A 141,008-nucleotide genomic window follows, 5' to 3' on the forward strand; every position below is an offset into this window, starting at 1 on the left:
GTCAAACAAGACTTTGGAACCCAATATAGGTTCCAGCCTACTAGATTGACTAAAAATTTCTTAGGGACATATTTCTTTGAAGTGTTTCTAATCTATCCCTTATGATATCGAAAATACCAATTTAAATTATTGTATTTTCTAAAATATATTTTATTTGAACAAGCATGATTTTTTAGACTATCTATTTACATTTTCAAATTATTATTTTCTAATTTCAACTTTTCATTTTCTAATTTTGATTTCTCTAAATCTTCTAGAGGACAAGATTTAGCTAGTATTACTTTTAAAATTTTATTTTCTTTTTCTAATTTGCAGCAATCTTTTCTAAACAATTTAACGAATTTAAAGAGTTTATCGGGAGGAAGAGATCGTACCTGACTTACCTTGTCGATCTTGTTATTTGTGTCTCCCCTTGAACTGTTGCTTTCTTCCGACGTAGCTCCCCCTTCATCGATGCTCTTGATGCTCATTTCGGAAGAGCTTGAATCGCAGTCGTCGTCTTGATGACTCGCCATGAATGCAAGCCCAGAGAATGCCTCGACTTCTGATTCGGACGACGTATCGTCCCACGTCGCCTTTAGGACCTTGCACTTTTGGACATGCTTCTTACCTTTATCCTTGTCCTTGTTCTTTAGCTTGGGGCAGTTGTCCTTGACATGCCCTTCTTCGTCGCAGTGGTAGCAGCAGATCATCCTTTTCTTTTTACCCTGCAGATGGTTAGAGGTTCTAGATTTACAAAGTTTTTTAAATAGTCTTACCATCATTACCATTTCCTCATCGTCGAGAGAAGACTCCGACTCAGGTTCGTTTATCGATGCTTTGAGGGCGACATTGTTCTTGGGCTCCTTCGTACCTGCACATCTTGATTCGTGTACTTCAAATGTAGAAAAGAATTCTTCTAATGTAATTTTTTCTAAGTCTTTTAAAATATAAAAGGCATCTATTAGTGACGCCCATTTTGAATTTCTAGGAAAGTAATTTAGTGCGTACCTTAGCGAATCTCGGTTACTTACCATCTCCCCGAGATTCGAAAGTTCGGTGATGATTTCCTTTATCCTTGAGTGCAGATGTGCAACAGTCTCGTCTTCCCCAAGTCACAGGCTGGTGAGTTGGTTGCGGAGTAAATCTCATTTTGCGAGCTTCTCTTCGGGCGTTCCTTCGTGCAGCTCAAGCAACTTTTCCCAAAGTTCCTTCGCGGAGTTGTAGTTGCCGATTTGGTTGATTTCTTGTGATGGAAGAACGCTTAGCAGATGGTACTCTACTTTGTCGTTTGCCACATTGTCGGCCTGCTCCTTTGTCCAATGGTATTTTTCCTTACCTTCTGGTGCTGTAAAACCAAACTCCATAATTAACATTAAATCAAAATCATTTTTAAAGAATACCTGCATTCGCTTTTTCCAGCTAGCGAATTCCCCTTCGAACTTCGGTGGGTAGATGCTTGGTCCGGCCATTTTATCGTTGCTTCGTTCGGCGGCTAGTCCTCCTGAAGCCCCTTGGTTCTGATACCACTTGTTGGACCGCTGGGCCGGCTAAAAGAGGGGGGGGGGGGGGTTGAATAGCCTGCAACAACAAAACACAACCCTTTCTCGCACTTTCAATAGAACACTTGCATAAAATGGAAAAGTAATAAATTAAAACAAAAAAGAAAGAGACACCAAATGTTTACTTGGTTACAACCGGGGAGGTTGTTAATCCAAGGAGTGGAACACACTAGAATATCTCCTTTAGGTGGAGAAGCCTCTTACAGTAATGAAAGCGTAAAAAGAAAGAAGGTAATCTAGAGATTGAGCGTACAATTGTTGGAATTACAATTTCTGAGTTGATGAAAAACTTCTGGACCAAGGCTGTATTTATAACCTTGGTCGGGGCACCTCGAAGGAGTTTCGGGCACCCTGGGGGGAATAAAGCTTTATCCCACAACGTTCAGATCGCGATTGATGCGATCTGGTCAAAAAGTCAACTTCGGGCGCCAGGAAGGGTTCTGGGCGCCCCGGCTGGGAAAGTCAACCCCGTTAATGTTTTTCAGCCTGGGTCTTCTACTCTGGCTCCGTTCGCCTCAGTCCGAGTTTTCCGCTCGCTTGGGTGATCTCTACCATCCGGAATAAGGCTCACCCGAACCCAACTTCCGGTCTTCTCGAGCAGGCTTCTGCTCCGGCTTCTCGTCCCTCGGAATCGTCGCGTGCTTCCTTCTCGTTCACCAGCGTACTCATCCGTAGTCTTTGTCCCTTGGTTGCACCCCATGCCGACCTTCTCGCTAGTTGTGTCTCTTGCTCCCCGAGCAGTCCTCCGCTCTGGCTTCTCATCCCTCGGAACCGCTGCACGCTTCCTTCTCGTTCGCCGGTGTACTCTTCCACAGCACCTCGTCCCTCGAATGCACCGCGTGTCGTCCTTCTCGCTAGCTACATCTTCTGCTCGACTACCTGTGCTCCTAAGCTCTTGTACACTTAGACACAAGGTTAAAAACACACAGGACCTAACTTAACTTGTTGATCACACCAAAACAACCTTGGGGTTCCAACAGTTAGTATGTGTGACCTAATAAGTTTCCGGTTCATCTTGGTCGTCCATAATTAACTACTTAATTATAGAACGATCATGAGTGGCACCTAGTAGTACATCATGATCCCCAATTAGTCAAAAAATTATAGTTGATCTTAGAACTAATTCTAAGCCCTTCAGCAGCTACAGTGAGTCGTGTCTTGTTCCTTTAAGACATGCAAGACACATGTTCATAATATTGGTCGGACCGAGCATCTACCCATCGAAGTTCAAGGGAGATTCGCGACATGGAAGAAACACATGGAGGTATTCTTTAAACCAGACTTTGAATTGCTTTTAATTATTAAATATGATTTTGTAGCTCCCAAAGACCCACAAGGAAATGAAAAAAAAATACCAATGGATCAAGAAGGAGCAAGCAAACTTCGTAGCAAATGGACGAGCCAAATTCCATCTACTGAGCATGCTACTTCCGCAAGAAGTTAGCAGAATCAACACCTATGAATTAGCAAAGGAACTTTGGGAGAAATTCCTGAAGCTACATGAAGGTACATCCGAAGTTAAGCTTATAAAATGAGATCTGTTCTAGAACCAACTGACCAACCTCCAGATGAAAGAAGGAGAGTCAGTAGCACAACTGCATGCCAAAATGAAGGAGTTTATAACTAGACTTACTGATCTCGGAGAACAGGCAACAAATCGAGATTCGTTAAGGTATGCCTTAAATATTTTCCCTATGACACAAGATTGGGCATCTATAATAGACTCATATTACATTTCAAAAGATCTACAAGTAAGTACTTTAGAGAGTTTATTTTCTACTTTATAATTTCATGAATCTAAATGTGCAGAATTAAAAAAGGAGCTCAGTCAGAACATTGCCCTGAAGGCAAGAATAGATGATCAAGACTCCGAAGCATCTATCGACAAAGATGAAGTGGTGTTAATGGAAAGAAAATTTAGTAAGTTCATTAAATCTAATAAATTTACTAAGTCACAGGCGAAAAAGCACTTTCAGAGCAAAAGGAAGGTCCGATGCTACAACTGCCAAGGAGAAGGGTACATCAAGGATGACTAACTTGAACTAAAGAAGAAAGAGAAGGACAAGGGCAAAAGACCAACAATATCGAAGCACAAGAATCCGAAGGCCACATGGGAAGAATCGTCATCCTCCGAGTCCGAGATCAAAGCTTACGCTGGATTAGCTCTAATGGCAGATCACCAAGGAGAAGATGAAAGCAGCTCAGAGATGATCATCAATGAAGGGGAAGGATCATCATAGGAAAGCTACAATGAAGGGGGAGCATCAGAACATGAGGTAAGTGAGGTATGTGCGCTATCTCCCAAACAATCTTTTGAATTTATCAAAATACTTTCTAAAAATATGTGCAAATTGGAAAAAAGAAAATGTTGATTTGAAAAGACAATTAGCTAATGCATATTCACTAGAATTGCTTGATAATTTAAAATTAGAAAACAAAAAATTAAAATTATAAATAAAAAATTGAAAGATAACCATGCATGTTCTAACTACCTTCAAAAATCAAAGTTTAGAAAGTATGATAGAATTAATTGATACATTAGGAATCGCCAGGGATAGATCAGGAATCCCTAGGAATCATATACCACCAAAATTTTTAGTAAATCTAATCGAAAGGAACCTATATTGGGATCCAAAATCTTTTTAAAATTAATTTTGGATAAAGTCAGTTTTGAGTAATTTTTCTCGTTCTTTCTTTTTTCTGATTATATATTCTTTACTCAAAATCTTATATAGGCTTTAATTTACTAAATTTAGTCATCTTTATAAAATTATTTATTTCATCAATCTTCCGGTCTTAATTTTTTGCTAAAAGTTTTTTTTCATTTTCTTGTCGATTTATTTTCTACAAAAATATTAACGAAAATCATATTTTAAAAGTTAAAAATATCTTTTAGACTTATTTTTGAAGTCTTTTATTTTTCTATATTAAATCTTGATCTTGACAAAAATTATCGTTTTTGATGTTATCTGAATTATTAGAAATTATTTTACAAAAAGAAAATTTTCAATTTCATGAACCCCACGAAAATTTCATAATTTTTTATTTCATATTTTTTCCAATTTTTGTTATGTGATCAAAGGGGGAGAAATAAGTAAAAGTTAAAGGGGAGTTAAGATAATTCTCATAATTTTTATTCTTGTATCTAATTTACAAATAAACTTATTTAATTCATTCCTTTACTTTATTATTTCATTTGCTATTTAACCCTAACTTAACTTGAGTTGATGCACATTAAAAAGGGGGAGATTGTAAGTACCCCATGGTAGTTTTGATGTGGCCAACCAAGTTAAGTTAGGACTTTGTCTTTGATCCTTATGTCTAAGTATGCAGGAGCTTAGAAACACAAGAAGTCGAGTGGAAGATGCAACTAGCGAGAAGAATGGTACGAGAAGGGAGTCGACGGGCTTAGTGCATTCGAAGGTCCAGATGCTGCAGAAGAGTACACTGATGGATGAGAAGGATTTGTACGGAGATCTGAGGGACGAGAATCCTGGGAGAATGATTGCTCGAGGAGAAGGTCGGAATTAGGTCCGGGTGAGCCCAATTCCAGATGGATGAAATCACCCAGAGGATCGAAGCAGTGGAAGAGCAAACGGAGAGTTGTGGAGCAGCTGGAGGCGCCTCCAATGATGCTGGAGGTGCCCTTACGCCTTTCTGGTGAAGGCGCCTTCAACCCATTGAAGGCACCCTCGCACCTTTTTGGAAGGTGCCTTCAACCCCTTGAAGGTGCCTTCAACCCCTTGAAGGTGCCTTAGACTGAGCAAACAATAACCATTAGCGAAGATAGAGTTTTTATCTTTGTATGGATAACACTTGCCACGCTGGAGGCGCCTTCCAGCTTATTGAAGACACCTTCAACCCTTGGATAAGACTTTTCATGAGCTATAAAAAGGCCCCTGAAGGTAGGAAATAAACAACAACTCTTGTATTCATTTTCTAGCAACTTTCTAAGCGTTCAACGAGTGTAAGAGGCTTCTTCGCCTTCAAAGAAGGAGATTTTTAGTGTTTTCTTTTGTCTTGAATTAACAACCACCTAGGTTATAACCAAGTATTTTCTTTGCCTCTCATTTTTAGTTGTTGATTTAATTTAGTATAATTGTGCTACTAATTAGAGTTGAAAGATCGAGAAAGGTCAAATTTATTTTGTAGGAAATTCATCCCCTCTTGCCAGCCCTGCTAAACTAATATATAGTCACTGCTCGACTTTAGTAGGCATAGATTCTCGGGTTTATAGCCGCCACTCGGCTTTGTTGTCGTAGACTCTCAAGTTTATAGTCATTGCTCGGCTTTTGTTTTGGTAGACTCTCAGGTTTATAGCCGCCGCTCGGCTTTTGTTACGTCAACTCCCGGATTTATAGTCATCGCTCAACTTCATGCGTAGTTGATATGCCATGAGCTGGACGACGACCTTATCTCATACTTCATCCACCAAGTCAAGCTCTATGAGCCTCTGATTGGTGTTTCCTTCATCATAGAGTTGGACCTAGTCAGACTCTACTCCTACTTCGACTGGAACCACTGCCTCACTCCCATACACTAGATGGAACGGGGTTATGCCGATCGCCTCTCTTGGTGTGGTGCGATAAGCCCACAATACACTTGGAAGTTCGTCAACTCAACTACCCCAGCATGGTCGAGCCTAGCCCGGAGTCCTCTGAGGACTTCTTTATTGGTGACTTTCGCCTAGCCGTTACTTTGGGGATAGACCATCGACGTGAAGGCCTACAGGATGCCAAAGCCCGTACATCATTCTCTAAGTCTTTTCCCTACAAATTACCTCCCATTGTCCAAGACAAGCTTGCGAGGGATGTCGAACCAACACAGGATGTTTTGTCATATAAATTTGATAACCATGTGATTGGTTATCTAAGTGAGCGGCTCGGCTTCCACCCATTTTGAGAAATAATTTACTGCCACAAGTAGAAATCTTTGTTGTCCGATCGCCATAGAAAATGATCCAACGATGTTCATGCCCCACTGGTTGAACAGACAGGACACAGCGAATGCTTTCAACTCTTCAGTAGGTTGGTGCGGGATGTTCTAGTACTTTTGACAGGACTCTGGCAGGATGAGCAAGTGGTCGTTGTCCGAATAGTGTCATCTTGCAATGCGGGCCAGTGATCAGCCGCTCGGATGACTACCGCAAGTACGTGTTGGGTGCTACTTGGAATATCGTTCTGTTTCCCCTGTAAAAAAAATATACAAGCACAGAACTTTTCCTAGCAACCCATGTGCTCTTCAGAAGTTAAACTTGGATTGGAAATGAAACTTAACATTTTACTCCAAGTTCAACCCATCTGTTCTTTAGAAGTTAAACCATATTACAGAAGTTGATTAAATATCTATTTCAAGGATTGGCTTCTAGGTTGTTGGTGTAACGACCCAATTGTCCCTATTTCGAGTTCTAAATGTCCATAAAAATATTTGGAAATGCTTTTAAAATATTCTAGAGATTTTTAGAGTATTTTTACGTAATTTTTGGAGGTTGTTTGATATTTTTACAAAACGAAAGAAAGTTGGCAAAAAATTTGTCAAAAACGAAGCTCGAACCCGTGACCTCGGGTCGAACCCGACCTAACCGGACGCAGCCAACCAGTTGAGCTACGTGAGTTTTGTTAACCAAATAAGTAGAGATAGATATTTAAGCTATAGTTGGAACATTTAAAATAAATTGGAGAAAAAGGGGTGCGGCTGAGAATCGAAGCCCAGACCTGTGGCTTCGAGCAAAACCCAACGGACCAACTGCACCAGCGGTCGGTGTTAATTAAATATGCAGCGACAAATATATAAGCTATAGTTATAATTGAAACCCTAGTTTTAAAAAGGATCAAATTTCTTTTCCCCGAACTGGAAAATCCCGAGCCCTAACGCTCTTCCTCTCCTTTCTCTCCCGACGGCGCATCTCTCCACGGGGGAAACCGCAGCGAGCAAAGTTAGGGCATTGCGGTGGCCGGCGAGCACTCTTCTCCGAGAGGTCATCACATCACTGAGATCCTCTCGTCAAGAAGAGGAGCGAACGCAAGAAGAAGGCGAGTATTTCAAGCCTCCGAGCCCTAGATCTTCTTCCTCTCCTTTCCGGTTGTAAGTGCAAGAACAAGGGGTAAGTACTACTCACCTGCAGTAGGAGTGGTTCCGCGATTTCGTTTTCCTTCTTTGCTTTCTCGCCGAGCAGGAACAACCCTAGATTCGTTGGTTGTTATTTTAGCATTCCGGTTTTAATCTTTTCGCTTTTCAAAGAATGTAAACAACCTTGATTGCATTGCAGATTGAAATTCTTTTGTGGTTTCTTTGGTATGCCGTGAGTAGGGATGAGCTTGATGTTTTGTTGCCGCGAACCTTAAAGAAAGGAAAAAGAGACTGATTGTTTAGGTTTCCTTTTGTTACCGAAACATGCAGTTTAAATTGTGATTGCTAAGGACCTGATTTATTTCCTTTGGGTGTTTGAATTATACCATGCAGAATTGAGTGGCTGAAGGCTTAAGTGTAGTTCGGAATTCGTTTTCTTTTTCCATCTCTGCTGTAGCATGCTTTAAGACCTCTACTGTTCAATGAAAATACAAGTTTTGAACAAACGAAGCAGGTTATATAGGTTTGTTTAAATTCCAGCAAGTTGCACATAGGCGTCACTTCTGTTTGCATAAATAAAGCTCTATTCTGGTTGAACAGTCTTGGTGTATTCCATATTTGGCTTTGAGGTGGCATTTTAGCAGTCAAAGGTTTATCACAACAAATGAAACATTTCAGAATTTTATTATCCATTAAGCTTCTAGTTTCCTTTAGTATATGCAGTAAATTCCCATACTGTTTAGATCTAGTGTTAGTTAAGGGCACGAACAGATTCCTAAATTATTTTCCTTGAGCATATAATAAACCTTTAGTTGCTGCTTTAGCATGGTCGAACAGTTTTTCCCTTTCATTTCAATTTTTGGGTGAAACCCTTAATATCTAGCAAGCATGAACGACAGGTTTCTTTCCCTTGCATTTCAGCCTAGTGTTGTGGCATCTGTGCATTGCCCGTACATTGTAGGTGGTTGTAGAAGTATGAAGACTAAGTCCACAAGCAAGAACAACCTTGTAGTTAATGTGTCAGATGTGGCCCCTTTGGTAAATAAATGAGTATGATTAATTTTAGGTCAGTGATTCAGTTTAGTTCTTTTGGAAAAAAAGTATTAAGCATGGACAACCGGCTTTCTCCTTTAGCTTTGCAGTTTTATTTCCTTGCAAACAAGTGAGCTTGAATGATTAGTAAGCTTAAAGTTGCTTTCTTAGCTCTATTTTATAGCATGATTAGTAAGATTAGATTAGCTTTCTTTGCTCTTATCACAGCATGTTTTAAAAGTTCAAACTAGCTCTCTTTTGCTCTATTCTATAGTATGATTAGTAAGTTCAAATGTGCTTTCTTTTCCTTTGTTTTATAGCATGTTTAGAAAGTTCAGATTTGCTTTTCTGTTGCTTTGTTTTATAACATGCTTAGAGAGAGTTTAGATTTGTTTCCCTTGTATTGTTTTTATATAGCATGCGTAGTTAATTGTAATCCTACACTTGTTAGGTATATCTAAAGGATTCCAATAAACTCTAATAAAGGATTATGAGAAAACTGAGTAAAAAGAAAAGGACCAAGGTCTAGTTAGAAAAGATAACAAGTAAACTAAAATAAAAGGCTAGTACCCGACTTCCAAGGTTGTCGTTAAACAAATCCAGGTGACCAATTCCAAGGTCTTGGCCCTGGTAAGACCAAGGTCTTTACCTCATAGGACTAGAGGCTCGCTACCTCAGTCACTATTAGAGAGCGCGCAAAACAAAGATGGTACTAAGCCTGGGCCCGAAGAAGAAGAAAAGAAAAGAGAAGAGAAGAAAAGAAAAGAAAAGAAGTGCAAGAAGAAGAAAGTGAAAGAGAAATTAAAAGATTAATTTCTAGTATAAGAAAAGTAAGAAGAACAAGAAGAAGAAAGTGAAAGAGAAATTAAAAGATTAATTTCTAGTATAAGGATATAAGAAAATGAAACAAGTTATATGCTTAGAATCAATAAAAGTTTAGTTCTTTAATTCTAAGCCTACAGTAGTAGTTTCATTACTTTCCTGTCAGTTAGTGAGCATGTTTAGTATTCAGTTTTATTTCTGTATACTATGAGTACATGCAGCTTTGCTTTAGCATTATAGTTTCAGTATTATTGCATTACTTTTATGCACTTCGATGTTTTTGTGAGATAGATTAGTACTTACTAAGCGTTTTCGCTTATAGTTTTGTTTTCTTTCCTCCTACTGCAGATAAAGGAAAAGCTAAGATATGAAAGGGAAGCGACAGGATGGTGGTGGTGATGAAGGTGTGTGATGTCTGGACTGTGGAGAGATCCAGAATTAGCTGGCAAAAAAAATTGTCAAGACTCTGCTTTTAGTTTTCTTCTAATGTTATATTAAATTTGGGATTGTAGTTGAGTTTATTTCCGCATATGTAATTAGTCACTTTCATTATTTATGGTGTGATAAGTTATGGTATTGTTTTCTTTATTTTGGATTTATTATACTGCGTGGTTGATTGATATGTGTTCCAGCCGCTTGTGGCTGAGTATATATTGCATGTATTGTTGAATATGGTCACCGGTACAGGGGAGACTCTGCCGAAATTTTTTGGTAGGGTTTCCATGTGATTTTTAATCATACCGGTTAAGTAGAGTTAGTAGTTAAGTAACAGTCATCCTTAGAGAGTAGTAGTAGTAAGAAGGGTGGTCGTTACAGTTGGCGAGGCACTAGACCTTCTTGGTTATGAGATCATCCACCACTTCCTAGATAAAGCCTCTCAAAGAAATTGAATATTTAAACTTCTCACAGTAACCTTAGGTTTAACTACAGAGACCTCAATCAAAGCACAAGATCGAAACACAAAATCGAAGCACAAAAATGAAAACACAAAATCGCTAGACTCTAGTATTGGTATTTCAGGATCCATACAAAACAAAACTTGTTGTGCTGCGGAATAACTAGTTGTACTTTTCTTCGTAGACAAAGACCTCTTGATCTTCTACCGTACTCCTCTCCTCTTCTTGGGCGTCGTGTGGGCAACAATCTACCAAGATAAAAACACCCGAACCCTTTTTGTTTCCAAACCGCCTACCACAAAAGATACAAAGAAAAGAACGCGTCCTTCTTCTTCTCCTCCTCCAAACCGCCGGCCACCAAGGTGCTTTGTCTCTTCGTTTTCTTTTCCTCTAAGCTCCGACCACCAAGAGAAGATGGGGCGCCGACCCTAGAGGGAAGAAAAGGGAAGAAGAAAAGAAGTGGGGCGTTGGCCCTAGAGGAAAGAAAAGAAAGAATGGGGTGCCGACCTTAAGGGAAAGGAGAGGGTTTTTGGTTGTGGAGAAAAACTTATCAATTCTTAATTGATTGATTTTTGTGGCACAACTCCTCTCCTTTTATAACCCTTTGCACCAGATAAAAAAGGAGAAAAAGTAATAGATTTTTGTTTATAAAAAATCTCTAGAAAAGAATTAACATAATTCTTTTTAGAAAAATTTCTTAAAAAAGAATTAGTATAATTCTTTTTAGAAAATTTATAAGAAAGAATCAACATAATTCTTTATAGAAAAATCTCTAGGAAAGAATTAACATAATTCTTTTTAGAAAAAATTCTTAGGAAAGAATTAATATAATTCTTTTTAGAAAATTTCTAAGAAAGAATCAACATAATTCTTTTTAGAAAAATCTTTAATTCTGTTGAGAAAGAATCTCCTCCTTTTTTCCTTTTCTTTTTCTTTTCTTTTTCTTTTGGTTTGGTCGACCCTTTCATAGGTACCAAGCAAGGATGTGGCCGGTCCCTTTTTTGGGTAGGAAGCAAAACCAAAACGGATGAAAGCAAAGCTTTATAGATGCTATAACAGGGACCGAGAGGAGGAATTGGTTTTGGCCTCCTGATGGACTTGAGATTCCTGTGTTCGACCCGAACACCCAACTCAAGTTCATCAATAATAACTCATACCACTAAAGAGTTATTATTGAACTACCACACCAATCTCATATTACATTATGAGCTCATTCTTATCATGAATACGTTAGTCTCCCTGTGTTTAAGATATCGTATGCCCATTAATTAAATGAGTTACTGACAACTCACTTAATTAACATGTAGCTCTAAGAGTAGTACTACTTGTTGGGACCGAAAAGTAGCTAGAGGGGGGGTGAATAGCTTGTCGCGTGCTTCATGGTTGGCGTTGCTTGTTTCTTCAAAGATGTGCAGCGGAAATGTACAAGAAATAAAATACAATGCTAACAAATAGATTTTACTTGGTATCCACCTCACAAGAGGTGACTAATCCAAGGATCCACACACTCACGCACCCTCCACTATGAAACACACTCCTCTACGGTAACTACCGAAGGCGGAGAAGCCTTTACAAACTCTCAATACAAGAAGAAAGGAAAGGATATGAAATACAAGCAAAAGCTTACAATAAACCCTAACCCTAACTTCTCTTCTTGCTTTTGATCCGCCTCTTGACTTGGAAGAACCTCCAAGAATCTTCAAGAACTGCCGATCTGAACTTGAGAGAGAGCTGTGGAGTTGCTGGTGAAGATCAGAGATAAATCGTTTAAGCTCTGCTGAAGGAAACGCTCGCCTGCAGCTAAATACGACGCCAACGGTCGGATCCCGATTGATTGGATTGCTCTCAATCGATCGGGGAGGCTTTGGATCGATCAACCGATAGATCCAGAGTGCCTCTGTGCTCTCTGGAATAGCCTGGATCGATCGGTTGATCGATCCAGGGCTTATCGAGCACAAACAGCAGCTCCCAATCGATCCACTGATCGATTGGGACCTCTGGATTGATCCACGGATCGATCCAAAGGGGTTCTGTTCGTGGTGACTCACCCGATCGATCAACTGATCGATTGGGCATGATCCAATCGATTAGCTGATCGATCCAGATCTGCTAGATCGATCGGCTGATCGATCCAGATCTGCTGGATCAATCGGCTGATCAATCCAGATCTTGGTTTTTGTCCAAAAGCAAGTCCAAAGCCCCCTAAACCAACATCCAGTCAACCATGACTTGTTGGTACATAAAACCTAGCATCCGGTCACCTTTGACCAGCTAGGACTCTCTCACCAAGTATCTGGTCAGTCTCTTTGACCCACTTGGACTTTTCCCCTCTTGCCAAGTATCCGGTCAATCCCTTCGACCTACTTGGACTTTCACCAGATGTCTGGTCAACCTTGACCCATCTGGATTTCCCCGTGCCTGGCTTCACTCACCAGGACTTCCCTTATGCCTAGCTTCACTCACTAGGTCTTCTCATCTGCCTGGTTTCACTCACCAGGACTTTCACCTAGCTTCACTCACTAGGGTTTTCTTCTGCCTGACTTCACTCACCAGGACTTTCACCTAGCTTCACTCACTAGGATTTTCAGTCAAGTATCCAGTCAATCTTGACCTACTTGACTCTCCTTCACAATCTCCCCACATGAACAATTGCACCTGCAATGTTCATGTGTTGTCTACAAGTATTGTCAAACATCGAAACCAAATCATCAAGACTCGAGCTTGACTCACTTCAAGCCTAGTCAAACAGGTCAACCTTGACCTAGGGAATATTGCACCAACACTACTCAACCTTATTATCATGTTAGACTAAGTCCACCTGCAGGGTTTACATGATAATCCTTATGAGCTCCTCAAGGGGGCATCATCAACGTAGATTACTAGGACACAGTTTCCTTTTATAATCAACAACACACCATATAAATAATATTATTTCTAAACTTATCGGGCTTATTGATTTAACTGAATGAATCTCACCCTTTGATAAATTAAAGAAATAAATACTAAGTATATGTGTTTGTTATTATATCGGGATTAAGAGTATGCACATCCATAATAACAGAGGTTTTGTTCTTTTATGCAATTAGTATAAAAAGAAACAACCTCAAATGGTCCTACTCAATACACACATAGTGTACTAGTGTAATTTTATAGTCAAGATAAACTAATACCAAATTACACTACAACCATTCCAATGATTTGTCCCAATCCATCTTGGTTGTGAGCTACTATTTTTATAATTTATAAGAAACTGATAACATTATCTTCTGTGTGACACCACACACCATGTTATCTACAATATAAATTAAATGGAGAACTACATTTAACTAAATGCAGACATTTGACCAATGTGATTCTCATTTCAAAATAAATGTTCATACAAAAAGCTAGGCTTTTAACATGCATCCTAACAGCAGGAGCCTTGGTGCACTTCTTGTAGGATGTACTCAATGTCATCTGATCTGATGCCCTTGAACCGCGGCCTTGAAAAGGCTCTTTTATATAACTGATCTCCTATTAGGGTGAATTGCCTGACCCTCTTTTTTAACAAATGAGCTTCCTCTCGGTCAGCCGATGTGGCACCCATTTGGAGGAACTCAATCAGCAGCGTCCTCCAGTCACTCGGGAAGCCCAATGCAGTCATCCTATCAATATATGCCACCAGTAAAACCTGCTACCGACTTATCTATGATAATCGGAGATAAAGAACTTACTAACTTGGCCAACTTGTCAGCGTACTGGTCATCCGACTGGGGGATCTTCTGTATAATTACTTCTTAGAAACCTATCTTCAATTTCTCGAAAGCTTCGACATATAGCTTGAGCCAGGTGTTATTTATCTCGAACGTGCTTGACAATTGCTGAGCTACCAGCTAAGAATCTGAATGGATGAGGACTCTTATGGCTCCCACATGCTGGGTTGCTTATAGACCAGCTATCAAGGCCTCATATTCTTCCTCATTATTTGTGGCCCGATAATCCATCCACACGAACAACTGCATCCTATCCTCACACAGCGATATTAATAGGATGCCTATTCCACTACCTTGTCGAGTGGATAAGCCATCGATATATATCTTCCAAGTCACGTCTGGCTTGACGTTCTGAACCTCAGTAACAAAATCAACCAAGGCTTGGGCATTGATTGTTGTTGGGGGCTGATACTGTATGGCAAACCACTTATCTCGGTGGTCCACTTGATCAGCCATCCAGAAGCCTCTAGGTTAAGGAGGACTCTTCCCAATGCATTGTTAGTCAACACCACGATGGGATGTGAGAGGAAGTATGGACGGAGTCTTCGGGCAGTGAGTATTAGTCCAAATGCCAACTTTTCGAGACAGATGTAGCGGGATTTTGCATCTTTCAATATATGACTTAAGAAATACACCAGTTGTTGTTCAGAGTCGTTTTGCCGCACCAACACTTGTTCAGATGTAGCTTGATCCCGTATGCCCTCAGGGTTCAACAAGTTTCTTCGATATCTGCACAAAGGCCAATGGCTATGAGCGATTTTATTAATATGTCATCAACATATACCTCCATATTCCAGTCGATCTGCCGTCAGAACACCTTGTTCATCAATCTTTGATAAGTGGCGCTAGAGATTTTCAGTCCGAATAGCATGATGTTATAGCAGTAAGTCATGACCACCGTAATGAAGCTAACCTTCTCTTGGTCTTCCATGGAGAGCAACACTTGATGGTAGCATTAGTACGCATCAAGCATGCAGATCAACTCTCAGCCCTCCATGGAGTCCACCATTTGATCTATACAAGAGAGGGGATAGAAGTCCTTCAGGCAAGCTTTTTTTAAGTCACGAAAGTTGATGTAAACTCGCCACTTATTGCTCGGCTTGGAGACTAGCACAATGTTGGCTAGCCAGCTCGGAAATTAAACCTTGTGGATGTGAGTGACCTCCAACAACTTTTCTATCTCCGCTCGGATGATCTGATTCTTCTCTGAGTTGAAGTCCCTCTTCCTTGTTTCATCGGTCAAGCATCTGGTCAAATGTGAAGCTCATGCTAAGCCACGCTCAATCAGATGCCTGGGAGCTCGTGAGCTTATCAGGCAAACACGTCGTGGTTTTACTTAAGGCAGGCGACCAGCTCCGCCTTCTTCTCATTTGTCAAGTCGACGACAACAAATGTTGTGGCTTCTGATTGGCTAGGATGGATTTGAACCTCCTCTTTTTCATCATAGACCAGCACTAGCGATTCCTCCATGATTACATTCACCTCCAATCACTGAGTCTTCTGAGCAGCCTTTGCCTCTGACTTAACCATCTCGATGTAGCACCGTTGAGCGACCAATTGGTCGCCTTTAACTTTGCCTACTGCATTGTCCACCAGAAACTTGATCTTCTGGTAGAAGGTGAACACTACGGCACAAAACTCATTCAAGGTCGGTCGGCTCAATATGAAATTGTCGGCAGATGTTGTATCCACCACAATTAAATTTGTGGTCCTAGTCCTCTTAAGAGGCTCCTCTCCGAGCGATATGGTCAGCCGACCTTGGTCGATCGGCAATACCTCATTACCTGTGAACCTATACAGCAGGTTCGTCATGGGATACAATTTGCTCTGATCGATTTATAGCTGGTCGAATGCCTTTTTGAAGATAATATTCATCGAGCTGCCTGTATCCACAAAAGTTCGGTGAATAGTATAATTAGCTATTACTGCTCGGATGATCAAAGCATCTTCGTGAGGGATCTCCATTCCCTTTAGGTCCCGAGAGCCAAAACTGATCTCTAGTCCATCGGTCTTTTCTTTGTTGCATCCCACAGCATGTATCTCCAGTCGCCGGGTGTGTGATTTCCTCGCTCTGTTGGAATCATCGTCGGTTGGTCCCCTGGCGATCATTCCAATTTTTCCTCGAGCCACATTGCTTCGATTTTCCTCCTCCCAAGCTGAAGGTCGAGCCCGCTCAGCTAAAGCTCAGATGAGACTTGCATTTCCTCTTCGTTGAGGTTGGCGTTGATCCTGCTCGGCCGTCGGTCTCTCTTCTTCCCTTCACCCATCTAATTGGCGTCGATGACACTGATTGGGAGAGGGTGATCAACGACGGTATCCTGGAGGGACCAACTGTGATTGGGAGAGGATGATCAATGACGGTATCCTAGAGGGACCAGCCGACTTAAAACTGGCCTCAAGTTGTAGTAGTCCCCTGTATTGTGAATGGTCAAGCGATGATAGTGTAGGACCCTTGGTGGTCAACTAGAAGGGGGGTTGAATAGTCCCTGCACAAAATCAAACAAAAGAACCTTTCTCAGACAAATAACTTAATTAAAGAACACTTGTATTAAATAATAAATAAACTGAAAAGCAAATACTCAGAGGTTTTACTTGGTTACAACCGGGAAGGTTGTTAATCCAAAGAATATAGTAGCACTAGTTTCTCTTTTAGGCGGAGAAGCCTCTTTACAGCAGTGAAAGTACAAAAAATAAGAAGCTAAACAAAAACTGAGATGTGTACAAGTGTTGTTGCAAGAATGTTTGTTGTTTTTAGCTTCTGAGACCAAGGTTGTATTTATAGCCTTGGTCGGGGCTCCTGGAAGGGTTCCAGGTACCTGAAGTGAGATAAAAACTTATCCCTGATGCAATGGTCAAAGACCACATCAAAATGGCTAAAACTTGGGTTCCGGACGTCTGGAATAGTTACTGGCGCCCTGAAGGGGGAAAGTCAACATTTTGTTGACTTTCTCTCCGGGCCTCCATCTTCGACTCCGCTGACTTCGGTCCGAGTTTTTCCGCTCGCTTGGATGATTTCAACCATCTGGAATAGGGCGCACCTCCTTCTCGTTCACCCGCATACTCTTCCACAGCACCTCATCCCTCATACACACCAAGCTCGTTGGCTCTCTCCCGTGTCGTCCTTCTCGCTAGCTGCGTCTTTTGCTCGACTCCTTGTACTTCTAAGTTCCTGCACACTTAGACACAAGGTTAAATACAATAGGACCTAACTTAACTTGTTTAATCACATCAAAACTATCTTGGGGTATCAACAATCTTCCTTTTTTTTATGTGAGCAACCCAAGTTAAGTTAGGGTAAACCAACATAAAGTTAAAGTAATAAATTTGCAATTAAAGTGCAAAAATTTAAAATTTTGCCTACCTCCCCCTAGACTTATCCCTTCTCCCCTTTTGATCACATAAAAAATAGGGTACTAAAAAAAATCTAAGGGTAGCTTTTTAAACAAAAGAGAAAGTCAAGTTTTTTTAAAACAAAACTTTGATTTTTTAGCAATTTTGAAAAAGTTTTGAGAATAATTTGCAGTGTAGATAATTTTAGAAACTTTAAGTTTTGCAAATACAATTTCTTAAGTTAAACAAATTTCAAAAAAAAAATATTTGAGTAGTTTTGGTGAAAAAGTTTTTTGTAGAGTAAGGTTGATACTTCCAAAAAAAACTTTGATAATTTTTTTAAGAAATTTGGTAAAAGCATAGTATATTAAAAAAACTTTAACTTTCTAATTTTTTTTAAACTGCAAATAAAAAAATACTAACAATTATGTAAAGCATTATCTAATCATTATTCAATGCTTTATCAGTTAGTCAATTAAACATTTTATTTCGTTAATTGGCTTCCAGTTTGTAGCAGGCACTAAGGCTTCTTGGTTATTAGAGCAACAACCACTTTTTAGACAAAGTCTCATAAGGAAATCAAATATTTAATGTACTCTCTGAAAATCCTAAGTCCAATTAAACTTTAATTTAGACAAATCTTTGGAATCCAATATAGGTTCCTTCCAACTGGGTTAATTAGAAATTTCTTTAGAATATATTTCTGAGAAATTTTTAAAATTTGTCCTTTGTGGTAATTAAAATACCAATTTAGACCATTAAATTTTCTAATACTTGTATTATATGAGCATACACGATTTTTCAAGTATGCTATTTCTTTTTGTAAATTATCATTCTCCAATTTTATTTTATCAAATTCTTCTAATGGACAAGATTTTGCTATAATTAATTTTAACTCTTTAATCTCTTTTTCTAGCTTGCAACAATTCTTTGATAAGTATTTTTTGAACTTAAATGACTTATCAGGAGGATACCTAACTTACCTTGTCGATCCCATTATTTGTAACTCCCCCTGAAGTGCTGCTTTCTTCCGATGTTGCTCCCCCTTCATCGATGCTCTCGATGCTCATTTCGGACGAGCTTGCTTCATTTTTGTCGTCTTGATAGCTTCCCATTAGCGCAAGTCCAGAGAAAGTCTCAATCTCTGATTCGGATGACGTTTCGTCCCACATCGCCTTCAGGTTTTTGTACTTGTTCATTTGGACGGGCTTCTTGTTCTTGCCTTTGTCCTTGTTCTTCAATTTAGGACAGTTGTCTTTAATGTGTCCTTCTTCATTGCAGTGGTAGCATCTGATTTTTCTTCTCTTTTTACCCTACAAATGGTTAGATTTTCTATATTTAAATAACTTTTAAAATTGATTTACCATCATCGTCGTTTCCTCGTCATCGAAAGAAGATTTTGACTCTTGTTCATCCATCTTCACCTTGAGGACAATATTGTGCTTCGGCTCCTTTAAATCTGTACATCTCGATTCATGGACTTCAAAAGTTGAAAATAACTCTTCTAAGGTAACCAATTCTAAATCCTTAGAGATATAGTAGGCATCTACTAATGATGCTCATTTCGTATTTCTAGGAAAAGCATTAAGAGCGTACCTTAGCGAATCTCGGTTGCTTACCTTTTCTTCGAGATTTGAAAGTCCAGTGATGAGCTCCTTAATCCTCGAGTGAAGGTGTGCAATGGTTTCGTCGTCTTCAAATCGAAGGTTGGTGAGCTGGTTACGAAGTAAGTCCCATCTTGCGAGCTTGGCTTCGGACGTCCCTTCATATAGCTCAAGGAACTTCTCCCAAAGCTCCTTTGCTGTGTTGTAGACGTTGATCCGGTTGACTTCTTGTGGCGGTAGGACGCTCAGCAGATGGAACTCTACTTTTTCGTTTGCCACGTAGTCGGCATGCTCCTTCTTCGTCCACTAATATTCTTCCTTACCTTCGGGTGCTACAAAACCAAACTTCATTATTAAAAGCAATTCAAAATCGGTTTTAAAGAATACCTGCATTCTCTTTTTCCAGCTCACGAACTCCCCCTTGAACTTCGGTAGATATATACTCGGTCCAGGCATCGATTCGGTGCTTCGATCGGCGATTAGTCCTCCTGAAGCATCCTGGCTCTGATACCACTTGTAGGACCCTTGGCGGCCGACTAAAAGGGGGGTTGAATAGCCCCTGTACAAAATCAAACAAAAGAACATTTCTCGAACAAATAACTTAATTAAAGAACACTTGCATTAAATAATAAATAAACTGAAAAACAGAGGCTCAGAGGTTTTACTTGGTTAAAAGCAAGGAGATTGTTAATACAAGGAACAGAGTAGCACTAGTTTCTCCTTTAGGTGGAGAAGCCTCTTTACAGCAGTGAAAGCACCGAAAATAAGAAGATAAACAGAAACTGAGATGTGTACAAGTGTTGTTGCAAGAATGCTTGTTGTTTTTAGCTTCTGGGACCAAGGCTATATTTATAGCCTTGGTCGGGGTGCTTGGAAGGGTTCTAGACGCTTGGAGTGGGATAAAAACTTATCCCCGATGCAATGGTCAAAGACCACGTCGAAATGGCTAAAACTTGGGTTCCGGGCGCCCGGACTGCTCCGGGTACCCAGAATCATTCCGAGCGCCCCGGACAGCTCCGGGAGGCTCGAAGGGGGAAAGTCAACATTTGTTGACTTTCTCTCCGGGCCTCCAGCTTTGACTCTGCTTGCTTCGGTCCGGGTTTTTCCGCTCGCTTGGGTGATTTCAGCCATCCGAAATAGGGCTCACCCGAACCCAACTTCCGGCCTTCTCGAGCAACCTTCCGCTCCGGCTTCTCATCTCTCGGAAATGTCGTGTGCCTCCTTCTCATCCGCATGCGTACTCTTCCGCAGCACCTTGTCCCTCAGACGTACCGAGCCCGTCGGCTCTCTCTTGTGTCATCCTTCTCGCTGGCTGCGTCTTTTGCTCGACTCCCTATGCTTCTAAGTTCCTGCACACTTAAACACAAGGTTAAACACAATAGGACCTAACTTAACTTGTTTGATCACATCAAAACTATCTCGGGGTACCAACAGGTAGGAGCAGAACAATGGTGTCCACAGCTTGTCTTTTCGCAGCCTTCAGCCACTCTGCCTCCACATGCTGCATTGCATGGGCTCAGGTCTCCTGGTGTGGCTGTGTTGCTCTCGATCGGGGGCCCTTTAGTGGTTGATGGTTATGGGTCAGCCGTCGTTCAGGGGGAGCAACATGTTTCGTAGGCACTTCCTCCCTTTGTGCCGCTTGGGCCTCCTTCACGTTGATATATTTGATGGTGCGCCTGAGCAGGTGATCGAAGTTTTTTAGCAGCTTCTGGATGAGTGAATGAAAGAATTCACCTTCGATAAGCCCCTGCGAGAAGGCGCTCACCAGTATTTCCGAGGCGACCGATAGAATATTCATGGCCACTTAGTTGAACCTCTTGATATAGGATCTCAATGCCTCCTTGGGCCCTTGCTTCACAACAAACAAGTTAACATTCATCTTCTGGTAATGACGGTTGCTGGCAAAATGATGCAGAAATGCCGCTCAGAAGTCCTTGAAGTTGTGGATTGATCTAATCGACAGGTGTCTAAACCAAATTTGCACTGATTCGAAAAGAGTGGTGAGGAAGACTCGACACTTCACTCCATCAATGTACTGATAGAGCGTGGTCGTGTTGTCAAACCTGATCACGTGGTCCTCCGGGTTGGTGGTCCTATTGTATTTTTTGATCGTCAATGGCATGTAGTGTCGAGGTAGTGGGTCATCTAGGATCCCTTGAGAAAATTGTCGGTTGATCTATTTGGGAGAATCATCGATCCTTGGTGTCTTTCCCTTCCGCCCGTCCCGGATGGGCGGGTCATCCGAGGAGGATTCTTGCTCCTTATCCGCTCGGCCTTGTTCCTCTGAAGGAGTGTGGAACAACGCCCGATGAAAGGGAATCGACACATTTGGTGCATCTCTGAATATTCCAGTTGTCTTCTTGTTCTGCCACCGAACGAATATATTTTCCGCTCGGTCTAAGTTGCCACCTGCTGTCCCACTACTGACACCGCGGGGTTCATTTGCTTGGCGCTCGACCATCGCCTGTTGTTGCTACTCCACCAATTTGGCAGCTTGGGCTTGTATCAGCATATCCAACTCCTCCTTCGATAGTGTCACAGTCGTGAGTCATCCAGTATCCTCCATCTCCATGTCTCAGATGCAGGTTAAGTTCTCACAGACGATGCCCGTATGATCCTGTCTGAAAACGACAAAGATGGTTGGCTGGGGATGTGGCTCCTCGGTTAACCGCATGAAAACTCTGCTCCGCTCCACAACACAAAGAATGTCAGTGCTGGACCAAGAAAGGGGTCCATGATGTTGGGCCTCCGATGATCAAGTCAGTCACTGGAATAGTAGAAAGTTAGCAAAGCGATGTAACAACAACGAGAACACAATCACAAATAACATATATCACATACCTCCGCCGGTGCATAGACCCCCCCCCCTTATGTAGTGCTCTAGTAGGCGATGTGCATGCTTCCCAAGGCACGAGCACGTTTTCCCAATTGTCCTATGAAAACACATGTCAAGACAGTGTCTCTGGCACTATACCTTAACAGGGCCTGCAAATCCATGATATGACAGTAGAAGCTTCCATCATACGATTTGTCTGTTGACCATGCCCTATTATTGTCAGCGGCACTACCTCCCCGAAGGATATGACGAGATGTGGGAGGGGTCCCACTGTTTAGCTGAGCGGGTGAGCCTCTCGGCCGGGATTCCCCGCCTGGTCGCTCAAGGATGTTCTCCATAGTCCCTCGGCTCAATTGGTTGTTTCTTGCCCGACTGGACAGGTGGTCCGGTCAGTCCGGTCGGCCTAGCATTCACTTGGTCAATTATGAGTATTTAATGTTCTCTTTATAGTGATCCTAGTCAAACGAGCGATCTACTCAAATGAGTCTCCTGGTTAATCAGACCCTTTAGGCCCGATCGAAAGTTGGCGTTCACTCAGTCAACTTTAGTGAGCCCGTTGGTTCCCTGACGTTGACCTCCTTAACTTTGACTTCCACATCAATCTCATTTTTTGCCTATGACTTGTCCTTGGTATGCCCCTTTTACCACAACATCAAGCTCCATTATCATGGAACACTAATTGATGTTCAAACGATATGGTGGTGGGGGCATGAAGTGGTCATGGGTAGAAACTCGGCACATCCGGTCTGAGCATATCTTCTCCTATGTCCTGGCCACTGTACTAATTACTACTAGTCATTTAAGATTTATCTCTTTTTTATTAAGATAAGGATAAAATAATGAGACGAACGAATTACCTATTTTAGGGCACTAATTTGATGTTCAAATAATCATTCAAAATAGTGCAACTTGAAATAACAAGGGAAAGAATATATAATCCAACACTAAAATCTACCTCGATTAGTGTTCCATGATAATGGAATACTAAAATATACCTCGATTGTCTCATTGTTGGTGGTCGTTGGGTTCTTCTTCTTCCCAAGCTGGGCGCCATAATGCTGGAGATACCAGGCCTCATTTGCCCATGAGAATTCCCAGTATCCATTCTCAATGCCCTCCACTTCACATTGAGATCGAGAGCTTCGTGTTTGCAGGTTGCCTTCCCAGTCTTATTCCTAGGGCTGGTCCTGACTTTTGGAGACCTTAGGTGAAAAGAGAAAAATGATCTTTATAGAAAAAAAAATTACTAACATACAATTTGAATATAATTTAATAGAAAATTTTAAAAATCAATATATTTCATTTAAAATATGATAAACACCATACAAAATGTATTTCTCAATATTCTTCAAAAATGTAACAACATATAAAAATATATTTTCTAAGTTTCTCCAAAAAGTGTAATACTTACAAATACAAAAAAAATAAATATGAAATAATCATTGAAAAAATCTATATCTTCTAGCATTTTGAGAAGTAAAATCATCAATAAGGTCTTCAAAATCAAGTTTTTCTAATACCTCATTTTCGATATATAAAACTGTCAAGCTATTTACATTCAAATCATTATTATCATTTCTCTCAATTCTTCCTGCTCATTCGTTACATGATTATGATCATCATTTTCTCTTAATTTTCCCGCTCAATGATTGCATGATCATTTAATTCTTCTTGATTACTCGATTGCTACTCATTTATTGCATGATCATTTAGTTCTTCTTGACTTTCTTCTTGTAATTCATCAACTGAATCTTCAATTGAAGAGCTAGCTTTAAAAAATTTACGAAGAACACCTTTGTGAGTTTTAATAATCTATTCCACTCTGTTTCTTTTCTAACTCCAAAATTGATATTTTTTGTTTGAAATATGTTTGTACTACAAATTTCAAGTGTAAAAATAAAACACACAAAACCAGCAACAAAGCTAACGATGAAACAAATACAAGCAGTGAAAATAATAGTCAAAGAATAATAAAGTGTGATTTGTGTTTGAAGCAATCGATATAATCTATTCTATGATGATTAAAATTGGATGATTTATTTAAACTCTTTCTAATATGTAAGAAAAATCATAAAATATTGACTCCAATATAATATTAAAAATCAATATTAAATATTGACAATAAGAAAATAATAAATTAGAAGGTAAATTACGTTTTAAGTTTTTATATTGATGAATGATGATGTTGATAAAACTAAAATTAATAAACTTTTATAATTTAATTAGAATAGATTCAAAAGAAAAGAAAGAAGGGAATTAGCGTTCAGGATTTATATTTTATTCTTTATAATCTTATGATTTTTGTAAACAAATTAATGAAAAAAGAATTATACAAGTAAATAAAATCTTGGACAGAGAAAAAAATTTTATAGTCTTATAACTTTTGTAAACAAATTAATGAAGAAAGAATTGTACACATAAATAAAATTTTGGAAAGAGAAAAAAGAATTCTTTTTTCTTTCCTTTCTTTTTTAAATTTTTTTCTTAAATTTTAATAAAAAAAAAATTATCTTTATTAAAATAATTCAATAATATATATATTTTTGAACCTTAAAATAATTCAATCAAATATATTTTTGCTTGTTGCACGAGAGCTTCGTGTTTGCAGGCTGCCTTCCCAGCTCGTACCTTGCAAAAGTCAAAAACCCAAAACCAAAATTGAGATCTAAAGTAAAAAAAAAGCTTAGATTCGTTATTTATTGATTGTTTCTAAGAGGATCGTGCATTGAACAGCTAGCTAAAAGTAGATCTAAACAGTAGGATTATGTTACGAGATGTGATCTTGAAAGACGAACAAGGAACATAGCCCGTAATTATCGCGAGCAACTCTTCTGCGCTATACACGGTCACCCCTCATCGATTTGGATACTAACAGCCCCTCTTGAGTCCTCGATGAGGTCGTACCGGAGGTAGAGTGACTTGGTGAGACCTTTACGTACTCGTAAGGTTTACCGATCATGGCGCGCACCAAGTAGTAGACCTTGTCGAGGTATCGGGCGACGATCCCAGCGACCTCCTGGCCAATGAGGCGGTTGCCTCCACTAAAGGCAACGAGGGCCAGTGACTTTCACTTGGACATTTTGTTGATGGCCATTGAGATTGGGCTTTGGCCCGACTTGAGGTTGACGACGACCACTTTCATCCATTCGGAGCCGAGATCGATGCTGGAAACGGCCGATTCAGGAATCGAGAACATTGAAAGAATTCAAGGATAATTTTGGGATTGTTTTTTATTAACATCGAATTCGATCATGTAAAACTACACACTTCTAAGATTAGCATATTCTCAATTATCGTATTCTGAATTATATCCCTCAATTACTAAGACATGTTTCATTATCTGATAATCACTTATTACTTGAACTAAACATGATTAAACAACATAACCTTAGATAGATAATTAAATTAACAATGATAACCTTTGTCCTCAGAGTTATAGGAATAGAAACGAATCAAGTAGAATTAGAAGGGTAAACTTGCAAAATGAATCTGTTTATTATAAAGAAATTAGTTGTTCCTCATCTTGCTTCACTGTAATAGTTATTTGAATAAAAAGATTACACTAAACTTTTGATAAAAGTTATAGTAATAATATTTTTCTTCTACATGTCTATTGAGTTTTGAAAAATTCAAACATCTCATAAATAAATATAGAAGTTGAAATTTATCCAACAAACCACTTTTTCATATATATCAGGGGTTCATTGATGAAAAAGAGCTAGGGAAAGCTTGAACGTAATTTTCTACCAGGATCGATATAAGCACAATTAAGAATTTAGTTATTCAACTTTATTATTAAAAATGTTATCAATTTACTTATCAAACCCAACTTACTATAAATTAAAATAAATTTTTATCCAATACAAAATTTTAAATTATTCTTTATTTTAAATATATTTAAATTATTATTATTATTTAATATATTTGAATAAATAAATAAATTATTCACACAAAATATTTGTGAAAATCAATTTTTCACATATATCTATTTATATATATTTTTACTATTAGACAAAGATAAATGAATTATATCAAACTGAATGTTAAATTTGTTCACAAGCATCTAATATAACAACTACACACTCATAGTCATTAACCCATTAAATGCAAATAAAATTTAAAATTTAAAATTCATATTCAAACATTAAACTATGTACTGATTAACAAATTAATTTTACAAAACATATAAATTTATAATGCACCATTTTAAATTAGCAAACTTTAACATTTTCAAGATATAAAATTCAAAGATTATTATTTTCCTTATGATCGACACACTGTTCCAAGGCTGGAAATTCGATCAAAATATGTAGAGAGCTTTCTCAGCAGAATAAAGAACATCTTTACATAATGAACTAAACTAGCATCATCCATTGATGAGCAAATGGAAAAAAATGATACATGAAAAGCTCACTTTCAAACAATAAAATTAATGTTTGGATGGAAGAATCATACAACCACAATGTTGTGTGCACTTCTTTACAAAATTGAAGATCAAGATGTAATAATTCACGTTGCAATTTTAAACATTAGAAAAATGTATCTGAACATCAATATCAAAGGCAAAAGAGCACCCTAGTAAATAAAATTTGTTTGTAAATATGAACAACAGAATCAGAAACAAAAAGGAAAAGGACAAAAACAATAGCTTACATAAAACCACCCCTTGATTGGTGAAGGATGACCAATAAATAAATCTGAGTCCAAAGTATAACACAATGACTGACCCCTTTCCAAAGACAAGTAGAATTCCCTCAATAATAATCATACACTATACACTCTATACCTGGCTGATGCTATGCTTAGGAAACAATTCCTCAAACAATAGCTGCTCCATGAAAGACAGATGACTCGTTTCTCACTGTAATCCAAGAATGGAAAATAGAGGACAACTCCACGCATCATGAAGTTGCCAATTCTACAATAAAAACTTCAACAAAACTTATCGAAGATAGCAGCACATGTCCTACCATGTATCTATCATCTTGTTTCTGGAGAATATAAAAAATTAGGAGCCAAGTACCATGATAATTATCCGAGTTGCACAGCCGATGGTGTTTTGAGCACTTCGCACCAAAAAGAATCAAGGATAACATAACCAGATTCAGTCTTCGTCTACTAAAGGAATGATCACGACCATAGCAACTGGAAAATTACCAATGTGGCAGATATACCAATATATCACTAATTTGAAGTCTTTTCCAGCTTCTCTTTTTCAATCTCCACCTTTCTCTGTTCAGCATGTTGAGCGATACCACTAGCCAGAGCCTGATAGTGGAAGTCCAATGACCTGGTTAGGTTCTGAAACCTAGCAGGATTGGCTGATTGCACAGCTGCAGACATTAATACCATTGATGTCAAATATTTCTGTTAAGAACGCAATGAAAAGCATACATCAAACAAAATGCCAGATGAGAAATAAAGCTTACCTTGGATAGTATCCATGAAGAAAATAAAAGGGTCCACTTCATCAATTGGTGATTGCAACTCCTCATCGTCACTGTAATCATCATCAGAGTCATCATCATTGTTTGGCTGGAACCCTCTTGCCTGATTTTGCAGAGACCATTTTAAAAGAGAAGCAAGAAGGGGAAAAAAAGAAAAAATAACAGAGGAAACCTCAGAAAGCTAAAAGAAGAAACAGTACATTGCATAAATACTTAAATTCCATGTTTATGAATGTAGTAATGAAAACCATAAGAGACAGATGAGATTAAAATTAGCTATTGATGAGGTCAAGTTCAGGACAGATCAATTATTACATCTCAGTCAGGCATAGACAGTGAGGTAGGTAGGGTAATGCCTAACCGAACAGGTTGTGCATATTACCATTGGGATAACACGGAATTTTCATCCCTAATACGAGCATGCAGTCAAATGTTCAAATGAAAATGCTAACAACAGAACGAGAAATAGATAAGATCAAGAAACCTCTGCTGCTAGTTTTTGGAGCTTTTGACTATTGGCTTCATCCCCGCCCTCAGCATCATCTCCCATTTCTTTGTCAGACTCATCCTCATCTTCGTCATCGTCATCAAATCCATCCATGTCATCATCATCATCATCATCATCGGCATCATCCTGCTTGTTAGCTTCTGCTCAAGCATATTAAGGAAAGTTACCAAATAATCAACTCAAACAACCTCCCCGTTTATATCATCTCATACCAGATAAAGGTTTTAAGGTTTTAAAGGATGGCAAGTTATAAACGGGTGATTACTTTTTATTGAGCTCTGACCCGTTTAATCCAAATCTGATCACCACCCGTTTAATAAACAGGTCAAAATTTTCAATCTACACACAACATATTTATGAACAAGTTGACACATCAGTTACCCATTCAATTAAACGAGTTAGATAAGTGTGAATACGACCCATTTAATGAACGGGTCATATGGCACAACCCATTTAGAAAAACTTAAACAAATTTTAAATACAAACTATATAGCAATCATTTTTAATTGTAAAAAATATAAAATATAATCTACATGATCTTATGTTATATTATATTATATAATTATATATATATAAACCGGTTGACCCATTGATGACTCAGCATTGACCCATTTATTTGCAAGTCATAAACAGGTGGAACCCGTTTATGTCCCGAACACATTTAGGTCAAACCCAAAACCCAGGAAACTGCAAGTTAGGTCAAGTCGTGACAAAAAATCAAAGAAAATAACATGTGGCATCAATAAATTTTGATTATGCAGACTATCCTACTAATAAATACGAGTGATGGTTAGATAAAGAGAAAAGATAATAAACACATAAGAGCTAAGTTATAGCAGTAATATACGCTAATGGATACATCAAGATAAGAAAAAATGTATAAAAAAGGGCAGTCCGGTGCACAAAGCCCCCGCTATACAAGGTCCCGGATAAGGATCCATTGTACGCAGCCTTACCCTACTTTTTACAAGAGGTTGTTTCTAGGATTCGAACCCGTGACCTTTTGGTCACAAAGCAACAACTTTACCGCTGCGCCAAGGCTCCCCTTCACAAAGCAACAACTTTAAGAAAAAATGTATGCTATTAGAAAACTTCTACAACCAAGAAACAATAAGAAAACCAATCATTGTTGAACAAACAAAAAACTGAAACCATATAAGTCTGTCCTGGTAGCTTATGTGCCTTACCAGCAACCTGATCTTTGTAAGAAACAAGAAGATCGAGTGTTGCTTTGAAGACTCGTTCAAATGCTTCTCCTGGCAACTGATCAGCTGGAAGACTCAGAACTGAAGTCAATCCCAAACAGGAAACTTTTTTATCATGTTCCCTGCAATTAGAAATGGCTAATTAGTAACCAGACTGATTGACCATAATAAAATGATTCCAACCTTTTAAAATTGGCACGCAAACCACTCTTCTTCACTTCCTGTAGCATCTGGAACCAGAGATTGAAAACCTCTGCAGCAACCCCAAGCTTATGTAGTAGCCCAAGTGTCAATATGGGATTGTAATAAAAAGCATCTGCAATCTGCAAAAACAGCAAATCTCATTGCAACATAATGGAGATTTGACATCGGTATCAAAACTTGAGCAAATTTAGTGAATGAAATCCAAGACAATGAGCCATAAGCTCATTATACTATTGCAATATGAATTTCAAAGATAATATGGCACAATTTTTTGAACAAATATATAACTATAGCGAACATTAAGAAAGTCGCAGACAATATGATTTACAGGAAATACAAGATGAGGATATTAACAAAAAAATAATTCAAGTGTCTCTAAATAAAACACCATGAATGTTGCAGACGATAGGATTCTCAATTAAGTATCAGAGGGCATTTACAAGAAAACAATACAAACGTCTATCTATATAAGGTTAGCAAAAAAAGCTAAACGAAATAATTATTCTTTTGTTATCTGTTCAAATAGATGATGACTTTTCAAATTCAGTGTTGTCTCTCTATATAAGGGTGAGGATTGTAACTCTGGAAATTCTATGTTGTTGTCCGTCTAACAAGAATTTGGTTCATTGAGAGCAGTGAATTGAGTAACTAAAAATGTAGACAATGTAAAATCAATATTCCAAAACATAATTATCTAGTTTGCATAGCCAGTCGGAGCATGCAACAAAAACAAGCCACATGTAGGATCATTGAATTGGCTATATAAATTCAGCCTGGCCATTGATCTTTGCAGAACAAAGCATCTTCAGCAATAACCAAGTCCTTTACAGCCTTTTCTCTTTTAGTTCTGTTTTTAAAAAAATCTGCAATCTCCATTGAGCACTGCTTCCATCGCTCACCACTGCAGCAAAGGCATCAAGCAATTGTTGCCATTCCTAGTATAAAAGACAATTATATGCTGAAGTTTTAATCCCCAGTCAAATGGTATAATTTCGGTAACATGTTTTACTACTTGGCATGCTTTGACACACATCTAAGCGTAACAAGATGAATTTAGATGAGTTTTACTCGTTTAATACACTTTTTAATTAATTAATTTACTTATAAAATAAGATTATAGGAATTAGATAATTTAAAAATAATAATCTTATATTATATAGCATACTTAATATGTGGTAAAGCATGCATAGATGAATTCAGATGGGTATGTCATTTTTTCACCTAGATTTTTAAATTTTAATAACTATTAATTAAATAGTTGAATTAGAAATGATTTCAATCAGATTTACTTCAATGCATATCTAGATGAGTTCATATAATGAATTAAATTAAAAGTTTGGAGTAGAAAGATAAAAAAAGAGAATAAATATTACTTGAATTCATCTTGTGGTGTATCCTAGCATGTTGATGTGTGCCAAAGTATCAGGATGGAATGATAAAACATGGGTTGCACAAGAGAAATTGCTCTTTACCAAATAATATTAGATTTCATTAATTTACCAAATTAGTACATTTTATCTGTGTACTACACGGAATTGGACAAAATTGTATCTAGAAAAATTGCCATGGCATGTTTTAATAGCCAACATTATTAATATTGAAAGCGACATTCTATTTAAAGTCTTTTGTATTTTATATAGCTGCATTGGCATTGTTATTTCACATGGTATGGTCATATATGCAAAATCATGTATTATTTTATGTTTAATTAGTTGGTCTAAAGAAAACTAATATATATAAGCTATAACCAAGTTAATACTAGGAATAGATGAGATGTGAACTTGTGAAGCATATAACCCATATCAACAAATTTAATAAAAAGGAAACCATTCCTCAAAAAGAAAAAGAGGCACAAGTGTAAGGGAATTATCTTGGTTTATTAAAGATGAGACATTTGTATGGCGGTTGGCGTACCATTAAGCACAGAGCTTCACATTCACTTGCCCTAAATATACAATACTTATGGTCTTATTTGTAATATCTTTATTAATCAATAAAATATAAAAATAACGAGGGTTGCCTAGAATTTTAGAGGAGAAAAGCTAATTTTTCTCTCAACATGCTATTAGAGCCTCATCCTTTGCCTAACCTATCTCCAATGACCGGTTTGATCATCCATATGCTCATAAGAGTCCCATCCATGAGACATTTTTCAGCTTTGTCCTTCTTGCAAGTGCCAAACAACAGCAAACATCACCACAACCTTCTCATAAATCCTAGATGACACTGAGACTCGCTTTGATTTTTGCACAAGTTCAAGGAGATGTGAAGTATATAGAAGCTATAACCAAGTTAACACTAGGAATAGATGAGATGTGAAGTATATAACCCATATCAACAAAATTAATAAAAAGGAAACCATTCCTTGTAAGGAAAAAGAGGCACAAGTGTAAGGGAATTATCTTGGTTTATTAAAGATGAGACATTTGTATAGCGGTTGGCGTACCATTAAGCACGAAGCTTCACATTCACTTGCCCTAAATATACAATACATATGGGCTTATTTGTAAAATCTTTATTAATCAATAAAATATATAAAAAAAGAGGGTTGCCTAAGATTTTAGAGAAAAGCTAATTTTTCTCCCAACATGCTATTAGAGCCTCATCCTTTGCATAACCTATGTCCAATCACCGGTCTGATCATCCATGTGCTCACAAGAGTCCCATCCATGAGATATTTTTCAGCATTGTCCTTCGTGCAAGTGCCAACCAACGCCAAACATCACCACAACCTTCACAAAAGTCCTAGATGACACTGAGACTCACTTTGATTTTTGCACAAGTTCAAGGAGACAACGTCCTTTGAATGAGCCCTAAACGTCATTTCTTTCTTTGACGACTATGCATCTCCAACGGACAATCTGGCTGCCTCTGCATTGGCAGCACAGAGGCTTCGTCTTGCACAACAGAAACTCAAAGAGCACAACCAATATCCTAATTAGATCTGTTCAGCAGCTGACCGAGATTAAAACCAAGTTTTCAGCCCAATCTGCTAGTTGGTCCAGCAGATTAATTAAAGCCCAATTTCAGAAGCTAATTTTCAGCTCATTTCGGTGTGACTTCGTATTGTGCGAGTTCCTTTGGTATGTGTTCTCTTCATGTGCTTCATCATATACACCTCATGTGGGTTTTCTTTTCATCTCTCCACATGTCATTCCAAAGATTCCAAGCCAGCTTGCCTTAGTCTCTCTCTAAGCGCTTCATTCTGCCATCTAAAGCAAAATCTCACTCTGCATGCATACCACAAAGGCCTCAAGACAGATTCGTTCCCTTCTCTCCACATGCTTCATTCTATATATCTTAAACGGGATCAATCCTCCTCTCCCCATGTGCACCATTCCTTGAACATCATGTCAAATCAATCTTCCCTATGAGCATCATTTTACAGACATCTCAACTAGATATATCCTCTTTATCTGTGTCTCATTCTCTAGACATGAATATATTTGTAATAAACTGGTATCTACAATAGATTCGAACTAACTTGAAGGCAAGCACTAGGAATTTATATGTAAATATATAAGGAGAAATGGGTATTAACAATATCCTCTGTTCGGCAATAATATATAAAGGTAGTGAGAAATTCGTAGGGTTCGAGAGGAGGAAACATAATTTTTCCCTCAATACATGTAGTGGAAAGAGTGAGAAATGAATATTAATCACATTTCAATTATGGTTAAGCTTCCTACGGAAGCTTACCAATTGTGCCCACTAATTTTTAAAGATGTTTACACCAAAACAATCTCTTGCAAAGCAAGCAGGGGAAGGATGCATACAATAAACACTTCTTCAGGATCCCACATTGGTGGAAGTTTTTTGCACCGGGCTGCCTTTTTTGCATAGAGATTTAACCTAATTTGAACTTTAATATCCATGTCAAGTTTAAACTATTTTATGGCTTTTTAAAATCCTTATGATAATTTAAATTGTGACAGAAAATTTCGAATCATGTCGTAGTTTCAATTTATGATTGAAACAATACAATTTCAGTATCGTACTAGTGCCGATACGCCTTCGGTACTTTTTAAATTTAAATATATTAATAAAAAAATATTTTTATTAATATTTAATTGTTATAGATGTTTACTATAGAATTATATTTCAGATGTTGAATGTTGAATTTAAGTTTTTATATTATCTTGTTAAATGTTTGACGTTTATTGAGTAAAAGTCAATTTAGGATTAACTAAATACTACCAAGTAAACATGGCAGTATCTAGTAGGTTTAACTAGATTTAATTTGGATTTATTTTATCAATTTAATATTGAACCAATTTATATATACAATAATTTAGTTCATTAGCAATAAATTTTTTTATAAAGTTAGAAATTATATTATATTTACTTAATATTTTTTTTATCTTTCTTAATAATTTGTCTCCTAAATATATGAAATTTACTCTCCATGTTGACCTCGTGGACATATAACCTCGTGGACATATAAAGAAGGGGGGAAAATAATAACCATTCTTTCTCTAGTTTGTGAAGAGATGAACAAGAGATAAAAATTAACTATCCTTAAAAGTTTTTTCCCTCTCTGTTGACCTTCATGAACAGATAGAGGAGAAAAAATAAATGAATAAAGAAGGGGAAAACCTAACTAGGAAAAAAATTAATGAATGAGAGAGAACAAATTAAAGGCAAAATATTGTAGGGGAAAAGAATTACTTGTTTAGAAAATAATTGTTTTGTCTAAATAAAATTGGAAGAAAAAAATCGCCACCCACAACCTAATGGAGGCGACTGCGGGCCTCGTAAGGCTACCGTCACAGTGCCGATACCAGTGTTGGTCAGAGAGGAAAATGATAAATTCTGCATGTGGTCGGCACTTATAACCATGGCTGGAGGTACAATAAATGTTAAATAAATTTTCATTCTCACTACATGTGCACAGAAACAACTTCACAACATATCAATGCAAACACTTATAAAAAATTTGCAAAATAACCTTTAGGTAGAGATTAACTATCCATTGTTTGTTGTGCTCCAATGGTACCAGAATGTAGATTAGGATTCTCATGGTCACTAGAAAACAAACTCTCCTAGAAACTCAAGAAGTTTCTTAAATTGGGAACATGCATAGAAAACTAAATTGGAAACGTGCATAGAAAAATCTAAAGATCATAAGTACAGAGCTTTACTATGAATGAACCTATACAAATAAACAATAAACCAGAGGGATAAGAATATGCACCAATATTGAATTTCTTACCACTAGCATCAAAAGGCACTTTAAATAAGGCCTCTCTGCTCGACGCAATCGTTCGATGGTGATCCTTAAATAAGGCTCAACCCAGTGATCTACTTGTCCTTTACAATTTTGAAATACAACTTCAATTAGCTTAGGAGCAGGCTCAATATCAGCATCGTCAATGTTTTGGTCCGACATTATCTGCATTGAATCACCATGTGTTTCTTGTCATTAGCATATAAAAAAAATCACAGTCCCCAACCATTTGACAGAGTTGAGTCAGCTGAAAATAATGTAGAATATTAAAATGATATATGCCTTTTCTTTTAAGTTATTAACTTACAGATGAAAGAGTTTTCCACAAGCTTTGCTGGTAGTCAGGGTCTTTGCATGTCAAAAAATGTGATGTACTCCTGGATATGAAATTGTCCAACGGAACAAGAATATCTTCAAGAAAATAGAACCAGTAAAAACCAATACCAAGGAAACATCTTGATGTGCAAATAGGAATGAAACTATTTGCAATGAAAACATACGCAATCATAACAAGGAATAGAATATAATAATATTTTTTCTAAAAATTTAATGCAAAGGAACATAACTAAGATCATAATTAACAACTATATCAGTGTCCTATAATAAATCGTTATAGGAAAGGAAGAGAACCATTATGAAACAATGTAGACAAAAATTGGCATATTAACATATGTTCCTTGACTAAAAGCATAAAAAAGCCAAACAAAATATCAAGATAATATCCAAGTGCTCAAAGACAGACAGAATAATAACCACAACAATAGAACCCTGATATCCACTGAATAGATGGATACTAAAAATAAGCGGATGTTGAAAGCATGTTAAGGTACTACAGGACACATTCATAATGGATATCTGGAAGACAAATGAAATTTTAGCGATGCATGAAGAATAACTGATAAAGATTACAAAAGATAATGTCATGCGTGACATGCTAGGTTAATCTTGATGCTAAAATGCAAAAGACGAGAGTGAAAGAACATGACACATGAGTGACTTGATATGAAAGCAAAGACTTACTATCAAAGAAATCTATAGCCCAATCTCCAAGTGCATCCACAATTAAAGACCAAAGGCTCCACATCTCCAATGAAATTGTTGGTGAGTAAAATGTCAGATAGGAGACTATTTCCAGAACTTCTTCGAAAACATCTGCAAGAAACAAAGTAGAAGTATTATCTCATTATAATCTGAAAACTAAAGAGAAAACTAAAGAAAGCTTTTTTTATTTGGATTTTTGGATTTCTCTCCTTCCCCTATACTATTTTTGGGCTGTAAAAAAAATTTTAGAAATACACCTATAGTTTAAGAAAATTCAAAATCCTCATTGGCATACAACATGGAGCGTGCAACTTACATTATCCCTTCACTCAAACCTGTCTTCAGAAACTATAGCTATACAAATCCCAAGCTTTTACAAAAATGATTACTCAATTCAAGACAATCTCAAATATATGAACAATGTTTTTAACTCCTACCAACTCAAATGTCAGAGGTAAAGATTATATGACAATACATAGAATATGGAACACAGCCCTTCATGAAAAGCAGAACGAATTAACTATGTGCCTTGGCAGCCCACGCTTTACACAAGCTAAATTATTCATAATCAAAATGGTGAATTTGAAAGAGGGAGTTAACCAGCCCTCTTCTGTGTCATTCAATTCAGACCTAAGCAACCAACATCCATGTCCTTGGATAAAATTATAGATTAAATAGGATTCTGTCTTGAATTAAAGCTACAATTACAGTGATAAGCTGTACATCACCATTTTATTACCATTTATGGATTGATGATAGTTTTGGAGTTAAACTAAAGCAAGCGGAAATACACTTTTGAACAGAGCACAATAATAACAATTAATATTTATTTGAGTAGCATAACAATTGGTTCTGTCATTCGATGATGAAAACTCAAAAGATAAATAAGTTGCAATTTATATAGTTGTGCCATGGAGTGTGTTTAGTTTGCAATCCACAAAACACAATATTATTCAAATCTATCATTCTTTGGCTCTCTCACACTATATATATATATATATATATATATATATATATATATATATATATATATTTCCAGACCGGAAAGATACGGTTTTAGTATCGTATCGTGCCGATATGATTTCGTTATTTTTTTTATTTATATATAGTAATTAGTAGATAAATATGTTTATTGTATATAATTTAAAAATACGTTATATATTGATTTTATATAAGTCCTCCATTATTTAACAACTTGTTATAAAAATCAATTAAATATATTTTTCTTTAAAGAAAATTGATCTATCAATAACTCGAATTAAAATTGATACATTATAATATGTTACCTTACTAATACCAAAAGGAGTGACGTGAATTAGAAGTATTGATTCTCATAACATTCTATTTAAGTTAACTCTATAGTTCTCCATCATCTAGATTAAATAATCATAATTATATAAATTAATACAAAGATGTTATTTTATATATAATTATATATAAATTAACTATTTATTCATTTAATTAATTATTAATTTAAATAATATATATTTAAAATAGTAAAAAAATATATCAAAATATCAATTAAACATTAAAAAAATATAAAAAATAAAAAATAATAAACAAAATTATCAGAATATAAATTTGATTTATTAGAATCTTTTAGAATTTTTAAATAAAATTTAAAATAGTAAAAATAATTTCAGATTATCAATTAATAAAATTAATATTTTTTAAAAAAAATAAATATATTTTTTATATATTTTATTGAGATAATTTAATTAGGATTTATAAAAATCTCTTTGAAATAACACACTTAAGTTGGGAATTGTTTGAATTAAATAAATCACAATTTTAATCTACCGGCGTCCCAAAAATGTCCCGCGATGCTTCTGACGGCTCTGGAGGGGCATCTTGCGACGTCTCTGACCCACTTCTGTCGCGCGACGCGTGAGCAACGCGCGGATGATGCACACAAAATTTGAGAGCATACTATGCCGATTTCGCTCCCCTACCGGAATGGTCAAAATGGTCTATGCCGCCTAGCACAGTATTTCAATCATTGGTCTTGATATGCTACTTACCTTATGGTGCTCACCTTGTGAACACCACGTGTATTTTTTTTTATTTCTTTAGCTTTAATACGATAACTCAAACCATAAACCCTAAATTCGAAACCCTAGGCTCTAAAAAAAATAAAGAAAAAATATATATACTTGATGCTCACAAGAGATAAGTAGGATAACATTCTTGTGTGTGTCTACATATAAAACCAAAAAAAAAATTACACGCTCACCTTGTGAGCACTATAAGGTAAATAGGGTCTCAAGATTATAAATATAAATTCTAAACCCTAAGCTCTAAAACAATAAAAAATATATATATACTTGGTGCTCACCTTGTGAGCACCATAACCATAAGGTAAGTATGGTAACAGTCTTTTATAAATATATATATAAAACCACAAAAAAAGAATTATACATGGTGCTCACCTTGTGAGCACCATAAGGTAAGTAGGGTATTAAGACTATATATATATATATATATATATATATATATATATATATATAAAAGGTAATTTTTTTAAAAAAAATTATTTAACTTTAATACTATAACTCAAACCCGAAACACTAAATTCTAAACCCTAAACTCTACAAAAATAAAGAAAGAGAAATATACTTGGTGCTCCCAATGGGAGCACCGTAAGTTAGGTGGGGTATAAGCACCATAAGGTAAGTAGGGTAACATTCTCGTGTGAACCAAAAAAAAAATTACACATGGTGCTCACCTTGTGAGCACCATAAGGTAGTAGGGTATCAAGACTATATATATATATATATATATATATATGAGAGAGAGAGAGAGCCAAAGAATGATAGATTTGAAAAATATTATTTTGTGGATTGCAAACATAACACACTCCATGGCACAACTATATTTCTCTCTCTTTCTCACTCACACACTCAACAAACATTTACTGTCATCCATGATCACATGTTTAACTAACACTCACTAGCATTTGCAATAAGCAAAATAGTTACCTTGGCCATCTGTAGTCAACATCTTCTGCAGTATAGGCAATAAAGTAGGCTCAATTTGGACAAAGAGATGGGGAAGCCTGTTAACAGATTCAAGAATCGTGCTTATGGCACGTAAGCATCCAACAGCTGCTAATGCACCTGAGTCATCAGCATCATCATCTGATTCAGATGAGTCGAGACACCTCCAGAATGCAGAAGCCTACAAAGAAAATATCAAGAAGGATTTCATAAAGAAACTGAACAAAATAAATTGTTGTTGATATGCAATCAAATTACCAGATTCTGACATAACCCAATAGCATAAGGTGCCATCTCTTCACCAAATCTGTCAACGATGGTCTCAAGAGTTAAAACAAGGTCCTCATTCTCCACTTCGTTCATAAGTTTAAAGAATTCTGCAGAGGCAAAATTGCTTTAAGAGACCTAATTATGAGTATAAGAACTACAAAGCTTAGAGTGTAATATCGCATTGATAAACAATACAGAGAGAGGTAGAGAAGGAACTACTTAGGTTGAAAGATCCAAAATAATATATATATATATATATATATATATATACATGCGCACACACAGGATTAATAGGGTGAATGATCCAAAATAATTTTCCATACTTTCTTTTATAACTGCAAATCATATATCATATAGTGTATGTGATAAGATAATGTTGGGATAAAAATAGAAGGAACATACCATCAAGTAACTGAGGGAGAATTGGGCGTATCTCATTTAGATCTGTAAGAGAAACAATACAATCAGAAAATTAGTTGTCCTTGTTTACTAGGGAAGACTGGAAACTAGGAAGACAGAAAATGGGGGAGAGACAGAAATGGAGAAGAAAACACCTAATCTTGTTCACTTTGGGAGAATGAAAAGATAGGACAAGTTCGATATATAATTTTTTCAAACCTATCCTTCCCCAACTTCTTTCAGCTTACTCCCTCTCTTCCTACTAATCTTCCTTATCCTCCAAACATCAGTCTCTAGTGGTCTGGCTCCTTGCCACATCCTTCACCCTCCTCAAATCTCTAGTGGTCTTCCAGATTGCACATTCTGGCTCATCGCCACATAACATTGATTGGCATATGCCACTCACAAGAGATCAACACACTAAAAAAGAGCTCACAGAACAACAATAACTGCCTTTGGCACACAGGTGTCCTTTCAATTCCACTCAAGGGAGCTTGCTGGCACAAACAAGCATTCCACAACAACAGCTTGCCCTTGCGAGAGACCCCTTATGACCTCCTCAGCTCAGGGAGGTCATTTCATACGACACTCAATCTCACAGAATGTTAGCAGGAAGAAGATGAACAACCAATGTAATAGACATGCACGAATAGGAAGAGCACGGTAGGATGGCTGGGTTCCCTTTTTCTTCATTTTTCAAAAAATGAATTAGAAAATAAGGAATACAAGTTGATCCCCCCACTTTTTTATCTTACATCAACCTTCTCTCCAAGTAAATAAATCTCAATATATCTCATTTGAACCTCTTCTGAACTTAACCTCTTCCAAGATTTTTCTACAAGTAAATAAGGCCTTCATGTCAAGTAAATAAATCATATTTAATAAACTAACCTACGCATGCCTCAACAAAAGCACGCAAAGCAAAGACTGAATCAACACGCACAGGAAGCTCTGGATCTTTAAAGCCAGCAATGACACAATGAAACACTCTGCGGAAATTGTTCTGATCTGAGAAGTTGATATTGGCATATTGCCCTGCAACCCATGCTGCCTGATAGACCAAAAAATAAAAGGATATCAAACTAACCAATTAGCTAAATGGAAGACTTTAATCACAAGAACAGAAGATTGGCAGCATTGACAACAAAAATGTAAACTAAATTAATCAAGGATTAGCAAGAAGTAACTTTGTGAAATCTATAATAACCTGTACTTAATTTACTCAGATAAAACATCAATATATCCAGGAAATAATATGCGAGATATTTGATTGACCAAAGGCAGCAGGAGCATAGTATTCTGTCACATGAACCAGCATATCATCAATCTAGAACAAACATTATGGAAGGGAAGAAAACTAGCAATGAAGTAGACCAAGTTGCAACATAAAGAAGCCCACGGTGTTTCTAGCATAAAATGAATACTGAGGGCAATGAATTGTGAATGCAACTATACAATGATGAAATGAAATAAACTCTACCGTTCCATTGGACTATCATAAAACAAAAGTCAAATGATTTAAAAGTTAACAAAGTTTTAGAAAAGCAACCTTTGCCCGTAGATGACCAACAGGACTCGTGAATTCTGGAAGAACATGTTGAATTAGCATACGCTCAAGTTCTAACTTGTAAGGTTCTGCTTTCTTCAGTTTATGACACAAAGCTCCAATTGCTAAAAGAGCACCATCTTTCTGACGATATGGCTTAAATTCCACAGGTGCTTCATCATATCTGGTTCCCATAAACATGATTAAATGAAATGTTTCCTTGTAATAAAATTTTCATTTAAGTAAAGGATCCATAAAAAGTGTACCTCCTGAAAACATTCACAATGAATTGAATGAACTTCTCAAAGTTTGCCTTCCCACGCTTTCGCATTAATTCACTCACGAAATCCATGGCTGCAGTTCGCGGACTGTACAAGTCTTCTATTATATCTGTACAAAGGAAAATAGTATTTTGCAATCCCATCTCATGATATGAAAATTTAGAGAAAGGTAGTTCCAGTACCCAGATTTAATAGGACAGTCTAAAACTCACCATATCCCTTCCTTACATATTCATGTGGATCTTCAGTCCACAAATTCTGATCATTGTCATTGAAACACATGAGTGGAAAAACTATCTCAAAGAGAACAATGTCTAGCTGGGGTTGCAGCAACTGGTACATACTATTCTTCGGAATACTGCATAAAGCATTGGGAAAAATGAAATCAACGCTAAATGTCATCATGAATTAGTGAACTTCTATCAGAAGATGACCATGAGAAGATTTATAAAAACAATTTAAATGCAGAAAATGAATGAATTATTGCTAAAACATAATTAATAGAAGCAGCAAGAGAACAATAACTTACAGCTTAACAAAAGTGGAAATAGCATTCAAGTCATAACTTGAATATATAGAGGGGGAATGATGTTAACAAAACAAATTAGAGTTTTCTAAATGAATAAAACAGGACATAGTCAACAAGAGAACAATAATTTACAGCTTAACAAAAATGGAAATGCATGCATGACATAACTTAAATATTGAGAAAGGAAGTGGTAGTATATAACTGAAAAAAATTAGATTGTTCCAAATGAATAAAACAGCACATAATACAAGAAATATAAGTAACAAATTCTAGAGATAATACTTGTCAGCCTTTAAATTTTTTTTATCACACACAAAAAAATATTAGAACTTTCTATATATTCTTTCCCTAATAGTTTACTTCACATTCACTGTTTAATTGAACTTATTAACATTCTTTGGTGAGGATACATCTCAAACATCAGTTTCACATTCCCATCAAGGAAATGCTTATTGAATTGGAAAGAAGAATAGGCTACATGGCTAGATCCTACTTTTTCTTCACGGCCAATTTGTACAAGTTAATGGAAAAACAAATAAAAGATTAAGCATCCAACTAGCAAAAGCTGCAAAATAAAGAAGGAATAGAGGGAAGAGACTAAAATGGATATAGCACAAGAAAACATATAAAGAGTATGCAGTGGCCAAGACTTCTGTTTGCTATTTCATTGTGGTAAGGATCAGGAGATTCTTCCTTGAATTTATTTAGAGGCTTGCAAAACACAACACACTCTGCAACTAAAGATTCATAGAATAAGTGATAAAAGATGAAATAAAAGATAGTGGAAAAGGAGCATAAAAGCTCAACAATACATCTGAAAATGAATATTAAACATACAACTGTTGCAAGATGCTATTGCAGCTCCAAAAATGAATTGCAGTAAAATAATGACACTTATCTCACTGTAACAGGCAAAAATTTAGATATACGACTAAAAGTATATAGCAAACTATTTCAAGGAATTACCTGTTGCCAAGATATTGAAGTAAAAGATTGGTAACTCTATCTGGTAAATATTCTCCTATCCGAACAGCATTAAGCATCTGTAGATAACATCCCAAAATTCTTCCAGCATAGTTCTTTTGAAACATTTGAGCAAATGTTTTGCTTTCTGGCCTCTGAAGTTTCACATCCCCAAACCTGTATGTCTTAATCACAAGTTAATTGAGAACAAGAAATGGCAAGAAACCTCATTCCCAAATCTGAAATCACTAACCGAGTGTATAAGCGATTTAAGATGTGAATTGTCCACTTTTTGACTTTCCACCATCCCCATGATTTTCTGACTTCTGGATCACTAGGTTGGCAGTCCAAAGGAACAGGCCTTTCCAAAATATTTAAGAATAGAACCATCCACGATCCAAACACATTGGGATCAAACAGTGGCCTTGGGATTTCTAGCTGAGAAACAAAACATCCCAATAGAGAAAATGAAATTGTTTTTAAGCATCAGATAGAAAATAAAATATAAATATTTGTGCTTAAGCATCAGATAGAAAATAAAATATAAATATTTGTGCTTACATATATGGATGACCAGAATATCTTGCATATGAGCTTAATTAGATCAGCCACTTCAATTGTAGGGTTAACAACATGAACAAGTTTATTAAATACATTAAGTAAGAGGGGAAATGTCTCTTCTATTATAAGATAAAGTGGTGTCCTCTCTTCATCTGATTTGAACCTAAAAAAGAAACAAAAAATGATAAAAGTTAATAGGCAAGTGATGGAAGAAGCATATGCACCAGCAATTTGTCATAATAGAAGCCGATAACCAGCAAAATTTTTGAAATATAACAATTTGTTTCAGATAAAACAAAAGCAATTTTGGAATGTCAATATGTATTAGATAACTACACAAATAAGTGTTTGAAAATTAATTTTTCTAAATATTAAAACTAGATTTAAGTTATTGACATATATGTTAATTCAAAAGAAAATATAAAAAATAGCATGAAATTAAATGATTATTTATCGCAATACATTGGTTAAATTTTAAGTAAATACCAAAAGATATTGAGAGGCAATATTTTATGTTTAATTATGGGAAATAGTAGATATTCAAGTAAATTTATCAAAAAAAAATTGTAAAGATGAAAGAAATATCAAGCAACATGATAAGAAAAAAGTGTAATAAAATATGATTAATATTTATTGTTGAATACTTCCAAAAATTCTCTTAATTGTAGGAATTGTGATTTATTTAGGTTAGCTTAATTATAGAGATTGTGATTGATTGTAATTAATAGACATACCATAATTATAGGATCCTTTTTCCCTCTTTATGTATATAAATACCTACATGTAAGTGGATTATTACATTGAGAAATATATGGTCTCTTTCTCTTTGACAAGGTATCAGAGTCAAGTTCTCTGACCTAATTTTTCTACCGTCCCCTGTTGCTACTTCCACATCATACTGCTGCGATTGATTTCGGCACCAATGCCATGTGTTGTCGAATTCTACGTCGATGTCCATTTTTGCCTCGGGTTCTTTATGTGACCACGGGTCATCCTAACACCAGTTTTCCTCATCTTCCGATACTTTAGCTATGACTGCTCGCAGTCGACGTCATGTGACCACAGGCCATCCTAATACCAGCTTTTCCTCATCGTCCAACACTTTGGCTATGGTTGCTCGCAGTTGTGGGTTCTTTCAAGGTCATCGCAGTGGTCGTGAAACTGATACCACCAAGAATAGTCGTTCGTGTGTTCATTGTGATCGTCCGAACCATGCCTCCGAGAAGTGTTGAACGAAGTTTGGTAAGTCTAACTAGGCTAATAATGCATCTACCAAACTATCGACTCTATCACCAGACACCGGCAGTCATGATGATATGGCCTAAGTTTCTCATACTGATTATGAGAAATTGCTTCGCTCTTCTGCCAGCATTCCCTCTGTCACTACTATCTAAGTGTCTCATGATAAGTCATGGATGTTGGATTCGGGTGCATCTACTCATATTACTATTTTCTCTTCCTCTTTTGTTTCCTCATCTTTATCCCATGTCCGTCTAACCAATGGTACCAATTCTCCGATTACGGGAAGAGGTATTGTCAGACCCACTGCAAATATCACTCTTGACAATGTTCTCTTTGCACCTAATTTTCCTATTAGTTTATTATCCATAAACCAACTAACAAAAGCTCACAACTATTCAGTATCTTTTTATCCATCCTATTGTATTCTTCAAAATTTGCACATGAAGAAGATAATTGGTGGAGGACATGAGAGTGATGGCCTATACTATCTAGATTCGGTCAATTGTGTCTCCTTATCAGTGGCATTGTCGTCTAGGTCACCCATCTTCTTCCGCTTTCAAAAGTTTAATTCCCATTCCGTTTATTGATTCTGTGAGTTCGGCAATCACCATCGTACTTCTTTTCCTTTTAGAATTGATAAGCATAACTCTTTTGCTTTTAAACTTGTTCATTGTGATGTTTGGGGACCTAGTAGAGTTGAGTCGAGAGGAGATTTTCAATATTTTATAATTTTTATTGATGATTATTCTCGCATAACTTGCTTATTTTTACTAAAAAAAAGGAGTGAAGTTCCTGAGGTGCTAACATCATTTTATAACGAAATCAAAACTCAATATTATGTTGCCTTGTGCATTTTTCGTATCGATAATGCACTTAAGTTCACTCAGAAGACAGAGTCTATATTCTGTAATTCTCATGGCATACTTCATCAAACCTCTTGTTTATACACTTCCCAATAAAATGGATTTGCTAAGCGTAAACACCGTCATATGTTAGACGTAGCTCATACTCTTCTTTGTCACATGCATGTTCCTAAGTTTTTTGGGCTAATGCTATACTCACAACTGGTTTTCTCATAAATAGGATGCCTTCTACTATGTTACATAGGGATATCCCCTTCTCTTGTCTTCATCCTAATAAATCTCTTTTCTCTGTGCCTCCTCGCATATTTGATTGTGTTTGTTTTGTTCATAATTTTACTCCTATATTGAATAAATTATCTCCTCACTCTATTAAATGCATCCTGCTTGGATATTCTCGCACCCAAAAAGGATATTGATGTCTTGATCCACTCACAAAAGGCGGTTACACCTATGTTGATGTTACATTTTTTAGTCCCAACCATACTTTTCCTCAGTGTAGCTCAGTCACATGATACATTAGCATCTCCTCCGTTACCTATCCCACCATCCATGTCTCCTTCAGATACTCCATCTCCAAAACCATTGCAAGTGTACATGAGGCGTGCTCAGCCAGAACCAGATTCATGTCCCTCACCTCCACTTACTGCAGATCCTGATGCTCCTCGCCCCTCCGATATTGATCTGTCTGTTACTCTTCGTAAAGGTATTCAGTTTTGCACTACTCATCCTTTGTCTAATCATATTTCGTTTGATTACCTTGGTCCTGCATTCCGCGCTTTTGTTGTTTCTCTATCATCTAGAGAAGTTCCAACTTCCTACTCTGAGGCTTATCAACACTCGGCTTAGCGAACTGCAATGGATGAGGAAATGTCTGCCCTTATCTCTAGTGGTACTTGGGAGTTGGTGTCTGCCCTTATTTGTCGTGGTACTTGGGAGCAGGTAGTTGCACCACCTTCTATTGATATTATTGTCTGTCGTTGGGTATTTACTCTGAAATTTAAAGCAGACGATACTATTGATCAATACAAAATTCGTCTGGTGGCCAAAAGATTTACATAGACTTATGGTGTTGATTACTTTGAGACATTCTCTCCTACTGAATTCTATTAGAGTTCTGTTCTCTTTGGTTGTCAATCAATCGTATCAGCTAGATGTGAAGAATACCTTTCTTTATGGCGATTTGCACGAGACCATGTTTATGGAGCAACCTCCAGGGTATATTGTTCAAGGGGAGAATGCTACAGTGATTTGCAGACTTAAAAAGACTATTTATGGTCTTAAACAAAGCCCCAGAGCCTGAACAAATTCAGTAATATAATCAGTGTTGTTGGCTTCAAACAATACAAATCGGATCATTCTGTGTTTGTATGACAGAGCATAAATGGGATTATCATTCTTATTATTTATGTTGATGACATCCTAATATCTGATAATGATATATGTGGGATAGACGAAACTAAAAAGTATTTGCAACAACATTTTGTGAGGGATATGGGATGTCCTAAGTATTTCTTAGAAATTGAAATTGTTCGCAACAAATCTGGAGTTTCATTATGCCAACGGAAGTATGCTACAGATTTACTCAAAGAAACTGGATTGCTTGGAATTTTGTGACGAGCTAGATATGATTGGCATATATGCTCCTGCTTAAAAGGGAGTGTTGAATACTTCTACAGATTCCCTTAATTGCAGAGATTATGATTGATTTAGATTAGCTTGATTATAGAGATTAAGATTGATTGTAATTAATAGACATACCATAATTATAGGATTCTCTTTCCCTCCTTATGTATATAAATACCTACATATAAGCGAATTATTCCGATGAAAAAAATATGGTGTCTTTCTTTTTTACATTTATAATCAAGAATGTATTTATTTTTAGGGAAACCAATCTTTCAAAAATCATTCCCATACATAAATAATATATATCTTTTATCTATATTTTATCAATTAATTTCATTCACCATATTCAAATTAGGCATAATTATTGAAGTTTAGTTAGCCGGTTAATAATAAAATCAAATGGATATTTATCAAAAAAATATATTTATATAAAATAAATTCCATTCTTTATTTTGGTATAAACAATAAGTAGCTCTTTATAACAAATGGATAGGTGGCAACAACGGAAGTGGCCATCAAAATGTGCTTTGATATAGTAATAATAGTTTTTAATATTTACATACAATTAGATACGGTTTTTATAACCAACTAATATATATTAATTATAACAAAGGCATGAATATTTAAATAATATTTTTAAAATGGTTGGCAACAAAAAGGGCGGTGGTTTTTTGAACTGTGTTATAGTTGACTAATAGATAGTTTATTATAACTGAATAGGTGTCAATAATCTCAGAAAAATCAATCATGTTCTAATGCGGGGTCTCAGAGTCTTACTTTGCTTTGCAAAAGATTGTTTCTAAGACTTGAACTCATGACCTCTAGGTCACACAGTAGCAATTTTACTGTTGCACCAAGATCCCTTTCATTTATATACATATAGATAGATAGATAAATTCCAATATAGACAACTGTGCATAATTACACAAATTTTGACTTCTCAAATGGTTCAGGATACAACCTCAGCATAAGCATTAGACAGAATAAAAGAAGTATTTTTCTTAAAGGCAAAGAAATTTGTATTTGTTTTAAATATCTATGAAATCGCCAAAAGAAGGATAATGTGATTATTTAGCATACTCACTCATATTTTCTAGCAAGAAATCGTAGGATATATAATGCTCCAAGTATTTGTTGATCTTGTGACATCAAATTGCATTTTACCCAGTGCAGAAGATTTGGCCACTTTTCTGGATAATCAGCTAGGATAATTGTTTTGATGCATTCACCAAGTTGAGCTCTGTTAATTTCAAGAAAATATTAGAGGAACAAACAATATACTACAAATGACTTATAAGTTTTCAGTACTAGGCATTTGAGGCCTAAAACTAAAGAGGCATGTCTTGAAGGCTTCACTTGCTAAAGATTTGACCATTCGAGGGTGTTGAGAAAATGAAGTTAAAATTAAATCTGCACAAGCTATTGACCTCGGAGGTGGCTTAGGATTTATTAAGTTTCAATACTTTGAAAGACAAACTATAAGAAATAGATGAAGACAAGTTTCTAAGGAGAGAAAACAAATGAGTTAATACCTAAGCTCATTGCATTATAGACTAACATGACATCTATATACTATGGATTTGCATAAATCAACATCTTCTATTAAATCAACTAAGAAGATAATATTTCATTAATCAAACTATATGAAAATATGAAAAATCCACCATGTTTGCTCTTATTTAGTATCAAACGGATAGTTTATCACAAAAGTAAATGTAGCAGATTATTGATGATGTTCCCAATAGAACAGGATTCAGTAGATCAAAGGTGCAAATAAGAAAACAACAACTAGTCTGACAAAACTCAGTTAAAACCTAACCTCAAGGTAACTCACATGCAGACATATGTGAAAGTTGTCTGCAATCAAAACCTAATTTAATCAAAGATCATTGAATTAAATTTTAATTTGCACCAACACATATTGTGTCAATGAGTCAGCAATGGGGGCAAGTCAAAACATGAAGTCATAAAAGGTGGAAATTTATATTACATAATTAATTGATGTACCTGAGCAGTGGCGGAACCTGGGCAATAAAACCAAGAATATTCTCACGAATCATGTTCTTGTCACTCTCCAATACTTCATGAGATTCACCTAAAGCAAGCATACAGCTGTCATTTTATAGTTTTAAAGCAAAGAACCAAGTCAAAAGACATAGGTCATGTTACTCCAACCAGGATCGTGAGGTGACCAGTACTTTGCCACAAAGTTTTTAAAATGAATGCTGGCAACTTGCCGTACACCAATATCACAGCTACCATCTACTATAATCTGCAACATCCTTACTAGATGTTGTGGTGTATGCTGGAACTGCACAAGAAAAGGACTCACATAGTCAAAAAGATGTAAGATTTCACTATTAAAGTAGTTCTTCATACATTTTGGCAGATACAAATATGATTCAAATCCAGTATAATGAAAATGGTGGAGAAGAAAATAAATTGTGACCATGTCAAGATACAATATACTTTGGAGAAGCAAATACAATGTATGGATAGAGTGTATACTAAAAGCCTAAGCTTTTGTATAAACATTTATAAGAATCATATTGGTCAAGTGTCTATATTTATATATACTAAATGTAGATGTTCAATTAATTTATATTGTAGAAAACATAGTGCACACACAGAAGATTGTATTATCGGTTCTTTATAAATTATAAACAGTTGCTCACGACTAAGATAGAAAGGAACAAACCATTGGAATAGTCGTAGTGTAATTAGGTATTAGTTTATCTTAACTAATAGATTACACTAGTACACTTTAAGTGTATTGAGTAGGACCATTTAAGGTAAGTTCCTTTTATACTGATTTAATAAAAGAACTAGACCTTAATTATTATGGAAGTGTGTGCTCTTAATCCTAATATAATAACAAGCACATATATTTAATATTTATTTCTGTAACTTATCAAAGGGTGAGATTTAGTTCGATAAATCAAAATGCCCGATAAGTTGGGAAATAGTGTTACTTATAGTATGACTTATTGATTATAGAAGGAAACTGTATCCTAATAATCTAGGTTGAAAATGTCCCAAGAGGAGCTCATAAAGATTGTCATGTTAAACCCTGCAGGTGGACTTAGTCCGACATGACGATAAGATTGAGTGGTAATACTTTTGGACTAAGATATTAATTAAATGAGTTGTCAGTAACTCACTTAGTTAGTGGGCATTCGACATCTTAAACACAGGGAGAATAACACACTCATAATAAGGAGTCCAAAATGTAATTTGGGATTGGTGCGGTAGTTCAATAATAATTCTTTAGTGGTATGAATTATTATTGATGAAATTAAGTTGTGTGTTCGGGGCGAACACGGGAAGTTTAATTTCATCGGGAGACCAAAACCAATTCCTCCTCTCGGTCCCTATCGTAACCTCTATATATAAAGTCTTATATCCATCCAAGTTCATCTTCTAGTTCATGTAGTTGAGGTTGCTATCCAAGTAAGTATCACATTGTTGAAATCAACGTGAACAGAACATCAACTTATGTTGGTGTTGTTTATCAACGTGAACAGAACATCAATCAACGTTTTGCTTGCCATGTGATGTCAACGTGAGAAGCAATTCACGTTTTTTGCTTGCCAATTGAGTCAACATGATTAAGTTGGAAAACTTGCCGATCACTTGCCGATCACATGGAATTAAGAGTCAACGTGATTAAATTGGAAAAACTTGCCGATCACATGAAAAGGATTTTTATTTAAAATCTTTCTTTAAAACCACGTGTTTTTAAAAGAAAGGTTTTAATAACCAACCATGAAGAGATTTTAAAAAGAGAAAATTTTATTTTAAAATTTTCTGAAGCAAATAAGGAAGTTTTAATTTTTGACGAAAACTTTCCTTATTTGCAAGACATAGTTGTGGCCGGCCATGATAAAGAGAATAAGGAAGATTTAATTAATTTTTCCTTATTAGTTCATGTCCAGGAAAATAAGGAGATTTTAATTGTAATTAAATTTCCTTATTTACCAAGATCAAGGAATATAAAAGAGGGGGTAGAGGTGCCTTCATGGTTAACAATTCTATTCTTTTTCTTCCTCTCTTTTCTTCCTTGGTGTCGCCGGCCCTATTGGTTTTCTCTTCTTCCTTTTCTTTCTTCTTCATTGACCGGATCTTGTGAACTCATGGAGCTTGAAGATGGTCGGATTTTAGCATGGAGAAGAAGGAGAGAAAGGAAGAATCCCTTAGAGCTTGGTGGTGGTGGTCGAACCACATCTATTCTTGGAATATTTGTGGTGGCCGAATCTTGCTTGGAGAAGAAGGTGGCTTAGGTGGATTCTCGTCTCGGAAGATCGTTGCCCACACAACGTCTGAGATTAGAAGAGGAATACGGTAAAAGATCAAGAGGTTATTTCCTTACAAAGAAAGGTATAACTAGTAATTATTTTCCGTATCATACTAGTTTTCTTTGTATAGTTATTTTTGGAAATACCAAACACAAGAGGCATTAGATTCTAGAGTTTTCGAATTTATTTTCGAGTTTGTGTTTTTTTTTCCCTTTGTCGAATTTGTGATTCGATTGTTTTTTTTTTTGTTAACCTAGAGTTATTTAAGGAAATTAAATATTAGTTTTCCTTAAAAGGCTTTGTCTAGGCGGTGGTGGTTGCTCCCATATCCAAGAAGGCCATGTGCCTCGCCATACAATCCTGGAAGCCAATTTTGGAAATTAATATTTAATGGAATTAATAACGTAGGTGGATTTGGATCAATAGTGTTAAGTTCCGCTTGCGATCCAAATCTAAACCATTAAGAACAGATAAGTTAAATTTGGAATCAATGATGTTAAGTTCCGTCTGCGATTCCTAATTTAATTTCTAAAGAACACAATAGGTTATTTAAGGAAAGGTTCGACACTTGTATAAAATTTTTGTACAGTGGAACCGGTACGTTTTTCCTAGGACTAACCAACAATATCTTGGAGGTTAAATATAGAATTGCTGGATTTTACTAAAAGAGACTAACAAGTAGATAAAACTCTCAAATATGATTTAGTGCTTATTAACTAAAATATCAAGAAATTGTAATTTCGTATAGCATATCCAATTGTGTTCTTTTGGTGTATCTAGTAGCTATCATAAAATAAAATTTAAAATGAATCACCAAATGAGTTCAGATAACAAAATGTGATATAATTTAAATGTCAATATTGAATTACTGCATCAAGAAAAGTACTATTCCTATAAGTACCATGTATGAAAATAGATAATTTTTCAAATAAGGGGATGAAGGAAGAGAAAAGATAACAATAGGAAATTATTTGAGATTAAAACTTGCTTGATTCTTATTGACGTAAAAATTACATTTTTTATACGTAATTGTAGTAATTCGGTTTCCTTAGTCTACAAGACTCATCCAAGCAAAGAAATCAAATAAAATTAGTTCCACTACAAATAAATATCTCTAATACCTTGACCTACAGTGGGTTGGATCTATATTAAAAATAATTACAATCGTATAACTATATAATAATTCTATGCAATTATCTATTCTTTTTTACTACAAACGAGGCTTCACTGATGTGGCAAATAAGCATGTAGCATTTACTAGTCAATTCTCACCCTATGTGGATAAACAAATATAAAGGTGAAGAGAGGATCAATTCCATATGTGAGTTAACGTTCATGCCAGGGAATGTAAAAGATAATGAACCACTTCCCAAATCTGATTTACATCCATATCACTCCACCCCCATAAAACAAGCTGTATCAAGGAATTTGGCTTTCAAGGTATTTTGACCTTGCATGCGTGTGAAAATAATAATATCAACATACTTTTGATAGGCCAAAAAAAAAATCAAAACTCTATTATTTTTATTTATAAAAAAAATATCTTCATTTTTAAGGTTAATCCTACTTTGTGTACATTGACATTTTAGCATGAACCGGCTGTTGAACTATAATACTTCAGCATACTAGGCATACAGAGAACTACCAAATATAGATTATGCAAAAAGAAAAGTCCTTCCGATGAGAGGATTCCCCCGCCACATGTAACTAATTCCTGGCAAATGGCAACCGTTTGATTGCTGAAATGAATTTATCTCACACGATAGCACTAGCAGAATCCAAATATACAATAATCATACTAGATCAAATTTTGAAACAACTTGAACACAAGTATACAGAGATAAGATCGTAGAGTCCACGATTCAACAGTAGCGAGGACAATCAACACCAGCAAAGGATAACAATCGACAACACCGAGCTGAACGAAAACCGATTGAACAGCAGAAGGAAAAAAAAACACTTCACCTGATTAAGACTCTGCTCGGCAGCCTTGCGCTCCTCCGGGATGGGGCTGAGCGCGGCGCGGAGTACAACGGTGAGGCTGGCGAGATCCATCGCGACACAGAGGGAAGCCGAACGACCACGGATTTCTCGGCCACAAGAGGTCCGATCGGCTGCGGCGCTAGGGTTTTGGATTCTGGAGGTCGGTTAGACGGCGAGACAAGCGCGATAGCGAACGACGGCGAGAGGATCTCGCCCGGAGAGGGAGGAGCAGCAGCTCGAATCGAACGAGTTAGATTTTAACTCTAGGGTTAGAAGGAAGTATTTAAGCTCGCCTCCGAAGCTCCAAGCTGTTCCAAGGTGGTTTGAACCGGCGGGGTAGGATCCGCTACAATGCACATGCAAACAAGATCGCCGTAACTGCGATCCTCCAGAAAGTAACGGTAGATCAGCAGCTTTATGGCCGGCGATTTGCTGCTCGCATTGAATAGCATCCTGACCGTGCGCGAGCGTCTAACGTCGAGCGCCCGCATCATTACACACACCGAAAGCTACTCTGCCGTCGACTACCCACTCGTCACCCACATTCGGCCCCACGGACGAGCTGGACGAGCTTCCTTACGACACTCTATCCGGTCACTCAAGAGTAAACTTGTGGGAGTCGGGACCAGGAAGGCCTTGAGTTTGACTCGTGATTTGGTGTTAATTGGGGCGCCGTAAAATCTGCAAATAAAAAGGTTTTAACTTTTCCAGAGATATATAAAATCTGCTGCGCAGGGAAGTTAAAAAAGAGCAGAAAAAAAAACTGCGGTAAAAATCAAAAGGTAAAAATAACAGAAATTAATTCAGAAAGTTTTTTTTTTTACTTTTTTACTGAAGAATTATCGGAGTGAGTGTTTTCTGACAGTGGATCAAAAAAAACTGAGGATAAAGAACAGGACGTGCAGTGGGATGCGAAGGTTAATGGACCAGCTCATAATTGCCTGTTGGGGCTTTATGACAATAATGTCTCACGTTTCATCATTTGGTAAGAAATCCAAGAAAGGTTACTATGATTTATATATGACATGTTTGCTTTTGTTTTGAAAAAATAAATAGTTTGATTAGTAAGATTCTAATTGATGATGATTAATTCATGCCTGAGGGTTGGTGCAACAATAAATTTGTTTTTATTGTTTATTTAAGGGTTAGAGTAAGTATTAAAAGGGATATGTTTCTTAATGTAACTACTAACAAACACAAAATTAGAGTAGTATATCTTTCCAAGTAAGGAGAGGCAAAAACATGAATGGCGATATCTATGTTCATTGTTATGTGTTTTTAATTCAAGAACTTTAATATATTTTAATTTTTAGTTATTTTATTTTAAAAGTTTGTGTGCCTGGGCCCGTGACTAAAGTCATGCGGCTAATGAATTTGGTTCTGCGACCTCCACCATCATCTCCTCGTTCATACCGCCGCATCGGCCCAAGCACCGAGTCCTGAGAAGATCACACAAGGGGGAATCGTCTTTACTCCGGCGGCCATCTCACTGCCTCCCGCAAATGGAACCACCGTCTCAAGTTCCCCCCCTCGCCGAGATGACCGCAGCGGAGCCCGCACGGGTAAAAGATTGCGATCGCCGGTGCCGCCAAGGCCCCCCCCCCCCAGAAGTGGGCCAGGAGAGCAGAGATACCGAAGCTAAGCGATAACGAAAGGGAGATGAGGCAAACAAGCAGGAAGAAGCATAACAGCAAGCTTATGCTTTTTTGCTTGTATTTCCATCTTTCTCAATGAACTATAAAACAAGAAGAAGAAAAGAAAAAAAGAAACAAAAATCATTGTTCTTAAGCTGATCATAGTGTCGATTGTGAGCTCTACAGGAAATGCCCACTAGAACAGATCCTTCAAGCATGAGGATCCTTGTTTTCACTCCCTTCTTGAAAGAGACATGATCAATAAAAAGACATGATGATCACTCGTATAGTGTTTCTTGCATTTGTAGTGTAATTCAACGCGCTTGTATGTTCCATCCTCCACCATGTTCTTATTTCCTGAGAAAAGAAGGCACGTAGCATATGAACATGTACATAAACAAGTTTGATGGTGCATGAGAAACCTAGAAAGAAAGAAAATTGTACCAAATAAACACATGAAATAATACTGGTTAGTGTTGATGCATATTTACTAGCAAGAATGACCTTGAAACACAGTATACATCTGACAATTTCTTGTGATCTCATAAGTATCCCTTGGTGATATGCTCTTCCAGTTCTTCGAAGTTCCATGCATCGTCAACTGAATATTCTCCTGGAAATAAGCATAATGAACATCAAACTCAAGAAGAGTAATAATTCCATGCAGGAGTAATAATTTACTTTGGCTTGCTCAAATTCCATGTAGGAGTAATAATTTATTCCAGGACATCACAGTTAGTAATCTACATTTCAATTGTTTGCTAAGAACTCCAGGCATAATTTTAAACAATTCCTAGCAAGAAAAAAAATGGGTGAAAGCAAATTGATAAGCACTCTGTTTAGGAATCATGTGGATCTCGTTACATGTATCTAGCAGACCACTATTTTTAAATAGAACAAAATAAGAAAAGAGGGAGATAGTTATCACAATGAATACCTGTGATATAGTCTAATACAGTAGAAAAAAAATCTCATCTTAAGATGTGAATTGCAATAGCAATTGGAACCATGAAACAATCAGAAAATAGTTTCCATATAGATTTGAGAATAGCATAAATACATTGTTCACAAAATTTTGGATTTTTATTTTGTGATGAGATTTAGAACAAAGAAAGCAATGATGCTGGTTTAAATAACGGGCTAATTGAACCATATGAAGGTTGCATTTCTTTAATTGACAGTTTGTTCTTTCTCTAGTAAATACATACCATAAACCATAAAGGCAGCAGCAATCGACTAGAAAATATCTCAATTCTCACAGAAGCAAAATGGAACCATTTTTCATGAGAAGCAATACAAGCTACATGAAAAGAGGAAAAGAATTGCTAGTATTTTCTCTGATTTTAAATACCAACACCTATACAAACAGGTTCACTTATCATATATTTCTTGCAAAAATGATAGCCAAGAAATGGAAGCTTATAACCGTGTAAACATCTTCTACCTAAACAGAATACAAGAATGGCTTTTGAAATTCAGGACAAAAAAGTTAGATATCTTACCAATTGAATCCCTTCGTAGGGCAGCCAAATGAGCACAGCTATAAACATAATAAGAAATTATCATAATAAATTGAACACAAAAAACAGCAAACCATCAGTGATTTTCATACATTATGCATGCGGTCAGATTGCTGGTCCAAGTGGATAATAGACAAACTTTTTTGTTCTAATTTACAAGAAAGGAAGGTAGAAAGCCTAAAATGCCCAATTAAGTAATCTTGTTTAAAATGCAATAACCAGAAGAGCAGGTTCTATGTACCATGGAGACGAGACAATAAGAATAAGCATACACCAGACAATCTTGCTAATTTCATACATTGTGCATGCTTCAGATTGCTGGTCCATATGGATAATAGACATGAATTTATTTTGTTCTCAGTTTACAGTAAAGCCTACCATGTCCAATTAAGTAATCTTGTTTGAAATGTAATAGCCAGAACACCAGGGACTATGTACCATGGAGGAGGTAGTAAGAATAAGAACATACAGAGAAAACACATTCATGATAGGTTCCACAAAGCACAATTAGAAGTTTAACTAACTATCTATAGTCTATGAGAACAATTAGATAAGATGGAGCTTGCTCATCTATGACATCTTCAGGGGAAAATGATATACCGTATTAAAGGGAGATTTTGCATTGAAATGCATCTGACACCAAATCCTTGTAGTTCTAAGGGAGACAACTATTTGATAAAAGAAAGAGATCATACTGGACCCAGGAATTCAATATTGTGTGAGAGAGTAGACTTGAAGCAATGCAATTTCCGTCAAATAACAAAACACTGTAAACTGAAAATCCTTCAAGACCTCTGATACTGACAATTAACTCCAACAATAATAATAAGCAAAGCAACTAATTAGAAGCAAAGCTTGTGAAGCTGACATGGATCTTAAACATGCAAATCAGCAATTAATGTGAAGAAAGATTTGATTTATACAGCAACAAGAATTACATCTTTGAAGGAATCATGAATCCATGATAGACATAACCTAGAGAATGTGGATAAGCATTGAAATTTGAAGTACTAAGTTGTACAGAACAGAAGATGAATACTAACAGTGTAACACATCAACAATTGAAATAGCTTAAGTTAGAGAAGGGAAAATGGAAAGGATTTAAACATAACTTCCATAAGAAAAGACCAATAGATGCAAGGTTGCTTAATTGGTGGCCCTTGCAGAAGATAAACTAAGTTTATGGAAAAGCCCTGGCCACTTACCGCGTGTTATATAAATTCACATATTTACATTGCCCTGGACTACCATTAACATGCACCATAATTTATCGTCAGCATGAGTCACATGAACTGTGAGTAAAGTTCTAGTGTTATTTATCTGGAAAAAAAGAATACCTGCCAAGAGCTTTTCCAAGATCAGCACAAAGAGATCGGATATATGTTCCCTTAGAACAAGTTACTCTGAATACCAGATTCTGCCTGCAGGGAAGAATTGAGTGTAGGATAATCATAATGGCCCTGACAACTTATCTAACACAGATAAAAGGGAAAGTAGAAAGGATGTTTCCACACTATACTCTCTAACAGCCAGTTACTACTGAAGTATTCTACAGTATGCTATCAAAAAAATTCCTGTAATGATCCGTCCTCATTGCAATTTGTTGCATGCTGTCTGTAATCATAACAACTTAAGCTTTCAGGAAAAGTAGTCACCCAATTCGAAAATATAGATGGTAGTAAGAAATGAGCATGGTCATCAAAGGATGCAGTTTAAAATGAGAGTTAAGATGGATTCAAATTAGAAAGTAAAAGTTTTAGACTAGGAAATTTTAAATTTTATAAGTTTAATTATCTTAACCCTATTTTAAACCACATCACTCGGTGCAAAAAAATTTTTTGCCCAACCAATGTGGCAGAGCTAGAAAACTTTTTCTCTTCAAAAAAATTAACTATTTTCATGGACCTGCTGGATTAAACCTAGACCATTTAAAAAGATCAGCCTTCAACCACAATACAACCTATCATTTTAAGTTTGTAAACAAATAAGTAGCCTATGATAAAGCCTAAAAGCAATTACTTATCATGTAGTATCAGAATGGAAAATTTTTGTGTACCAGATACCCTAAACCCTAATACAGCAATTACACAAATGAAATCATTCAACAAGAATCATTCTTCAGTGGATTTTCTTAAAATATGCACTAAACTAGGTCAACCAAATTGAATAAGTTCCCAAACACTGTTTAAAATACACAATCATTGGATGCACCTGTCACCCAAGCTGCGCTCAATATCAAACTGATATATTGATATTCGTCTTGGTGATAACTCAACTGTTTCTCCTTTCCTTGCTTTCTCGTACATTCTTTCACCGCCAACCTAATTAATTACAATACTTGTCAGGAGAAAAAGAAAGAATTCCATATCGAATTAAAAACATCACCAAATTCATATTTAGTTGAATAGTTTCTGACATAAATAAGTCTTACAAGTTTACATTTAATCCAACACCATGGGTTTGACACATGTTAATGGTAAAGCTAAGAAGATGACGTAGAAATCCCAACATAAAGGTTCAGTTTGTATTCACATTAATATATACACTTTAGTCTACCAAATAAAGGCAAAATTAACCACAAGCAATTGTAATTCAAGTTAGTAACATATATCTTTTCACCATGAAACAAACCTTCAGCCAAAAACTTCTTGTCTATGTCATATAAGCTCTTCTATGCTATAGTTTCAACTTCATGCAAGTCATATATTCCAAGGTTGGTCATATGGCAAATAATACATTCTGTTGAAATGTCAAGACAGACACATTTAGGAAAAGATTGGATTTTCCACTATTTCCTGTGCAACATAACATGCTGTACCACAGAGAGTAAAGGGAAGAGAGTAATAATAATCATTCCTAATTCATATATTTGTGCTCGTCCATATTTCTTTTTTATGAAACTCTTAGATATGTAAAACTAAAGAATCAAGAGTTACAAAGCTCTTAAGGATAATAAGAAAAATAATTATCTAAAATTCTAAATTCAACCCAGGTGTTCATCACATTTTTTTCTGCCATCAGTCATTTCCAGCTCCCGTGGAGCGTCACTCATATACATGAAAGATGAGCCTTCAAGAAAATGACCTCTACCAACTGTAAGTTTCCTCACTAAATTGTCAATTGAATGTGTGAATCAATCAAATAAATTTTCCAAAATAACAAAGATCTCTAACCTTAATGGCTGAAAACATAGGAGGAACTTGCCATATCTCTCCTAAGAAAGATTTAACCGCCTTTTTTATATCATCATCCTTGATGTGTTCCCATGGTTCTCTTTGAATAACCTTGTCACAGAATTAAAATAAATTTAATCAAAATGGAAAGAAAGATAACTTCTGCAATTATGCCAGAGCCTACACAAATGTATTGTAAAAAAAGGAATAAAGCAAGTTAATTCCTCATATCTAGATTGCTAATGCGTAAAAATGTGAAAACCAAGACAAAAATACAATGACATACTGTTGGCAGATAAACAACTTCTAAAACAAGGCATCATGTTTCTTGTGATACTTAATAGTTTCATGATTTTCATGTTACATCACTAATAGTTTCATGATTTTCATGTTACATCACATTCATTTGCAAAAACTGTGATTAATATATTTAGCTTCCAGGATTTGCTATCATATATAAAACAAGCTAGGATAATGTTATAGAAGTTTCCCCTTCAAGAATCTAGGAATGTCACAAAAGCCTATTAAAATGAACAGTAGATTAAGGACTGCCCTATTAATAATTAGAGTAGACCCAAAGATGAGTATAGTTACATATATATCTAATGTTAACTTAAGATGGCAACTAATTACTTGGCCTTGTTCAAAACTAACAAAATTAATCATACCAAAAAGACATTGTTCCAAACCAAAATGAGGCCTTTAGTTTGGCAAAAAAAAAAAGGAGCATTACTTTGCAGCTAAACATTAGAAACACCACACAGAATTAAAGATCCATCAGATAAGACACAAAGATAGAATAATCACAAACAGCTAGAACAAAAACAAAAAGGATGGGGAAGGTGACCCCATTTGATGGGCAAACAAATGAGAAATAATAAGTGAAGTAAAAGGAAAGTACACAAAGAAGGCCAGAAAAAATCCTGAAACCAATTTAACTTATTTTATTACATAATATTTCATTGTTGCATGTCAAGATGAAGTAACTATAGTATAATAAAAAGGGTATACTGGTGAATCTGCATCCCAGGTTGATGTAGCTTCTCCTAGACGGAAAACACCACTATATCCTTTAACCATACCTTGGTACCTGCAGGATCCAATAAATTTATGAGGAACTTAGTAATATGGATACAAACTTATTCACAAAAAAGCAACATGGAACAAAAGAAGGCTCTTGAAACAAAACAGTGAACCATTGAACAGAATCCAGGCATTAGGTAGCATGATTTAACAATGAACAATCATTTAGGGTAACAAGTCATGCCATTGAACCTCACCCCAATGATGTGACAAGGGAAGCCTAGAGTTCAATCTCTATTTTTCTCCAGGTCGACATCAACCATCATTAAATCACTAATTTTTAACATGAAACTTGATCTTGAATGCTTATTATGACAGGACAGGAAGTGGAATTGGCATTAGAAGACTTGGGACTTGGAAATTGAAATATATTTCTCTTACACATTTGCCCTACAATGATTATCTTTTTGGAAGACAAATTGAATAACCAGTTTAGTATATCAAAAACAAAATTTAGTATCAACCCAAATTAGAATAGATAGGTACACAAGAGCACAAATGTTGGTTTTGTCAAAAGAATCTTAGGCAGTGAATGAACTGATTACAATGAAGGGGGCAGGTACCTGTCAACAATTTTTGTGGCTTTACCAATACAAACAATTAATAACCCTGTGGCCATCGGGTCAAGAGTACCAGCATGCCCAACCTGCGAACATAAAATTTCAAGATAGGCGTCCACTCAAACTACCAATAAAAGACATGTTTGTGAAAGAACAATTAAGTACCTTCTGAACTTTTACTAAGCGTCGCAACTTCCCACAAACAGTAAATGAAGTCCATCCTACCAAAATTATAGTTTAAATTTCAGCCAACTAGTAATTGGATCAAAACAAGTAGAAGTTTTCTGGATTCAGAAGAGTCATCAATTGTATCGACCACGATGGATGAGCATATATGCGACTATATGGAACCATCAAGACATATTAACCATCCGGTTGTAGCCTTTATTTTGCCACTTGAATTAGTACTAGGAGTATATATTCATTTGAAAATCCTGAATGATGTAGCCTTGATATCAAAATAATGCAAAAGAGTGTAATCAATTCAAAGAGAATCTGGGTTCAGATGACATGATAATGGCTAGTTACCTAAGAAAGTAAAAGCGTAAATGAATCGATATATTGTGCAATAAGCCAATAACTAAACAATTAAAGGGATGAATGACATGGGCACACAAAGCAAAGGAACTTGAGAAAAAGGCAGTGTGTGCGAGTAGAAGCAGGAAGAACACGCAGGGTTCTGGCAGCCAAAAAGAATAATTTTAGTTTAGAATATCTGAGGATACTGGTTTGATAATTAATTATGTGTCTATATTCAGTTCATGGGTGATTTTCTAGTTTGATAGCCTGATTGGGATGGTTCTCATTTCACTTTGCTAGGCTTGCAGCAAAGTTCAGGATGTGATACCTCCAGAAATTTAAAATGAATAATTGATAAAAATAAATAAATGAATAAAAGTTAACAGCACACGACCTGCACACAATTGCATTGAAAAGGCTAAGAGAAGAGTAATCAGCTATCAACCTAAAATCTGTGTAATCCTGAAACTACCCATAGAAAATATTTATCTGTGTTTAGTGCAAGACTCTATATTTTCTGATGTCTGTTGGGTATTTAACTCTTTCATTCAATTAGTGTCTCTATGTCATTGATATGATCACTTCTTCAATGGCTATGTTTTAGCTGTTATTCCATCAGGATACAACAACAACAACAACAAGCATAAGTCCCAACTGTTTGGGATGGGCTGATCCATGCCTGATGCGGTTTTTGACATTTTTCAATAGTCGACCTCATGCAATCCAATTAGAATAAGGTTGCATATGTTAGTAACGACTTGAACCTATTCATTACACCATTTCTGGTTTATACATTCTAATATTTTACCATCACATTCTAATGGTGAGTGAGAACATTATATATAAGGCCATTGAACATTTGAACTATTGAAATAACAACATTAGTCGAAAGAAATAAAAAGCAGCAACCAGACCTTTAGGTTTGTCCACAAGAACTACAGTCCCGGATGGGCCATCCCACCTTGGAGGAAGCTCAGTCTTCCTGTTCACGAGATACGACTCAGCCTGTTCCACCGTTATTGGGGCAGCTACAGCTCCCTGCCTGTTACCAGCCTTTGGGACTTTCCTCAAACACTTGAAGAACTCCTCGACCTTCTTCTCCGTCACACTCTTGATGGCAAGACTGTCCTTTTTCTCCACGCTTTCTTCAAAAAAGATCAAAGCCCTCTCATCCTTCTCCTCGCTACCATCCTTCCCTTTCTTCGGCTTCCGTCCTTTCTTTTTCACCACACCTTCCTCTGCCGATGCCGGCGGTACAGGCTCCATGGGGTCGACGAAAGCCTTATCCAAGGAATACTGAGGAAAGTACTTCTTTTCAAGCTGGTACACCATGCGATAGTGCTTATCCTTCTCCCAGGGATACGCAAAGGCGTCGTAGAAGTAAAGTTCCTCCTCGCGTGGGTGAAGGCGAGGGAAGTCTATTACCTCCGGCTCGAGCTCTACGTATTCGTCTCCGGCGCCGCGCCGGCGGTCCTCGTCGTCGGAGCCTCCGTACATGCGGCGTTGCCGCTTGCGGTAGTACCGCCGCTTGGAACGGTCCATGGCGGCCTCGGAGGAGGAGCCGGCGGTGTCGGAGAGTACTTCAGCTGCGTCTGACGATGCGGGGGGCGGCTGGTCGGAGCCGTCATGCGCATTTGGGAGCCGACGGCGGGAGGTAGAGCCGCGGACAGGACGGTAGCGGATGAGCTCGTAGTATAGCGGATAAGGAGTGGCAGTGGTGGAAAGGAGGCGCCGAGCGGGAGAGAAGGGGTTCCTGGCGAAGAGACGAGGGTTGAGTTTGGCGGCCGAGTAGGAGAGGAAGAGGGTAGACCACAATTTGGAGGTCGCCATTTTTGGGGAGAGGAACGCGATCACTCAAAACCAGCCACACCCTAAACTAAAGAAATCAAATACAATCACAGAGCCAAATTCTAAAACCGCGAGCTCGAACTGAATGTAAGGGAATTTTTGGATAAGATAATTGATGTAGGTGCTTGCAACCCAATCGAGCCTGTCTGTCATCTCTAAAAACATTTAATTTATATTTAAAATTTTAATATTTTTTAATTGAATCTAAATTTGTAATATTTTATTTGATTATTCAAAAATATTTTGTTAATTCAAATAACTCTATTTATATACTCAAATAAATTGCGATTGAAATAACGAATTGGAATTTAAACCATTTCAAATTATAATTTCAATTCTAATTATAATTTCAATTCTACTTGAGTTTGATTTCATTTGGATATTGATCTAAAACTATTAGGTAAAAATTAAAAGAGTACTCCTTTTAAAAAAATAAAATAAAATAAAAGAATATCTCATCGGATATTTGTCCCAAGAATATCATTACTTTCAATGTTATTATAACAACTATGAAAATACTATTAAATCAAAGTACTATTTATCAACATAGTTAAAATTATTTAAATTTCTTTAAATTAATCAAAATTGATCCTGTCGGTAAGTTGAGAAGATGGACCTACCGGTGTGACATGTCTGGAAGGTTGATCGCATCCCCATAAACCGGATGGTGAGCTGTCTTCTGTGTTGACCGCATCATCAGAAGTCCTCCGGTCAACAGTACCTGTATCCAGCGGTCGGGTCGCCCCGACCTCTGGTCCCTCGGTGCTCGAGGCGAATCCCATAGATATATAAGCAGCTGAATACTAATAACAGAATAGTGAAATAAATGTAAGAAAGGTACGGTAATGTACCCTGGCCCTGGGGGCGCCCTCGGATGGATGGATGAGCTGGTCGCGGTGCTGATCAAGTCGTGGCCGTGAAGGGTAGATGAGTATGAGCCAGCTGAGGAGCTGACTTAAGCGACTCGGAGCCGGACATGATGTGGATCCGCAAGACGGTGCGCGGCCCATCTACAATGGCTCGTAGGCCGGCATACAATATCGGCACGAAAGCCGGAATACCACTGTGGCTCGCAGGCCGGAATACAAGAGCGGTATGAAGGCCGCACCACTAGCTCGCGGGCTGGAATATAACGGAGATGCACAAAGAGGGGGCCCGATCTGTGATACCAACGTGATCTACACCTGACGGCAGCCATATTCGCGCTAGAAGAGGTGGCGACGACCAGATTTGGTAGAGAAAGAAAGGGGAGGAGAGCCTGTGGCGGCCAAAGGCGGCAGCGACCTCCGCATCCGCACTGAAGACAGCAGGACTGGGCGACATCTATCTGACGTAGTACTGCGCGTGGCCGACGCTGAGGGAGGAGGGTCGGCGAGGGGTGTCGGCGGTGGAGGGTGGCGCAGGTGTAGGGCGCTGGATGAGGAGGGCAATCGTCCACGGTGTTTGATGACAGGGAGGTGGCGCGAGGTCGTCGGCGTGTATGAGATAGGCGCTCAGGTCGTCGGAGAGAGTGAGGAAGTAGCTGACGACGAGGCTGGTGGCGTCCGTCGCAGGGGAGAAGATGGCGACGCTTGAGAGGAGCAGCGTGCCTTCGAGCGAGAAAGAGAGGGCAACGGCTGGCCAACGACGAAGGAGGTGACGCTGGGGGCAACGCGAGGCCCGTCGGCGCTAGGTGGCCCGCAGTGGCGACGAAGGTGAGAGCCTGAGGGAAGGGCAGCATGCACGAGAAGAGGGGGTTGTGGTGGCCAGAAGGAGAGGAGAAGATGCTAAGGCCGACGGTCGGCGTCAATGCCGGCGAGAAGCTCGAGAGGGAGAAGGAAGACGTCTCTTCCTTTTGGTTCCTGTTGGCGACCCCCAGATCCGAAAACCCTCCTCTTTCACGCTATGAACAGTGCTCTTTATGAGCACAAAACCCTCAACCAATGAAATGACAAAACTGCCCTCCCTTCCTTCTCTAATTGCTCCTATGCCACAGACTACATCTGCATCACACAAGCCTCCCCTTCAAGTCTAGTCGAAGGAGGCGCAAGTCTGACTGACTAGACCAAGTCCCAAAATAGAATCGTTGCCGAACATGAAATCAGGTCACTGTGCTCATCTTATCACGTCGAACAAGTAGCTGTGGTGATGCCGAGCAAGTGACTAACTAGTAGCGAGCAAGCGACGAGAAATAGTGCAGTCCGATCAACGGAGATAGTGCTGATTGGGTAAAAAGGCGGGAGGTCGGACCGAACGCGCGATCGAGGAGATACTGATCAGGTAACTGAAAAAATACGAACCGAGTAATCGAGAGCACATCGCACGGGAGATGGTAGCGATGCTGAGCGAACAATGAGAGATGATGCCAAGCGTGCGACCTAGTTCAAGCATGCGGCCGAACGGACGATCGTAAGGATGTCGATCGAGTGAGTAGACGGTGAGTGGGCAATACCGAACGAGCGACGGAGAAAATGACAATCAGTCGATCATAAAATGCTGGTCGGGCGAACGAGCGGGCGACACCGAGCGGACGACCGAGAAAGTGACGACTAGACGATCGTAAAATGCTGGCCCGACCATCTAGAGAATGTCGAGCGTTCGACCAAGTATCTCAAGTGTGTGGCCGAACGGATGACTGAGCGATACCGACCGGATGACTATGAGAGTGCTGATTGAGCAACACCAAGAAGGGTCGACGAGCGAACGCAAAATGTTGGCACGACGATGGAGTAGCGATGAGTGGGTGATGCCGAACGGGCGCATCGTGAACTGCCCTGGGGTGCAGCCCATGCGTTGAAGGCACATGGAAGCAAAAGTCATGAGCCGAACAGGCACAAAGCCCAGAGATATCCTGGTCCACAACCAGTGGGGCTTCTCCTATCCGTGACCATCGGTGATAGCTCGACCCTGAACGAGGGAGATAAGAGGCTCCGGTATGCTCCGTGACCCGTGAAAACTGCTCGACCCCGAACGGGGGAGATAGATGCTCGCAACGACTGCTCGACCCCGAACGGGAGAGATAGATGCTCGCGATAACTGCTCGACCCCGAACGGGGGAGATAGATAATCGTGACAAGCTGGTCCGTGACCAGTGAAGGCCTCTCAACCCCGACTGGGGGAGATATAATATCTGATAAGCCGGTCCGAGACTAGTAATAATTGCTCGACCCCGAATGGAGGAGATAAAATATCTGATACGCTCGACCCCGAACGGGGGAGATAGATGCTCGCGACGACTGCTCGACCCCGAACGGGGGAGATAGATAATCGTGACAAGCTGGTCCGTGACCAGTGAAGGTCGCTCAACCCCGATTGGGGGAGATATAATATCTGATAAGCCGGTCCGAGACCAGTAATAATTGCTCGACCCCGAACGGGGGAGATAAAATATCTGATACGCTCGACCCCGAACGGGGGAGATAGATGCTCGCGATGACTGCTCGACCCCAAACGGGGGAGATAGATAATCGTGACAAGTTGGTCCGTGACCAGTGAAGGCCGCTCAACCCCGACTGGGGGAGATATAATATCTGATAAGTCGGTCCGAGACCAGTAATAATTGCTCGACCCCGAATAGGGGAGATAAAATATCTGAAACTGGTATGATATCAATGATAATCACTCGACCTTGAACAGGGGAGATAAAATATTTGATAAGCCGGTTACTCATCCCCGAACGGGGGAGAAAAGACATCCGATGAATTGGTCCATGAAGTGGACTTCAAGCCGGGGTTTTTATAGTCGCAGGTTCGACTCTAGAGTTTAACGTCGCGGCTCGACGGTCTTCAAGCCGGGGTTTTTATAGTCGCCGGTTTGACTCTAGAGTTTAACGTCGCCGCTCAACGGTCTTTAAGTCGGGGTTTTTATAGTCGTCGGTTCGACTCTAGAGTTTAACGTCGCCGCTCGACGGTATTCAAGCCGGGATTTTTATAGTCGTCGGTTCGACTCTAGAGTTTAACGTCGCCGCTCGACGGTCTTCAAGCCGGGGTTTTTATAGTCACCGGTTCGACTCTAGAGTTTAACGTCGCCGCTCGACGGTCTTCAAGCCGGGGTTTTTATAGTCGCCGATTCGAATCTAGAGTTTAACGTCGCCGCTCGACGGTCTTCAAGCCGGGATTTTTATAGTCGCCAGTTCGACTCTAGACTCGACGATCTTCAAGCCGGGGTTTTTATAGTCGCCGGTTCGACTCTAGAATTTAATGCCACCGCTCGACGGTCTTCAAGCATAACTCAAACCCGGCCGATCGGCACGGGGTCTTCGATAATGAGCTCACGGCTCGGATAATATACGCCCGGCCGATCGGCACGGGGTCTTCGGCATCGAGACGGTGACTCGGATAATATATGCCCGGCCGATCGACACGGGGTCTTCGACATCGAGCTGATGGCTCGGATAATATACGCCTGGCCAATCGGCACGGGGTCTTCGACATCGAGCCGATGGCTCGGATAATATACGCCCAGCCAATCGGCACGGGGTCTTCGACATCGAGCCGGTGGCTCGGATAATATATGCCCGGCCGATCGGCACGGGGTCTTCGGCATCAAGCTCGGGGCTCGGATAATATACGCCCGACCGATCGGCACGGGGTATTCAACATCGAGCCGGTGGCTCGGATGATATACGCCTGGTCGATCAGCGCGGGGTCTTCAACATCGAGCCGGTGGCTCGGATAATATACGCCCGGCCGATCGGCACGGGGTCTTCGACATCGAGCTCGGGGCTCGGATCATATACGCCCGACCGATCGACATGGGGTCTTCGACATCGAGCCGGTGACTCGGATAATATACGCCCGGCGAATCGGCACGGGGTCTTCGGCATCAAGCCGGTGACTCGGATAATATACGCCCGGCGAATCGGCACGGGGTCTTCGACATCGAGCCGGTGGCTCGGATAATATACGCCCGGTCGATCGGCACGGGGTCTTCGGCATCGAGCTCGGGGTTCGGATAATATACGCCCGATTAATCGACACGGGGTCTTCAACATCGAGCTAGTGGATCGGATAATATATGCCCGACCGATCGGCGCGGAGTCTTCGACATCGAGCCAGTGGTTCGGATAATATACGCCCGTCCGATCGGCACGGGGTCTTCGGCATCGAGCTCGGGGCTCGGATAATATACGCCCGACCGATCGGCACGGGGTCTTCGACATCGAGCCAGTGGCTCGGATAATATACACCCGGTCGATTGGCGCGGAGTTCTCGACATCAAGCCGGTGGCTCGAATAATATACGCCCGGCCGATCGGCACGGGGTCTTCGACATCGAGCTGGTGGATCGAATAATATACGCCCGACCGATTGGCGCGGGGTTCTCAACATCGAGCCGATGGCTCGGATAATATACACCCGGCCGATCGGCACGGGGTCTTCGACATCGAGCCGATGGCTCGGATAATATACTCCCGGCCGATCGGTACGGGGTCTTTGGCATCGAGCTCGGGGCTCAAATAAATATACGCCCGACCGATCGGCACGGGGTCTTCGACATCGAGCCGATGGCTCGGATAATATATGCCCGGCCAATCGGCACGGGGTCTTCGACATCGAGTTGGTGGCTCGCATAATATATGTCCGGTCAATCGGCACGGGGTCTTCGGCATCGAGTTCGGGGCTCGTATAATATATGCCCGGCCGATCGGCACGGGGTCTTCAACATCGAGCCGGTGGCTCGTATAATATACGCCCGGCCGATTGGCGTGGGGTTCTCAACATCGAGCCGGTGGCTCGGATAATATACGCCCGACCGATCGGCACGGGGTCTTCGGCATCGAGCCGGTGACTCGGATAATATACGCCCAGTCGATTGGCGCGGGGTTCTCGACATCGAGCCGGTGGCTCGGATAATATACACCCGGCCGATCGGCACGGGGTCTTCGACATTGAGCCAGTGGCTCGGATAATATACGCCCAGCCGATTGGCGCGGGGTTCTCGACATCGAGCCGGTGGCTCGGATAATATACGCCCCGCCGATCCGCACGGGGTCTTCGACATCGAGCCGGTGGCTCGGATAATATACGCCCGGCCGATCGGCACGGGGTCTTCGGCATCGAGCTCGGGGCTCTGATAATATACGCCCGACCGATCGGCATGGGGGTTTCGATATCGAGCCGGTGGCTCGGATAATATACGCCCGACCGATTGGCACGGGGTTCTCGACATCGAGCGGGTGGCTCGGATAATATACGTCCGCCCGATCGGCACTGAGTCCTCAATCGAGGAACTAAGACAGATCATATAACTGAAAGAGGAAAGATAATGCAAAAACTGACCGAGGTCATGAGGATAGTAGACTTCTCCGGCATCGTCTATCTTTACGTTCCCGACCAGGTGCGTTCCCACAGATGGCGCCAATTTGATCCTGTCGAGAAGCTGAGAAGACGGATCTGCCGGTGTGACGTGTTTGGAAGGTTGATCGCATCCCATGAACCGGATGGTGAGCTGTCTTCTGTGTTGACCGCGTCGTCAGAAGTCCTCCGGTCAACAGTGCCTGTATCCAACGGCCAGGTCGCCCCGGCCTCTGGTCCCTCGGTGCTCGAGGCGAATCCCACAGATATATAAGCAACTGAATACTAATAACAGAATAGTGAAATAAATGTAAGAAAGGTACGGTAACGTACCCTAGCCCCGGGGGGCGCCCCGGATGGATGGATGAACTGGTCACGGTGCTGATCGAGTCGTCGCGGCCGTGAAGGGTAGATGAGTATGAGCCAGCTGAGGAACTTACTCAGGCGACTCGTGTTGGTTGCTACTCGAAAAACCTAATGGTTCCACTGTACAAAAATTTTGTACAAAGGTCTGAACCTTTTTCTAGCTACCATGTGTTCTTTTAAATTAAACTTGGATCGCCTGCGGAACTTAACACGTTTGATCCAAAGTTTAATCTATTTGTTCTTTTAGGTTTAGACTTGGATCTCCTGTGGAACTTAACACGTTCAATCCAAATCACCTAGGTTATTAATTCCATTAAATATTAATTTCCAAAATTGGCTTCCAGGACTGCATGGTGAGGCACATGACCTTCTTGGATATGGGAACAACCACCACCGCCTAGACAAAGCCTTTTAAAGAAAGCTAATATTTAATTTCCTTAAATAACTTTAGGTCAACCGAAAAGAACAATCAAATCACAAGGAAAAGAAAAACAAAAGAACACAACATCGAAAACAAATTCAAAATATTAGAATCGCATGACTCTTGTATTTGGTATTTTACAAAGGAATAAAACTAGTATGATGCGGAAATTAAATACTAGTATACCTTTTCTTTTGCAAGCAAAAACCTCTAGGTCTTCTACCGTATTCCTCTTCTAACCTCGGACGTTGTGTGGGCAACGATCTTCCGAGATGAGAAACCACCAAAGCACCTTCTTCTCCTTTCTTCAAGTTTCGGCCAAGCACAATGCTTCCAAAAGATGAAGATCTTTTTCCACCAACCAAGCTCCAAGGGATGTAAGCTTTCTCTCCTTCTTCTCCAAGCTAGAATTCGGCCACCACTTGATCTCCAAAGAAGATGTGAGGTTCGGCCACAAAGGATGGAGAGGAGAGAAAGAGAAGAGGCCGGCCACACCAAGAAAGAAAATAATAGAGATTGTTCACCTTGAAGGCTCCCAAAACCCCCTCTTTTATAATCCTTAGCTTTGGCAAATAAGGAAATTTAATTACAATAAAATTTCCTTAACTTCCCTTGACATGAATTAATTAAGAAAAATAAAATAAAATTTCCCAATTAAACATGTCATGGTCGGCCACCTCATGGAGAGCAAACAAGACAATTTTCAATCAACAATTAAAAATTCCTTATTTGTCTTCGGAAATTTTAAAAAATAAAATTTCTCTTTAAAATCCCTTCATGGTTGATAAAAAGAAATTTCTATAATTTTAATTTTTCAACATGTGAATAATTTATAAAGAAGAAAAATAAAATATCTTTCCAATCTACAAATAAGGAAAGAAATTTAATCTCTCTCTTTAATCTTTTGTAGAAACTTATAAAAGAGATATTTTAATTTTTAATCTCTCCAATAAATTATATCTTCTACATAAGAAAATTTTAAAATTAAAATTCTTTTTTAATTTAATAGGGCCGGCCACCTAAGCTTGGGCTCAAGCTGGGGTCGGCCACCCATGAACCAATGGTTTGGCCGGCCCTAGCTTGATCCACAAGCTAGCTTGGCCGGCCCCTACATCATGGGTATGAAGGTGGGTATAGGTGGGTATAGTACTCTATAAATAAGAGGCTACGATAGGGACCAAGAGGAGGAATTGGTTTTGGTCTCCTGATAAAATTAAGCATCCCGTGTTCGCCTCGAACACACAACTTAATTTTATCAATAATAATTCATTCCACTAGAGAACTATTATTGAACTACCGCACCAATCCCAAATTACATTTTTGGGCTCCTTCTTATTATGAGTGTGTTAGTCTCCCGTGTTTAAGATGTCGAATGTCCACTAATTAAGTGAGTTACTGACAACTCATTTAATTAATATCTTAGTCCAAGAATAGTACCACTCAACCTTATCGTCATGTTGGACTAAATCCACCTGCAGGGTTTAACATGACAATCCTTATGAGCTCTTCTTGGGGACATTATCAACCTAGATCACTAGGACACAGTTTCCTTCTATAATCAACAATACACACTATAAGTGATATCATTTCCCAACTTATCGAGCTTATTGATTTATCGAACTAAATCTCACTCATTGATAAGTTAAAGAAATAAATATCAAATATATGTGCTTGTTATTATATTAGGATTAAGAGCACACACTTCCATAATAACTGAGGTCTTTGTTCCTTCATAAAGTCAGTATAAAATAAACGACCTCTAATGGTCCTACTCAATACACTCTAAGTGTACTAGTGTAATTATATAGTTAAGATAAACTAATTTCTAATTACACTACGACCTTCTAATGGTTTGTTCCTTTCCATTTTGGTCGTGAGCTACTGTTTATAATTTATAAGGTACTGATATCATCATCTTCTGTATGTGACACCACATACTATGTTATCTACAATATAAATTAATTGAACAACTACAAACAAATGTAGATAATTTGACCAAATGTGATTCTTTATTCAAGATAAATGTTTACAAAAGCTTAGGCTTTCAGTATACACTCTAACAATCTCCCACTTATACTAATGACCAAGCTGTCATATCTTCTGCCATACATCTGATTCTCATTCCCTCCACATGCCGATCGAAAGCTTTTGCTGGAAGGGCCTTAGTGAAAGGATCTGCCAGGTTATCTGCTGATGCAATCTCGGCGATGACAACTTCTCCTCGCTTAACGATATCTCGTATCAGGTGGTACTTGCGCTCTATATGTTTACTTGCCTTATGGGCTCGTGGTTCCTTCGAGTTTGCAACTGCACCGCTATTATCACAATAAATTGTGATGATTTTGGGCAAACCAGGAATCACATCTAAGTCCGTTAGAAAGTTCCTGAACCATACTACTTCTTTAGCTGCCTCAGAGGCTGCTACATACTCAGCTTCTATGGTTGAGTCTGAAACGCATTTTTGCTTAACACTCCTCCATGCAATGGCTCCACCTCCTAAAGTAAACACATAGCCTGATGTAGACTTACTGTTGTCCCTATCTGATTGGAAATCTGAATCTGTGTAACCCACAGGGAGCAAATCGTCTGCTTGGTAAACTAGCATATAATCTCTAGTCCTTCTCAGGTACTTTAATATATGCTTTACCGCGGTCCAATGTCCTTGTCCAGGGTTACTCTGATATTTACTAATCATGCCCACGGCAAAACAGATATCAGGTCTCGTACATAGCATTGCATACATGAGGCTTCCTACAACCGAAGCATAAGGAACTGCTTTCATGTCCTCTATCTCCTTTGATGTCTTCAGAGACATCTCTTTAGATAGAGTTACTCCATGCCTAAAAGGTAAGAAACCTTTCTTGGAATCCTGCATGTTAAAATGAGCAAGGATTGTATCTATATATGAAGCTTGGGACAGACACAACATTCTTTTCTTGCGATCCCTTATAACTTTGATCCCAAGAATGTGTGCACAATCTCCTAAGTCCTTCATATCAAATTGTTTGGACAACCATACCCTTACGTCCGATAATACCTTGACATTGTTGCCAATTAACAAAATATCATCTACGTATACTACAAGAAATACCACCACATTTCCGTTATACTTCTTGTATACACAAGACTCATCCGGACACTGAATAAATCCATATGACTGGATTACTTCATTAAACCGGATGTTCCAAGACCTTGAAGCTTGCTTCAATCCATAAATGGACCGATTGAGCTTGCACACTAGATGCTCTTTTCCTTTTTCAATGAACCCTTCTGGTTGCTTCATATGGATGTTCTCTTCAAGACTTCCATTAAGGAAAGCTGTCTTGACATCCATTTGTCAAATCTCATAATCCATATGAGCAGCAATGGATAAGAGTATCCGGATAGACTTAAGCATGGCTACCGGTGAAAAGGTCTCCTCATAATCGATTCCCTCTTTCTGAGTGTACCCTTTCGCAACAAGCCTAGCTTTGAAGGTTTCTACCTTCCCGTCTGTCCCTCTTTTCCTTTTGTAGATCCACTTGCATCCAACAACTTTTACACCATTCGGTGGTTCTACAAGCTCCCAGACCTTATTAGAGTACATAGACTCTATTTCAGAATTCATTGCTTTTTGCCAAGATACTGCATCTATATCTTGGAGTGCTTCGTCATATGTACGGGGATCAGGTTCATGTTTACCCGGGATCAAGTCCGAAGACTCTCCCAAAAACATGAATCTCTCATGTTCCCTCACCACTCTCCCACTACGACGAGGCATCATCTGTGGTTGTGTATCATGTGTGACATGTGTTGCAGTCGCTTGTGGTACTTCATCTTGTACTGATGGTACTAAAGTATACGTGTCCTCTCTAAGTTCTTCTAGAACAACTTTGCTACTGGGCTTGTGATCCATTATATAGTCTTCTTCTAAAAACTGGGTATTGGTGCTAACAATGACCTTCTGGTCTTTAGGACTATAAAATAAATCACCTTTTGTTCCTCTGGGATAACCCATAAACACACGAACTTCTGTACGAGATTCTAACTTATTAGCATCTGGTTTCAGCACATGTGCTGGACTACCCCAAATTCGAATATATCTTAGACTGGGCTTTCGCCCATTCCACAATTCTGTGGGAGTAGAAGATACTGATTTAGAAGGTACTAAGTTCAGAATGTGCGCTGCCGTTTCCAGAGCGTATCCCCAAAACGAATTTGGTAATTCTGAATAACTCATCATCGATCTAACCATCTCCATAAGAGTCCTATTCCTTCGTTCTGCTACACCATTCTGTTGGGGTGTACCAGGTGTGGACAATTGGGATTGAATCCCGGCCTCTGATAAGTAATTCCTAAACTCTCATAAAAGGTATTCACCACCACGATCAGACCGTAGTGTCTTGATACTTTTACCTAATTGTTTCTCCACATCAGTCTTGTACTCTTTGAACTTATCAAAGCACTCGGACTTGCGGCACATTAAGTAAATGTATCCGTATCTTGAATAATCATCTATAAAAGAGACAAAATATTCAAAATCACCTCTTGCCTGGACAGACATAGGACCACACAAATCAGAATGAACCAATTCTAACACTTCTTTGGCTCTATACCCCTTGGCCTTGAAAGGCCTCTTGGTCATTTTACCTTCCAAGCAAGATTCACAAGTTGGAAAATTTTCCAACTCTAATGAACCCAAGAGTCCATCGGCTATAAGCCTTTGAATCCTACTTAAGTTAATATGACCAAGCCTTAGATGCCAAAGATATGCTTGGTTCATTTCCGAAGGTTCTTTTCTCTTATTTGAGTTAGAAGATGTGTTATTAATTTTCATATTATGCTTTGTGAGAGAAATTAGATTTAAAGTATACAAATTACCAACTAATGTACCAAAACAGATAATCACTTTATTTCTCTTAATAACTACATTGTTACTAAAGGAAACTGAATATCTATCCAAAAATAGTTTAGAAACTGAAATTAAATTCTTTCTAAAACTGGGTACATAAAGACAATTTCTTAAAACCAAATTTCTATTCCTATTAAAAGATAAGTAGACGCCTCCCACTGCAACAACCGCCACCTTAGTAGCATTGCCCATGTAGACGGTAATCTCTCCTTCAGTTAGTCGTCGGGTTTCTTGAAACCCCTGCAAGGAATTGCAGACATAATTAGTGGCTCCCGTATCTACTCACCAGGTGCTGGTAGATAACACCGCTAAACATGTTTCAATAACTAGAGCATAAGATATACCTTTGTTGTTTTGATTCCTATGAGGACAGTCCGCCTTCCAATGCCTTGACTGCTTGCAGATGAAGCACTTGCCCTTCGGCTTCTTCATTCCAGCTTTAGGTCCTGTACTCTGAGATTTATTCACTTTCTTTGCTGAGCTAACTTGTTTCTTCTTCTTCTTTCCTTTCGATTTAGAAGTAGAACCATTTTCATCATAGTGAATATGATAATTATGACGGAACAAACCTTCTGTTGCCTAAAGTTCTGTCAGTAGTTCCGCCAATAAATATAACCTTTTATTCATATTGTAATTCAGGCGGAATTGCTCAAAACTTCTAGGTAGTGTTTGGAGGATCATATCGATCTGGGTTTCCCCATCAATTTCTCCTCCAAGGATTTGTATTTCATTTAGATAAGTCATCATCTTTAGGATATGGTCCCTCACGGGAGTACCCTCTTGCATGGTGGCTATCATTATCTTTCTCATGGCTTCTTGCCTAGAGGCCCGATCCTGGTGACCAAAGAGTTCCTTGAGATTGTTCATAATATCATAGGCTATTGGTAAATCTTGATGCTAATGTTGCAATACATTTGACATTGAAGCCAAAATGTAACACCGCGTCATCTCATCTGCTTTTACCCATTTCCTATGATACTCAATCTCCTCTTAGGTAGATTCACCATTGGGTGTATCAGGGCAAGGTTCAATTAGTACAAACTTATAACTTTCAGCAGTAAGAACAATGTCCAGGTTCCTTTTCCAATCTATGTAGTTAGGACTAGTAAGTCTGTTCTCTTTTAGTATGATGGCCAGTGGGTTGAAAGTCATCCTAAGAATCACAAATAACTTTTGGTCAGAATTCTAAATTTAGAATAATATTGATTCCTCAAACAATACTATTTTAAATTAACCAACACCTCAAAACACCGAGAATTTTGTATGCCATGATAGTGTGGACGTATACAAATTCAACATTTGTAAAAGGAGGGTTTAACCCATTAATTTTATTATCTTGTCAACCTAACTTTTTGATAAATAAAATTAATAGTTGGTTTCCTTTGGTCACACGAATAATAGCAGTGACTCCGATGGGGAGGATACTATTAGACGTGCCTAAGTGGATACTATTACACAAATAAGGAATAGTTGGTTTAATCTCTCTCTTTAATCTTTTGTAGAAACTTATAAAAGAGATATTTTAATTTTTAATCTCTCCAATAAATTATATCTTCCACATAAGAAAAATTTAAAATTAAAATTCTTTTTTAATTTAATAGGGTCGACCACCTAAGCTTGGGTTCAAGCTAGGGTCGGCCACCCATGAACCAATGGTTTGGCCGGCCCTAGCTTGATCCACAAGCTAGCTTGGCCGACCCCTACATCATGGGTACGAAGGTGGGTATAGGTGAGTATAGTACTCTATAAATAAGAGGCTACGATAGGGACCAAGAGGAGGAATTAGTTTTGGTCTCCTGATAAAATTAAGCATCCCGTGTTCGCCCCGAACACACAACTTAATTTTATCAATAATAATTCATTCCACTAGAGAACTATTCTTGAACTACCGCACCAATCCCAAATTACATTTTTGGGCTCCTTCTTATTATAAGTGTGTTAGTCTCCCTGTGTTTAAGATGTCGAATGCCCACTAATTAAGTGAGTTACTGATAACTTATTTAATTTATATCTTAGTCCAAGAATAGCACCACTCAACCTTATCGTCATGTCGGACTAAATCCACCTGCAGGGTTTAACATGACAATCCTTATGAGCTCTTCTTGGGGACATTATCAACCTAGATCACTAGGACACAGTTTCCTTCTATAATCAACAACACACACTATAAGTGATATCATTTCCTAACTTATCGGGCTTATTGATTTATCGAACTAAATCTCACCCATTGATAAATTAAAGAAATAAATATCAAATATATGTGCTTGTTATTATATTAGGATTAAGAGCACACACTTCCATAATAACTGAGGTCTTTGTTCCTTTATAAAGTCGGTATAAAAGAAACGACCTCTAATGATCCTACTCAATACACTCTAAGTGTACTAGTGTAATTATATAGTTAAGATAAACTAATTCCTAATTACACTACGACCTTCCAATGGTTTGTTCCTTTTCATTTTGGTCGTGAGCTACTGTTTATAATTTATAAGGTACTGATATCATCATCTTCTGTATGTGACACCACATACTATGTTATCTACAATATAAATTAATTGAACAACTACAAACAAATGTAGATAATTTGACCAAATGTGATTCTTTATTCAAGATAAATGTTTACAAAAGCTTAGGCTTTCAGTATACACTCTAATAAATCGGAGCCAGACATGATGTGGATCCGCAAGACGGTGCGCGACCCATCTACAATGGCTCGTAGGCCGACATACAATATCGGCACGAAGGCCGGAATACCACCGTGGCTCGCATGCCGGAATACAAGAGCGGTATGAAGGCCACACCACTGGCTCGCGGGCTTGAATATAATGGAGATGCACAAAGAGGGGCCCGATCTGTGATACCAACGTGATCTACACCTGACGACAGCCATATTCGCACTGGAAGAGGTGGCAATGACCAGATTTGGTGGAGAAAGAAAGGGGAGGAGGGCCTGTGGCGGCCAAAGGCGGCAGCGACCTCCGCATCCGCACTAAAGACATGATAGAATTAGAAAAAAATATGCTAGAAATAGTTTATATCATTTTAATACTATTTATCATAAAAATAGGAAGCATGATAGAATTAGAAAAAATTATGTAGCTTATCATGCTAAACCCACTCAATCTAAGGCTAGAAAAATAGATAACGAATTAGGCAATAACTCTAAGGATTTTATATATAAGCCTATAAATATAAATGCTCATAGGAATCAAGGAAAATCAAAATCTAAGAATTTAAGGTTGGAAAATCAAGCCTTAAGGTCAATGCTTAATAAATTAGAAAAGACCCCAAAGAAAATGAAAAATATTTTTAAGGGTCAAAATGAGCAAAACCTAGGTTTAGATAAACAAGAGTCATTCTATGACCATATAGGTTTGGGATATAAACCTAAGGCCAAGAAGAATGTGGCTTCATATCATAGGGTTCCATATAGTTATGGAACCAACCCTAGGTCTAGGGGTCAAGTCAAAGATACAATGGAAGCTATCCCTAGAAGTATTTTTGCCAAGACCAATGTGACTAAGACTTCTAAGAAGTCAAAGAAAGTCACCAGGAAGGTCATAAGGGAAGCTATCCCTAGAGTTGGCCTAAAGGAAGTGACCAAGCCTTCTAAGAAACCTAGAAAGGCCATTAGGAAGGTATCTAGGGAAGTTATCTCTAACAAGTACCTAGAGCATCCAAGGAGCACCAATAGGTTTTGGGTTCCAAAGAGTATATTCTCTACACCCTAGATGGGTTTAGAGAGTGTCAACTCTAAATGGGAAGGGTGATTAACTCAACCTTGATAAAGTTGACACTTGGAGGTATTTTCAAGATTTTTGTTAACCTTTGAAAATGAAAAGGATTAATTGCTTACTCTTTGGAAGAGTAAAAGGTGCCCAAATTTGAGGAATTGGATTTAATTGTAATTGGCACAACAAATCAAGCATAAAAGAAATGCCAAGTTGGCTTTTAGCATTTTCTTGACAAAACGAGGGCAAATCTAAGATCAATTTTAGGTTTAGCTAAGGATAAAGGATACTTAGATAGAATATCTAGGTATATTTTAATTATACTAAATTGTCATGCCTTGTTTGCTCATCATATGCCATGACATCATATTTTGTATTCATATTTACTATAAAAAACAAACAAAAATACCATGTCATGTCATACATACATCATGTAGTAATAGTATATTTTCTTTTGAAAATTATTTCTTTTGATGTATGTCATAACTCATCACATTATTTTAATTTCCTTATAATTAAGGACAATGACATTTACTAACAAATGACATCTTAGGTGGATGTTCATAATTCTAAAATGCCTAGATAGATATGCATGATCCCTAGTTTAGGGCAAAACTAAAATCTACATCTCACAAAGACTATAAGTTGACTTGTATATGTTTTAGTGTACATTAGATACAACTGAGATGTTAGGATGATGAACAAAACTCAAGATGTTGATTTAGTGTATCTATTTGAGTTTTGATTTCATCAAAAACACATAGTTATGTGTTATCCAATCATTGGGAAAGCTAATGTACAAGTTATGTGCATTGAGCCCAAAGAACATGATTGGAAATTGGTTTTGAAAATGATTTCAAAATACTTTTGGAAAACCTTGGTAAAAGCTATCTTTTGATAGTAATCATCATTGAAAAGTTAGATACAAACTAGAAGAAAATATTGAAGTTTTCAAAAGTTTTCAAGTTTGTGTTAATTTTTGAAAATAAGAAGTATTTTCTTAGAAAACTATTTTTTTGTAATAGTATATGTCTTAAATAATGTCTACAAGAAGTTTCATGGTTTTTAGAATTTTGTAAAAGTTTGAGAAAATTTCTAAATTTCGGCTGAAATTGGATTTCAGAAATTCAGAAACTCAATCGATCAGCCGATTGATTGTGCAGGCTCAATTGATCAGTCGATCGATTGAGAAGGCCATTGTCGTGAGCAGAAGCTCGCTAAATCGATCAGCTGATCCCTGGCTAAATTGATCGGGCAATCGATTCACATAGTTTTTCTGCGAACAAAAGCTCACGGAATCGATCAGGCGATCGATTGAACAAGTGGAAATCGATTGAATCCCAACCCAATCGATTGAAAAGGCAGATTTTGGCTAGAAAGGCCTGATTTCAGCGCTTTAAGCCATTTTTTGGTCCCTTTAACCACTCCTAGTCCCTTGAAATATATTTATATACATTTAAGGGTGGTTTTAATGATAAAAATAAGGAGAATTGGTTAAGGAACACTAGATTAAAGTTTAGGTTGAGATTTACATTCAATTATTGATACTTAAACCTCAAAACTTCAAGTTTTAGATTTCCTAAAGATTTAGGGATTCCAAGTCATTGTTGGTGCAATGACAGAAGTTTACAGCATGTCTTTAGGGGGAGTTACTCTTTAAGGACATGAAAATTAATTTTTCAAACGCCATGGTGTTGGTTGATACTCAAAATATCGTACCGGTTCCCCTGTACAAAAATTTTGTACAAGTCCTGAACCATTCCTAACAACCTATTATGTTGTTTAGAAATTAAATTTGGAATCGCAAACGAAACTTAACATCATTGATTCCAAATTCAACTTATCTATTCTTAGTAGTTTAGACTTGGATCGCAAACAATGCTTAACATTATTAATCCAAATCCACCTATGTTACAAATTCAATTAAATATTAATTTCAGAGATTAACTTCCAGGTTAAACATGGCGAGGCACTTGGCCTTCTTGGGTATGGGAGCATCCACCACTTCCTAGACAAATTCTTTCAACAAAATTCAATATTTAATTTCCTTATAGTAACCCTAGGTTTAACCAAAAAGAACAATCGAATCACAAGTTCGAAAAAAACAAAGAAACACAAACTCGAATCACAAATTTGAAACCTAGAAATGTTAGCCTCTTGTGTTTGGTATTTCAAAATCTAAATAAAAGGATGAACTGGTTATGATGCGGAAACTAATAACTAGTTATACCTTTTATAGCTTATAGACCTCATGATCTTCTGCCGTATTCCTCTTCTTATCTCAGACGTCGTGTGGGCGATGATCTACCGAGACGAGAATTCACCCTAGCGTCCTTCTCCTTGCAAGTTTCGGCCACCAAGAAACTTCTTGAGATGAAGAACTTTAGCTACCAACTAAGCTCCAAGGGATGAAAAGAAACAAAGCCTCCTTTCTCTACTTCTTCTCCAAGCAAAATCCGGCCACCAAGGACTCCCCAAGAGTTGATGCCGCCGGCCACCAAAGAAGAAGAAAAGGAGATGAAGAAGGATGAGGGCCGGCCACCACCAAGGAGGAGAGGAATAATAGAAGTATTGTTATGAGGTGAGGCACCTCTACCCTCTCTTTTATATTCCTTGGTCTTGGCAAATAAGGAAATTTTTAATAAAAACTTCCTTATTTTCTTTGACAATGAAAGGAAAATTTAATTAATTAAAAAAATTTCCTTTTAAACCTTTCAATGGCCGGCCACATCATGTCTTCCAAATAAGGAAAGTTTTAAACACAAAATTAAAACTTCCTAATTTATTTCCAGAAATTTTTAAAATAAAAATTTCTCTTTAAAAATTCCCTTCATGGTTGGTCATAAAAGGAAACTTTTATAAATTAAAATCTCTCTATTAAAACATGTGGATGATTTACAAAAAGGAAAGTTTTCTCTAAAATTAAAATCTTCCTTTTAACTACAAATAAGGAAAGATATCAATTCTTTCTCTTAATCTTTTGTAGAAAACTATAAAAGGAAAGATTTATAATTTTAAAACTCTCTTTTAAAATCATGAGAATGGTTACAAAAAAGGAAAGTTTTATCAAAAATTAAAATCTTACTTTTAACTACAAATAAGGAAAGATATCAAAAATCTTTCTCTTAATCTTTTGTAGAAAGCTATAAAAAGAAAGATTTAAATTTTAAACTCTCTTTTAAAATCATGGCTTCCACATAAGAAAGATTTTAAAAAATAAAATACTCTTTTATTTTATTGTGGCCGGCCACCAACTTGGGCTCCAAGTTAGGGTCGGGCACCACTTAGTCCATCCAAGGATTAATCTTGGTCGGCCCTTGCTTGGGCTCCAAGCTTGGCTTGGTCGGCCACCTTAGGATGGGTAAAAAGGTGGGTATGGGTGGGTATAACACTTTATAATTAAAAGGCTACGACAGGGACCGAGAGGAGGAATTGGTTTTGGTCTCCTGATGAACTTGAGCTTCCCGTGTTCGTCCCGAACACCCAACTCGAGTTCATCAATAATATCTCATTCCACTAAAGAGTTATTATTGAACTACCGCACCAATCTCATATTACTACATGGGCTCCTTCTTATCATGAGTGTGTTAATCTCCTTGTGTTTAAGATATAGAATGTCCATTAATTAAATGAGTTACTGACGACTCACTTAATTAATATCTAGCTCTAAGAGTAGTACCACTCAACTTCATCATCATATCGGACTAAGTCCACCTGTAGGGTTTACATGATAATCCTTATGAGCTCCTCTTGGTGACATTATCAACCTAGATTACTAGGACACAATTTCATGCTATAATCAACAACACACTATATAAATAATATCATTTCCCAACTTATCGGGCCTATTGATTTGTCGAACTAAATCGCACCCTTTGATAAATAAAGAAATGAATATTGAGTATATGTGCTTGTTATTATATCATGATTAAGAGCACACACTTCCATAATAACAAAGGTCTTATTCTTTTATGCAGTCACTATAAAAAGAACTTACCTTAAATGGTCTTGCTTAATACACTCAGAGTGTACTAGTGTAACTTTATAGTTAAGATAAACTAATACCAAATTACACTACGACTATTCTAATAGTTTGTTCCTATCCATCTTAGTCGTGAGCTACTATTTATAATTTATAAAGAACCGATAACATGATCTTCTGTATGTGACACCACACACTATGTTATCTACAATATAAATTAATTGAACAACTACACTTAGCATATAAATGTAGACATTTGACCAATGTGATTCTTTTTTCTAAATAAATGTTTATACAAAAAGCTAGGCTTTTAGTATACATTCCAACACATGGAAGGTGGTTAACCTTCGTTAGAGTAAATGCTCAAGGTTGAGTATTGAAAAATAATGGAAAGTGGATATCTTTATTGTTGAGTTGTGAATGCTCTAGTATGGGCATTATGAAGTGGATCAATGCTCAAGGGTGAACATTGGACACAATAAAGAATATGGGACCTTTATTGTGGTGTTGTGAACAACGTATGAGTAACTCTTCAGGGGGAGGGTTTTTGATGTGTGCCAAAGGGAGAGAATGTAGGGTTTAAGTTAGACCTTCGTTACCCAAGGAGGGAGTTTGCCCTCTAGGAAAGGGAGAGAATGAAGGAAACCCTCATTCATGATTTGGTATGAAGAAGAAGTTAAGGTTATGAGATTAGCCTAACTTAAAGGTATTGCCAAATATCAAAAAGGGAGAGATTATTGGTGCAATATCCCCTGGGTCAAGGTTGACCAGGTTGACGAAACTTGAGTTGGCTCAAGTTTAAGTCTCAATGTGGATTTTGATGTTTGATAATATATGAAGATTGTAGGAGAAATTGTCCGATTAGGGAGATTGTTGATATAATTCCCATCTGGTCTAGGACTGATCAGTTAGATGTGAAGGAGAGTCAAGTAGGTCAAAGGCCTGATTGAATACTTGACTAAGAAAGTCCTAACTAGAGGTTAGGCAGGTGAAAGACCTAGTGACTGAAGCTAGGCAGTTGAGAAATCCTGGTGAGTGAAGCCAGGTGAAAGACCATGTGAGTGAAGATATGCAGGTGAAAGTCCCGGTGAGTGAAGTCGGGCGGTGGGGAAATCCTAGTGAGTGAAACTAGGCAGATGGAAAGTCCTAGTGAGTGAAGCTAGGCAGATAGAAAGTCTTAGTGAGTGAAGCTAGGTAGATGTAAAGACCCCGTGAGTGAAGCCAAGCACATGGAAATCTAGGTGGGTCAAGGTTGACCAACACCTGGTGTTGGGAAGTCTAAGTAGGTCAAAGGTGTGACTGGATACTTGGCATAAGGAAATCTAGATGGGTCAAGGGTGACCGGACATCTGGTGGAAGGAAGTCCAAGTGGGTCATGGAGGATCAAACAATTGGCACGAGATGGTAAGTCCAAGTGGGTTAAGGTTGATCGGACACTTGACACGAGGAGAAAAGTCCAAGTGGGTCAAAGGATTAACCGGACACTTAGTGAAGAAGTTCTAGTAGGTCAAGGTTGACCAGATGCTAGGCACGAGAAGTCACAACAGGTCACAGTTGACCGGATGTTGGGTTTGAGAACCTTGGACTTGAGTTAAGTAAGTCAAAGGAAGGTTAATCGATCAGCCGATGGATTGAACTATGATTCAATCGATCAACTGATCAATTAAAGGTGGGTTGTGATTGAAGGCCGGCCCAATCGATCTACTAATCGATTGGGAAGCAAAATTGCCAGCACAGAATGCTACCCAATCGAACAGTCGATCGATTGGGCACCGCCAATCGATCGATCGATTATGGGTTGATTTTCTTGTGCGATTGCGAGAAATCCTAAATCGATCGGTTGATCGATTCAGGTAGTTTCCAACATAGCACAGAGGTGCTTTGAATCGATCAGCCAATCGATTCAAGTCTCCCCAATCGATTGGGATGTGACCGTTGCGAAGGAAGCATCGAGTTTAAAGTCATCTTCCTCGCAGTGACTCGGTATCTCTCTACACTCTCCTCTCTCACGATTCTCACAGGTTCTTGCCAGTTCTTGAAGCTTCTTGGAGTAAAGTGTTGTTGCACTTCCAAGATCAAGAGGCATTCCACACAAGAAGAAGAAGCTAGTTAGGGTTTCATTTGTGTAAAATATTGTAAGATTTTCTTTGTATTTGCTTCTTCGTTTCTTTTTGTTGTATCGAGAGTTTGTACAAGGCTTCTCCACCTTCGATAATTACCAAGAAGGAGTTATTTCATAGTGAATGAGTGAGTGAGGACCGGATCCTTGGATTAGTCACCTCTTCTTGAGGTGGATACCAAGTAAATCCCTTATGTTAGCGTTGTGAGAGTTGCTTGAGTGTTTTCCACTGCAATAATATCATCAAAGCAAGCAATCGACGCGTGATGAGCTATTCACCCTCCCCCCCTCCCCTTAGCTACAAATTGACCTTAACAAATGGTTCTGTGGGTTTGTTTCGATAAGGGCAGTCGACTGGTACTTCTAGCAGTCAACTGATACCTGCTTGAAACTATTTTCTAGCAGTGGTTTTTATCAAGTCAACTCGTATAGGTGTATGAGATCCTTGGGGATAAATACATGAGTTTAGGGTCAGTTTGAAGGATAAGTTTTTGACAATTAGGATATTGTTGAAGCTCTTTGATATTAGGCAAAGAGGGAGAAGTAAGGTTTAGTTGGAAAAACCTTAAATGTCTTTGCATAAAATTCCTAACTCAATGGGGAGCATAGGTGTAGGGGGAGCCTTGTGATAGGTTCTTAAATAGGAGCTTAGGTCAAGGGGGAGCCTTGGGATAGGTTCCAATGCATGTTTACATTTTTGTTTCGACGATGTAAATCCAAGTGTGTAGTCTTGGCAACATAAGTCCATTCGGTAGTGTAAGTCCAAGTATATAGCCTTGGCAACGTAAGCTCATTCGGCAGTGTAAGTCCAAGTGTGTAGCCTTGGTAACATAAGTCCATTCGGCGGTATAAGTCCAAGTGTATAGCCTTGGCAACGTAAGTCCATTCGACGGTGTAAGTCCAAGTATGTAGCCTTGGCAACGTAAGTCCATTCGGCGGTGTAAGTCCAAGTGTGTAGCCTTGACATCGTAAGTCCATTTGTTTTAGCATGTGTATTTGCTATTTGTTTTCCCTAACTTAAATGTATTACCAAATATAAAAAAACAGGAGATTGTTGGAGCAATCCCAATGGTCCGTGGGACTATGTGTTTTGATGTTTGAGAAAAGGGTTTAAGTTAGGTTCACTCTTGTATTTGATATGTGTATGCGAGTGTGCAGGTTTACAGGATACATATATGGCTTAGCTTGATGCCTTCGGGTCAGGTGAAGGATGGAGCATCCGAAGGACCGTGGACAAGGCAGTAAGGACAAGGGCCGAGGGAAGCGACTTCAAGACATATGCGAAGGATGGTATTGGGAACGAGCCGCAGGCTTGGATGCATCTAGGGACGAGAGCCGAAGGAAGTAGGCTTGAAGGCAAGAGGTCAAGGCTGCAACAAAGAATCAAGTGAGTTGTAAGGGTGAGGGTTCGAGTGCTGAGAGATTGTACTCGGGTACTAGTTGACTGGTGGTTTCATTAGTCGACTGTTGCAGTAGACCAGGCAGTCGACTTGGAGTGAATAAAATGCTTCTGTTCGCTCAGCTAGTGTGGAGCAATCGACTGATGGAAGTATCAGTAGACTGGTATCGAGTCATTGGGTTGTAACGGTCAAATCTCCACAGAGGACAGTCAACTGATGGTTTTGGCAGTCAACTGGTAGGTAGAGTTTTCTAACTCATGGCCTATATAACCAAGGCTTGGAAGCTTGGTTAAAGTTGAAAAAATAGATATGGTTAACCCCTATTAGTAGTCTACCTGTGCCCTAGCATCTCAAGTGTTCTTGTAAGAGTTGTGGTAAGGTTTCTCCACCCACAAGGAGCTACATGAGCTAGCCGGAGGTCTTCCGATCCAGGGAGTAATCCACCAATAGATAGAGATCGTCCACCTTATGAACAGCCGTAGAGTAGGAGCCTTATCTCTAAACCACGTAAATGGACGTGTTAGCAGTTTGCTTATTCTTCCTTTGTCTTGTTCTTTAGTATTTGTATTTGTTTTTGTATTATTCCGCTGCGCAATTAACGAATACGTAGTAAGTGATCAATTTGGGGGCACCGACTATTCAACCCCCCCTTCTAGCCAATCATCCGCGATCCCCAACACCAAGGTCGTGCCTTACTTCACTAGGATAGTGCCTTACTTTATAAAGGCTTCCATGGTTCGACTATGCCCATGAGGCACGACCATGCCCATGAGGCACGGCCGTGACTTCTTCACTTAGGTTTTTATGGCACTATTGTGCCTCATGGGAACAACCGTGTCATGTTAACCAGGGCCCGTTGATAACCATGATTTTACTGTATTATTTTGATTCATATATGCATGGTTTGATGTTGATTTCATAGGTTTAAATCATGGTTACATCACATTTTGTGCATTGTGTGTATTTTTGGACTTAATTACAAATTATTTTATTTTTGGTGTAATAAGATGCTAATATTTGATTCTTATTTTGTAGACATCAAAGGATCTTGGATTTGGATCTATTCGTACCGAAATTGGGCTCGAATCGGAGTTTAAACGAGAAGATCAAGCTTTGGAGCATTATGAATCGTTCATATACAATCAAGCAGATCTGAGTCATCCATTAAAGAGATGGTCGATCCAACCTAATGGGGAGCATATCTGAGCCATTGATGAAGATCCAGAAGTTTTGATCCAGATCTGAGTTCATCTAGCCATTGATCCAGCTCGAATTAATCTGGACCGTTCATTGAAGACAGGGCAGATCTGGGCCATCCAGTGATGATCTAGTTGATCCGACTTAAGGGAGAGTAGATCCAGACCCTAGAGCAAGATCAGTACCTTCAGATCAAATTTTGGGCAAACTTTCACCGTTGATTTAGCTCCAAATCAATCCCAGCCGTCCGATCAGATCCAGATCTGATTCAAAAGAGAAGCTACAGTGCTACAGTGCCTTCGTCGATCTCTTCCTCCGCACAGCTTCGCGTCCCGTGGCATCTCTGAGATTTCGGCCCCGATTCCTTCTCCAATCAACCTCTCAAGCTTCAACATCGGTGGAGAGCTTCTTGGCAGCATTATCCCGATCATCTAGAACCGTCGTTGGGTGTTCTCTCCAGCAGAAATCTGCTCCCGGTGTTCCTCTGTTTTCGCCAGATTTGAAGGTGGTCTTCCAATCGGCGACTCCGATTCCCATCAGTGGCGCTTGGAGGTGGTCCGCCGGTGTTATTGAGCTTCATCCGATGCCCATCCGCAGTCCGCAACATCATCCCAGATCCAGAGAGCTCCGGGTAGCAAAAATCTAGATTTCTGGCCATTCATGGGGTTCCGGGTTGTTCTAGCTCGTCGGGGGTGGTCCGTCAGCGTTGCTGAGCATACTTGGAGCTGATACGCCACTGATATTCTTCGCTGAGGTCCAGAGTTGGGTGGTCTCGACTTTGGCACTCTTGTGTGATGGCAAGAGTGTGAAACTTGTATGGATTGGTTGTGAGTTGGATCGGTTAGGGTTTATTTAGTTTTGCTATTGTTTTATAGCTTAGAACAGATTCCTTTTATGTTTGTTAAGTTCTTATCGTTGCAATTTAGCATTTCTTTATTTTGTTGAAGTTTAATTCATGTTTGGTAGTTGTAATTTCATTGATATAATTTAGTTTAATTCTTGTTTGATGCTTAGTTAATTGTTAAGTGTTTAATTTCTAAGTTAGGGTTTTGATTATGCTTTAGATCAGATTTAATTGCGTCTCGTTATTTCATATTTAGTCTAAGTGTGTTGATGGTTTAATTATGATGTAGGGTGACAATGCGTTATGGTTTGATCATTGGAACATAGTTAGGTTTCACTATTGCTTTAGATTAATTTCTTATTTGCTGTGCTTTTCCTTTGTTAGATTTAGATTCAAAATTCAAAACCCCATTTTTCATATTAAAAACTCCAAAAATAGGAATAAATGACAATCCTAGATTACATCCTACCGTTGGTTCCTCGAGAGATCGATCATGGGCTCGTTACTACAACATGATTGCGAAATTAAGGGGTTTAGTGGATATACATTTATTAATTTGATTAGCGGATGTGACAGATTCGCTCATCAAATTTTGGCGTCGTTGCCGGGGAAACTAGTGATGATTTTAGGATTGTTCTTTATTTTGGAAAGCTTAAAAATTTTGTTGTTTAATTGCTTTCATGATTATATATCCATATGTTTGATTTCATTTGTTCCTGAGTCTTCTGATTTTATTTGCTAATTGTCAGTGTAAGAACAGAAAATTTTATGCGACCATGGATCCATATTATCAGTATTTTGGAGATTGGAGTTAGAGTTATTATTATCAGCCTCAGACTGGGATTTATGCGCCTGAATATCAGCATGAGGATGTACAAGAACAATTTACAGAGTCAGTTTGGAAATTCAATGAAGTTATGCAACAAATAAGAGAGCATCAAGAGCAACAATTCTCAAGGATACAGAATATACAGAGTCAGTTAGATCAGATTGCATCGTCCATCAATCAGTTACAAATGCAAAACTCTAGTGAGAAGATGGATTATGGAGCGCTTGTCAGGCCTGATGCTACTCCCATTTCTTTACAAGAATTTTCTAGTATTATTTGTGATGATGATGTAGTTGTTCAAATTTATGATTCTACTAATAGTGCTGCTTTAGATGTTGTTGAAGATGCAGGAATTGTTATAGAAGATGATTTAAGTGTAGGGGAATGCTTACTGGAAGCATTACCTCAAGAATCACCAAGAATTGAAGATGTAACTGTAGGGACTTGTGCTATGGAGCCAAGCACCCAAGAATCACTACATGAAGTTGAACCTTCACCAGAACATGAGTTTGAGAATTTACTTGATGAGGAAGAGGTAACAAACACCACTCCAGGTACCTTTCAAGATGACAAGGTGAGAATTTTGTGTAATTTTTCAGAGAATTTTATAGAGGTACCAATTGTTGATTTTATTAGATGTGATTCATTGTTTGATACATTTTCTACTCACACTAAAATTCTCCTATTTTCTTTTTATCCCACACTCATGTGGGAGGTGTTTTCTTTTATGGATGTTGTAGGAGAACATAAGCTTCCGGAGTGAGTGCTTAAACTGAACCGCCTCAGACCTTGAGAAAGAATTTTCAAGGGAAAAAGGATTAATAAGAAGAATTTGAGTAGAACCATCACTCCACTTCCGGGGTGGCTTCTTTTGTTAGATCTTCTTCAACCACCGGGAATGAAAGGGGAGTTGGTTCTAATTTAGCTTTCTCTTGCATTTTGATTCATGCTTTGTGTTTAGTTTTCCTCTAATAAATTCTTTATACGTTTCTTTAGTTTCATACTTTGCATTTGCACTTTGTTTCTACATTTTGCATTTTATTTCCACATTTGCTTTCATACTTTGCATTTTGTTTAGTATACATAGCATGTAATTTTGAATAAAAGTTTCCATGGAAATTTTCTAGTAATATTTTTAAGATGATAAAAGCTTCTTAAATTTGATCATCAATTTTAGGTCATTTGACATGATTGGATGCTCTACTTACATGATATTGGTTAGTTTGGTGGTGGATTCCAATTTGATTAATAGAGCTTGATTGCATGAAAATACCTAGAGATGACCACTTAAAGCCTATACACTATTATTTTCTTTGTGTGGCATGCACTCATAGCAATTGAAACTCTAGAACTTGCTTTGCTTCTTTTCAAAGTCATAATAGCATTTGTGTGCATGGAAATTGAGGATTTTGTCAATTTTATTTCCCTTCATACTTTCTAATTCCTTTCCTCAATTTTTTTTTATACATTCTCATCTAGAATTTTAATTCTTGATAATCCTTGCTTGTCATTCTTTATTTAAGTGTGCTGGTTGAATACTTGATGAGTTAGGTTTTGCAAGATGACAAAGGTTAAGTGCGGGGGAGGATTGAATATGTGTGAGGTTCATGGAGGAAAAATGATATTACAATTCAAGTGGAATTTTAGCTATATTTTGTTGGAATGGAAGTGAACTTCACTATGTCATCTATGACATCAATTTTAGTTGAAGGTTAACTGCACAAATTGCATAATGACATCAGTTTCAGCTCATCAACTCCAAAAGCTGAGTAATTGGAATTACAACAGCTAGATTTCAATGTACATAATACTATCTGTGACCAAGCTAAATCTACACAATCTAAACCGAAGTACCTTGAATCATATTTCTGAAACTTAAGATCAGAATTCTGGACTCCTGAAGTGCTAGCTGGTGGCTACAGCTTTGCAAGCATCAAGATTTGGATAAAAATCAGAACTCAGATTCTGGAATTTTGATGGTTGTTTCCTGATTTTCTTGAACTAGACTTCTTAACTTGAGTATCTGAGATTCGAATGAATATTTCTGAGTTATTATATTGAAAGGAAGTTGGTACACTTTATGGGAGCAAATGTTCATGAGTGTGAAACATAAGAAAGCTAACAGTAGGGAAATCTTTTAGATTTTAAGCTGGCACATTAAAATTCAGAATTTGGTAGTGTTCAAAACACCAGCAATAAAGTGTAGGAGTTGAGAAGACCTTAAAAAAAAGAGTATAAACCTGAGTTGTTTTCTAATTGCCATACCTGAGACTAAAATTAGAAGCAACAAAAGTGTACCAAAAGAACCAGTAGAGCAGTCCTTGTAATGGAGTATTAACATAGATTTGCAGCATACCAAAATTCTTTATGTAGTTTCCCTGTTAAGGAAATAGAATTGGATTGGTTGAATGGGAAACATGATGATTGGAATCTAGACCAGGCAGCAAATTTTCCTGAAGTTTTTGATATCTTATAGCAGTATTCTCTTGCACTTCTGTAAATCTACAGATCTGCAAATTCAGAATGGGAAATTGTGAAGCTGTGGCAATTTAATTCCATTTTGAACATGATTACTATTGGAGATCTGTTAGAAGCTGCAATGTTATGGAATTGAATTTTAAAGACAAACTGTGAAGCAGAATTGAGATGTGTAACTTTGAATTGCTGCTTCTGGTTAGCAGGAATTTGAATTGATTCTTCACTAATATAGAACTGGGACATGGGAGTACCAAAAAGCTTTTCATTGACTCATAATTTCTGTAACTGAAATCTTTAGCAGCATATTACAGAAATCAGAACCCATTTCTAAAAGTCCAAGGATTTGAAATCTGATGCTGCTGGAACTTTAATTACTGATTTCTCAGCAGTATAAACACCATATCTATGTGCCAATTTCAAATCTGTGGAGTGCCATCTCTTTGTGCAGTTCTCTGATAATTGAAGAGTTGCAGAGTGACTGGAATTTGAAGTGTGCAGCAGTGATAAAAAAAATGTAAACTGATTTCTGTGATTTCAGTGGAGCTTGGAGTATAAATCTGTTTTTGATGAGTCTTTTAACTATTGACTGCTGCTGTGGTATTGAATGGTGGATTAGATATTTGTTTCTGAGTTTTAAAAGTGTAGAGTTCATAGCAGTACCCTGTCACAGTTCTGTATATCTTCAAATCTGCATATGCAGATTAGGAACACTGAAATCTGAGTTCTGTAATGCAGAAAGTCTTTAAGTTGTTAGTTGTATCAAAGAATCTGTAGCTATTCTGAAATGGACATATGCTGTAGAATTTGCAAGTGATGTGAAGTGTTTGTGCCCAAATTTCTTTTGCAAACTCTCTGGACAGTATCAAGTAAGTGAAGGAAGCTTTAATTGAAATTGAAGAATATGCTGAAAACAAATGTATGCTTATCTTTCAGCACAGAATCTGGAATTTTACAGAATTGCAGAACTGAGATCATGAATGCAGATTTGTGGATCTATTTTCCGTTATCAAGGAATTTGGAGTTTCAAGAAATTGGTGCCAACTTTTCAACCCATTTGCTGGTTAGAAACAAAATTGAATTATGTGATCAAGCTGTTGCTAGTGTAAGCGAACAACAAAGTGGAGCTAAGTAAAGTTTCTGTTGTATAATTGAAGTTTGAAATGGTTTTTGAATGCTGAAATAGTATCCTGTCTAGTGCCAAATTTATGTGCTGATTCTGAACAGCAGGAACTGAAATTTAGTTTTCTATTGATTCTGTGCTTAAGGCGACTCTTTGTATATCTAAAGTCTCCACGTTACAAACTGAGATTACCTTAATTTACAAATTCTGAAACTTACTTTGGAAAGACATTAAGAACCATTTACAATTGAGGAGAATATGAACTGAATTCCAGTTTAGATGGATTAAAGTTGGTGCAAGAAGTAGATTAGAATTCCTGAAAATTGAATTTCTGTTTCTTTGATAATGATATAACATTTGCAGAGTCCACATCAAATTCTGGAAGAAGGAAGTTTATACAAATTTTTATCAAACTCCAAGGTATATTTTTCAGATTGTTAGTTACTTGAATCCTTAGAGTCATGCAGTAAGCAGAAGAAGAAAGAAGAAGAAAATTTTGCAGAACATTTAAGTGCAGGAACAGGGAAGCTGGGAACTGTTGTGTATCAATTGGTCAGTTACTAATGTAAATCAATGAGAAACTCAAGTGGAGTCATGTTTTGTGCAGCAACAAATGTTATTCTTGCCTTCCAAGACCTCTAAAAACTCTGGATAGAAGAAATTGTAGAAATAGAAAAGCAGTGAGTTATGCAATTTTTGAAATGTGGAAAGTTGTACCAGCTAGATCTTTCTGGTCTGAATCTAATGGAGTTTAAGCTTCAATTAAGTAATGTGGAAATGAATTGTGATGAGTTAAAATTGATGAAAATTAGAAGTCTCTCAGTTATGCATTGTAAAGGTTCTGAAGAAGCAAGATGAAGAAGTATTGAAATTCTTGAGGCTAAACAGTGGTAAATTGATACAAAGTCCAGAATTGAAGAAGATGCTGAAATCTGTACCTTGCTGCATGAAATGGAGTTTAAAGCCAGATTGGAGGAACACCTCCAAACAGATACACTGAAACTGAAAACCAAATATACAGTTTGGGTTTTGCAGTTTGTAATTGCAGTTCTGATCTGATACAAGGAAGATGTTGCTGTGTTGAATCCTGCAGAAATAGATGCTGAAACTATGGAGTAATGGAAGACTGAAGGAATGATAATGGATATGATTGCATTTTAACATTGCTGGTGTCTACAAGGTTATGAAATTTGATGAATAAGAAGTTGATTGAGAGGAATAGAAATCTGCAAATGTTGAGCTGGAAATCAGGCACAATTTTTAAGCCAATGAGAAACTCAATTTAAAGTTTTGTAGTGTGCTGAAACAAATGGTATTCTTGCTTCCATGACTTCTCATAACTCTATATCAGAATTTTGGAGCTAAGAATGACTGAAACAGGGCAAGAAAACTCAGTAACAGAACTGATACAGTGGGAGTTTGTAGCTATTGGAATCTGACATTGGGAAGTAGAATTCAAAATTCATTTGTTAGGTATCATTCTATTCGTGTAGCACTTCAAGATGTTATCATAATTCTGTAAATGAAAAATGGGAAGGGTAGAATTTGATACTCAAAACAGTGAGGTAAAAAGCTGGAAACAGATTGTTGCAAAATCTGTTTGGAATCAATTTATAGGAGCTAAATCTCAACTAAATGTCTTTCTGGTTTAACAAGTGATAAGTTCCATCTACAGATGAAGAAATGAATTTTGGGAAGCTGTTACTGGGAGTTAGTTTCAGAAGTATAAAAATAACACAAAAATTATTGAATTCTGCAGAAATGAAACCTAAAATTGAGTTAATGAAGATAAAACAATTCAGATTTGCAATTCCGGAAAACTTGAGTTTTTGAAGCTTAAAATTCAAACTATTTCGATTGGATTGGAGATGAATTCTGAAACAAATTGGTGTCAAATCTGATAATGGGGTTGCTAGATCTGGATACCATAGATTAGTTTAGAATCAGATGTAAAAGGCTGCTGTAATAATGGGTTTGATTGCTGTAAAAGTTTGTACCAACTGCTGAAATTGATACTGATCAGAATTGCTTTGATTTTAATTATGGGGTTGCATTGGTTTTCAGATCCCAGAAATGCAGTGTTTTAAGTGATTCATAACTTGCTGATACTCAGATTTTATGGCTGAAAGGTTTATGTTTGCTCCTCACCATGTTTTTCTAACAATTCTTTGTGCTCATTGGAACTTATCTGGAATAACAGCTTATCAAAATGATGAACTCTGAATTGATGGGAGAGTACTGCTTTTACTACTTAGGAATCAGTTCCAGTATCAAGTTTATGAAATTTTCTTTTGTCGAATCCGAATTCTGAATGGAAGTGCAGAATTCAATTCTGGTCTGCTGGAATTGCAGTGCAGAATTCAGGATTTTGCTGTAATTTTGACATCAAAATTTGATTTGCTCCTTTAACCATGTGATGTTGTGCTATTGCTAAGGAAGAATACAAGATAATTGAATATCAGTTTTGCTCTGAATTGGAATGCAGAGAACAGGAATGGTTTGGAAATTCTGAGCATTTAGTCTGAAACTGTTTTGCTAAATAGACATTATGTGGCCAGGGAATGTTCTTAATTCTGATAACTATTGGATTATTTTTGTTTACCCTGTTAGTGCAGGTTCACCAGAGAAGCCTAATTGTCTGGTCAGAGGAAATGTAGAAACTGTGCAAATCTATAAACGCTGAGAACTGGCAGTTAACTTGAAATGTATTCCTTTTTACATGAAGATCAAGTGTTAAGAAAATGGAATGGGATAAGTGAGATCAAATTGGAGATCAAGAAATACTTTAGCTTGAATCTGAAATTGATATCAGGAATTCTGCAGAATGCAGAATGAAAAAATGGTAGAGGTGTTGGAAGATTGCATAATTTCAGAACCAGAGCCTGGAATCATTTGCACTGCAGTGCAAAAAAATCATTAGAATACCTATTTATATATATAAAAAAAAAACTTTTTAGTGTCACTTTTGTGTGTGGATTTTGATCGGCAATAACTTTCTTAAGTTTACTGGGGATGCAGAATGCAGAAGTTGCAGAAGATGCTAGAAATGTTGGAATTGGCTAGCTACATTTTTCTAAACTTATTAAGCTGAGTTATTGAACTCAGAAACATTGATACCATCTGATGTGTGCAAAGGAAACTACACTACAAGAAGTAGAGAATTAAAAATTTGCAACCTTGGAGTCAAATTTCTGAGATCTATCTGGAAGTTTAAATCTGTTCTTTTTATTTTAAGCTGCTACTGATTTTAAGCTGAATTTTTGCTACTACGATCAAAAAGGTCTACTTCTCTTTTGGCAGAATTTGTTGCAGCATATGTTTGAATTCAGATTCTATTTACAGCAACAGCAGCACCTTACAAGTTTAATTGTTTTGTTTGAGTCTACGATGTGTTTCATTGTCCGAGACAGACAATACTTTAAGTGTGGGGGAGGGGACTCTTCTTCATTAATTGATTTGAGATTATTTGAATTTTCAAGTGATAAATGAAGTGGAAAAAATAGTGAAAGAAAGAAAAACTTTTGAAAAACGGCACATCAAAAGTGTATCAAATGTGGAGATAGAGATTAAGATTCTTTGTTGGTCATCAAATTGAAGGGGAGGTTAGCTTAGTATTTTGAATTGATAAAAACAAATGGTATTCATCTCTTTTCACATCAAAATGGTCAACTTTCAAGTGCATTCCTCCAATACTCTCATCTTCTCATTTTCTTCATTAAATACTTTTCTTTTGCCATTTTCATTCACTTTCATTGTTCTTTTTAATTCCATTTCAAGTCTTGTTGATAAATCCTTTTGATTCATGTATGCTATGTTTTATAGTGGTGGAGAATTAGAAAATAAGCAAACTTATGGTAGTGAAATGTTGTGAGTTGCATTGATTGAGCTCCACTTATACATGCTTGAGTGTGAGAGATAGAATAGGTGAATGCCTTGTGAGATTGCAACTTGCTTAATTTTTCAATTGGATTGAAACTACCATACCTACTGATTATTGTTTGGATTGTATTCATGATTGTTTGTGATCTTTAGATGGTCTTAGTTAAATTCTTTTTACTATCTTCTAGGTATTGCTAGGGAAATTTTTTGTGGAGATGATTTTTAGTTTTCTTTACTTTCACGGGACGTTCAAGACTACGTGTGGGGGATTTGATAACCATGATTTTACTGTATTATTTTGATTCATATATGCATGGTTTGATGTTGATTTCATAGGTTTAAATCATGATTACATCATATTTTGTGCATTGTGTGTATTTTTGGACTTAATTATAAATTATTTTATTTTTGGTGTTATAAGATGCTAATATTTGATTCTTATTTTGTAGGCATCAAAGGTCTTGGATTTGGATCTATTCGTACCGAAATTGGGCTCGAATCGGAGTTTAAACGAGAAGATCAAGTTTTGGAGCATTATGGACCGTTCATCTACAATCAAGCAGATCTGAGTCATCCATTAAAGATCTGGCCGATCCAACCTAATGGGGAGCAGATCTGAGCCATTGATGAAGATCCAGAAGTTTTGATCTAGATCTGAGTTCATCTAGCCATTGATCCAGCCCGAATTAATCTGGACCGTTCATTGAAGACAGGGAAGATCTGGGCCATCCAGTGATGATCTGGTCGATCCGACTTAAGGGAGAGTAGATCCAGACCCTAGAGCAAGATCAGTACCTTCAGATCGGATTTTGGGCAAACTTTCACCGTTGATTTAGCTCCAAATCAATCCCAGTCGTCCGATCAGATCCAGATCTGATTCAAAAGAGAAGCTACAGTGCCTTCGTCGATCTCTTCATTTTCGCGTCCCGCGGCATCTCTGAGATTTTGGCCCCGATTCCTTCTCCAATCAACTTCTCAAGTTTCAACATCGGTGGAGAGCTTCTTGGCAGCATTATCCCGATCATCTAGAACCGTTGTTGGGTGTTCTCTCCAGCGGAAATCTGCTCCCGGTGTTCCTCTGTTTTCGCCAGATTTGGAGGTGGTCTTCCAATCGGCGACTCTGATTCCCATCAGTGGCGCTTGGAGGTGGTCCGCCGGCGTTATTGAGCTTCATCCGATGCCCATCCGCAGTCCGCAACATCATCCCAGATCCAGAGAGCTCCGGGTAGCAGAAATCTAGATTTTCAGCCATTCATGGGGTTCTGAGTTGTTCTAGCTCGTCGGGGGTGGTCCGTCGGCGTTGCTGAGCATACTTGGAGCTGATACGCCACTGATATTCTTCGCTGAGGTCCAGAGTTGGGTGGTCTCGACTTTGGCACTCTTGTGTGATGGCAAGAGTGTGAAACTTGTATGGATTGGTTGTGAGTTGGATCGGTTAGGGTTTATTTAGTTTTGCTATTGTTTTATAGCTTAGAACGGATTCCTTTTATGTTTGTTAAGTTCTTATCGTTGCAATTTAGCATTTCTTTGTTTTGTTGAAGTTTAATTCATGTTTGGTAGTTGTAATTTCATTGATACAATTTAGTTTAATTCTTGTTTGATGCTTAGTTAATTGTTAAGTGTTTAATTTCTAAGTTAGGGTTTTGATTATGCTTTAGATCAGATTTAATTGCGTCTCGTTATTTCATATTTAGTTTAAGTGCGTTGATGGTTTAATTATGATGTAGGGTGACAATGTGTTATGGTTTGATCATTGGCACATAGTTAGGTTTCACTATTGCTTTAGATTAATTTCTTATTTGCTGTGCTTTTCCTTTGTTAGATTTAGATTCAAAGTTCAAAACCCCATTTTTCATATTAAAAACCCCAAAAATAGGAATAAATGACAATCCTAGATTACATCATACCGTTGGTTCCTCGAGAGATCGATCCTGGGCTCGTTACTACAACATGATTACAAAATTAAGGGGTTTAGTAGATATACATTTATTAATTTGATTAGCGGATGTGACAGAATCGCTTATCACCCGTGTGGATCTATAAAAGGGTCAAGGAAACCCTTCTTTAGGGGAATCTTAGACTAGGGGACTCCATCCCCTTCATTAGAGAGGGTTTTCCCTTTAAGAGAACCCATAAGGACCACATTCAAGGTAGATTTTGACAATCTATCCACCATCTGAGATAGATTTCACCGATTCGCCCATCATCAGAGCAAGGATTTCAATCATAGACATCAACAACATCTTGCTAAGCTTTCCTTTCTCATTTCTTCCAGATTTGAGTTGTAGATTGCTTTCTTTCATGTCTTTGAGTTATAATTCCTTTGTTGTAGAGTAGATTCTTCGGATTCTAGAATGTAGTGAGTAATTATGATTGATATTGATGTATGAACTATGAATTTACACATTTCCTTATTCTATAGAATGTTTGTGCCTTGTTCTTATTTGATTAAATATGTGTGTGATGAATGATGAATTGTATGTATTGTTTGATTGAATGGATGTGAAGGATTATTCACCGTGTAGAGGAGAAACTTTAGATTATATGACCGAGGGCTCTTAGTATAGAGGGAATCCCTTTAATCGGACTTTCTAGAGTATCACTTTGAAACATATATTGATTCTCTATGAGGGATTAGTTAATTAGAGTTTAATAGATTTTTTCTAATTTAATATTTTGAAATAACTTGTGTAATTTAAACTATATGACCGAGGGGCCCTCATGTGACAAAGGGTGTCCTTTTGATCAGATTTTTTATATTACTTCTTTACTTAATAACATTAAAATTTAATGGGGTAAACACTATGGTGTAACCTTCATGGGTCCATATCGATAATTTTGTTAAAATCCCTATAAAAGTGTAAACATAGAGGTAAGGGGATGAGCAATTCATAGAACATCAACTAGCATTATAGTAAAATCGAAATTATAGAATCGCTTTCCCAAACTAATTTCTCTCTCTTTGATCATCTTACTTTCATTGGTCCTCTCTCTCTCTCTCTTCATCTCTTACTCTTGAGCTTTCACACAACCTTCAATTGTCTAGATAATTTGCTTTGCAAAATTGAGTAGTGCTCAATCAATCATTTCTATGGATTTTATATTTTATTACTTGACGACGTAACCATATATTTGCAGTTAGATAAGGACTTAATGTATGACCAGTGAGTTGAGGTAAGCTCCTAGAGGGAGAGCAGTGAAGCATGTCCCGGTAGGGACAAACCTTAGATGCCGATCCAACTGAAGAAACCAATGGAGGTTTCTAAGTTGAGATCAAGATAGTCCTAACTATCATACTTATGCATATTTAATATTTATATAACTCTATTTTGCAGGACTATTATTATATATTGCCTGTGCTAACTTTGTTTTGCAGATAAATAAAGTTTCAGAATTGACCGAAGGTTCAGTCGACCGATAGTTGAGATTAGTTGACCATCCAGCTTGCCTGGCATAGATTAGATCGAAGTTTAGCAAATATGGTACACAATATTTTCAGCCCACCGATCAGTGGGATCAGTCAACTGATCAGACTAGCGTGGCAAAGATCAGATTGAAGCTCAATGAATATGGTATACACCTTGTTCCGTCAACTGATAAGTTGGATTAGTCGACCGATCAAAATAATGAAAGAGTAGGCGATCAAATCGAATCAAGTAAAGAAGGAAAGCTTTTAGGTTCCGTCAACAGATAAGTTTTATCGTTTGATCAAACAACATAAATCATGGGATCGGGCAGATCAGATCAAAGCAAACAAGGAAAGACGTGAGGTTCAATCGACAAATAGGATGATCAGTCGACCAAAAGGTTCAGTCGATTGAACGATTTCCAGTCAACTGAATGATGCCCATAAAAGAAGTCATTGGGGTTCGAGCCGATGCAATGATTCACTCTATGTTCATTCTCATTTCTGCTAGTACTCATGCAAGCTACTACTTCTGCTACTAGTACGCCGAAAGGCCCTCCAACAATATGCACTAAAGCTTCAATCCTTTGTCGTTGATATATTCTTTTTTAATATTTGCATTTACTTACAAGGAATAGTAGTGTGTTACTTGTATGAATTTGCTTCTTCGGAAGAACTATATTAGATTGCTTATCGGAAGCAATAAGGAGCGCATATCTTGGAATAGTAATCACTGAACTACAAACCAAGTAAAACCGACCGTGTCTCTGAGTCTTGTACCTTATTTCATTGTAAATTCAGTTTTACGAAGATGACAAAGAAAAAGTTTTAAAACGATCGATATTCATCCTCTCTCAACTTCTATGATCATACACTTATAACAAAAATAAAATATTCTATCCAAGGAAGATGAATAAACTAGTCATTTTTAATTTTCCCCTATTTTGCAGTATTCGTTCATAACGCAATACATCAAAATGTCTATCAGCTTTATCTTTAGAAAACAAGATGTCATCAATTCTAGTTAGACCTTTTCCCACTAAAAAATATCTCAAATTTTGATTAAATTTCCCCATTTTTCAGGGTTATTAATATTCAATTGTGAAGGTTTCTCTTGGTTTATAGTTTCAGGTTGAATATCAAAATATTATCATTATCTTTTTTATCCAAGTCATTCACAATTTCTTATTCGACAATGATCATATTTTCTCTCCAGCTATTTTGTTAATGATATTGAAGTATTTATTAATATTTCTTACTTGACTTAGAATAAGTATATCTCTTCTCTTTATTTTTTTTCTTTTTTTTTGAGATCCAGAGCCATGATTATATATTATACCTAAAAATATTTAAAAGTAATGTGTAAGAATTAAGAAATAATAATATATTTATAAGAAATAAATAATAAAAAGGGAAAGGAAAAGAAATTAAGAGAGGTGTATTGACTTTTAATTACTTTGAATGACTTTTACAAATTTTGAAAGTCTAGGTATATTCAATATAGAGTTTTATAAACTTTATAAAAATCTAGTAGTATCCAACTTAGATTTCTATAGAATTTTAAAAAGTCATGTGGTATTCAAACTTGACTTTTAAAAACTCTGAAAATTTTTGGTATCTAAAGTTTCAATAGATTTTCATATATTCTTTTAGAAATCCTTGGATATAAATTTTAACCAATAAGAGCTCTCCAAAACACTTGGTATAATTTTAAAAATAAAATAAAAAGTCTTCTCCTCATTCTTGAGATTTCTATAGACTTCAAATCGCTTTAACTTTTTACAAATAAGTCCTTTTTCTTCCCGTTCCTCGATTTTAATTATTTCTTTGATCTTAAATGCCTTGTCCTTGTTCAACCTCTCGGCGGCCTACATCTGTTGGGATCTTAGATGGCTAGAGGGGGGTGAATAGCCTCTTAAAAACTTAGACAGAGAGTTCTACACAAAAACTAGTTAGCACAGCGGAAGTGGAAAACTAAAACGAAGGAAGAAAAACACACACACAGCAGACACAAAGATATACGAGGTTCGGGGATAACTTGCCCCTACTCCTCGGCGTGTCCGTAAGGTGGACGACTCCTTGATCTTCGGTAGATCGCACCCCGGATAACTTCCGGCTAAAGATGTCTCCTTCTCAGTGGAGCAACCTCTCAACAGAGTCTCAAGAAAGATCTAAATTAAAGCACGAGACTTACAGAAACTCGGTGGCAAAGGAGAATAGAAATGCTTACAACCACGCGAGTATCAGTAGCAGAAAACAGAGATCGCAGTTCACCCGAGAGCTCAAGAACTTCGCACAACAGCACAGACTTTTCTTTCAAGCTTTCTTTGTTGTTTTTTTCTTGTTCCCCTCTCGCTGTTTTTACTGCTTCTCAAATCTGATCTCTGCTGTCACAGATCTGGTCAAAACTGCGCAAATCAGCGCTGCAGCCAATCCCTCTTCCTCCTTACCTGGTTCTCTGAACTCACACCAATGATATCACAGTCATCACTGGCGTCTTCTGAGCTCGAACCAATCCCCAGGAGTCAAGCAGATCGCAGCCCAATCACAATCAGAAACCCAGTGAACGTTGATGCCTCAAATGCATCTGTTGCAGCAAATCACAGTGTAAAGAGCACTTGTCTTCTTCTCTTAATGAAGCTCAATTTGAATTCAACCATGAGAATGTGACCTGCAACCTGCAAGCTCAAAAGACTCACAGCAGATGGTTAAAAACAGATGGTGAAGACAAATACGGCAATCAAGAAAAAGTACATGCAAAATAAACAATACCGTGGATCGGTCTGCAGACCGATCACGCATTCTGGATCATCGCTGATCGGTCTGCGGACCGATCAGGCACTAATCTGATCGGTCCCCAGACCGATCAGATGGCGCTGTTTCCAAATACGCGCAGCTTCTGATCGGTCTGCGGACCGATCAGGCATTAATCTGATCGGTCCCGAGACCGATCAGATAGCGTTCTTCCCAAAGCACAGTGGGCTACTGATCGATTTCTGATCGGTCTGCAGACCGATCAGTAAACGTTCAGTAGCCACTGATCAATTCCTGATCGGTCGGCAGACCGATCAGGTGTCAAGGTTTCACTGGATCGGTCTGCCGACCGATCCAGCTTCTCGACTCAGTCCGGGTCGAGCCCTCTCTGACCTAGTCCGGAAAAATGAGCTCCCTAGCCCTTTCCGACTTTATCTGGTCCTAGAGAACGAGCTACCGAACCCTCTCTGACTCCGCATGCCAAGTTTCCTTCTTGGACTTTTCAACACCAGATGTCCGATCACCCTTGATCCATCTGGATTTTCCCTTGCCCGGCTTCACTCACCAGGACTTGCACCTAGCTTCACTCACTAGGGTTTTCACCTGGCTTCACTCACCAGGACTTGCACCTAGCTTCACTCACTAGGGTTTTCACCTGGCTTCACTCACCAGGACTTGCACCTAGCTTCACTCAGGTCAACCTAGTCAACCTGGATTAGTAATTAATCTGAGTTAATTATCTGATACAAACTTAAATCAGTGTCAACAGCAAAACAACATCCAGGTCAGACTGTATCAACAATTTCCCCCTTTTTGTTGTTTGACAACACGATTTAAGTTTAGATCAGAAATGCTCATATACCCATAATTTTAGGGAAATCAGGATCCTCCCCCTAAGACGTATACACCACCAAGTCAAAGACGGGAATCAAGATCCTTCCTGTTATCCTCTCCCCTAAAATCAAGCTTTCATACATTTCTAAACTTAGGTATCCTCTCCCCCTTTGCCAAACACCAAAAAGGTGCAAATGAGGTGACAAAAACTCAAAAGACTCCCCCTTAACCCATACTGCCTTCTCTTAACTGACCTAGAGTTCCCTCTAAGGTCACAATATGACAATAAGAAAGACATAAGATACAATCAAATCATGGCATAGAAAAAAAAAAGATAGAAAATGAAGCATAATAAAGAGCAAGCAAATATAAAACTGAGTAGCATAAATATATGAGTAGCATCAGAAGTGCAAACATCCAGGTCAGACTAACAAATAACATCCAAAATACATACAGACAAGGTGACACACAGACTATATCAATCAACGTCCTCAACATGAGGAGCATCATCATCATCGGCAGGAAGGGTGAAATCCTGAGGCGGCACGCTGGAGGATGGATAGCCTGGGTAAGACTGCGGAGGCGGGTAGCGTGCCATCCATCCGAGTAGCAACTGCTGTGTCACCACCTGATGACTGCGCATATCATCGATGCGCTGGTCAATATGCCCGCGCAGGTCATCGTAGCGCTGGTCTATCCGAATGCGTAGTCCATCGAACTCAGCAGCCACCATCTCCTCGTGTCGGTCAAAGCGACTCTCCAGCTCGGCGATCTGCCAGCGCAGATCAGGATCAGCCTCTCCATCGTCAGCAGCAGGAGGAGCAGCAACAGGAGCAACCTGTCGTCGAGGTAACTCACCTAGTGCCCTCCCATCCTTCCACCTAACTGTCCCATCCTGTCCTAAGATTCCAGACTTGGAAACGCACGTTTCCCAAGTCGACAATCCTGCCTAACCATCTTTACTATCCTCCCCTTAGAGACATCAATACCCAGGGTCTCAAGCCAGTCAGTAATTATATGCCCAAAAGGCATATAGATGGTGTAACTGCTTGGCTCGCTATGGGATATGATATAAGTATAGACACTCGACATGACATCAAAGTCAAGACGCCTGCGCAACCCGTAAAGCATCAGACAATGATACGGTCGAATCTCTGCCAATGGTTTAGAGGTGATAGGTAGAAGACAGTTTGTGACAATTTTGAAAAGAATGTAATCAGGAGCAGAAAGGCCAAGGGCTGCAAATGTAGGAAAATCGACATCTAACTCATCTAATCCATCCGGTCTCGGATGTCCAAAGAAGTACTCATAAATCGAGTCAGATGAGACATCAAGAGGATGAGGCACGGGTTCAGGCAAAGAAGGATAGAATGAGAACAACCCCGTACTTACACGACAAGCCAAATAACCCAAGAAGTCAATCATATTGAAATCAACGTTTTGCTTAGCCACTCGGGTTCTATAATTACCATCCAAAGTCTGATGAAGATTATTATAGAATTCCGAGACTAAGTCAAGGTTGATATCCCTCTCTAAATATACCAAGGAATCAAGTTTATAGTAGGCTATGATCTCCGTAATGGACGGACAAAACTCATTCATGTATTTTTGATCGATCGATCTACATGGAAGCAACTTGAAGGTCCTTTCCTTAAAGGATTTTTCAAACTGTTGGTTGGGAAATCTTCCCGAACTGGATGGTTGAGGTCGGGAAGGAGCAGCAGGAGCTTTGGATTTATCTTTGGACTTGGAAGTACCCTCACCTACTGGTTTCTTTCTAATGGGACACAATGGGAAAAAGAAGAGCACAGGAGCCACCCGAAACACAAAGCCACAGATATGTGAGAAATGAAATCGAAATGCCAAAGTTCTAGAGAAATAGGAGTTACCTTGGTGCCATTGAACTCTCGGCTAGAGCTTCGGAGGGCTAGAACTGGGACTAGTGTTCCGGCGTGCAAAGAGAAGAGAACGGATGAGCTGGTGGGAAGAGTCGGCTAGGGTTTCGCGTGAATGAGAGAAAGAAGGGATCGGGAGGTTTTAAGGGTTTAGATGGGTGTACAGTGAAGAAATGATCGGACGATTGTCCGATCAGAAGATATCAGAAGCCTCCTGATCGGTCCCTGGACCGATCCAGGATCATCCTGATCGGTCCACGGACCGATCAGGAGACGATCAGTACTCACTGATCGGTCCCTTGACCGATCAGCAAGATTCCTGATCGGTCGGTAGACCGATCAGAGATTGATCAGTGGCTTTTCTGCCGAATTGATCTGATCGGTCTCCGGACCGATCAGGGAACTCTCTGATCGGTCTGTAGACCGATCAGAAAGAGATCAGTAGCGGGCTCGAGCGTGCCAGGCTGACTTGATCGGTCCGTAGACTGATCAGTGTCTGATTTCTCCTGTAATTTCAGTAACTGAAAGTAGTAATTTCAGTAACTTGTGTTCGATAATTCGTGGGAGTTTCTCTAGGAAAACTCCCAAGTTCAGCACCTAGAACATGGAGGATCTACAAGCATAGCTCTTACCTAAAAGTTATGGTCTGAACATGTTTATAGCCCTAAAGTTTCAGATTCTCATCAACCAAAACCTCACACTAACTCCAACCATATGGAGTTCTGTCTTCTTGGTCCTTAAGAGTTCAAAACATATTTTTGCTAAACTCGTCTCTATGATCAGGTTCAAGTTTGTCAAAATATAGACAACTTGTCCTAATTTGCAATCAAGGCATGAAAGCTGAAATTCTTGATCCTTGTTATGTTTAGTTTCAAGTTTGTCAAAATATATCCAAGTTATTATTATTTCCTTTAATAACCTATCGTTTTATCAATCAAAGTCATGACATGAACCAAACAACAATACCAATCAACACATCAACCATCAACCATGATTAGAAAATTTCTAGGCAAAAGTCCAACCAAGATTCCTTGGTTGGAATATATGAGTACGATTTAGGAACCAATTACACATGAATTATGTAATGGTGTTCCCCATACTCAATTAATGTCTCTTCAACCTAATTATTCAAGAGATGCATGATACATTTTGAATAATTTGGTTGTTCCTAGCATCTCACCCCATTTCTAGCAAACAAAAATATTTTGTTAAACCTTATTGTTTGTGTGAGATGTTCCCAAGTTGCCCAAAATCATTCCCAATTTCTTTTGTCATTTTAATTTGTCCTTATTGATCATGATGAAGTCCTAAGGACCTAAGGAGCCAAACACATCCCCAACTCCCTCCTTAAATGACTAAATTCATTTTCCGGAAGGAGTTTGGTGAAAATGTCGGCTAGGTTTGACTTTGACTCCACATATGTGAGCACAATGTCACCCCTAGCTACGTGATCTCTAATGAAGTGATGACGCACTTCAATGTGCTTGGTCCTTGAATGATGGACTGGATTTTTAGTTAGGTTGATCGTGCTAATGTTGTCACATAGCACTTGTACACCCTTATAAGAAAGTCCATAATCCTCTAGGGTGTGTATCATCCACAACAATTGTGATACACTCTCTCCCATGGCAATATATTCGGCCTCGGTCGTGGAGAGGGCAACACAATGTTGCTTCCGACTTGACCAACTAACTAAAGATGAACCTAAAATTGACAACCCCCACTAGTGCTTTTCCGATCCAATTTGCACCCAGCATAATCGAATCGGTATAGCCTACCAAGTCAAAAGACTCCATGCGAGGGTACCATAGACCTACTCGAATTGTGCCCTTAAGGTATCTCAATATTCTCTTAACTGCAATTAAATGAGATTCCTTGGCACAGACTTGATATCTAGCGCACATGCCCACAGCAAAAAGTATGTCGGGCCTACTAGCCGTGAGATATAGAAGACTACCAATCATGCTTCTATATTGCGTTAGATCAATTGGTTTCCACTCTCATCATTGTCAAGGCGAGTGTTTGTCGCCATTGGAGTGGACACTTCCTTAGAGTCACTCATATTGAATTTTCTAAGCATCTCTTGAGTGTATTTCGTCTGATGGACATAAATGCCATCTCGAGTTTGTTTGATTTCAAGTCCAAGGAAGAATGTCAATTCTCCTACTAGACTCATCTCAAACTCACTTTCCATGTGAGAAATAAATTCATTCAAATAGCCCTTGTTATTTGAGCCACAAATTATGTCATCGACATATACTTGGGCTACAAAAATATTCTCACCATCTCTACGCAGAAATAGTGTTGGGTCTATTTGGCCTCTCACAAAACCCTTTTCTAGTAAATATGTTGACAACCTTTCGTACCAAGCTCGTGGTGCTTGTTTAAGCCCATAAAGTGCTTTCTTGAGCTTGTACACGTGGTTTGGAGCTTCGGTATTCACAAACCCCGGTGGTTGTTCAACATAGACTTCTTCTTTAATAAAACCATTTAAGAAGGCAGATTTAACATCCATTTGATAGAGTTTGAAACCTCTATGTGCAGCAAAAGCTAGCATCAAACGAATGGACTCTAATCGTGCCACGGGAGCATAAGTCTCATCATAATCGAGACCTTCGACTTGACTATAGCCCTTGGCTACAAGTCTTGCCTTGTTTCTTACAACTTCTCCCTTTTGATCTATCTTAATCTCGCAGACCCATTTAGTTCCAATAATGGTGGTCTTTTTCGGTCTAGGAACCAAGTCCCACACTTGGCTCCTTTCAAATTGACCTAATTCGTCTTGCATAGCTATGATCCAATCAGGATCGCACAATGCCTCATCAACTAATTTTGGTTCAATCTCTGAAATCAATGCGACTTCACTAGACTCATTTCTAAAGAATGATCTAGTCCTAACCCCTTGTTGGATATCTCCCACAATTTGGTCTTGGGGATGACTAGTGGCTATCCTAGATTGTCTTGGTGTTGGTGGTGCCTCATGAATGGTCTCACTCGGCACAGGTGAGGACTCAATATCAGGCAAAGGATCAAATTGAGTTCTTTGTTGCCTTTGCTCATCAACATCAGAGTCAACTTCGACTCGTTCTTCATTTTGATCATTCAAACTTAGATTTCTAAGTTCAAATTGAATTTCTCCTACATCCCTTGGTTGATCATTTAAGTTAGGGATTTCTTCAAAGGCTACATCAGAGGACTCTTCAATCAATTTGGTCCTATTGTTGTAGACTCGATAGGCTTTGCTGGTAAGAGAATACCCGACCAGTATCCCTTGATCAGCCTTAGCCGTGAACTTCCCAAGATGGTCCTTGGTGTTCAAAATAAACACCTTACAACCAAACACCCTAAGATGTTTAATTGTAGGTGGTTTCCCAAACCAAAGTTCATGGGGAGTCTTTCCTAAAAACCTATGTATTAAAACTCGATTTTGCACATAGCAAGCTGTATTCACAGCTTCAGCCCATAAGTAGCTCGGTAGTGAGTACTCATTGAGCATGCTTCGTGCAACCTCTTGTAAGACTCGGTTCTTTCTCTCCACAACCCCATTTTGCTGTGGGGTCCTTGGAGTAGAGAACTCATGCCTATATCCCTTTTCTTGACAAAACTCTAGAAACCTATGATTTTGAAATTCCCCACCATGATCACTTCTAATGGTTTTAATTGTTGTCGATTTTTCATTTTCAGTTCTTCTACAAAAGGAAATAAAAATATCTATAGTTTGGTCCTTATGTTTCAAAAAGAAAGTCCATGTGTATCTAGTAAAATCATCAACGATTACCAAGCAATATCTACTTCCATTCAATGATATTACACTACTGCAATCAAATAGGTCCATGTGCAATAAATCTAAAGCAGTAGATGTACTTACAGTGCTTTTACCTTTATGAACATCTTTTGTTTGCTTACCCTTTTGACATGCATCACATAGTTTGGTCTTGTGGTACTTGATGCTGGGTAAGTTTCGCACTAATCCTTGGTTGGCCAACTTCCGGATGTTCTTCATGTTTACATGTGCCAACCTTCTATGCCATAGCCAAGACTCTTCTTCTTTTGACATAAAACACTTAATCAAAGTATTAGTAGCACTTTTAAACGATACTTGATAAATATTATCAACCCTTGTGCCTACTAGTACCGTGTCAAGTGTGTCAATGTGTTTAACCAAACATTGACTTGAATGAAATTCAATTGTGTAACCCGTATCACACAATTGACTGACACTTAGGAGATTAAAAGTCATCCCCTTGACTAGAAGGGCATTCTTGATATGGAGACATTCGGATATATGAATGTCTCCAACTCCTACAACCTTCAGACTACCATTGTTACCAAATGACACATTACCTCTATTTTTGTTTTGAATGGTAGAAAATAGTGACTTGTCCCCGGTCATGTGCTTGGAGCATCCACTATCAACAAACCAAGTTGATAGACGCTCCCCCTTTACCAATGCCTACAAGACACGAAAGATAGATGTTTTAGGTACCCAAGTCTTGGGACCTAATGCATCTACAATGAAAGACTTAGGCACCCATGCCTTTGTTACCTTCTTCCTAGTCTCATGAACCCTAGAAACATGCGATCTATGAAATTGGGTTCTTGACACTAAAGAAATAAAGCTAGACTCCTTAGGTTGGTATCCTAATCCAGCCTTGTTGTAGACCGCCCTTTGGGCATTTAGAATCATGTCTAATGTCTTGGAGCTAGTTGAGAATTTCTCAAGCATTTTCTTGAGTTTCTCAACCTCACCCTTCAAGGCTTTGTTTTCATCTTCAAGGAGCTCTAGATGTAGGTCATCAACCTCATCTTCCCTAAGAGCTCTCAAGTTCTCTACTTCTTCTTTTAATGATTTATTTTCTGTTTTTGATTTTTTAAGCAAGGTAGACAAATGTGTAATAGTCTTATAGCATTTTCTAAGTGAGAAGAGGTTACCTCTTCATCATCCGAAGATGATGAAGCCGCGGCTGATGTGCTTGAGTCATCACTCTCGGATTCGGACTCCTCCCTTGCCATGAGTGCCAATTGCCGAGTACTCTTCTCCTTCTTCTCTTCCTCCTCCGATGAGCTTGAGGAGGATTCATCCCAAGTGGCCTTGAGAGCTTTCTTCTTCTTGGCTCTTTCCTCCTTCTTTTTGGCCCGTTCCTCCTTCTTGAGTTTTGGACACTCACTCCGGTAGTGGCCTTTCTTGCTACACTCATAACATGTAACATTAGTCTTATCGATATTTTGATCATTAGATTTACCTTTTCCTTTATATCTCCTGCTTCTTCTCATGATCCTCCTCACAAAATTTGCCATCTCGCTTGATGATGATCCACCTTCATCATCGGACTCGGAGGAGGATGAAGATGAAGGAATCTCTTTCTCCTTCTTCTTTTCTCTCCTTCTTCTCCCATCCTTGCTCTTTTCTCCTGCAACCAAAGCTATACCTTTCTCCTTTTGACCTTTGTTAGCAAGTTCATGAAGTTCCATTTCACAAAAGAATTCGTCTAATTTAACAATGGAAAGATCCTTGGAAACCTTATAGGCATCTACCATAGATGACCACAAGGCATTCCTTGGAAAGGATTTAAGAGCGTACCTTACTAGGGCGCGATTCTCAACGCGTTCATCCACGGAATGTAAACCATTGATGATTACCTTGAACCTCCCATGCAGTTCACTTACCGTTTCATTTTCCTTCATGGTGAGATTTTGTAGTTGATTCAAGAATAGGTCCCTCTTGGCTATCCGAGAATCTCGAGTTCCTTCTTGGAGCTCGATAAGCTTGTTCCATAAATCTTTTGCACTCGAGAATGGATCTACCTTGACGAGTTGGTCCTTGGCAATCCCACATTGTAAGGTGACAACCGCCTTGGCATCGGCTTGCCCTTTACGAGTTTGTTCAGTAGACCACCTTGATGAATCGAGTTCCTTACCTTCTTCGTCCTTCGGTGGTGTGAAGCCTTCCTTGACCGAGAACCACATGGAGATATCAGTCTTGAGGTAATACTCCATGCGGCTCTTCCAATACTGGAAATCTGCTCCATCGAAGAACGGTGGTCTGTTGGTGCTGAATCCTTCCTTCATGGCCATCTTGTTGCTCCTTGGAATGTTAGTCCAGATGAAGAGCACCAGGCTCTGATACCACTTGTTGGGATCTTAGATGGCTAGAGGGGGGTGAATAGCCTCTTAAAAACTTAGACAGAGAGTTCTACACAAAAACTAGTTAGCACAGCGGAAGTGGAAAACTAAAACGAAGGAAGAAAAACACACACACAGCAGACACAAAGATATACGAGGTTCGGGGATAACTTGCCCCTACTCCTCGGCGTGTCCGTAAGGTGGACGACTCCTTGATCTTCGGTAGATCGCACCCCGGATAACTTCCGGCTAAAGATGTCTCCTTCTCGGTGGAGCAACCTCTCAACAGAGTCTCAAGAAAGATCTAAATTAAAGCACGAGACTTACAGAAACTCGGTGGCAAAGGAGAATAGAAATGCTTACAACCACGCGAGTATCAGTAGCAGAAAACAGAGATCGCAGTTCACCCGAGAGCTCAAGAACTTCGCACAACAGCACAGACTTTTCTTTCAAGCTTTCTTTGTTGTTTTTTTCTTGTTCCCCTCTCGCTGTTTTTACTGCTTCTCAAATCTGATCTCTGCTGTCACAGATCTGGTCAAAACTGCGCAAATCAGCGCTGCAGCCAATCCCTCTTCCTCCTTACCTGGTTCTGAGCTCGAACCAATCCCCAGGAGTCAAGCAGATCGCAGCCCAATCACAATCAGAAACCCAGTGAACGTTGATGCCTCAAATGCATCTGTTGCAGCAAATCACAGTGTAAAGAGCACTTGTCTTCTTCTCTTAATGAAGCTCAATTTGAATTCAACCATGAGAATGTGACCTGCAACCTGCAAGCTCAAAAGACTCACAGCAGATGGTTAAAAACAGATGGTGAAGACAAATACGGCAATCAGAAAAAGTACATGCAAAATAAACAATACCGTGGATCGGTCTGCAGACCGATCCACGCTTTCTGGATCATCGCTGATCGGTCTGCGGACCGATCAGGAACTAATCTGATCGGTCCCCAGACCGATCAGATGGCGCTGTTTCCAAATACGCGCAGCTTCGGTGCGGACCGATCAGATGATCGGTCCCGAGACCGATCGAGATAGCGTTCTTCCCAAACGCTTAGCCTCTGATCGGTCTCCGCCGATCGATACTTCTGATGGGCTCGATCGATTTCGATCGGTGCGGGCCGATCGATAGCGTTCGGTAGCCATCGATCAATTCACGATCGGTCGGCAAACCGATCAGTGAGCTTCGGTACTCTCTGACCGATCCAGCTTCTCGACTCAGTCCGGGTCGAGCCCTCTCTGACCTAGTCCGGAAAAATGAGCTCCCTAGCCCTTTCCGACTTTATCTAGTCCTAGAGAACGAGCTACCGAACCCTCTCTGACTCCGCATGCCAAGTTTCATTCTTGGACTTTTCAACACTAGATGTCCGATCACCCTTGATCCATCTGGATTTTCCCTTGCCCGGCTTCACTCACCAGGACTTGCACCTAGCTTCACTCACTAGGGTTTTCACCTGGCTTCACTCACCAGGACTTGCACCTAGCTTCACTCACTAGGGTTTTCACCTGGCTTTACTCACCAGGACTTGCACCTAGCTTCACTCAGGTCAACCTAGTCAACCTGGATTAGTAATTAATCTGAGTTAATTATCTGATACAAACTTAAATCAGTGTCAACAGCAAAACAACATCCAGGTCAGACTGTATCAACAACATCAACCTCTCATCATGCATTTCATGCGAAGCTGAGAGTTCTCTGAAATGTCATTCTCCGACGTTATAACGGCAAAAGAATGGATATGAACGGTTGGAACGGAACGACAGTCACTTGCAGCCTTTTCTTCGACGATGACTCATGGCGGCTTGTAGGCAGAGATTTTTTCTCCGGTTGCTCGTGATGGGAAACAATGAGTGTCATTCGGTGAAACCTGTGGTGCGACAGAAAGGAGGAAAACAAATAGAAAAATTGTTTAAGGCGACAGATGATGCTTCTGTTGACTACTTGCAAGCAGATCGAACTCGAAGTCGATTTGGACGGCGGCGATGTGCATAGAGGGAAGAGAAACTTGAGATAGTAGGTTTTAATATAAAATATATATTAATAAATCAAATTAATTCTCAACTTAATTAAAAGATAATTTAATAAAGTCTATTGAAATTTGACCTAAAAATATTCTATAAAATTTATTAAATTTTAAAAATTCCTAAACAAATTTTATATATTTACATTTATTTATTTTAATAATTTTATTACTAATCAAATTAATAATATTATTATTATTTTTATTACTAATTAAATTTATCAATTTAACATTTTATTAGAAGTTTGATCAAATTAAAGGGTTGACCAACATTTCATGTTAATTTGGATCAAAATTATAAATAAAAATATTTAAAATTATTCTAATATTGTTAGATTTAAAATTATATTATTAATTTTTTTTTTAAAGTGAGATGTTATCTTCTTTTAGTTTTTAGCCAAAATAAGATAAAAGTATAAAAAATCGAAAAAGTTTTTTATGGACAAGTATGATATTTATTATTTTATTAAAAAAATAAATTTAATTAAGTATTTTAGGTTTTGTTTGAAAATAAATATCGTGTGAGACCATGAGCACTTATGGTTTTCTAAGTTTGAATACACCCCCTTAAATCCACAAGTTTCCGTGAAATTTACAAATGTCTGTAAAAGTCTTGCAAAAAAAATCTATAGAACTCCATGAAATTTTTTTCATAACTATGTGAGATTCTATAAAAGTCAATAAAAATCTATCAACTCTACAAAAATCTATCATTAAAAGAAAATCAATGAAAATTATTCAATCTCTTGATTGAATACACCACCCCGTATGAGAAAAGAACAATCTTTCTCTTCAATAAGTAGTTATACATGAACAATAACTTTCTTGAACAGGGACACTAAAGGTTCCTTAGTTTGGTTTGGCCAACAAGTGGACATTAGCTCCGGCAATAAGTGATGGTGGATAGCAACACTTGCTACGTTGAGGGAGAAGGCCGAAGGACTGCTGCACATCGTTGTTACGCTTATGAAAAGAAGAATTGCTGCTGTGAAGAGAGGAAACAAAAATTTATTGCCCTTAACGCTTGCTATTGGTGACTAGGAGATAAAGAAACTTGGTTGCTATTGGTTGACAGGAAAAATAAGAAAACAACAACGTTGTTGTTATCGTCGAAGAAGAACAAAGCATAGGGAAGACAGGAAAATAATGGGAGAAGGAAAAAGGAGAAGAAGTCGGTATTCGTGAGGCGGTGGGTTGCTGTGTGAAGAGCGAAAACGAGAAAAGATAATTTTTAAAAAAAAATAATTTATTTTAAACCGATTTAACTGGAATTTATCAAATTATGTTCAAATTAATCATCATTTGAACTAATATAATCTTTACCTCCATGCCTACTTGTATGTAAATCGGACCCATCTGATTTAAATTTTGTATTTTATTTTGTGTCCGACAATTCAATTTGTTTATTTAATTTAAAATATAATATTTAACAAAGTTTCCATCAAATTAAGAATGTTAAATCTATCATTATCAGTTGCCCCATAGAGTCGATCTTATGAATATGAAGGAAGATAAAAATATTAACCTCAGACATCCCGAGAATCGAACTCGATCTCTCAGCCAAGAAATCATATGCCTCCAACTATACTACACCCTGGGGACTTTTTAAATGATACTAATATAATTATGAACTAAATTTTCTGACCTCTCTAGAAAGTGGGCTTGGTCTCAACTTACATCCGAACCTGAATGAGAAATCAAATCGAGAGGCTATAAGATAAAGAGTATTTTGGTACAAACAAAAAAAAAAACACCTTTCGAAGTGATGCAGTGGTTAAGACATAAGATATTATTTTATAAAATTTTTAGATCAAAAATCAATGAGCATGCATTCCCTCAATATCTTATTATCTATATTAATAACTAGTAACGATCTATGATGCGTTGAGGATGAACAAATTATTTTTTATCATATCGTGATAAAAAAGAATGTTGATGAAAGTAAATTACGTAGGTAAAAGGCATGAAAGAGGGCTAAGTACACCTTAGAAATATACTGGTGCTAAAAGGTAAAGTCATATCCTTAACGGCCCTTCATTACAACTCTACCTACTCTTTTAGAGGATAAATCATGGGACGTACAATCAAGAGTGCATGGGCCCTAGAAATATACGTTTTGATTTGAGATTAACGTCAGAGAAGTTAAGCATCATTTAACAATAATACTTTATAGAGATGTGAGTGTTGAGTGACTCCGGATAAATCAATTTGCGAGTCGGACCCGGTCCTTTTCCACGTGTGGGTCGATCGCCTTCCTCGGTCCAACGGGAGTCGTCCGTCCCCTGCTACCCTAATAAATCTGGAGCTTCTCACGAGATTGTTTGCCCCACAAATCTTAGAAAAAAAGAGGAGGAATAGAAGAAGAACGCCGATCGAGGTCGGCGCTTTTATCTCTTCAGTCGCCATTTTTTCAGATCGGGATCGTGCAAAATCCTTCTAGAATTGTATGGCCATGTGCTGATTAATCTGCTGGCTTTGGATCGTGTCCTTTCCGTTGATCTGTGATTTTTCGACGTCGATCTGTGATTTTTGTTTATTTTCTATTTGATTTTCCTGGCCCTGCAATTTCTTAGATCAAGTTTGTTCCTGCAACCATGATTTTCTCTCTCATTAAATCACTTCGCAATTTTGTTGTTCTACACATGCTGTTGCTATTCTTGTTGGGATTTTAGTCAAAATATAATTTTGTTGTACCAAATTACATAAGTATGTTGTGTTATGAGGAAAAAAAAGAAAAACAATGTTGAAGATCCATTACGTCCCTACGATGTTGTACCGAATTACTTCTAAATAATGTTTCATGTGTGGCAATGAATATAAAGTATCGGAGTCTATAGGAAAAACTTCAAGTATAATTTTTTTTTTTTTTGCAAATATAATTTCTATGCATCTGTGGTAAAATTCTCAGTATAAAAAATTCTGAGAACAAAACGAGATCACAGGGACTTTTGGCAGTGAATATACAGTATCGGAGTCTGAAGGAAAAATTCTTATTGTAAAATTCTCTTTTCTGTCCTCAAACATAATTTCTGTAATTATTAGTGTAAATTTTGATAATGGAATGAGATCGGAGTCAAGGAAGGGGAGCCTTGGCGCAACAATAAAGTTGTTGTCATATGATCAAAAGATCACGAGTTCGAATCTTGGAAACAGCCTCTTGCAAAAAACAGGTAAGGCTGCGGATCCTTCCCCGGGACCCCGCATGACAGGAGCTTCATGCACTGGGCTGTCTTTTTTTTTTTAATGAGATCAGAGTCAACTTTTGGCAGCTGATAGAATACCAGAGTCCGTAGGGAACTTCTTATCATAATTTTACAAATAAAATTTTCTTTATGTTCTCGAGCATAATTTCTCCATGACATTTAGTAAGACATTGACAATAAAGATATCTTGCTAAGTTACCCATGCTCAAGTGTCTTTCATCTGGTCTAAATTGTTTTATCTTTCACCTGGATAGTTGCAATGTATGTCCATATCTCAATCTTTTATTAGTGTTTTCAAACCTGGACTGGAACTGCCATTCAATTGGTTAAACTGGGAACTGGATGAAAATCCTGTCCATCAGTATAAAAAATTCTGAGAACAAAACGAGATCACAGGGACTTTTGGCCGTGAATATACAGTATCAGAGTCTGAAGGAAAAATTCACCCACACCCACACAACTGAATAAATATCTGTATAAACCTGGAACCAGTAATATAGTGCAACTTAAGGTTCTTTGGCTTAGGAATTAAGAAACTATAGGCGTGGTTGAAGGCCATGGTTTTAATTCCTAGCATTAAAGTTTGATTTTTTTTTTCTTAAGGTTACTTTATCTGGTTCTGCAGTATATATATATATATATATATATATATATATATATATATATATATATAATTTAGTCTTATTTTTATTTTTCAAATATGTATTTTTCAGTAATATATACATATTATATATATTTTTTTAAAATGTGTATTTTTTGTTGTAAGTTTGAATATATATATATATATATATATACACACACACACACACACACACAACATATTATATTTTTTTCCTAAAAAAATTACTACCAATATTTTTTGAACTATATATGTTTATTATATTATGTTGAATTTATTTATATTTTTTTAAAAAATTGTATATATAAATTTTGTATTATTTAAAATAATGTATTGTAGTTTTAAATATTTTTTACTTAACTCATGTAAGAATATTTGACACATGAAAACATAATTTATAATTATTATATTACTCCCAGTCAACTTGTTTGACTTCAACTGTATGGAATCACTAGCTTTGCAGGTTAGATCTTTGGTTGAGTTTTCAAAACATTGTCTTGTGTACAATTTTATTACTTTATGTAGAACAAGGCAGTAGTAATGATTTTGCGTGCATTTATAACGGATTTTTTTTTTCATACTGTTATGAAGTTGTTTGCTGTGTCAGGTTTATTATGGACTTTTGTTCTTTCTGTTATGAAGTTGTTTGCTGTGCCAGGATTCTGGGATATGGCAGGAGGATTCAGAGTGCTCCATCTTGTTAGGCCATTTTTGGCTTTCCTGCCTGAAGTTCAAAGTGCTGATCGAAAAATTCCATTTAGAGAAAAGGTCATCTACACTGTTATCTCTCTCTTTATCTTTCTCGTTTGCAGTCAACTTCCACTTTATGGCATCCATTCAACCACTGGAGCCGATCCTTTTTACTGGATGCGTGTTATTCTTGCCTCAAATCGTGGAACTGTTATGGAGCTTGGAATTACTCCAATAGTGACTTCTGGGTTGGTGATGCAACTGCTGGTTGGTTCCAAGATCATTGAAGTCGATAACAGTGTTCGAGAGGATCGTGCTCTTTTGTAAGTGTTGCTTATTTATTATTTGGGAATTTTCCTCATTGAGATTTGCATAAACCAGTTATGACATTTTGCTATTTTAGGTAGTAGATACATGCTGAAGCTACCTGATTCTAGTGTTGCCATATAAATGTCAAACAACCTCAGTTACCTTATTCTATTTATTGTTACCATCTTTATTGGAAGAAGCATTCAAGCTATTTGTATTTGAATGGTGATAATATTACTACTGACTTTATTGGATATTTAGCTTAATGTCTATTTATTTTTTTCAAGGGAATAATACTCATCTTTAACTGCCAAGTCAAATTAGTCCATCATTGTATTGTCACCTTACATATTGGAATTTGTCACCAACTATTTCTTTGTTTACCTTTAACTGTTTTAATGTGTATAGTGTGTAAATAGGCTTGTAAGGATCTTGAACTAATTGATTGAATAATTTAGTTTGATGTTGGATTATGCTAGTCTTTCTTATTTAGGCTGTATAAGCTTAATGCACAAATTGGCATGGTGGGGAAGGGGAAAAAAGGAGCACATGTGAGGATGTAGCTATAAAGTACAATTACATTCTTGATTATATTATAAGAGCCTATCTATATTATAATATCTATATCTACAACCCGGTTTCCTTTTTCATCGCAAGTATTCATTTCATCTTTAAAACTTAATGGCCCATTGAAGGTCACCATATGTTCTTATCATCCAATTACTTGTCATCTTTCTATGCAATCCAATTAATGTATTCCATGAATCACCATGATTGAATAGCTAATAACTTTCATGAATATATATATATATATATAGGGGTGATATGTTGTACACTCCTTTGCGTGTGACTGTGGGCACCTGCCACCGTGGCAGGTGCTAGTCAGCTTTTTTGCTATTTTTTTTTCTTTTATCTTCGTTGCTTTCCTTTCTTTCCTTTTCCTCTCGCGACGCTTTCCCTCTCATGCTTCTCCGAAATTAGGTTTTCCCTCACCGAGACACCGTTCCTCCGTCCAAGACGTCGTCCATCGCAAGGAGCTGCTATCCCTTTCATTTAATGTCGTTCCTTGCCACAATGCCATCCTTCGCAGGGAGCTGCCGTCCCTCGCGGGCACTGCCGCCAACCTGGTGGCAGGTGCCTACAGTCACACACAAAGGGGTGTGCAACATAAATAAATGGGTTGTCCACACATTTTATCTCTAATATAGTTTTCTTATACCAATGTTTTCCATTTTGCTATACATAGTGAATACAAGAATAAAGAATAATCTTAATGTGCTAAGGAAAATCTATTATCTTCTAATAAAGAGATAATTATAATGATTCCATAGAAATTGAGCTGTACTTGATCAATAAAACACAAGCTATGAAGGAGTTAGCCAATTTATACAATAATTCTATCGAGCTGGACCAACCAAGAGATAATTATAATGATTCCATAGAAATTGAGCTGTACTTGATCAATAAAACACAAGCTATGAAGGAGTTAGCCAATTTATACAATAATTCTATCGAGCTGGACCAACCAATCAGTTAGATTGATGTAATTCTTTGCCATAAGATCTGTAGATTTCCTAGCTTAAGATTTTTTAAGTTTTAAAGGTGGATGTGCAGACACATGAGCTAAATGGAATTGAATGTTGGGCTATGAAGGAAAACTCTGGGAGACGTGTTTAAAATGATACAAACATGTCAAGTTAGGCGATGTGAAATTATGACAAATGCCCATATCAAATGAGGAAGAGGAAGATCAAAAAAGACTTAGCAACAATAAAATAAGATAAAATTTATTTAAATATAAATGATGATATAGTAGGGGGGATAAAGCCTAATAGCGTAGAAGGATATATATAACCGACCCCACCTAGTAAATAAAGATTGGTTGTTGTAAAGAAAATTGACACTTTTCAATTTTAGATTAATGTCTTATTCAACCATCACATTCACACAAGCAATTGAAATGGTGTCATTTTTTATAATGTAGACTTGTCTTTCTGATAAAATGCCTTTGCAAATATTGATCAGTCATTAGTGGATTTCAGATCACATCATTCTCTTACATTGAAGAGAGAACTCATGATGTTAGGTCATTGCAGGAAGCTCTTCAGAAAGTTTGTTTGGAAAGAAAATATCACACCATTTTCAGCAATATGTTTTCCTGTTGTTACTTTGTTTCACTGTGATTAAATTCACACTGTTTATAAGGGAATATAACATAACACCAATTATCTTAGTTTCATGGACTTTCTGTAGAATATTCAAATTCTTTTTTCAAAGAAACCCTGAATATACAAATTGTTCCCATCTTTTCCGCTGAGAGAAATTGATATCTTCAGAAAAATTGAATGTTAGATTTCATCATGATGTTATTCAATATAGTTATATGATTGTTTTTCCCTTTTCCAGAAATGGTGCGCAAAAGTTACTTGGTATTCTAATTGCCATTGGAGAGGCAGTTGCATATGTTCTATCTGGAATGTATGGCAGTGTCAGTCAACTTGGGACTGGGAATGCTATTCTCATTATCCTTCAACTTTTCTTTGCTGGCATCATTGTCATCTGTTTGGATGAACTTTTGCAGAAAGGATATGGTCTTGGATCTGGTATTTCTTTGTTCATAGCTACCAATATCTGGTAAATCTCTCAACTCTTCCATGCTTACCTTCATATAGTGGTTAATCCTAATTCAGTTCTTCCATTTTTCAGTGAAAATATAATTTGGAAAGCATTTAGCCCGACAACCATCAATAGTGGGCGTGGTGCTGAATTTGAAGGTGCTGTTATTGCCCTATTCCATCTACTGATTACCCGAACAGACAAAGTTCGTGCCCTTCGCGAGGCTTTCTATCGTCAGAATCTTCCAAATGTGACCAACTTACTCGCTACAGTATTGGTTTTTTTAATTGTCATTTATTTCCAAGGTTTCCGGGTTGTGTTGCCTGTGAGGTCGAAGAATGCTCGAGGGCAGCAAGGCTCTTACCCTATCAAGTTGTTCTACACCTCCAATATGCCCATCATCTTGCAGTCTGCTCTTGTCTCAAACCTTTACTTCATCTCCCAGGTACACCATGCAGCTCTAAGACTAATGCTGCCCCTATATCCCATATATCTGAACTCTTATATGTTCACTGCAGTTGTTATACAGGAGGTACAGTGGAAATTTCCTCGTCAACCTGCTGGGTAAGTGGAAAGAATCAGAGTATTCTGGTCAATCCATTCCTGTTGGCGGTTTAGCTTACTACATCACTGCTCCATCAAGGTCGTGATCTCTCTCCATTCTAACCATTTATATTCTTGTAATGCTTCTTATATTCAATTTGGAACTCAACTATGCAGCTTGGCGGATATGGCAGCGAATCCATTTCATGCACTTTTCTATATAGTCTTCATGCTCTCAGCTTGTGCACTTTTCTCCAAAACTTGGATAGAAGTTTCTGGATCCTCTGCAAGGGATGTAGCCAAGCAACTTAAGGTACCCTAGTAACATTATCTCATTACATTAACTGTTGCTTCCTGACATATACATACATTGGCAATACAAAACCTGGAAGTACTTTATTGATTTGGATGCTTCGAGCTCATTATCGTATCCATCAAATTCTATATATTAGCTTGGGTTAGATGTGTAAGCTTTTCCTAGATTCTGATTTTTATTAATTGTTATCAAAATTTGGTGTTATGCAGGAACAACAAATGGTTATGCCGGGTCATCGCGAGTCCAATTTACAGAAGGAACTGAACCGCTACATCCCTACTGCTGCAGCATTTGGTGGCGTGTGCATTGGTGCACTGACAGTTCTAGCAGATTTCATGGGTGCAATTGGTTCGGGGACTGGAATCCTTCTTGCTGTTACGATCATATATCAATACTTTGAGACCTTTGAGAAGGAGAGAGCTAGTGAGCTCGGGTTCTTTGGCCTGTGATCTTGTAGTTCTAATGAAATGCTCGTTTAAACTGAAACCGTTGTTAGTGAATCTTAATTGAGTTCCATGCTTAAATGTAAGCTATTTCTGAAACTTTCTTTGGCAAAGGCTATGTAAGATCTACTCTAGTCTAGTCAGGTATGTGTACACTAACGACAGTTGGCCCCGTTCTAAATTGTATTTATACCTTAACTTCTAACCCTTTTTTGCCCAAATACCTTCTCATGTTCTGTTGTCAGTCCATGTTTACTAATTCCAATGAACTCCAGCCAGATATCTTTGTGATTCTTCGTTCATGTTTACTAATTCCAATGAACTCCAGCCAGATATCTTTGTGATTCTTCCTGATGCAGAGGGAAAAGAAATGATAGGAACTCGATGCAAATCCAAGTAGCAATGACAGGAACATCCATAATATTTCTCCAATGGATGACAGAGAAGTATATCCATAATATTTCTCCAATGACAGAGAAGTATTTACAATTTTATCATGCTGTTTTTTTTGTTTGCAACAGTTAAGAGGGCATCTGTTTTTTTTCCGACTATGTCCCATTTTGATTTTTTATTAGAAGAGCGTCCAACCCCTTATAAAATGACATAAATATCCTTTGGCATGTGCATTGTTGCTTATATTCCCACTTAAATCAAATTATCCTTTGGCATGTGCATTGTTGCTTATATTCCCACTTAAATCAAATTACGTTGCAGAAGCTACGAAATCGTAACTACTATAATTATGCAGCATTTCAGTTATAGTGATTATAAAGCTACAACTACTACAATTACAAGTTTAAATTTAAGAAATTATAACTTTTGATTCGGTTTTAACCATAGGACGCACAATATATTAAATCGAAATTTGTTCAAAGATCTTTGATTTGATATATTATGTGTCCTGTGGTTTAATCTGAATTAAAAATTATGACCTTCCAAAGTTTACCCAGCATTCACGGGTTGTAGTAGTTACGAAACCGTAACTGTTATAACTGTGCAGTAATTCAGTTTCAGCAGTTATGAAATTATAGTTACTACAACTATAAGTTCAAATTTAAGAGATTATAACTTTTGATTTTGATTGAATTATGAAACGTACAATATATTAAATCGAAGCTTGTTCAGAGATCTTTGATTTAATGTATTGTGTTTCTCGTGGTTCAATCTGAGTAAAAATTATGATCTCTTAAAATTTATCCAATATACACTTTGTATTAGCTATGAAATTATAATGGTTACAAGTTATAGCTTTGATAGGTCATAATTTTTTATCTATGGTTCTTTGGAAAAACCAGTCCTTTATGTAGGCCTACTACTATTTATGTTATAAGAGCTCTAAACTCTCTCCCTTATTAGGGCAGGTCCCGTGTACTGCATGATTCATGTCCTAACGAGAGGGCCCTCTACTTTAGTTGTATTAGAGTCTACTCATTTTCGCGAGAGGTTTGAATCTATTTCCTTGGAGAACTAGTGATTTCAAGTCAGCACCGATCGAAACCCTGACCAATTAAATCTTGTGCGACGGGAGAGAAGTTGAGAGGCAATTAAGGCAATTGTCGGATGGGGTAAAGTATGTGCGAATCGGGATCCTGAGTCTTGTAAGTGGATGAAAGATGGGAAGATAACCCATCTGCTGTTGTGCTGGCCTGTGTCGGTCGTGTTTCTACTTGCTAATTTTTTGATAATTTTTGTACTAAATTATTTTTATTTTGTAAACAGATAGCATTTGCTGCTCTTCTCCGGTACACATTCACATCTTCAGGTATAATTTAGTTTATTGTATTTTATATTATTTATCATTGTTTAATTTACATATATGTTATGTTTGTATCTTAATCTGTAACATAATATCATTCTTTTGTTTGTTTTGTGTTTATACGTTAATCTAAGATAATTTCTAATTATCAATTTATTAGTTTTAGGTGAAAATGTCTATGAACAAAGCTTGGATGTACAATCGATTAGAAAATGGATTTATTAGAGATGATTTTATTGCTGAAGTTGAAGAATTTGTCAACTATGCTAAAAGTCATCCAGAATTTATGAATGGTGCAAAATTAAAGTGTCTATGCAATCATAAAAAATGTCAAAATAGAGCTTTCCGTGATGAAGATACTGTAAAAATGTATTTATATAGGAATGGTTTTGTGCCAAATTACTACAATTGGTACTGTCATGGAGAACCTTATTTGTATGAACCAATTGGCCTTCCGGTGGTTCATCATCTGGCACAACTTTTACTGCACATGACTCATCAACTTATGATATTGGAATGCAATCAATGGTTCACGATGCAATGAATGTCGCAGTTGATTATTCCAATATAAACGAAACACCTGTACCTGAATATCAGCAACTATATGAAATGTTAAAGGCTAGTGAAAGAGAAGTGCGGGAAGGCATTCCCTCAGGTCACTCGCAATTATCAGCTACTGTAAGGTTGTTGAATATGAAAGCAGAACATCATTTTTCTGAAAGATGTTATGATGATATATGTCATTAATGTCAGAGTTACTTCCTGCTGACAACATAATGACAGATAGTTTTTACAGTACCAAGAAATTGGTTAGAGGTTTAGGTTTGCCAGTAGAGAAAATTGATTGTTATGTAAACAGCTGCATGATATTTTGGCATGAAGATAGCGAACTGAGTGAATGCAAAATCTGTACTCACCCTCGTTATAAGAATGTTACCCGCATACCAGGGAAGAAGAAGAAAACTATTGCTTGGAAAGTGATGTATTATTTTCCTTTAACTGCTAGATTACAACGTTTGTATGCATCTTGCGCTACAACTTGTCACATGACGTGACATCATGAACATGGTATTATGTGTCATCCTTGTGATTCTTCTGCATGGAAACATCTTGATACTGTATTTCCTTCGTTTGCAATGGAACCACGTAATGTGAGATTGAGACTTTCCACTGATGGATTTCAACTATTTGGTCAATCGGGACAGCAATATTCATCCTGGCCAGTTATATTAACACCATACAATTTACCACTCTGGATGTGCATGAAAGATGAATTTATGTTTCTTACTGTGCTTATTCCTGGTCCAACCAATCCCAAAGAGAAGATAGATGTTTTCTTGCAACCTTTAATTGCATAATTAAATGATTTATGGAATGTAGGGTCAGTGACTTATGATGTTGCAAGTAAAAGTAATTTTAGATTGCATGCTATATTATTATGGATGATCAGTGATTTCCCAGCATATTCAATGTTGGCAGGATGGAGTACAGCGAGTAAATTAGCTTGTCCACACTGCATGACAGATTCTAATGTCTTTTCATTACCTTGTAGTCGGAAAATATCCTGGTTTGATAATCACCGGAAGTTTTTACCTATTGATCACCCTTTCAGGCGGAATAAGAAAAATTTCCTAAAAAATGTTGTAGTCAGAAAACCTCCTCCAGCATTCCATATATCAGATGAAGAAATCATTGAACAAATAGACAGTTATGGATTTCTACCAGTATCTCAATCTGGTTCTGATGAGATAAATAGATACATTGTTAGGATGTGCCAGTGTGGTTGGAAAAAAAGGAGTATTTTTTGGGAACTCCCCTATTGGAAGTATCTACTCATTCAACATAATTTAGATGTCATGAATGTTGAGAAAAATTTCTTCGATAATATCTTTAACACTGTGATGAATGCGCCTGGAAAAACTAAGGACACTGCAAAATCTCGTGAAGAATTAAAACAATTAGTAAACAGACCAGAGTTGCATCAAAATGAAACAACTAATAGATTTCCAAAGGCTTGTTATACATTAGACAAAGATGGGAAGCAGGCTTTATGTAGTTGGTTGAAGGAAGTAAAATTCCCAGATGAGTATGCCTCAAATATGACTCGTTGTGTGAATATGAATAGGTTAAAGATGTTTGGGATGAAAAGTCATGACTGTCATGTATTTATGCAAAGACTTATTCCAGTCGCTTTCCATGATTTACTTCCGTATAATGTTTGGCAAGCTCTCACAGAATTAAGTCTATTTTTTAGAGATTTGGCAGCGAGGTGTATTACGATGGACGATATGCTTCGGCTAAACATAGACATTCCTCTCATATTATGTAAGTTAGAGCGTATATTTTCACCCAGTTTTTCTGATTCAATGGAACATCTGCCGGTACATTTTCCATATGAGGCACAAATAGCTGGTCCTGTGCAATATAGATGGATATATCCATTCGAATGATTTTTGAGAAAATTAAAGAATAATGTTCGTAACAAAGCAAGAGTTGAGGGCTTACCATGTAATGCTTATCTGGTTGAAGAAGCATCTTCTTTCTGCTCCTATTATTTTGCTGATAATGTCAAAGCTAGACATCACAAGGTTCCTAGAAATTATGATGATGCTTAAGAAATAGACCATTCGATGCTTTCTATTTTTAAGTTTCCTGACAAAACAATGGGTGCATCTATTTCTAGATTCTTAACTCCAGAAGAATATCATGCTGCAAGAACATACATACTCTTAAATTGTGAAGAGGTCAAACCATACATAAAGTAAGTTGACTTCTCTAATTAAAAAAATATCCCCCTTTCAATTTGTTGCTTGATATCTTATTTACCTTAAAATTACCTTCTTTTCCAGCTTATATGAATAACAACTATATCTACAAAATCCATCAATGGATGCAGATGGTGTAGCTGAAAAGTTAGAGGTTGAATTTGCATTATGGTTTGAAATATATGTAAGTTGGAGATTTTATTAAGTATTTAAGTTCGTGTGTTAAGTAGTGTTCTAATGTCTACTAATTGTGTAGGTTAAAGACCATAGAATATCAAATGTGACAGATGATAGGATCATGAATCTTGCATCAGGACCCTTTCGTAAAATAAAGGTCTACTCTGGTTTATATGTTAATGGCCTCAAATTTCACGTGACACTACGAGATTCACGGAGATTAACCTATAATTCTGGTGTTTGTGTCAAAGGATCTATGGACAATAATAACACTCAGTATGATTACTATGGTAGACTTGAGGAAATCATAGAAGTTGAATATCCTACATTACCTATTAAGAGGTGTGTGCTATTTAAATGTTCATGGTATGATTCTACCCCAAGAATAGGTACCAGAATACATTTAGAGTATAATTTAGTTGAGGTTAATGCAAACAAAAGGTTCAACAAGTTTGAACCTTTTATTTTCGGGGTACAAGTAGCACAGGTTTTCTATCTTGAATACCCTACAAAGAGAAGAAGGCCAAGCGAATGGTTGTCTGTTTGTCGAATAAAGTCTCACTCGATTATAGAAATGTCGAATATCACTCAGGCTACTGATGCATTTCAGAATGACGAAGTGGAGAGACATTCAATTGATACACAACTTGAATTTACATCTCAATTACTTGTTGATGTTAATGTCACTTATGAGGAGATAGATGATGGAGAGATATCCAACAGTGAAGATGAATTGGTACTAACAGAGTCTAGCGATAAAGACTTGAAAACTATTAATGTTGATTAAATAGTTGCTAATGTAATGTCTGAACTGTTATTTTCTATATAATTTTGTATTGTGTTGCTAATGTTAATGTTATGCATGTGTGTGTATATATTTTTGTATTGTGATGTTAATATTCATGTTATTACTAGTACATGCATGCTATGTTATTGTGCAGATATATTATTATGGCTGAGCAGCAGACAGTAGCACCCCGTGGCTACAAGGTTATTAGAGTTGTTGGAGATACGTATGTGTTTTTGTTATTATTAATACAAGTTCATTGGTTTCTTCAATACTTTATATATCTATTTTTTTTCCTTACAAATTTGTTCCATATGGCATCGGGTAGCCTCTTATATCACTAGTAAGTTTAAAGAGCGAGTATGTGCTTCTGGTACTACATGGAGGCATGTAGATCAGGAGATGAAGACATTTTATTACAATGAATTTGTAGTAAGTAAAATTAATATATTTGGTATTCAATAATATATTTATCCTTTCGTATATTAAAATCTATACTTATAATTGCAGAAAAGGTATACATGGGAAGATGGTCAAGAAGAACAGTTTAAAGCTACATGGAATAGTTATTGTGCTAAACTGTACAGAGACCTCATGTATTATATCAGGAAAAAGGGCACTAGGCCAGCGTATATTTCGGAGACGATATGGAGTGCATGGACGACCACCTGGGATGTAGAAAGATGGTGAGAAAATGCTGAAAATGCTCGATCTAATAGGAATACAGAGCCAGGTAGCCCGAGCACCGGAATCGCTTGGCATACGTCAGGATCGAAATCTATTGTTGAGCATGCTATGGATTTGGTAATTTAATTTAAAGCTATAATTTCTAACAATTTTTTATTTTATTATCACATTAGTATGTATAATTATGTCTCAAAATATTTGTGTATATAGGAGCATGGTCTTGCTCGGCAGTCCACATGCATGGAGGTATTTCTGAAGACCCATAAGAAGAAAGATGAATCATTTGTCGATTCTCGATCTCGGGCCCTACACATAAGATTATTAACTTTATTACATTTGTTCATGCATTTCTATTTTGATTAACTTTAATAATTGTTATCAAATTAAATATTGATCAATATTATAATTTTGAACACAGGAGCAAATGACAGAAAGAGTGTCTCAGGCCTCTCGGCCACCATCAGAGGGGGGGGGAGTCACAGTCTCTATCCATCGACGTGCTAAATGAGATATATTATGATTTTGTCAGTGGAAGGACAAAAAACTCCACCCTCTACGGCCTTGGCTCCCAGGCCAAAGTGGCATTTGATCGTTTGAGGACTCCTAGGGGTCATGCTAGTTCCTCTTCTTCTAGTGAGGTGCAGTCATTAAGACGCGAAAATCAAGAACTGCGCACTCAACTGAAGTCAATGGATGAGAGGATGACTTCTATGGATGAGTGGAGGGTTGTTGAGGAGAAGAGGAGGACCGACCAGGATACTCTCTTTGCCAGTATGCGAGAGATCGTGGCAAATTTCGCTCGCACCCAGACGTTAGATGGTCTTGAGTCCCAAGAGACTCAAGACCCATCAAACCATGATGATTAGTATGTTTCGAGGTTTGTTCAACTACTATTTAAATCTTTATTTATCATACAAGTTACATGCAAAATATATTTGATTGTTTTATTCTACTCTGCTCATTTCTAATATTTACATTATTATATGTTTTAGGCGTCGGGGTGTATATATTCAGCACGATCATCATCATTATCATCATCATCATTATTTTCTTTCTATTTAGGTATTTATTTTTTAAAATGTAAAATTCATTATACATCTATGTAACATTTCGAATTATAGATCGATATCAATCTCATTATAATTTATTGTATTTTACTTTTTACAGGATTTTACACTATTAGTTGTTTTTGGAGTATTTGTTATCATGGTATGAATTTATATATTTGAGCACGAAAATACTTTGTTTATATAATGTTTGTTTATATATGTTTTGTTAGAATATCTAAACTGTGATTGAGTTAGTTTATTTGTAAACTGTGATTGTATCTGTGATTGGGTTAGTTTATTTGTAAATTGTGATTGCATTTGTGTCGGTATTTGTGATTATATCTGTGATTGTGTTAGTTTATATCTGTATTTGTGATTATATCTGTGATGGTATTTGTGATTATAATTTGTATACATGGGGTGAATGAGAATACAAAAGGAATCTGCCAGTTTTTTTTCTTTTACTGACGGAATACCGACGAAATCTGTATTCCGTCGATATTCCATATCGTAATATACCGACGGAAATACCATTTCCGTCGGTATCTGCCAACGGAAATGGTATTTTCGTCGGTATCTGCCGACGGAAATGGTATTTCCGTCGGAAATTTTCGACGGAAATACCATTTCCGTCGGAAATTTTCGACGGAAATACCATTTCCGTCGGAAATTACGATACAAAATTTTTTGATCAGAGCCCCTTCTCCGACGGAAGTTATATTTCCGTCGGAAAACTGGGGCGCCAGGTATCCGCGTGTTTACTAACGGAAATATATTTCTGTCGGTAGATACCGAAGGAAATATTCCCTCCGTCGGGAAAATAAGTTCCGACGTATATCCTCGCGACAGATTAATAGCCATCGGTAATCTGTCGGTAAGGGCCATTACCGACGGAATACCGACGGATAGTTCCATCGGTATTGCTGGAAATTTTTGTAGTGTGTGTATATTGAACGAACATAAACAAGTTCTTACCAAGTCGAACACCAAACTTGTTCACTAACATTTGGCATAGACGCCAGTCTGAGGTGCCTAGTCTCCACGACAACTGACCCGTAAGGCTTGATATGCGATCGAGATTCAATAAGCGATGATTCCAAATCAAAGAGCATTCCCCGCACTCTCTACTTTCACATGAGATGCATAATATATTAAATCAAAGCTTGTTTAGAGATCTTCGATTTGATATATTGTACGTCCTATGGTTCATTCCGAGTAAAAAATTATGATCTCTCGAAATTTATTTAGCATACTCATTGTAGTAATTATAAAACTGTAGTTATTATAATTATATGATAATTTAATTATAATAGCCATGTAACTGTAGCTATCACTGTATCATCCGATTTAGGCAGGAATATGAGTGGTAGTACTATGTCAAAAACATATAGTGTGATAGGAGATATTTGTATCCTTTGATAAGAGTGGGACAACTTTTGATAAAGAAATAATAAAATGACTCATTCAGTTGACACGATTTGATAAAGAAATAACGATCTTTTTGACTTTTGTTCTTTGTTTTTTTATCATCGGCGGCGACCGTCGTGTGTCTGTGCCACTCTGTTTTCTGAATTCTTAGAGCCTAATTCTTATTGTTGCAGCTATTGCCATCTACATATAATTGAGAATGTGGAAGAATCAAATCTATGAGGTTAGATGCTATATTGTTGTATAGTTTATTATTGTTAAAGAAACCCAAAAATCATCTTCAAGACTGTGGCCTGTTCAGTCAAGCCTGTAGAGTTGTAGAGCAGAAAACTAGCGGTTATAGTAGAGTTGAAAGTTTCATCGACCCGACTTGATCGCCTGCGTTACTGCATACCATAAAGTGGCTTCCTGATAAATCATAGCACCTCCTTCAATTTATGTTTATGACATTGGTAATTATTTTGTTATAGTTGTATTTTGAACCTAAATCCTCGTGGTTTATCTTTATACTCTATCTAAAAGGTCTTCATCCCTTTAAAACCTATACTCTTTTCCATATCTTTACAATGTGAATTTTGATTATATTCTTAACAATTCTCCTTTTAAACGAAAGGTCACTATTACTCTTATGATCCGGATCAATCTTCCTGTAAGCATCCAGTCACTTTGATTTGCTCCAAGCCTCGCCACAAGCATTCGATCATCTTGACCTATTATAGGCCTTCCCATAAGCATTCAGTGACCTTGATCTATTTCGGTTTTCCATGTAAGTATCTAGTTATCTTGACATGATCCAGGTCTCCCCACAAACATCCAACTACTCTTGAATCTGCGTCGGACTTCTTCACAAACATCCGGTCACTCTAAACATGCTCTAGATCTCTCATCAACTTCATTCAAGACTATCTCCCACATGACATCCGGTCTGGACTTTGGACATAAATCCTCATTATTTTATTTTTAAATTCTATCTAAAAAAATCTTTAACCAATAGAGATATCTTCATTCCTTTTAAATCCATGATGTTTTACGGATCTTTTCAATATAAAATTTTAATTGTATTCCAAACCATTAGGGTAGGAAAGAAACATTATGGCTTAAATCCGCAACATATCACATGGAACCATAACCTTCGTGAACTCATCCTTTCTCTCTAATTCTCTAATGCCCCTATTTCCAGCACCCCATTTGGTACGAGGGGCCTTAGTATTGAAGGCGAATGCCGTGAAAGTGACCGCCTCCAGCCAGACTGGAGCGATTTCTCAGTGTTGAGGAATGTGGTTACATCTTGAACCAAATTGCACAACCAGCCTTGCAAACTCAATCAATGAATTCTCTTGGTAAGCCTTTAATTGTTTTTTATAGCCAAAACGCATTGGATTCCATGAACCCTAGAGAAATAAATGGGATGACTAGTCCATTAGTTATTATAGCTAACAATGTATAATTGAAATCCTTTCTCAACATACAGACAGAGGTAGTTGTTGACTCTAATTATCAAGATTAATTGCCCACCTCCCACATTATTATCAAAGTACAATGATTATTAATGAACAAAAATTGGCCTTACAATCCAAGCCATGGAGTAGGGTCACGAGAAAACAAGCTCACATGGAACTGCACATGAAAGGTGGTTCTCAGGGAGTGGCCAACTATTTCCATTAATCTCTCAGCTGCATGAGATTCAATTGAAGGGTCAGTGCTCCTCGTGATTTGCATGTCTGTATCTAATTGGGGGTCGGGGATAATGCACTGCCTAAAGTGATTGTTATCACCTTTTGCTTCAATCAAATATTCTCATGAGGTTATATTTATGTTTACGTTAAATGATTAAAATTTAGAGGCGATGGGCTCCCGGTAAGTGTTTGTTGAGTCTGTCCTTAGGGAATGTTTATCTAGATGGAGAGGAACAGATTTATGGTGGACTGTTGGCTGAAATTTTTGTTTGCCTAACTTGGCAAAGTTAGAAGGAAAAAATGTTAATCACTTGCAATTCAATGTAGATGGAGTCAAATTAGTAACACTCCATTAGCCATCAGAACTACCTACTAGAGTCGGTGCTAAGGATGCTAGATTAGGAGGGCAAACGAATCTAATTGAGCCAAATAATTTGAAAATATTGGTACTTGAGTTTGGACTATATGATATTTGAATTCCATTTAAGGCTCAAAAATATAAATAATTATGACTCGTGTGTTCGAAATAAAATTTGAGTTTGAGTTCAGTTAGAATTATTCATAAATAAATTAAAATTATGTAAAATTAATCAGAGTTCGACTTGTGAGCGACTTGTGAACAATCGAATAAAATATTATGATTCGAATTCGTTTTGAAAAATTATCGAATAGGTTAGAGTTCGGCTCAAATTTGATAATTTTAAATATGAATTAAATTTTTTTTGAGACAGTTCAAAAGGATCCCAACAAGCTCGACTTCATTAGGTAAGTTGGCGATCATTACAATTTTAAGCAAAGAGATAAACTAGCCATTCAACTTTATTTCCACCCACCATTCCTCCCTAGTAAACGACAGAAAGACAACAATTCTCTCCATCCTTCCAAGTCAAAAGCCCCTCAACTGTGAGCTTCTTCCTTTCCCATGCACACACCTCACTCTGCTTCCTGTGCTCTGTTTCCCAACAAGGCCAAAAATGGTGTCCAAGCTGAGGAGGCAGGAATCCACGAGGAGGAGAAGCAAGCAACAAAACCAGTGGAGCGACGAAGCGGTGAAGAGGAAGGAGCCAGTTACGGTCGGTAAGAAGGAGGCGGCCGTGAGGCTGCACAAGGTGTGCAAGTTCAAGAGGAGTAGCTTCGGCGAGGAAGAAGAGGCCACCTGCTCTGCCATTCTCCTCTTGGCCTGCCTCGTCTGTGATCCTTCATCCATGTAGCGGTTTTTGTTCGTTGCGTTTTCCCTTTTTATTGCTGTGTGTTTTGCCTATTCAGAATTTGTTCGTATTGTTTTTCATGTATAGATGGCATGCATAATCGTTTCCATGGTTACTTGATGCAGTTGTTACGATTCATAAAGGTGCTTTGAGTCTATGTTTAGGGTTGTAAATCAACCGAGCTTCACTCATTGGTGTTAAGTTTATTTGATAAGATGATTAGTAAAAAAAAAATCAAGTTATACTTCATGATGTTCAAATTTGTCTGATAAAATAATTGAGCAAGATAAGTTGAGTTTAAAATAAATTAGGTTATTGAAATGATTGTTCAAATTATTTAAAATTTTTATATTTTTAAACTTCTTTGATTAAACGTAACAATAAAATTATTATCGTTGTTGTCGTGTGACATAAAGGTCACGGATTCGAGTCTCAAAAAATAGTCTCTTGCAAAATAAGGTAAGCTGCATAAAATAAATCCTTTTTTGAAATTCCACATTGACGGAAATGTCGTGTAATGAATTGTCATTTTGATTGATTATTGAGTTTGATAATAAAAAATTATTTATTAATTTTGAAAGTTTATTTATTTATCACATCAATAAAAATTTATTGATAAATATGATTATTCACAATTGCATGAACATTAATGAGTTGAACTTATATATATTTAAAATTGTTCATTTAATTTAATGAGTTATTATTAAGCATATATTATTATTATTGAAGGAACATAGATAAAATCTTACAAAATCTAACATCAAATTTATTTATGGATGTTTGATTTATTTGCAGTCTTATCAATCTCACAAAATTCAATAATGCTTTTCCATCAGAAATATTAAGATTTTGACTAAAAAAATTGTGGAGTTGATTTTTTTTAATAAAAAACAAGAAAAATGAAAATTGATATAAAATCAAAACATGTGAGAGAGATGATATAAACAGCTAAAACTACCTCCATTTCCTAAGTTGAAGACGAACAACATTTGTTACAAGAACATTCAGATGTATAAATAAAATCACAAGAATAATCTAGTGAGGACTTTTTTTTTTTTGAAATGCATGAACAAGGAATGGCACCTCTTTTGGCATCATCTTTTTGTTCCTGTCCTAGTTCACAATTTACATAGATTTTTTCCCTAGGTTCGGTATTACCTAATTCATCAAGTTTTTTTTGTTACTGTCCTAGTTTAGATGACAATTAGGTGGCCCGGCTCTGGTCCCCGTCGGCCGTGGCCTGGACCTGTGCGGCATATTGCAGGTTCCACAGCACATCCTCTATCGAGGGGCGAGAAGACTCCCGGGACATGCACTTGCTTGTGATAGATATCGTGATCGATAGAGACTCTTGCGAGGAAGAGGCTACAACCGGATCAAGAATGCTGCTTTGCTCCATCTGGTTAGCCGATAACATGGCCTGCTAACACGAGTATGATCATGATCGGCAAAAAGTAGTAAACAATCTCGATATCTTGTGAACGGAATGACAAAGGTTAGAGTTTATGGTTTGGTTCTAGTTTCATTTCGCCTAACTACCGAATATAGCTGCATGTTTCTAGTTTCATAAGCTTACCAGTTCCTTTAGGCAATGTTCAGCACCTTTCTTCGAAAGTGCCGGCCCCATAAGCGCTTCTAGTAAAATGGAACCGAACGAATAAACATCATCTTCCAAGTGTGCCATTTCCCTTCCAAGAAGAATGAACATTCAGATCAAGAACAATTATCTGAAACTGTAAGTAGCTGTAGATATATACTCACAGATATGGCGATCTTCGGTAAGTAGGTTTTCGACATTCTGCATTTGCCTGCGGGTAGGAGGCACAATCTCATTAGCATCAATGCATAATTATCGATTCTGTTAACTTAGAAACCAACCTCGTGCTTGTAGATTTCTTCTGTTATAATTGATAACCCATAGTCACTCACTTTAGCTATCAAATGTTCATCAAGTAAGATATTGTTTGCTTTCAGTCTATTGTTGAAGAAGCCTGGAATTACTCCGGTGTGTAAGAAGTGGACCGCCTTTCCAATGCCTATCAAAACTGCTAGTCTATCTGACCACTTAAGCGCCTTCTCAGGGCCGTGTTCTGCGGAAAGAAACACGGTAAATAAGTTCATCGGAGATCACCGGGGATGTTTATGGAGCTTTTTTTTACCGGACAAATGTGCGCGGAGATCTCCATTAGAGACATATTCATAGATGAGGAAGACTCTGTTGACACTAGAATCGTCTTGTTCTGTATCAATGCAGTGGCCCAAGAGGCAGACCAAGTGGGGATGGCGAAGTTTCGATAGCAGATCCAACCGCAGCTTCAGATTTCTAATCGAGTACTTCTTGAACAATGCCAAGCATCGTATAGCCACAAGGATTCCATTTTCCAATCTCCCTTTGTACAACTGAAACAAAGACACAGCGTGGTACAATTCGACTACCGACAATTCAAGTTTCTAAATCAATCTTTAGAACTGCAACTTAGTCTATCATCAAATTAAAATCCATTTGATAGAAACATATTCTTCTTATTTAACTTGATGATCAAATGCAAGCAAAAGAAGATTGAAGGGAACAAGAACAATTCTTGGATCATGGATAAATGCAAGATTTTAAAGTTTGCTATATAAGCACCTTGCCGATCGATCCCTCACCAATGAATGCTGAATGCTCGAAATTGTTTGTGGCTTCTTTCAATTCCTCCAAGGAAAATGCCCGATGCGTCGGCAATTCTTGTGTTCCAAGCTTCATTGTTTCAGAAATAAACCCTGAAAAAGAATGGTAATTATCTATTCATTGTTTCCAAGAGCAAATTGAAGCAAACCAGTAGCATGCTACTCACTTGCATTGGCAAGAAGCTCAGATGATATTCCTGCAGCTGAATTATCTGGTGCTGGCTTTAGCGATACTCCTTGTTCCACAACTGCTCGATGGCAGTTTCTTCTTCGAGACACAACAAGAAATAACAAAGCCAATATCATCACAACGAGAATTCCACTGACAATAACAACAACCAACGGCGGCCTGTTCTTCTTTCTGGAATCCATCTCATTCATGGAACTCAAATGGCAGAATTCAGAATCATGCTGATGCTGAGTATCAACGGAGAGACAGTTCCAACTGAAGTTTAAAACAATCTTATTAGAATTGGAGATCAAACAAGACGGTAATTCACCGCTGAGCCTGTTAGTAGACATGTCGACAAATCCAAGTTGACCACTGCAAGTTAAACTGTCCGGCAGTGATCCACTGAGCGAGTTAGACGCGAGGTTCAAATAGCTTATGTTTGGCAAAGAGAACAATGCAGCAGGTGGAGTGCCCTCCAGTAAGTTAAACGATAAATCGAGGTGCTGAAGCCGATCCAATCGCCCAAATTGCGGTGGAATCTCACCGGCCAGTGAGTTCTTGCTAAGCAAGACTGTAACCAGACGAGTCGGCATGTCTGGCAGCTCAGAATTTAACTTGTTATCCCTCAAATCCAACAACTCGAGATTGTTTAGCCTACTAAGATCAGGGATTTCACCGGAAATACTATTGCCGGACAAAACAAGTCCGGTGAGCTTGCTAATTCTTCCTATCGAATCGGGGATCGGCCCGGCGAGGCTATTTCTTTGCAAGCTCACGAGTGTGAGGTTTGCTAATGATGCAAACCAATCTGGAACTGTGCCATTGAAATGGTTTCCATCAAGGGAGATCGTCTGAAGCTTTGCCATGGCAGAAATCTTAGGAGGAATGGAACCGCACAAGAAATTAGAGCTCAGATCGAGTAGTTCGAGCGAATACAGTCGGTGAATCTTGGCTGGAAGAGGCCCCCAGATCCCTAAAGAAGCCAAGATAAGAACTTTCAGCGTGGTCAGCCTGGCCAGAGTTGTGACGAAGGAATCGACGACGAAGGCTGCGGACAGTGTCTTCCCTGGGACTGAGCGGCAATCATACTCGCCGAGGTTCGCGAGCTTGTCGCCCACAATCTTGAGCTCTGTGACTGAGCTTCCATTGCAAGTGACGCTTAGGTTTGGGGAAGAAGGTGAGTAACAGAGATCGTCGGTGGTGTTCCAAGCATCGAGCAGATTTGGGTACTCAAGTTGCTTCCTCATCTGCAGCAGTAACTGTGTGTGTGGTGTTTGAGCTTGCTCCGATAGAAGGAACAAGAGCAAGAAGGTTGTTAGGGACAAGCAAAAAGGTGTCATTTCCCAGAAAGTAATGGCGATTTCACTGATCTATTTAGAGTGGCATAGGGAGCAAGAAAGCGGCGGCGGAGACGGCGGCAGGAGCTTTAACTTCACTGGAACAACGCGACTTTTCGACCAAAATCGACAGCAGAACGCCTCGAATTCCACACCGGAATGCCGCAAGGAGAGATTTTGACACTGCGAACTCCGGCTCCAGAAGAACTCGAGCACAGCGCACCGAGAAAACTGCGGCGAAATGAAAGGGAAAGGGGAATCTTTCTCGCCTGCGCTGCGACGAGAGCAGCAGCACGGGAAAGGACCGACCACGCAGGAAATGGACAAACGCGGCTACGTGTGCAATAAAGAGGGCACATGGGTTCCGCCCAAGAAGACAGGTATTCGTCTCTCGCCATCAATGGAGAGAGGTGAGATGGGTATGAGCAACCGCCACCACCACGACCAGTGGGAGCTGGCAGAGCAGAGCACTGCAGCGACGACCAGAGCAGCAGCGAGCAGGTGACAATTTGCCAGTAAAAGTCTCGTCTTTGGGTTAAAAATTTGATCATTTCTACGTGATCAATCTCAAAATCTCAAATAGCTGATCTGATGATCAACAATTTGTAAAACATCCCAAGTTCATGGAATTGAAAAGGATATGATTTTGTTAAAACACACACACACACAGCTAGTTAGAGATGCTGCATGTGATGGATGTTATTCTTTTGCTAAACTAGAGATTCAAGATAAAAGAGAAGATAGCTTCATAACTATACTATTTCAGTAAGTGAACAGGGACAAAACTCAGCGACAGCTGAAGGGCCACCATCCTTAGCGGACAGTAAATTTATCTGCTATAATAAATAAAGAATTTCTGAAAGAAAAGGGGAGGAGGAAGGGAGTGCGGTCCCTGCCACCGTGATAAGTCCCTTTTGCAAAAATTTATGATAAATATTACAAATCTTCTGTCTCCGTCTCCATATTTGAATTGACCGTCAGTTGGAAGGCAGAATTGAATCGGTCCCTTTTGCAAAAATTTAATGTATGCATATATAAGGGTGGTTATCCTCGTACTTTTTAAAATTTTTTAATTTAAATATTATAATTTAAATTTTAAAACTAAATTCTAAGTTATAAAAAATACAGAATATTAAAAATAATAAAAGAACATTCTTTTTTTAATAATCATACCTTTTTCCATTTTTATTTATCAAAATAATTCTAATCATGATTCATCTATCTCTTTATAAAATAATATAATTATCCTCAACTATATTATTATCTCCTATCACATACATTGAATACCATCAAATATGATAGGTTCATATTATAATAATTACGAAATCATAACTATTATAATATTATAACGATTATGAAATTATAATTGAATTATAATTATTACAATATGGATTTATCATGTTCATATAACTGATAGACCGATTAAGGATTTAATACGTGTGATATGAGAATATAATGTCGAACGGTATATGATGTGGATGGTAGTAGAAGCTTTCATGTGTATTAAGTGTAGGATTGGAAAGACGCTAGAGGAGGGATAAATAGCGTTCGTTGAAAAATCACGACTAAAAATAGGTACGCAGCGGAAGAATAAAAGATAACGCTAACAACGTCAAGTTTTACTTGGTACAGAGCCTTCGACGACTCCTACTCCAAGGTCCGCACTCGTCGAGTGATTTCATTGAGCAATCCACTAATAGCTCGAATGATTACAAAAGTTAAGTACAAGAATTAACAAACAATGTTACTGATACAGAGAAAGTAACAAAATTTTGATCGTCGATTGTCAGAGGAGCGTCACAGCAGCGCAAGAGCTTTTCCTGGACACTGAGCAAGAGTGAAAGTCGTAGTAGTTGTTATTCTGAAGCTCCTGGTCGAAGGCCTTTATATAGGCCCATTCTACATCATCTTTTGGAAGAATTTTTAGGTCCTGATGCCTGGATTGACTCTGGGCGCTCGGACCGCCCGGGTGCCCACGGCACTCGCCTAGGTGAGCTTGGTCTATTGACAATATAGGAAATACGATATCAAACCAATTCAAGCCAACATAAAACACCAATGAAATATAATAACACCAAGTCACAAATAGCAATAATGATAATGCGTGTATGTATGCATGCACATGTGACTATATTAAGTTAACAAAAAGCATAACCAACGACATAAACATTCGATACAAAGAAGAAACCCAAACTATAAGTAGCGGAAAGTAAAGTAACAACTCATATAGAAATTCAAACTCAAAAATCTGAACTTGAGTGGGACTGGCAACCAGGACATCTGAGCGACACACATCATCTATCTATTAACCTGGAGGATCAAAGAAAAATAATAGATAGTGAGTATTAAAAAAAATATACTCAGTGGATAGAAAAATAGTGCATAGATAGTATATTGACAGGAGATCAAAGGATACAATCTCAAGTAAAATACTTACTTACGAACATAGGTGTCTCAACATAATCACCAGTTAACTAAAAGTATAATCAATAACATAGCACCTCACTAACCTGCTCAACCAAGAATAATCAACAAATTGAGAGTACATACAGTACCGCCAAACCTACATGAACAAATAAATGATCGACATAT

The 141,008-nt window shown here is 37.8% G+C and overlaps 4 protein-coding genes across 5 annotated transcripts; 1 reads left to right on the forward strand and 3 right to left on the reverse strand.

Moving 5' to 3' along the window:
- Nucleotides 1-26,531: 26,531 nt before the first annotated feature.
- Nucleotides 26,532-53,330, reverse strand: LOC121970205 (importin beta-like SAD2). Its single transcript, XM_042520754.1, has 22 exons — nucleotides 53,051-53,330; nucleotides 48,966-49,101; nucleotides 48,798-48,885; nucleotides 47,875-48,030; nucleotides 43,060-43,222; nucleotides 42,752-42,936; nucleotides 42,502-42,675; nucleotides 41,219-41,364; nucleotides 40,992-41,115; nucleotides 40,729-40,909; nucleotides 40,071-40,230; nucleotides 39,183-39,224; nucleotides 38,769-38,887; nucleotides 38,493-38,691; nucleotides 35,494-35,625; nucleotides 34,781-34,884; nucleotides 34,459-34,638; nucleotides 29,226-29,365; nucleotides 29,025-29,164; nucleotides 27,814-27,977; nucleotides 27,312-27,432; nucleotides 26,532-27,215 (listed from the first exon to the last, which is right to left on the reverse strand). Exons 1-22 carry the CDS (start codon nucleotides 53,138-53,140, stop codon nucleotides 27,067-27,069), a joined length of 3,093 nt encoding a protein of 1,030 aa, XP_042376688.1. The 5' UTR covers nucleotides 53,141-53,330; the 3' UTR covers nucleotides 26,532-27,066.
- A 1,875-nt stretch (nucleotides 53,331-55,205) lies between these two features.
- Nucleotides 55,206-63,539, reverse strand: LOC121970206. 2 transcript variants are annotated; one of them, XM_042520755.1, is made up of 9 exons: nucleotides 62,472-63,539; nucleotides 61,204-61,259; nucleotides 61,042-61,124; nucleotides 60,407-60,485; nucleotides 59,396-59,506; nucleotides 58,434-58,543; nucleotides 57,560-57,643; nucleotides 56,205-56,242; nucleotides 55,206-55,315 (listed from the first exon to the last, which is right to left on the reverse strand). In XM_042520755.1, exons 1-9 carry the CDS (start codon nucleotides 63,385-63,387, stop codon nucleotides 55,245-55,247), a joined length of 1,548 nt encoding a protein of 515 aa, XP_042376689.1. In that variant the 5' UTR covers nucleotides 63,388-63,539; the 3' UTR covers nucleotides 55,206-55,244. The 2 variants fall into 2 exon arrangements, with proteins under 2 accessions (XP_042376689.1, XP_042376690.1); XM_042520756.1 differs by lacking the exon at nucleotides 56,205-56,242 and having other exon boundaries at nucleotides 55,207-55,315.
- Nucleotides 63,540-116,199: 52,660 nt separating this feature from the next.
- On the forward strand, nucleotides 116,200-122,909 carry LOC121970207 (protein transport protein Sec61 subunit alpha-like). The gene is made up of 7 exons (XM_042520757.1): nucleotides 116,200-116,409; nucleotides 118,446-118,800; nucleotides 121,193-121,420; nucleotides 121,493-121,847; nucleotides 121,921-122,045; nucleotides 122,123-122,258; nucleotides 122,471-122,909. Exons 2-7 carry the CDS (start codon nucleotides 118,457-118,459, stop codon nucleotides 122,708-122,710), a joined length of 1,428 nt encoding a protein of 475 aa, XP_042376691.1. The 5' UTR covers nucleotides 116,200-116,409; nucleotides 118,446-118,456; the 3' UTR covers nucleotides 122,711-122,909.
- Nucleotides 122,910-135,178: 12,269 nt separating this feature from the next.
- Nucleotides 135,179-138,859, reverse strand: LOC121970208 (probable inactive leucine-rich repeat receptor-like protein kinase At3g03770). The gene is made up of 7 exons (XM_042520758.1): nucleotides 137,075-138,859; nucleotides 136,867-137,000; nucleotides 136,397-136,637; nucleotides 136,116-136,327; nucleotides 135,999-136,045; nucleotides 135,814-135,925; nucleotides 135,179-135,657 (listed from the first exon to the last, which is right to left on the reverse strand). Exons 1-7 carry the CDS (start codon nucleotides 138,417-138,419, stop codon nucleotides 135,442-135,444), a joined length of 2,307 nt encoding a protein of 768 aa, XP_042376692.1. The 5' UTR covers nucleotides 138,420-138,859; the 3' UTR covers nucleotides 135,179-135,441.
- Between the last annotated feature and the right edge of the window lie 2,149 nt (nucleotides 138,860-141,008).

Source organism: Zingiber officinale, chromosome 4A, assembly GCF_018446385.1.
Source record: "Zingiber officinale cultivar Zhangliang chromosome 4A, Zo_v1.1, whole genome shotgun sequence".
In the NCBI taxonomy this organism is placed as follows: domain Eukaryota; kingdom Viridiplantae; phylum Streptophyta; class Magnoliopsida; order Zingiberales; family Zingiberaceae; genus Zingiber; species Zingiber officinale.

What these genes read in the sequence shown, in the direction of transcription:
- LOC121970205 (XM_042520754.1), bottom strand. Translation starts at nt 53,140, where the DNA reads ATGGATCTCGCCAGCCTCACCGTTGTACTCCGCGCCGCGCTCAGCCCC. An exon ending in TTAAATCGCTTATACACTCG is followed by an intron (nt 42,676 to 42,751) that starts GTTAGTGATTTC and finishes TAAGACATACAG; the next exon opens with GTTTGGGGATGTGAAACTTC. An exon ending in TTACAAAGATCAGGTTGCTG is followed by an intron (nt 27,978 to 29,024) that starts GTAAGGCACATA and finishes ATGCTTGAGCAG; the next exon opens with AAGCTAACAAGCAGGATGAT.
- LOC121970206 (XM_042520755.1), bottom strand. Translation starts at nt 63,387, where the DNA reads ATGGCGACCTCCAAATTGTGGTCTACCCTCTTCCTCTCCTACTCGGCC. An exon ending in GCCACAAAAATTGTTGACAG is followed by an intron (nt 60,486 to 61,041) that starts GTACCTGCCCCC and finishes TGGATCCTGCAG; the next exon opens with GTACCAAGGTATGGTTAAAG. An exon ending in GAGCGCAGCTTGGGTGACAG is followed by an intron (nt 57,644 to 58,433) that starts GTGCATCCAATG and finishes TCTTCCCTGCAG; the next exon opens with GCAGAATCTGGTATTCAGAG.
- LOC121970207 (XM_042520757.1), top strand. Translation starts at nt 118,457, where the DNA reads ATGGCAGGAGGATTCAGAGTGCTCCATCTTGTTAGGCCATTTTTGGCT. An exon ending in TTCATAGCTACCAATATCTG is followed by an intron (nt 121,421 to 121,492) that starts GTAAATCTCTCA and finishes TCCATTTTTCAG; the next exon opens with TGAAAATATAATTTGGAAAG. An exon ending in ACCTTTACTTCATCTCCCAG is followed by an intron (nt 121,848 to 121,920) that starts GTACACCATGCA and finishes TGTTCACTGCAG; the next exon opens with TTGTTATACAGGAGGTACAG.
- LOC121970208 (XM_042520758.1), bottom strand. Translation starts at nt 138,419, where the DNA reads ATGACACCTTTTTGCTTGTCCCTAACAACCTTCTTGCTCTTGTTCCTT. An exon ending in TGAGCTTCTTGCCAATGCAA is followed by an intron (nt 137,001 to 137,074) that starts GTGAGTAGCATG and finishes ATTCTTTTTCAG; the next exon opens with GGTTTATTTCTGAAACAATG. An exon ending in AACATTGCCTAAAGGAACTG is followed by an intron (nt 135,658 to 135,813) that starts GTAAGCTTATGA and finishes TCGTGTTAGCAG; the next exon opens with GCCATGTTATCGGCTAACCA.